The following is a 119,992-nucleotide window of genomic DNA, read 5'->3' as shown; positions in this document are numbered from 1 at the left end:
CTATTATCAAGTTATTATCACACAGTGAAATAAAAGAAAAAAAACTAATTGCTACACATAATGTGACCAACATCACATTTACAGCAGTTGATTTCTGAATAAAGGAAATTAGTATTTCTCCTACCACTGTGAAATCCTTTTAAGTGTATGTGGGTTTTTACCGTTAGGGGGAGCTAGTATACTAGAGACAGGTATTTATTTGGAGGTATCTCTTGTTCTTTTCTCGTGTCTTAAAGGAATACTACGTAATATTTAAAAATGACAGATTTTTTTGTTAAATTATTGTGATGCTTCACCGAGCTTCAATAGGGTGAAAATAGTCTCTTTGGCTCAGCACTGAAGAAATTGTACTATGTAACTTTTGGTGGATGTTAGGACCCCCTTCTCCACCTCATCAACTCTCACACACACACACACACACACACACACAGATACCAAATACTGACACACAGATACCAACCACTGATTTCAGTAGAGTACAGTACTGTTAAAAATACACTTGGGAGCCCCAGGAACAAAATCCCAAGTCTTAAATAGTGTTCCTTTAAAGTCAGTGTAATAGCATGCAGGTGTCTGAGGGCATTATTTCCTTTTAAAATAAGTTCTACATTTCATGATATGCATCACTTTAGTTTGTACACATTTTCAATATATTCATATAACATTCATTCATTCATTCATTCATTCATTATCTGTAAGCGCTTATCCAGTTCAGGGTCACGGTGGGTCCAGAGCCTACCTGGAATCATTGGGCGCAAGGCAGGAATACACCCTGGAGGGGGCGCCAGTCCTTCACAGGGCAACACACACACACCCACACATTCACTCACACACTCACACCTACGGACACTTTTTGAGTCGCCAATCCACCTACCAACATGTGCTTTTGGACTGTGGGAGGAAACCGGAGCACCCGGAGGAAACCCACGCGGACACGGGGAGAATACTATAAATATAACATATATTGTTTACATTTTTGGCAACTGAAACTTAACTATAATTTTAAAGCTGCGCAGATAAATAAAACATTCGTGCCACAATTTATATTTAAGGCACAATGGTAAAAAGTTTTCTTATGAAAGAAAACCAGGGCCATGCCCCAAACAACTTTTATGGGTGAAAAGGTTTGTAGATTTCTCTCAAATATTGATAAAATCATCTACTCAGGTCATAGGTAGGAAAACATCCCATGAAAATATTATCATAAAACACTAACTGTTAATTTAAAATTGTTCTTACTGACATGATAGCAAAACACTAGTTTAATGCAAAAAACCAGGTGGCGCAAGTGCACACAATGTCATATATGACATAAATAATGTAATTTAAAGCTCTAAGATTATATTTCACATTTCTACAATGTTTATTAGTTTTAAATTAAACGTGTTATAAACTACAAAATCAAGATTTAAAACTTGACATTCCTACTGCATTTATGGCAATCCCCAATCATCTTGTTCGGAGCATACATCCTCACCAGTATAAGAGAGAATGTGAAGAAAGAGAAATGTGGAAGAAATGTTAGGTATATAAAACCTCAGTCGGTGCTGATGTCTGGGAAACAAAAAAATTAGGAAAATTCAAGATGTTTTGATAAATGCAGAATTAGCGGTCATTTAAATACTACACAAAGAGATTTTCAGTTTTGTTTGAAGACAGTGAGGGACAAAGAAGAGTCTCGAGGTGTTTCTCTCATGTGACTTAGAGCATGATGGCTCAAGCCGAGCCATACTTGAGCCACCAAGCACACAATGGCACAGACTGGGCTGTGATCATTATCATTGTGTAGAGAGAGGCAAGCCCATTCCTAGTTTTTAGGCAAGCATTAGGTACGAAAATCTGATGTGGGCTGCTTCCGGAAGGTAATGCAGCAGTGGAGTAGACTGAAAGAACTTTGGATGATTGAAGACCAGCCATGCTGCTGCGTTTTGGATTAATTAAAAATATTTTGTATTTTTCATGTGAAATTTTTGGCCTAAAATTGGTGTAGTTAGCTGTTTTGCAAAGTACATTAGCACACTGTTATGATTACTACAGCTGGTAAGTGAAGCAGCAAGAGGTACACCTTTAAAAATTAGCTTATTACTTAATAGTTAAGGAATTAATAACTACAACATTCAGAGGCAGACGTTAGAATTCTGTACACGTGAAGACAAAATACAAAACACTCAGCTGAAGGAAAAAATGTGGCCAATCCTTACATCATTAGAGCCCTGAATACTGTTAAACACTACAAGCACTGGACCTCTTTGAGCTGCTGATACAAACACAAAGAGCCACCTACTCCAAGTGCTGTGCTGTGTTACCTATATTTAAGGATATCATTTTTGAAAAATCTTGCTTTTCTCTTTTCAAAACACTTAATATCATTTTCCAAAAATGTTTGTCTGTAATCGTAATTATTTTTGAATAATTATTTCAGAATGGAAGTATAACCAAGGATGCACGTATTTCTGTAATGAGACAGAGATGGTACTTATACAGGGTTATACCAGGTTATGCACAGGTTTGCTTTCCACAGCCTGCCTGCTGCCCTCCAAAATTATCTCATGACCTCAGGCTGAACAACTAGGTAGGAAAAAGCTTATTAACAAGCTACATTTATGTGTTATTACCAACCTATTTCATTCTGTTTTCAGTCTTCATATGATAATACTGTAAAGGCCTTGGAAGATGGTCATTGAGACATAGCCACCTTGAGCCCTTCGAAGGGCATAAATGCAAAAACGAAGCAAGGAAGAGGCAGTATTTGGAGTATAGTGAGAACCAGTGATATCACACTCCAGCAGACACCCTTCAGGGCAATGTTGAGCCCCTCAATAACACATCACACTACACAACAATTCCAAACACACACACAACAACATTAACAAACACCAATATATCCTATAAACAGTAAACAGAGGGAGATGTGGTTCACACTATGTATTCCCCTGAGAATCTCAGCCCTGCCCAGTCTCTGGCAACAGTCATAATATTCACATGCTACTAAATTTAGTCTTCACATGATAATTGAGTAACAAAATCACAGAAGCTAGCAACACAGATGAAACTCTATATCTTCCCCAAAAGCAGATCAAATCGACTGTGTAAAGTATTTTAAAATACAAATAGATGGCTATCCTTTTTTGAAAATATGATGGATGAAGTGCCAGAATGGTAAACATGCTGTATTTGAGGATTCATCTTTGAGATTACCATCCTTTACAACACAGAGATATAAATGTATGTGTATATAATGTGGACTACAGCATTTAAAATAGTCGTCACTTATCAACCAGATAGTCTGTGAGGTACATTAAAATAAATAAAATGTTTTCAACTAGACTTGATGCTACTATTGTTCAGCATCAGCACTATCTACATAGGAATCTTTATAATACACGAAGAATTTCCATCCACATAACTTCCATTCCAACCAAGCCAGAGTTTTAAATTATGTGGTACATATTTAATTGTGAAAAATGAGACGCCTTTCAGTTGTGAAAAAAAACCCTGGTTCTAATTATGAAGTCACATTCACAGTATGATTTACCATCCTGATCATTTCCCAATCAAATAAATTCCCAGAATGTTTCAAGAGGTATGTTCTAGAATGCAAACAGATTATATTAGGTGAATGGCCTGTGGAGCAGAGTTGTGGAAGGACATTAGCTATAGTATGTTATATAGTATATTCAAACACAAGCATGATTACATTCACAAAACCAAACAGCCTTTCCACCCAACATCAAATAATGTCTTTTAGTCTCTCTCCTTCTCTTTTATTTATGTGGCTGCAGACCCACCTCAGTATGTACAGCTCAAGGAAGGCTGCAACCGTGGCATGACTATAACAGATTGAAAAAGTGATACTAATTTGATTAGTTGATTAATAAGTGGATGAAAAAGGCAAGAACCAGGTTAAAGTAAAAATGTAATAAAATAAAAAAATATATCAAAAACTCACACAATATAAATTACAAAAGATAGTTTAATCTTTATACAATATCAGTTTACACTGATTTATATGTTACATAATAGAGAAAGGAACTGAGGAAGACATTAAACATTATTTATTTAAGGGGAAGAATATGGATTAAATTAAAACAACTTCATATGTTTGTTTTTTGGGAGACTGTGTGCTGTCATTGTTACATTGTAAAAGTAGGTACATGTGCCAGAATGCATATACAGATTTGGACTGTGGACCACATTAACTAACACCACACCCACAAGGTGCGATATCAGACTTTGTCCGATCTGGGGTTGTATCGGTCATGCCCAAAAAAGCCAATGAAACTCAAGCAGTCATTTACCATTTAACAAAGTCAGTAGAATGTGGAATATATTGTATAGAATTAATGATAACTGAAGTGGATCTTCTAAGGTTCAGCTGGATCCAGCTTTGTGTTAAGAGTTTAATAACATTTCTTCCAAAGGATCTGGAAATATTAACCACCTCTGTACTGCTCCACACAATCAGTACTGAGATATTATGATTTATTGCAAACAATTAAGATGGATCCCCTCCAATGGGGTACCAATGGTTATTCTGACTGAATAGTGCAAGAACAAATAACAGGGAAAAAAAAAATACTGTTGCAGTGACATTGTAAACTATACAATAAATTCACACACAGGGAATCTTATAAAAGAGGATTTAGAAAAGGCAAAATATCCACATATTTGTAAATACATTGAAATAGACAATATACATAAATATACACCGATCAACAACAAGATTAAAACCATTGATAGGTAAAGTGAATAAAATTATACCGGTACAATGGCACCTACCAAGTTGTAAGATAATATTAAGCAGCACGAGAACAGTCAGTTTTGGGTGCATTGGAAAAAGGGCCACTCATACTTATCTGAGCAACTCTGACAAGGGACAAAATTTGGCTAAAGGTCATGGGTACCCAAATCTCAGTGATGCTCATGGTGAGCAAAGGCTTACCAGTCTCCCACAGAAGTGCTGCTGTGATGTAAAAGTTATTAGTTCACCATTAGATGCTGTAGACTTGACAGATTTCCATTCTGACCATGTCTCTTTCCATCATAAGCGCATCTCGAGGCGTGTGCAATAAAGAAGGCAAGCTGTGGCAGCGTCATGCTTTGGGAAGTTCTATGCTGAGAAACCTAAAATCCTGCCATTAATGTGGATGTTGCTTTGTTACAGAACACATCCTTAAACATTGCTGCAGATCAAGTAACCTTCTTCGGGGCAATATTAGTTACTAACATTTTTATGCATCATGCCGCACTGCAGGAAATGTTCAGAGGATGGTTTGAGGAACATGACAAGTGTTCAAGGTGCTGACTTGGCCTAAAAGTTCCCCAGATAACAACCATATGGAATATCTGTGGAAGCAGCCGGAAAGACAAGTCTGATCAGTGGAGGGCCCCATTTCACAACTTATAGGATCTTCAACTAAAATCATGTCTGGTATTAGAGGACACTTTAGAGTTCTTGAGGATGCCTTTATGGGTCAGAGCTGTTTCGGTAGCAAAAGGGGAACCTACGTGATATTAAGCAGGTGGTTTTAATGTTATAGCTGATCAGTGTTTCTAAAAAAGTAAACATATTAACACCATGTTGAGTCAGAAGAGGTTAACATGCTTGAAGTGGTTTTTTTTAATAGAGCTGAAAGTAACAGATACTTCCTTGGATAAAGTATAAAAATAGAATACCATTAGTAAACATAATAATGTGAATTAATATTCAAGGCCCAGCTCAGGGCAAAGCTGGCTGCTGCTTCAACAAGCATTTGGACAAAAGTCTTCCTCAACTTTCTACACACTTCAGTCTATGCCAGAGCATGCATGTGCAATTTCAATCAGAACATGGAATGTACATAAGATTAAAGGAATTGTGTACCCAAGAACACTAATCTTGCTAACAGTTTAAAAAAATGTAAATAAAAAAAAAAAAAAGAAATGCTGGCACATCCCAACCTAGAATTGACTATTCACTGGCATTTTTTTCAGGAATAAAAAGAAACACATTCATAGCCCTAAAGGACACTTTCAAAGATCTGACCCATCCCACAGTGTTTTCATTTTTACTGTTACTCTGGTCTGTTTTTAAGGTGGCAGAAACTAAGAGGAAGACTGCATTCTGTGACATATTGCACTTCTGTTCCTGCAATATTAGCCTCAGCCTGTTCTGAAACAGTGTAGAAAATGTAGCCTACATTTTCCTTCCTAATATTTAAAAAAAAAAAAAAAGCTATGCAGTTATCTGCAAAAACATGTAAACATGTTGAAGTTTGCTATAAGGACCATAAAGAATGGTAATTAAGATTCAGGACTCAGGATATTCAAGAGAGATCCTTCAGTCACTATGTCCTTGACATATATTTATGTTAGTATTGTTGAGTCTAATCTAGCTGTAAACTGGATAATACTCATAAAAGTATGTTCTTCCTTCATAATCCTTCATGACATTTCTATAAAACTTATCAAAAGTATAGTCGGCTTTTACATACAAAGTGCCTTTACAAGCTTTGGTAGGAACCTAGCAAGATAATTCGGGTTTGTTTTGATTGCAAGGTGGGGTCACTAATGAGCAGCCAGCTGAGCTCCATCTTCATTTATCCTAATTCTTTTGGAATTATCACTATGTCTTTCTGAGGAAGTGTGTCCAGAGCTCTCAGCAGCAGCTCAAACTCCAGAGAGGTACTGTAGGCTGTCCCACATATACACACACTCAGCTCCAAAAAAACAAAACAAACAAAAAAAAACAAAACACTCTCTCTCATACAAATCCTCTCTCACACACACATATCCTTGCACACGGAGACCTTAAGAATTGCAGGGTTAAAGAAGAGTGCAGCGGAAGAAACTGGGCTTCTTGGAGCGATTCTCAGTGATCTTAACTGGACCTCCTCCTGACGGGTTATTCTCATTCTACAAAGAAAACGAAAAAACACGAGAACATGAGTCATTCACTTTCAGAGCAAAGTTGTTTTTTTAAGCTTCACAAGATCAAGTTACACAGGTTTACACTGTGTTCATTGCAAAAAAAAATTCCAAAATCACAAAGACTTTCTTACATTTTAATGCAAATTCAAAGAGATTTTGCTCAATCATTTTGCACCATTTTGACAAATTACTGCTTGGGAAATAAATTGTCTCTATGAATTGAACCTAGATCTGTACCATGTCAAACAGACCATGTTTGGTTCAGTATTATCCACAGTTTCATGCATCAGGGGGGCAATGATGAAATGGTTTTCATATGACAGCAAGAACATATCTTTATACTGACCCAGAGATTTATCAGAGATTTATCAGTAACTGCATACCTACTGTAAAGATAGAGAAGTTAACCAGCACTTTACGCTGACAGTACATCTTTATGGTATGTATCCTATTGAACCCACAACAGTGTGTAGGTGCAATTTGTAGGTTTACTGGCTGAAATCCGGACTGTGACTAAACTGTTGTTAAATGTCAGCTTCACTCTGCTTTGTTCATGGTACAGGGCAGGACAGTTTTTACTGTGGCAGACATTACAGAGAGAAAAATGGTCATCTGATCTCAAATTAAAAATGAATTTTGGTTTGCATTCTTAGCCAGTATTCCTTGTAACTACAGTGAGATGATATCAGGGCTCTGTTTGCAGAGAACATAACAAAATTCAGTCACTTATCAACTTGATAAAATACAAATGATGTATTATGTGTTGCAGCCCTTGTAATCTGACAACAGCTTTACAACACTTCTACGTAACCTTATAACTATTCCTCTACTATTCAAATATTTGAGGATATGAACTCACCATTTTTCTATTAAGTCTGGTCATAATGTCTCTGCTGAGGGTAAAGAAGGCCTATAACATTGTGAGAGAATGCACAGTTAGAATGAAGACATTGCCAAAGAGTATGTATTTCAATAGGTATTAATTTTGTGTTCATCATTACTGCTTCAAATTTTCAATCACTGAGTCATGTTTTCTCTTACCTCTTCAACATTTGTGCTGGATTTTGCACTAGTTTCTAAGAACTTGATACAATAATCAATGGCTAGCTGTACAAACAAACAGAAAGGACTGTATAAATACAACAGATTGGAAGCTTTGCATTAATAGCTAGTATATTTATACTGGTTTTACTGACCTTCTCTCCTCTCTCTTTCGACACTTGCCTTTTGTCGTTCATGTCACATTTATTTCCCAAAATCATCCGTTCCACGTCAGATGATGCATGCTGTTAAAGAGTACAACAGAGGGAAGAGTTAATTTGACAGTCTCGCAAAAAAGCCATGTTTGCCCACATTTATAAATCTTAATTACTGATAAAAGTTTCTGTTCTCACCTCTTCAATGTTTCTGATCCAGTTCTTTATGTTGTCAAATGACTTTTCATTAGTGATATCATATACTAACATGATGCCCTGACAGAAAAAGTACAGAATGCCTATTACAAACATTTGCAAAAACATACAGATACATGACTATACATAGAAATGAAATTATATTAAAAGGGTGGTGTAAAAATGATTCATCTTTATTTATATTTAATTGTTGTCACAAAGTAATTTAGAGTTAGGGGACGTGAAACTGCATCGCAGAAATGCTCACTTTTCTTTATTATAAAGGTAACCAGGAATCACAATGTTTACATTCATTGTAAAGCATCCTTGGGTGTGTGAAAGGCGCTATAAGTGTAACTTAATTTTTATTTGTGAATCCAATAATGTGAATTTCCTTTGGAACAATTTACAACAATATTACACATATTTTCTGTTAATAAAAATTATTTTTTATAAAACTATTGTTATAAAATCTAACAAACTCCCTTCTAGATGGAACAGATGGAACTCGATCATATTCAGTTTCTATGAAGTAACTTTCAGAGGCGATAGATAGATAGATAGATAATTAATCATAAATTTTGGTTAGGTTTTTCTAGAATTACATATTTCACATTTAACCACCATTAATTTAAACTGGCAGATATGCATAAAACATACAGTACATTATAAACCCTACAATTATTTGTAATGTGACAGGTTAAAGAAAACGTCAGTCTCACCATTGCTCCTCTGTAGTAAGCTGTGGTGATTGTTCTAAATCGTTCCTGTCCTGCTGTATCCCTGCACAACATACACAGATATATTGACATATGAGCTCATTCATGAAAAAGTAAAATGTATAAAAAGAAAGGAATTTACACCAGGTAAAGTAATTCATGTATACTCTAAACAAACAATCTACACAATTTCTACATAAATAAAAAAAGTCCCAGGCACTGAGGAAATATTAAAAAGTCTTAATTAACACTCAGCAAATCTTAAGAGGAAAAACTCACCAGATCTGAAGCTTTATTTTCTTGCCATCCAGCTCAATAGTTCTAATTTTGAAGTCAATTCCTGTAACAAGAATGTGAAGATAAGCCGGGTTCTTTAACAGATGATAAAACCAGACACATTTCATAACTTCCATCATGACATCAGTGTCTACAAGGACAGCAGAGGAAGGCCAATAGTGTTTGTTTTAAAGACATATTTACAAATATTGGCAGTGTGTTAGTTGATAGTTTGGATTGTAATGCATTTGGTGTTGGTATTTCATAGTGGTAGGCACTTCAGTAAATAGGTTTGAATAAGGAATGTATTATGTTATATTATATAATGAATGAATAATTCTGTATTCCTAATTAATTGAACCAGAGTCCCATAAATTTTTGTCATTTGTTTATTAACCTGCACAAGGTAAGGGTATCAAGGTACAATTCTTTTGTATCTTTCTAGTCAATAACACTCTAGTCAGCCCATGTGTAATCTCTCTGCGTAATCTTGGTGTCTTCTTTACTTCATCCTTATGTCCTATCAAACAATTTGAGGTCCTCCAGACTTTCATCTGGATTGGAAACAGGTAGCTGGTCTTGTAGTGTGGCTGCCTTTTCCCTTTAGAACTCCCTTCCTCCACATACTCCCACCACTCTTTCTATCTTCACAGCATGGCTAAAAAAAAAGATAATATTGAATATATTTATTCTTTCTATTTAGCCAAATCTGCAATTACCCACATCTTTCTCTCATCTGCCATGTAGTGGAAGCCTCCATTTAAAAAAATAGCACATAAGTATGTAAACCGTTACTTTCACGGCATAAACGTCTATGTGAACATATGGCCAATCAACAAGTATATCTCTACCATAAGTATTGCCCGTTCTTCCTTAATAAAATGATTCAGCTATTCACTACTTTTGTGTTCACCATTATGAGCCTAGTCTTGATGACGCACCCTAGGAGAAGTTGGGAAAAAAAACTCTGCTTACAAACAATACGGATGCTTGTTTTATAACTTGTATTTTTTATTTATTGCAGAATGTTTCAAAATGGCCTAAAGTGAATATTCTGTCAATTTTTCACTCTATTTTTGCCCCATCCCAACTGTTTTTGAGTGTGTTACAGACAAAACATTCTATATTTGTTTTATATTTAGAGAATACATTAAAGCTGAACTGACAACAAAACACGATTGTATTAGAAAATATTACTTAATAAAACAAACTGTAAACCTGGCAGAATTAAACGTCTCTCAACTCTATATAGGTATGTGGTTCACATTTACAAAGTGGCTGACCCTCCTTTCCTTGTCAGTATCAATGTAAAGTTAATTACCATTAATCATGGACCTTGCATTATTGTTTTGTGCCCACTAGGTTCTGACTGATCAGTTGAAATTGACAGTAACCTGCTACATAAATAAAATAAAATAAAGGAAGTCTAAATATGTTGCATTCAATGGAAATGGAAACTGTTATGACAGTTATAAGAGAACTTGGCAGTTTATGAGCAGTTCTTCGTCCACTGAAAGTTTGACAGGATATGGAACAGGAAGTGAGACAGCAGCATTGTCCATAGCAATAGGGGAAGTCAGTGGCATGGCAACAACAAAAGGTCAAGGAACTCTTGAACACTTGCTCCATTTTCGGACAGGAAACATCGTACCCAACCACCCCATAACAAAACTAGCTGACAGTATCAAAAGCAACAAACAAGACTGGTTTTTCAAAATGTAAGCAACTTTGTACAACTGATTAAGTAACAAAATATAATGTAACACTTTAGAACATAGTCGATTTGAAACTGACCTAAATTATTTTGGATATAGCTAGTTTCTATAAAAACTGCTTATTAATTGGTGTTTCTGGTCCTTGTCAAAACATTGCCTTTTGGAATTCCAAATAAAAAGTTTGGGCATATCCAAATATGTTACATTAATATTATCAATGCAGACTCTTCTGGGAAAATGTCACATTTCTAATGGAAAACTTGAGTCATATACTGCTCCCATAAATGTCACAAACTTTTTTTAATTGTTATTACTGCTCACAAATAAAATCGCATATTCACCACACAAATAATTTTAATAATAGTCTTTTAATTATATAATTATTAATTAATAATTATTAGTATCACATGATTGACACATAATTTACCATTTTTGACAAGTAATGAAAACATTTTACTTAAAAATAAAATATTTGAAGAAAAAAAAAAAACAACAACACTACTCTCAATTTCGGTCTTCATAACTTCCTACGATGTGGGTGTGATGTGTGAAACATGACACCCAACATAACTTTGGCTCCCCTTCAAAATACCACTCTGATCCCTTACACAGTGCCCTATGGAGGAATATAATTCGGGCTCCTGCACCTAAAACTGAATATAACGTATTTCAGAAATAGTAATTTGGTACTCAGCCGCATAAACACAAGTCCAAACCGAACCAGCCGTGTACTATTTTGATTAAAAAGAATTTTAAAAACTTATAAAGTGCACTATAAGGGAGCAGGAAGCCATTTGAGATGCAGCCTTTTATCTGGAACTACTTAACAGAGAAACACCCTCCATATTTTTCACTATAACGCACTATAATGTGAACTGTAAACTAAGCAAAACTATCTTTGGCAGTTTGTCACTCATTATTCTAGAAATATCAGCTCATGCACTAATTTATCCTTACAGAGTTACGTAGCCTATCGGTGTTTTTACTCACGAACCGCTAGCAATACTGCTAACCAAACTAGCCAACTAGGCACGATACTAGTCTCTGGTCATTAATGGAAGTAAAGCGCTATTTGTTTAAGTACCTGTGGAAATATATAAAGCCGAAGGCACATGCATTAATGTAGCATTAAATTGTTAGCTAAACTAACAAACTACGAACCTCTTGGTACGGAAGGCCTTTTCCTGTCACTCAACTCTTCTAAGCTATCTTCCACTTTCACACACTAATTATTCCGATAGATAGTTTGTTTACAAACTGACAGAAGACTGACACTCCTTTCCTAGTTAGTATCAACGCAAGGTTTATTAACAGCAATCAAATAAGATACATTTTAATGTAGATATTAAGAATCTGACCTATAGTAGAAATAAATGTGGTGTTGAAGGCGTCTTCACTGAATCGAAACAGAAGACATGTCTTGCCCACTCCGCTGTCTCCAATAAGCAGTAGTTTGAAGAGATAATCGTAGGTTTTTGCCATATCTACCCGGATATTTTTATCTTCCAACGTTACTTTGCTCGGCTTGATAGCAAAGTAACGGTATTTGTCGTTCAACTGTTCATAAAAATGTGGGTGAACTAGACTCTCTCGCTCTGAGGAGGAAGAGGCTGGGTGTGTGTCCACTGACGTCACAACTCACTGTCAAAACTGAACTATAGTCTTCATCAGACTCCTTTCAAATACTGTCCAAAAACAAAATGTAACAAACACACTATTAGATTCCTCATAGAATTTACCTCTGTATTATGGTGATCTTTGATCTTTTTGTGAAAATTGCGGTAAAAAATCTGTTTTTTTTAATAAAATTCTTTATATTTATAATGACTGTTTTAAACATACCTATATTCAATATTTGTATAGAAATTGAAATAAATGTTAGTTGAATTCGTCAGAATATCTTGCATTTTTGAGAAGGTGAGAATAGATATTTTTGATAAACATTTAAATTATTGTAAGATGGGCGGTAGTGGAGGTATAATGCTTGCTTGTTCAAAGATATTTTATTATGATTATAATATTACAGAAGAAAGAAAAAGGAAGCACCAAATTCCCATAGATAATTCTCATATGTGTGTGGGTTAGGCTGCAAAATACTGGGGCATGAAAATGTCGCCACCTAGTGGTTAGTTTTTCATTTACTGCAGAGAGAGAGAGAGAGAAAGAAAGAGTGAGAGAGAAAGAAAGAAAGAGAGAGAGAGAGCGAGCGAGTGCGCGAGCGAGAAAGAGAAAGAGAGAGAGAAAGAGAGCGAGCGAGCGCGCGCTGCGCTGCGCTGCGCAGGTTTGTTTTGCTTTTTTTTATCGCTGTATTAACATGGCACACATTTTCGCATAGTTGTGACCTTTTCCTTTGTTCCAAGGGGAAATGCACCTGAAATACTGACATGCTCCGGTATAGAAGGAAGATTCTGGGTGGAAATGGGGAGTAAACAAACAACCTTCAGAGATGAGCAGCTTGACGAATATCAGGTATTTAAGCATTAGCACCAATTATGTAGTAGTTTTTGTCGTATTTAGTGTTTATTCAGAACACTAAGGTAAAATTGGGATTTGCTGAAATCAGTGCTCGACTGTCTTTAACAGGACTGTACATTTTTCACCAGTAAAGAAATCCTGCGGTGAGTAACATGTACTCTTTTAGGTTGTTTACAGAGTCTAGGTTTAATCTGAGAAGTGTTATCATTTAGTTTGATAAAAGGAAGTGGTCCTGGGTTACCATTAAAGAATTTGTAAATTTGCATGTTTCATTCTGTTAAACATTTCTTACACATAGTAAGATACCGTGGTAGATTTATGTCTACAATCTGATTAACAGCTGGCTCCCTTAACTGATTTAAAGGAGCAATAAGTAATTGTTCACGCCAAAAAAGTAGCATGGGAAGTTTATGGATAAGATCATTTTTATTTTTTGCATTTTCTTTTAAATTCATATGACAAGAAGAATCTAATTATTTTATCCCTGAAAGTCCCTGAATGGACAAATTTATGATCAATAGAGTGAGTCCCCCCACTGGGGTTGGCCAAGTGTGAAATAGGTTTAATACTCTCATGTAGGTTTAATCTCATGTATCCTCACACACATCAAGCCCCCAACAGCTCAAAACTATAACCTGACTTTTAGATATAGATATAACACACTTCCAAAATTATAGTCTAGGTTAAGTGGATTGTTGTAAAATGTAAAGTAACTTACTAGCATTTTAGTTACCAGTAAAGTAGAGGACTAGTGTACTAGTTCCAAGGAAAAAAGGGTTCATTTAAGTATGTTATCATTGTGGAATTGTAAATAGTGTTTTTGTTTTTTTTTCTATTTTAATACTTCAGAAACTGGGACAGATACATTTTACAGAAGCATAATGTAAACTTAAAAAAATATATTATCAACCAGAATTGTTAGTGAAACACAGTAAAATATTGTAATTTATGAAAAATGAAAAAAACGTGCTGTAATTTACTGTACAATTGCAGCAATTATTTACAGTGTAAATTTTCAGAGAAGTTTGCTTTCAATTGTGTCCCGTGTTTAGCCAGAAGTAAAGCATCCTACCAAATTTAACACAGGTTAATATAGCTAACAGAATTTAATTTGCATCTAGGTGTTAAGGGTTCAGGTATGTAAATTAGTGGAATACATTATTAAGTTAAGTATATTTCTAAACAGTGCCAACAGGGACACATGATGACGTGCTGTCTTTTCCCAGGTTACATGGCCGATTTCGTGACCTGGCCCCTAACGTGGTTCCTATGGATTACACAAATAACCCTGATATCACTCTGCCTTCCACTCTTATTACCACAATGCCCGAACTTAAGGTAATATTTGAACAGACCATATATATATATATATATATATATATATATATATATATATATATGTAGTTTAGTCATAATATGTTTGTGCACTGTTTTTAGAACAATATTTCTAACACTTGGCTCTGTAGGAAAACCCTTTTCGCCAGCGAATAGTTGAGACTTTCTCAGAGGACGGCAAGGGCAACCTCAGTTTTAATGACTTTGTGGACATGTTTTCAGTCCTGAGTGAAATGGCACCAATAGAACTAAAGATCATATATGCATTTAAAATTTACGGTAAGTTTATCTGACTCTATCTGCTTCTGCTCTGTTTGTTAATCACATTTCAGTATCATTTCATATGTTTATTAAAATGCGACTCAGTGACCCTTCCTGACAGTTAGCCTAGACTGCTAGATAGATATGTAGACTTATACATAAAACTAAGATAGCAATAGTGTAAAAAAAGCACATCATTTATGGATCCAAGTAGGTTTTTTTTTTTTTAATCAAAGACAAAAGTATAGTCAGGAGTGACTATATGTGGCCTATATAAAGAGGCAAATGAATTATGTGAGCAAAATAACTGCCATTTAGTAAATAATCACAGTGAAGATGTATGAAAGGCCCTGCATTTAGTAAATTAAATAATATATTAGGGTTTTAATTTTTATAATTGTTAGATTAGATATCTGCACAGTCAGTAGGAGGATATTAAGGAGTGATCCTAAATTATTTAATTACTCCATTTTCTATCACTCCACCATTTTCTCTACAAGCCTAGAAAATACCACCAACCAAGTTTTTATGCTAATGATATTCTGTGACATCTTTGTCTCAAAAGCTAATAAAATCAACAGAGTCACTGTGGTACAAAGGCAGGCTATTCTGCCAAGTAAATCTCTCCTTCATGTGTATTATTGTATACAAGCATGAGTCTCATTCTTTATTGTCAGATTTTAACAGAGATGGGTTCCTCTGTGAAATGGATGTTGAGAAAACTGTACACAGTTTGACTGGAGAAGAGCTGAGGCCAGAAGAAAGGAAGCTCATTTCGCACAGAGTGATGGAGGAAGCAGATGTAGATGGTGATGGGAAGCTCGCCTTCACAGATTTTGAGAACATGATCTCCAAGGCACCAGATTTTATTAGGTATGAAGAACTGCACTTATCCAACACCTTCAGTAACATGCAGATGTGGATTTGGGGGAACCAAATTACACACCTCTCTCCAAACCTGCTCCATCATTGTTTTATTGTAAAATCAACAGAATAAGGCTAGTTTAATGAGGCCACTCTTGCAGAATTGCTGCATTTTTAGTGTGGTGCGGTTTGGTAAATAACCCTGCTGCTGCTCAGACATAAAATCTCTGAGAAGCCTTTTACAGCTGACCGATAAATCAAGGGACTGTAAGTAGATCCCAAATTATAGCCCAAACAATTTGGAAATGGCTTGGTGCTAAAGGCTGAGAGTTATGAAAGCATTATTGGACTGGACAGGTGTATTACACCATTATCGGCTGGATGGGCTGGAGCCGGCACAAGCTGGTTTCCATTCCACATAATGTGCAGTTGGGGTTGGGGGCTAAAGTGCTGCTAATGTATTCTCCTCTGAACTGTGTTACTGTTGCATGGTCATGCAGCACCTTCCATATCCGCATATGAGTGGTTGAAGAATGACCCTAAAATGGATATGAAAAAGGATGGATGGATGACTCAGAGTTTTTCTTTGAGTACTGCTCCTGTCCTGTGCCACTGCTCTGTGCAACTATATATGGATGCAGACTCAAATGACTGGTAAGACATGTACACTGATCAGCCAATACATTACAATGCCTAGTATGATTTTGGTGGAGGGAGTGTCATGCCCTGGGCAGTGTTCTGCTGAGAAACCCTCATTCAGGCGGACATAAATTTAACCCAACTGTCGACCAGTAAATAATTTTTGTTAATAGCAGTTGCTAAGTGGCAGGGCATGTATTACTCAGGAATGGTGTGAGAAACATTGTAAGTGTGGCCCTAACTACAAATTCCCCAGAAATTATTTAAGAGAGTTTGTTCCAAGTCATTTTGGGTCTTTTCTCTTGGTCCATCTATTGTGAAATTTTCTTATAGTGTAAAGAGCTGATGATGTATTCAAATAATAAAGAAAATATGTTTTTCTTTGGACAGCAATGTTATTAGGCAAGTGGTCATTGTACATGTTCTACATATTAGAGTATTTATATCAATGCTGACACTAACAGAAGTCTCTTTATTTATGCTTTGGTGCAGGTGAAATTATATTTTGACTCATTTAATGGACATAATGTCTGATTGCCCAGGAAGTCCAACCCACAGCCTACTTTCTGACACTCAAATGGAAACTGCTCAAGAATACCCTCCAGAAAGGAAGTCTGAACATGAGCTTTCATGTGTATTCTATGTGGCAAAAAGACTACTCGTAAAGATACATGTTCATCCACTATTTCTTTTGAAATCAAGAGTATTAAAGGTATTAATTGGAAGTTTGTCTGCCCCCTTGCTGCAGTTTCTGTTGTTCTAGGATGTATATAAATTAGAAGTTCAATTGCTGTAGGGATTTGATTGCATTCAGCCACACGAACATTTGTGAGCTAATGTTCTGTGGCCTTGCTCATAAGCCAAGGAATGTGGATTAAACTTTTAGAGGGAAACCAGAAGATATCTTTACCTACATGAAGACTCTGTAATAAATGTCCCTGTTTCTGGTTTTTACTCCCAACAAATCACTGCAGCAATGATGAGGAAACTGTAGCAGAGAACTCAGGATTGCTTTTTTTAGTGCTTGCTGATTTTCTGACAAAATGACTTGGTAGAACCATTAGAAGTTGAAACATTTGAAATTATGGGTTTGGCCCATTTTGTTCCCATGAGTGTAGAGTGCATTTCTAATTGCTAGAATTGAGGAAAATTAAAAAATCACAAATAACGCACCAATTACCATTAGTTTGTTTTTTATAATATGCCCTATGCACTTTCATAAGTACTGTGCTTATCCTGAACACATACATAATCATTTGTTTTGCTTTTTGTTTCCCAACTGCCTCTTAATGCATTTTACAGCTATTAGGCACCAGGCAGAGAGTTTATACCTGGCTTTTAATAATGACAAGCAGTGGTGTAGTGAGGGATAATATATTTAAAGCAGATCTTATAATGTAAAAAATATAGTAATGAGACAAGAAACCACAAAGATCTGTGGGGATTTATAAAAAGCACTGTAATCTCTTTGTGTATATCATTTTTAAAATCTGATTGTAGTTTACTGAATAGAATAAGGAAGAAGTGGGCTTTTTACAGTGTTTATTTGACCCTTTTAAAACAGCACACCTATAAATGTGATATTGGCTTCTTGAAAATATTAGTTTAGTACATACACTCAAACTAATCAGGTTCAGAGAGAATACATAAATAAGTGTTTAGAATACACATTACATGTTTGCAATTTTGATACTTTGTCAGAATAAGGAAATAAACATTGTAGTAAAATTACTAGGTGCTTATCCCCTCTATTCGTACTGCATATTTGTCACAGCAAATTGTGTCTGATTTTCAAACCAAATTTAATATGACAATTGGAGTAAATACAAACATATGGTTTATAAAAATAATTTGTATTTGAACATTTATCAATGAAAAACCTTTTTCAACACCAAGAAGCCCCTTGTGTAAAAGAAACTGACCCTTAATCAACGGATAACCCAGATTTGGTTGATCTTTTGAATTCTGTAAAAAAATCCCACAACCAGGTTCAATTATAGCCAGCCTTGTTAAATCTGTACATACGTAACAGAAGTTTTCCTGCAATGTAAATACACTTAAAGGTCTCAACAAGCAGTAGGCTAGGCTGTGATGAAAAAACCTTTTGGAGATAGGAAAGAAATTATTGAAATAAATAATCTAAAAAGTAAAATTTTAATGTAAAAAATACTGCACAGACACAGCTTCAGGTGTTCTGTGGTTGTGGGTTAGAGCCCTGACTCAGGTGACTGTCTGAGGATTTTGGTGTGTTCTCCCTGTGCTTGTGTGGGTTTCCTCCAGGTCCTCTGGTTTCTTCCCACAGTCGGAAAACACACAATGGAAGGTGGACTGGCCGTGCAAACAGTACCCACAGGTGTGAATGTGACGCCTTGTGATTGACTGATTCCCCATCCAGTGAGTGTTCAGTGATTTGGGGTAGGCTCCGTATAACAGAATAAGTGATTATAGGAAATGGATGAACATAAAAAGGGTTATGATACCATTTCTGAAGATCTGAGACTCCATATAGACATAGTGAGAGCCATTATCTTCAAATGGAAAAAAAAGAAATAAAAATCCCTAACAAATATCTTAATAACAATTCATGTGTTTTTTTTTAATAATGTACATCATTTACAAAAGGATTAATTGCTAAATAACAATTAAATAATAAGAGACAAATATATTTGTGGCACTGTGGTGCAGCAGGTAGAGTCTCAGTCACACAGCTCCAGGGACCTGGGGGTTGGGGTTTCAAGTCCCACTCCGAGTGGCTGTCTGTGAGGAGTTTGGTGTGTTCTCCCCTTGTCTGCGTGGGTTTTCTCCCACAGTCCAAAAACACACATTGGTAGGTGGATTGGTGACTCAAAAGTGTCCCTGTGTGTGTGTGTCACCCTGTGAAGGACTGCTTACTGAACTGATGTAATTCAGTCAAGTTTGTTGGATTCCTTGCTCAATCATTGCTTGATCATTTCTCTGGAACTCAGGTCAGGACTTTGTGATGGCTACTCAAATACATCCACCATGTTTTATAAAGTAGGCCAATTTTTTCACAACTTTGGAAATGCAGATGCCGCAAAAACATTTAGTTGCAAAGCACTCTCCCACAGCTTTTTGTACTTCATGAGACCATTATGTCCTTTCTCTTCAATAAATTAAATGATCATTTGAAACCTGTGCTGTATATTTCACCCTTATATTGTTTTGCCTAAAACTTTTTAGTGACAGATATGCAAGCAGAGGAAGTATGAAGGGGCAAATACAGAAAATTATTAAACAGAAAACATTCTAAATCTGTATCCTCTTGAAATATTCTGAGCCAAACCATATACAGTATTTTAAAATGTATGTAGTAAAGTCTTGTTGTATTTGTAAAGGGTCTATTCTAGTATATTGACAATGCAGTATAACACAATTCTGCACAAATGCTAGGGGTTAAATTAGACCCTATCAGACTTGATAAATACATACTCAATAAAATACCAGACTGAATTACACTTACCACAGCAAAACAAACAGAAATAAGTATGACAATTACAAATCAGCATTTGTCTATATATACATCACTTTTCTTTGGATCCTTGATAGCTTACTCACTTCTTCTTGCCCTCTGGTTTGAATTTCCACCACTTATGGATCTGTAAAATAATCAAGAATTTAAAAACAAATCATTTTCAATAATAAATTATGTGTCTGACAACACTGTAGATGTCAAACCTCTGATTTCTTACCTTCTTTCCTTGGGAACCTTGTGTGTTCAGTTCCTCTACACTTGCATATGTGTTACTTTGTGAGGCTGGAATATCTTCATAAGTGTTGTTCTCTTGGGTAGATAGGTTAGTTTGAGGGATTGTCAGGAGAACTTCATATGTGTTGTTCTCTTCAGTAGCCAGATTAGTTTGAGGATTGTTGAGTACATCTTTATTGGGTTTGATCCCTGGGCTATCCAGGTTAACATGCTGAACAGTGGGCAAGTCTTCATAGGTGTTGCTGTTTTCAGACTCTGGGATGTCTTGGTAGGGATTTTCTGATGCCAGGGAGACATTATTGTGTTTGCCAGAAATTCCAAACATTGTAGCCCTGTTGCTATTATGCCCAGCAGTCACGTCAAAACGAGTCTGGTACAGTGGGTTAGGCTGTAGTTCAGTTAGGTTAGTGTCTGCAAGTTCACATTTGTCAGACTCCTTGAAAAGATTTGAGGAAGAAGAGACAGAGGTTGATTTGGGTGGAAGTGAGGGTAGACATGGAGGTATGGGATTGGTTGAGTGAACGCTGTGATGGTAGTCCTCATCCAGGTCAGGCAGTGACTTGCTCCTGCTATTGTACCTTTCATCAGATAAAGAGAAGTTGTCATAATTTCCTGAGTAACACTCCAGTTGTGAGTCCAGAGAAATAAATCCTTCACCTTCCCAGACACGCGTTCTCCTTCGGTGGTGAAGTCCTTCCTCAGTTGCTTGCTTGCTAAGAGACTTGTCTGTCTGGGCAATTTGCTCTGAGGAACTTGACAGCTGTCTACCGCTTAAGGAGTTACAAAGAGTTAGGTTACTCTTTAGGTCAGGTGGTGTTGCCTGTATAGGGAATGGAAGCAACATATTATAACATATACAGATAATTTAAAGTTTTTAAATCTGGTTTCCCCCCAGTTTTTGGTTTTTGCCTGTTCAAGCCTATGAACTAACAGTTCTCCAATTGCATGATGATATCAGACTGGGAGAGTAAAGGCATTACTTTCTCCCTATGTAAAGTCAGCCACTGCTTCTTTTCAAACTGCTAGTACAAGGTCTGTGAATAACTCAGAATGATTAGAGGAAAACACCAACTGCTCAGTTCTTGCATCCCACAATGACACAGGACTCTGAGTCTTGATTATGGTCTTGACATATATATATAATATATTAAATGTTTTCACTGAGGTTCAGTAATATTCCTAAACATTTCACTGATTTTAGCTCCTAAATCTAGGTGCATATCACATCTTAATACCAGCTTTGTAGAAAATGACTTTTCAAGGAATTAAACTTGCACAAACAAATTTCCAGTGTCAGAATAAAATCATGTTTTGCTTGAGATGTCACGCTATCATAATAGCAATCGTTTAGTGTAAGGTGTTCAGGGTTGTATTTTTCTCATCCCAGTTTTCAAATTAAATCAACTGTGTTTAAGGTTGGCACATGCAAATAGTGACCTTGTAAGTTCCCCAGTGTTTGACCAATCTGTGCAACCCATTGTCTTTAGATGTTAGAGGGTATCAAACTTCAGTCTTTTCAGACTGTTCTTGCATATAGTTATCATAATCAAAGTACATGAACTAGCTCAGCAAAATAAACATAGCACAAAAAGAAAGGAAATTTGTGTTTTTTAGATTATTTCTTTGTTGCAACAATGCTTCTTGGCAATACATCTCATACAGTGGGAAAGCCTGTTCATTTCCCTTTTATATGGTGCCACATTTGTAAGGAACATGCATTTGTGGGATGAGCAGTAGAGCTGAGTATGTGGGTTGCGCCCATGAAAAATTTGCCAAATATATCTCTGCCAAAGCCAAACAGATTATTCTGCCATTGCTTTGTTTGGTGTTTGGTGGACTGGACGATTGAAGTTTGAAGAAACAAGGCACATTGGCAATTTAACAATTTATTCATTTAACAAACAAGAGCCTCAGTGGCGTGTGGAAGAACCATACACAGCCACAACAGCCTGGCAACTCCTCCTCACACTGATCAACAGCCTGGTCACACACTGCTGTGGGATGGCATCCCATTCTTCAACCAGCATTTGTCACAAGTCAGCCAACGTGGTTGTGTTGGTCACTCTGGCACGAACCGCACGCCCAAGCTGATCCCACAAATGTTCAATGGGGTTGAGGTCAGGACGCTGGAAGGCCATTCCATCCTCTCCACTCCCAGATTCTGGAGGTAGTTTCTGATAAACCCAGCTCTGTGGGTGTGAGCGTTATCATCTTGGAGGATAGAGTTCAGTCCCAGACTGTGGAGATATGGAATTGCCACTGGTTGCAGAATTTCATCTCAATATCTCTCTACATTGAGATTGCCTCTAATGATGACAAGCCTCGTTTTTCCAGTGAGGGAGATGCCTCACCACACCATCACACAAAATAAGCTTAGGCAAAGAGGACTTAGCAAACTTTTCAAAAGTGCAACCCACATGCTCCGCTCTCCTGCTCATCCCACAAATGTGTGTTCCTTACAAATGTGACACCATTTAAAAGGGAAATTAACAGGCTTTCTATCAGTATAAGGTTTATTGCCAAGAAGCATTGTTATAACAAAGAAATAATCTACCAATCACAAATCTCCTTACATTTTGTGCTATGTTTACGTCATGGGAGTTATATGTGATGAATGCAGGTCGGATAAAATATTTTTGAGAATTATTTATGATGTTAATCTCACTCTGCAAAATCTTGGGTTAAATGCGGAGAACAAATTCCTCTATGTGCAAACCCAGTGGTCAATATAGTGATTCCAATTCTAATTCTACATGTGAAAACACAGGCACTTCCTTAGTCACTAGGGAGCCAATGTGGATCTGTATATAAGATTAAAGATTAAATGATAAGTCTGTAATGTGATCTTAGAATAGAGTGGTGGTTCTGGGATGCTAGGCCTCACTTTTCAAACTTCTGGACGTTTTGTGGTTTTAGTTCAAAGAAACACAAACAAAGGGATGTGTCTGTCTGATGACCTCTGTGAAAATCATGCGAGGTAGCAGGTGCATAGTGATGTGTGAAAGTAATAGTAACTGCAGAATTACTAAAAATTCTTTGGAATGCTCCAGAGAATTTTCATTTGCCATAATTTATATTAATTTGAATGTCAAGGACAGAGATGGCATATTGTTGCCGTAGTGCTTGGATGATTTATTACCTGATCTATAATTTTCCTGTTGATGGAGGTGGAAGAGAGTCTGCGGTTGGTACTTTTAGGTGGTAGAACAGGAGGGTCCTTTGGTGAGGTGTCATTACGTTTATCCCATAGACTTCTAAGGGCTTGGACACTCACCCCTGTTTTTACACTGGGCTTACAGTGAACTACATCATACAGGTCTTCTGCAAGGGACTGGAAAAATGCACAAAGAAACATGGTCATTGATGGCTATTTAGATTTAGTGGTTATGCTCATAAAATTCTTCCAGAGAAACTGCATTAGGCAAAACGCTGACATTATATTTCTGCCCAAAGATTTATAAAAGTAATTACATACAGGGTTTCCAACCATTTTACACCCCACACAGCAAAGTTCAGTCTTAAATGAACACTGTTAGTGTTAAATGAACACTGTTAGTGTTAACTTAACACTGAGAGTGTTAAATTATTACACCAACAGTGTTAATTTAACACTAACAGTGTTCATTTAAGACCGGTGAATTTGCTGTGTAGCGTTTGAATTTAAAGTTTATGTGCATGTAGTGCAAATATGCACAAACACATATTTACATAAGAGCAACAGAACTCTCTTAGTGGTCTTTGAATAGTAGTCTAACATGTAAAATTTAAATAATGCCATATAAAATAACATAAAAAAAAATCAGCCATGCACAAACATGTGGACTTTGTTTCTTAGCCTCCTCCAAAAGATACAAAATGCTGTTTCTGAGGTGCTGAGCCCAGAGTAGCTTTGACAGAGGATCTCTTCTTACTATTACATGTCAGTGAAGCATCACAATGATTTTTGAAGCTGTAATTTTAAGGTAAATATACTACCTAGTGTTCCTTTAAGAATGATTCTTACAACTCATTAGTGTTTATATCAAGATTCTTCTTAAGGTTTTTCTTAATTATTAATTTATTTAAGGAAATGTTTGGTAAATCCAGCCACTGGTTCCTATATCTTTGAATGAAGAAGCCCCAAAGCCATGGCAAGGTTTAGAATTACATTACATTTATAGTTTACAGAATTTGGCTCAAATATTACTTAAAACATTTTTATTGTTCTAATTAATGCAGATACATACATCCCTACAGTGACTGAGATCTTTCTTGGATTGCACCTTTACCAGCAAACTGATCATCTCTTTTTATTCTATTATTCTGTTCATCTTTTTAGGATTTTCCCAAATATAGACACCTTGTTATGAGCTAATGTAATCATTTTTAACAGGAAACCAGATTCCGTCTTTGTGAACACTTGTAATATAAATTATCCAATATAAAACCAAGCCTCTACCTCCTCTTCTGTGATGAGGCACTCTCCAAATGGCTGGATAGGTGTTATCTTAAAGTACTCGATCAAATCTGGCAACTTTTTGTGTGTAACGGAGTCACCAGACACCACCAGCTGACCAGTCCCTGTCTGTTTAATGACGAAGTGACGACAACGATCTTGTCCTCTGAAAAAAACCCCACAAACATTTACATTAAGAATTTTGACATAATCCAATAACTGCAGTAAATCTTATTTGGGTTTTTACTCCATTACATAGATCCACATTACTGAGCTAAAATCTAATAATGTCTTTAGTTACATCTAAGAAGTATGCTATCTATGCAACTATTTGAATAATAAGATAACTACTGAAATCCACTAATGACTGTGTTAATGATGTGCATGTAAATCCATTCGCTGTGGAAGAATTCTGAGCAAACATATAGTTTTAATTGCAGAGTGGATCATAAGCACCAGAGAGTGCCAGGGTTAAAGGAATACCTGTAGACCAGTGTGGTATATATATATCAAGGAAAATATGTCACATGGTTTATAGAGTCATCGAGCTGCGGCACCCTTACTTGTATGAGAGAATGTATCCTGTGGCCTTCTCACTGAGTCTGATGAGGAAAGAGCCAAGAGATTTATCTCTGAGATGATCTTCAGCTTCTCTGAGAAACAGAAGCACAGCGTATAAAGTGGAGCATTTTAACATTGCTCAACCAACTAGAAATATTAAACTATCACAGATTTCACTATATTCTTGGTCTAATAAACATACTTGTGGTATATAAATATGTATATCAAGGAGCATAGAGAACAACTAAAATATTACACATTTAAAAAATATTATACATTTAAAACACAATTTAAAATGTTTGTATAAAATGAATATATTTTAAAACAAAGGCTGTACTTTGAACGGGAGTTGGTTGAGCTTCAAAATGAAGCTGTTAGTAAACATGATTAAAAATAAAATTTCAATTCAAGCAATTAGACAAAAAGTTCTCTTTGTTTTTTCTTGTAACTTCATGTGTGGTACATAGCTATAGAAGTGTTCAGATGACATTGCGATGAGAAAATGAAATATTGACAGGAAGCTGGTTCTACCCAGTCTTGTTACACTGAATTGAAAATTTGTTGTCAATTTTAACTACTGCTTTGTTTTGTATTTTAGCCTATCATAGGACCTTATACTCAGAGGCAGAGAGAGTTGCCTAAATCTATAATCGGGTAAATATATTGATGGTCTGTTAAATAAAAATATGCATTAAAAAGACAGCTTGAGTAGAATTCCAAAATTAACTGCGCAAACCACTATGTAAGATGTGCAGTGGATATGAATAGATCCAACATCTATATGTTTTTCCTATTTAGGTATTTTTTGTCATTTTTGTCTAAAACAATCAAAAAACTAATTCAAATAAAAAACCAAACACAGAAACACCACTAAATTCATTTCCTCTTTGGAATACCTCAGAATAAATAAAGTACTACACTCTAGTAAGTACAAATCTGTAAATATTTTACTTATCTCTATATACTGGAATAAATGTTTCTAGTAATATCCACCAGTGCATACGTTTTTATTATTAATAATTTATTCTTACTGTCGGGAGATGAAACCATGAAACCAAACCGGAAAGTTTCCGTTTTGAAGAAGGTGTGAAGCCTGAGTTTCGACAAAACACTTAAGCACCAGTTCTTTCAGTCCACCTTCAGATCTTGTCCTTATACTGGCTGACTGGTTCATCATCAGATCCATTGTTGCTTGTATGTCCTCCATCCCCAATCTTTTTGTCTCTATGCAGCCTTAACTACAGACACACACACACCTGGACGCATCTAGAACTGTCCCTAAGATATCAAACTGCTACAGGAAGAAGGATTCATTTGCCTATTTTCCCCTGCACGTCACTGTGGGAGTGTGTGTTTGTGAATAGTGCCATTGTTAAACGCCATCTCTCTGCCAGCTTAATTGGAACGCTGCTGTGCTCTTTGTGATTTTACTGCATTATCTGTTCCGTCTGTCTTGAGTAAATAAATATATTTAAAATGATGGTGAATGAGGAAATGTGTAACCACCAATGAGGGAAAATGACAACAAGTAACGACTGACCCTACAACAGCTGAGGAAAAAATAGTAGTTTTCCCTAAATGTCAGTGCTGTTAACTAATGACTGGGCCCTCATGCCCAATGTTCATTCAGCATTTCTAAAATAAAAAATACTCATACTCATGAGTTTGCCCCACCTCAGCTGCAGTAACATCCTCTGGTCTGCAGGAAAGACTTTACATTACATGTTGCAATATTGCTGCAGAGATTAAATGTAAGCCAAATTCTGATGTTGGCTAATTATTAATTATAAATAGAGGATTGTCCTACCTCATCAGAGAATAATAATGTTGTTATTCATTCATTCATTCATTCATTGTCTGTAACCGCTTATCCAATTCAGGGTCACAGTGGGTCCGGAGCCTACCCGGGATCACTGGGCACAAGGCGGGAACACACCCTGGAGGGGGCGCCAGTCCTTATGAAGAGCTTACACACTCACGTGGACTGCATCTGGACAACAGCGTCAGTAATGGGCGCAACATAAAGTAGCTGATCTCACTCATTACAATAAAAGTCCTAAAAAATTTGGGCCTATGCAATGATGCAGTGGTTAAAAAAGAACAATGGAGGTAAATCCTAAACCTCAGTGTGCTCCAAGAATACCAAGAACTCACAATGTCTCTCTGGATTGTAATTGTTTCCTTTGTGATGCAGTGTGGCTACATTTCTTGACAAGTCAAGAGAGAAGTGAGGACTGAACATAATTTATAAAACATGGTGTCATGGTATGTGCACAGAATAGCTAAATCTATAATCCAGTAAAAGTATTGGAATTCATTAAAAGAAATGTAAATTAATGTAAAACTAAACCTTTTGAAAAAACAATAAAAAATCAAAACAATTCTAATGTATTCTGTATATTTTAAGAAATGTATAAATCTGTAAGAAATGTGAAAATCTGGATGTATAGCATTTATCATGGCTAGGACAGCTGTCTTCATCGTGTCCACTGTCCACTGGAGTGCCCCAAGGCTCAGTACTGGGACCCGTCCTTTTTTCTATCTATACCACCTCTTTGGGCCCAGTTATTCATTTTCATGGTTTCTCCTACCACTGCTTTGCCGATGATACTCAGCTCTACCTGTCATTCCCGCCGAATGATTCTTCGATCTCAGCACGGATATCTCATTGCCTCTCAGATATATCCTCATGGATGAAGGCACACCATCTTCAACTTAATCTTTCTAAGACTGAACTACTGGTGGTTCCCGCTAAACAGTCGGTCCAACATAACTTCACCTTACCATTCGACTCACTCTCACTTTTTCCGGCGAAGGTTGCTAGAAACCTGGGAGTTATGTTCGACGACCAGCTATCATTTACACATCAAGTGGCCTCTGTTGCACGTTCCTGTCACTTTGCACTTTACAACATCAGACAAATTAGACTGTTTCTAACGCAACATGCCACTCAACTCCTAGTGCAGGCTGTGGTCATCTCACGTCTTGACTACTGCAATGCAGTGCTAACGGGCCTTCCAGCCTGTGCTATAAAACCATTACAGATGATCCAGAATGCAGCAGCACATCTGATCTTCAACAATCCAAAAAGGGCACATGTCACCCCACTGCTCACTGAGCTCCACTGGCTTCCAGTTGCTGCTCGCATCAAATATAAAGCCTGCACGATCGCTTACAAGGTGATGACAGAGCAGGCGCCCTACTACCTGCATTTGCTCCTAAAGGCTTATGTCCCGCCTCGGCCACTGCGCTCTTCCACTGAACGTCGCCTTGCTTTACCCAACATCCACACTAAGCAATCCAGACTGTTCTCTTCCATAGTTCCCAGATGGTGGAACAAGCTGCCTACCTCCACCAGAGCAGCGGAGTCCCTCGCCGCTTTTAAGAAACTCCTAAAAACTGAGCTCTTTAGAGAACACCTGCATTAGCCAGTATAACCATCTGATGCGTATAGACATAATCTTTTAATGTTGCATTGTTTAATGTTTTAATTTTTATATTTTTGTACTATCATTGTAAGTCGCTTTGAATAAAAACATCTGCTAAATGAAATAAAGTAAAGTAAAGTATCAGCATATGTACAGAACCACTATATATTATCCAGATAGGAATTTAAGTCTGCATTACTCATTCATTCATTTTTTCATTCATTCATTGTCTATGACAGCTTATCCATTTCATGGTCGTGGAGGATCCAAAGCCTACCAGAAATCACTGGACCCAAGGCAACAATACCCCCTGGATGAGGCACCAGTCCATCACAGGGCAACACACACACACACACACACACAGCTATGACACTTTTGTGTAGCCAATTCACCTCAGCATGTGTTTTTGGACTGTTGGGGAAAACTGAGAACGCAGAGGAAACCCACGCAGACACAGGGAGATCACACCCTGAAAAAGGTCCTGATAGGGCCGACCCATGTGGCAGGGAGTCATGTTACCACATTTTCCCATGGTGCTATTTGATTTGAGTATATTGTAATTTGTTGCATGCACTGTTCTGAAGTTATTGAAGAACAAATCCAAATATATAAATATGAAATGAATAAAGAGTGTCTGCTATAAATTTTAATGGTGGGAATGTGTGCAATAATAATAATAGTAATATTCATAAAAATAATATGTTACACTTACATAGTGCCTTTCACAAACCCAAGGTCACTTTACAATATTTAAGAGAGAGAGGGGATAAATAGAATGTTTGGCCAAGCACAGGTGAAAGCATCCACTATCTGGCAACCTGTGAGTGAAACCTCAAATTTCCTTATCGAAGTTTGTCCCTGGGTGAGGCTGTGAAATTCATAACCTGGCAAATATAGTACACATTTCAAAGGGAAGCATGGGCTGCTACAAAGAACTTATTTGGCTGGTAGACTGGTAGTCAATGAAGCTGTAGTTCATTCACCACCCCTGCTGATTTTTGTGTGCCACTGCTGTGGTGTCATCCACTTGGATCAGGACATTGCAATTCTGAAGGAGGGGCCTGAATTGTTCCAGAGCTAGAAACCACAAACCGCTCAAAGAATTTGATGTGCCTAACCAGAGGCCATTTAATGTGTAGCCCTAAAAGACTCCCCACTTGGGGAACAAGGCATCCATCATCAACACATTCCTCATAGACACCACTAGAGGAGTGCCTGTGTCAAGAACCAATGGGTTTCTATGAAACTTCAAACACAGTAAGCACCTTGATGTTACACTGAAAGGTGGCAGTAGTGGCGAAGAGGGCACAAACACAGGGCTGAGATACATTGTTAAAAATCTTTCATCCTTTGCACACAGAGTATTTTGTTCTCCGCATTAAACCCAATCCGTGCAGCGAAACACATATTTACACACACACTAGTGAACACTAGGGGGCACATTCCCAGAGTGATGGGCAGCCCTTGCTCAAGGGCAATTCATTCATGACCTGCCGACTCTGGGGATTGAACCGCCAACCTTCCAGTGACAGCCCTAACCACCAGGCCACAGCTGCCCCAACAACATTGTGTATACTATCATTCCCTAAAGGCAGAAGCAAGATCTTGAAAGGGATTGAGTGTCCAGTACAGACAAGAAGCCTACTATCTAAAATCCCATATCTGGCTCTCTGAAAGTGTGGCCTGTACCTAGTAATTTATCTTTGCTTTGGGAATTAACCAGCACTTTGGATGGTTTAATTTATTGTCCGAAGTAAAAATGTGGGACACCAGCATATCTAACTCATTCTGTCTCTCTTAAGCCACTTTTAGTCATGTACAGTTACCCAGAACTGTTCTAGATATTACCCAGAGAAATGCGAATCATCTGTGACACAAATTTCCCAGCCCCCAAGTCCAGGACCGAGTTTAGCCTATGTGTGAATAGAGCAGGTACATTTCCAGAGAATTCACAGGGGATTCATGCCATGCTTCCTGCACAAGTTACACAGGTGCTGCCCCATGCCTAAACAATTTACAACATTTCCTCCAGAGAGAATCTTACACTGAAAATATCTGGCTATATGCTACATGTACGCAAGTGTAACTCCTGAAAATGAGAGTGAGAATGGGGCAGGTAATTGTCAGTACAAAGAAAATTCTGAAACCTGCTTCCTATAAATTGGCCAGAGCTCCTTCTAAACAATTGTTGACAACTTGTAGGTTGAGGCAAATCTGAACACGAGGCACTCCTAAGCAAAGTCCCTGAAGATAAGCTGGACAAATGCCTATATGATAATAAATACTGTTGAACTGACTAAATAATGTCACTTTTACCCTGCAAAGTGGAAAACTACTCCACGCTCTACTTGCCTATTTTGCCTTTTCATTAGGCATATTTGTTTCCTGGAACCAGGTACTTTTTAAATACCTGCTCTTTGAGGTTCCAAGCAAGCTGAGTAGTGCGTAAACCATGATATGTATACCTTGCAGAGATCTGATTGGCCAGGGAGACTTGTTAATTATAACTAAATGCACACATCCAGCCCAAATGAGACATTTCTAAAATCATGAGGAGAACACAGTGAACTTCAAATTTGACCTCACAATTTCAAGAATTGAATTGACATGTTGACATGTTGAGCTGGTAGCAGTTTTTTGTATATAAATACAAAGGTCTTTTTATTAGCATTTGTATAATACTGAATATACAAAAGAGAGAAAAAAAGACACATCCAAACATAATGAGAAAAAAAAACAAGCAAAGTCTTCCCTCCCCCACACTGCACTTAATTTACATCCCTGTTTCTCATACTAACATATAATGTTATGTAAATACATAGCCATATATGAATAACCTGAAAAAAGACAAAAATATCACAAGAAAATACAAAATATTTACATAATTTCTAAAAGCAGCATTATTTCACAACGTAATCAACAGAGTCCTTATAATTTATGTATGTGAAAACAGGCTAGGAGGAGGAAATTTGTTTCCATTCGAATAATATATGGCTTCTGGTCACTAATGTGGCAAAGGCCATCATATCTGAAATAGATTTCCACAAATTAAGCTTAAGGAGAGTCATTCCAAATAGGGCTGTAATAGGGGATGGCTGGACCAGTCGCCTGAACACTCCTGAGAGAATATCAAAGATTGATTGCCAGCTGATAGCAGTTTGATATTTTTTATACCATTCTCTTGCTTCATAGGCATCATATGCAGTTGGTTGTTTACATAAACTTACATTTCCTAATAATAATTCATGAACTACCTAACTAGTTCTAAATATATGGATAAGGTTATATATGGAAAGTAATATATATCGTAATATTACATTGTTTTATTTATGCCCTGTGAAGGACTGGCGCCCCCTCCAGGGTGTATTCCCTGCCTTGCACCCAATGATTCCAGGTAGGCTCTGGACCCACCGCGACCCTGAATTGGATAAGCGGTTACAGATAATGAATGAATGAATGTTTTATTTAAATAAATCACACTTTTCATAATTTTATGTTTTGAGAAAATTCCTTGACACCTTTCGCACACTCTGTATTAATGTCTCATTACTATTTTAAGTTTGGCTTTATTGTGTTTTTCACTTTGATCTCATGTGTTGAACAGCTAAAGTTAATACTGATAAAAACAACCTGGAGTAGACAGTCAATTAGAGAGAAAATAGCTGACCTTAGTAACAGATATTGAACCACTGAACACAAGGGCTGTAGGGATATTGTGTGTGTGTGTATATGTGTGTGTTCGTGTCCAAAAAAAAAAAACACATAAACAAGAAATCTTATCTGTCCACAACCTAAGTGCTATAGATTTAATGGTTTTACCTCAGTTAGACAAGTGACCTTATTTTTTAAGTGATGTATAATGGCATATGCAGGAGAGGAAGCATACATTTTTTGTAAAGTTTTAATGTAGGTCATCACTCGTAAGACAACATGACACCTACAGATTATATTATGAAAGCTAATATAATCTTTAATAATTGTAATACTGATACTGACTATATGGTTATTTTAAATGCTTATCATTAAAATAGATTTTTGGTGGGTGGTATGGCTCAATTAGATTTTCTACAAGCACAGTAATCCCATCTCACCCTCAAACCTTCCCAAAAAAACCTCAAATATTCCCACTATTTTTAATAGTTTTCCTATAAAATGGTCACAATTATTATTATGTTTATTTATTTATTTATTTATTTTGTTACAGTATTTTTCTGTTTCCACAGTTCTCCTCCGATTTTATTAAAATTGTTGGTTCAGGGTTAGGAAGTCATGAACAAAAACATGAACATGCACTTCAGGGGCTCCGTACGTAAGTTCAGCAATGAGCTCAACAGGTGACGTCCTGATTTAGACAGAGCTCAGTTACTCAGTCTCTCAGAAACACAGAAGGCACTCAGTTTTTACGAGGTAAGTAACTGGGAGCGTTGATTTATATAAAATATCCTGCATGTTATTAATGTTGGTTCATTTCCAATTTGTCAGTTAGCGTTTTACAGCACTTATGGCCTTGTAGTATACATGGACTTGTATTTCTTAAATATATTTAAACTGTAATACTTTTACTTATGTTCAAGTAAAGGGAATAGAGGAATCAGTGTTTTCATCAATTTCGTTTTAGCAGCTAATTTTTAATCACTAATAATGTTTTATGTTTAATTTTATTCTGGCTTGCTGTTGTGCTGCTTTTTGCACATTTTTCTCTGTCTCTGGAGTATGAGCTTTTTATTTTAGACAAGAATCTTCCAAAAACTGAGAAGAATAGAGTGGTTAGCACTTTAGTTCCAGTGCTGAAGCTGGATGTAATAATTTCCTGTGCTTTTTCTGTGCTTTTACGTTGCAGCTTGTAAATTTTACTCAAGTTCTTGTTATGTTGACTATTCTTACTGCAATAATTATTTTACATAAGTACCAACATTTTGTACTTTTTATTACTGTACAATTCAATGATAAATCAATATTTCCAAAAGATTTAGGCACCTCATATAATTTGTTATTGGAAATGATTTGGGGTGCACCAATTGTAAATTCTAAATAAATTACACTAATGCAGCTGCACATCAGCCTAAAGTCATGAAACATTAAATAAGCAGTTGTGCACAAACCTGTTTTCACTGTCACTGTGTATAATACCTGCAGCTGTGTTCTGTCATATTTGTGCACATGGAGCTATATATAGTTATATAGTTATATTTATACATTAATTTAACATTCTGGCCTGTGGTGAAAAGTGAGCATGTATATATTTATGTGTAACACAATATTTTCAGCAGTCGCCAGGGTTGTCTGGTTATTTTTACTTCTATTAAGTCCAAAATAAGTCATGAGTCATCTGTATTTAAAATGTGAGGCAATGGCTGTGAGGCAACTTTTTTCACTGAGTTGATTTACTTGATTTGTGGTGCTTTTGGGAGTTTAAAAAAAAAGAATAAAAAAACTGGAAGTAACCCAAAAGTGAAATGAATGCTACAATACTGATCATCTCCCCTTTTCTCCTTCTCTTTGAAAAGAAGGGGAATGGCTGTGTTTAAACAGGAGAAGGTGGAAGACTTCTATGAGGTTGGAGAGGAACTTGGGAGGTAAAAAATAAACTGTTCTTCTTTACTTTTACAGCTCATGTTTAGTACTTTTATGAAATGAGCAGATCAGCAGCATATCTTGTCCTTTGAAAGGTCTCTCAAGCTGATTATCATAATATAATCAGCCCACTGAATGTTGTATTGATGATGATATGGCTTAAATTTAATTGAATTAATATATAAAAATGTCATTTAAAATAGCATTTTTTACAGCCTGTAAGTTTTATCCTCCATAGCACTTCAATTTCTGTTGTGGATGTGTTTGATCTATTAGAAGCAAATAAATGCTTGTGTTCTTTGGTTTTAGAACCACAACTAGCTAGCCATCTGTTAGGGTTCATGCCACAAAATTTGGATGTGGTGGTCATTTTGGCCAAAACACATGGGTCTGGAACATCATTTCTATGAAGATTTCCAAAGAACTAATTCGAATGCATCAAACTTCTCATTGCTCATTTGATTCAGAATGATAGGAGCTCAAACAACATTAGCTTTGCAGGTCTTGTAAGATGAGATGGATTACTTGGTTCATATAAAAACATTTGGATTTAGTGTTCATGAAATTTCTGAAAAGCAAGTTTGGGGAATACTGCTGTTAGAATTTTGCAAATTGTCACAGACTGAACAAAACATTATTTCCATGTTTTGATTTTTTCAACATCAAGGTGTAAAAATATCAATATCAAGAACTTAAGTGGCCTTTATTTTCATTCCTCAATATTACTTGCATTCACTGGTACAAAATCAGGTTTTTCACGTCCAACACAAAACAGTGGCACATTACACAGGAACTAGATAAAGCACAGGCACACAACCATGTAGAACAAGTGAAGATAATAGAGTAAATATACCAGAGTGTAAATAACATCATGATGAACACACCACCAACATTTTGATTCTTTATCTCAAGTGACTTGCACTTCATAGAATTAAAAAAATTAATTGGCTACAAGCCACAAACTTGCACAATTTGACCAAAAGTAATCGCACTCAGATGTGGATCAAAGCAACTGTACAGAGACCGTCGAAAGGAGATGGTCTCAGTCAGACCCAACTATAAGATGTACGCAGCAGAGCAGGTGAACAGAGAACAGGCTAATCCGAGATATAGAACAGAAATATTTATATACAGTATATAATTTTTCTTGCTTTTGCTGTTTTCATAATTCTGAAACATTTACAGATAAAAAGGTTTGATCAGAACCATTACATCAATTTAAGTGTCCAGACAGTGAGCTATCTTTAGGACAGGAATGTTTTTAACCCGACATTTAAAGTAGGTCTTCAAACTGACCCCAACATTTGGCTTAGTCTTAAAGTATATTGCTGCTGTCTGAAAAAGCCAGTATGTCCAATGTTGTAATAATTGTAATAACAGCAAAAAATAAAAATTGGAGAAATAAATGTAGGAGGTTCTTGATATACAGATACATATTCTATTTAATAATGAAATTTTGTAATTATATCAATGTAATTACATATTTGACTTCTTAAAATGGAAAGATTATAAAAGAAAATCACATTTTTTTATTTGGGGAGCTGGAAACTCTGCCAACTCACAAACTAGGAACTAAAACAACCCTCACAAAAAAGCAAAGCAAAAATGACTAAAACCAGCATTCTCTACTGGGTGTCTCACTGTTGGAGTAAGCAGAGGCTCGTTCTTAACAGGCTCTGAAACTGGTCATTCTAAACAGGGCTTTTTAGACAGGGTAAAATAAAGTGATGTGTTGTTTGATCCTTGTGGTATTTTACATAAAGCATTGTCACAGACATTTTATTAAGACCCCAGGGAGCTGTGTTAACCTGTGGAAAGGGGAATAATATGTCCTCTTTAAGATCTCAGGCCATTACATCTTTAATATTCGGTATATCAATGCTGTCAGAACAAAACCATTGGTCTACAAAATTGCAAATTTACAAAAGAAAAGTTAAAAAGCATTCTCAATCATTTGTAAAGCTTCATCATTGAATGTGCTGTGTTGTTTGATCCTTGTGATATTTTGACCAAACCATGTCACAGATATTTTATTAAGACTCCAGAACACTGTGTAAACTTTTGAAAAATTAAAATAAATTACTCAGGGCTTTAATTAAGGCCCTCTTTCACCCGTTTTACATTTTTTATCTGTTGGGGTGCATTCCACTATCTAATTGACCAAAAATAATCCGTACTGTGGTACAGGAGTGTTTATTCGCTATAAAAACTACCCAATCAAACTACTATGCATAAATACATAATAAATATAACATGTCAGCTTATGAAAAATGGAAAAATAGAAATGGAAAACCAGTGAAAATATAGTTATTATAAAGTAAACAATGACCAAAAAATAGGTATAAAATGAGGCTAAAATATTGATAAGAATAATAATTAGATCATCATAGAAATATTACAATATTATTAAGAAAGACATTTAAAATGACCTAAAAAAACTGAAATTATCTACAAAAGTTGTAAGGGTAGTGTGTCATAAGGCAGCTGTCACATCTGTCCAAGCTTGTTCAAATCCGTGCCAGCAGAGGTCGCAGTCTCCAGTATATTAGGAGTATATTAGTTTTATTCATGTATTTCAGAGCCCTGATGGTGCTGTATCTTTGGATGCCTGGATGATCTGCGTATCTGTGTTTGAGTGCTCTGGATTCACATGCCCTTTGCCTATTTTTTGCATTTGCTTGCCTGAGAAAACTTAAATTCAGTGATTCAGTCTGGATCCTAATATGTTGTTGATTCCTACCCTAGTTCATGGAGACTTTTGTGGCAGTGGTGAATGTTATCTACATAAATAACATAATTCTAAACCTGTAATGCAAGATGTTAAAGGGCCTATAATTAATTTTAATCACCAAAGAGTGATGCATTTTATTTTTTTAATGTTTTGTTCTATAAAACTCACAAACTGAAGAAACAAATGGCTATGTACTCCCAGACTGAACGAGTTTTTGCTGCATAGAGTGGGTCCTCTCAGATACAGATATCAGTATAATATGTGTTTTATACATGACTGATTACTTCTTTAAAGGAGATATATGAAATAAAAAATCCTATATTTAATGTCTTACCACAGTATTTTGGGAATCTGGAGTCTACCAGTCTACAAAGTAGGAAATAAAATTATCCAGTCCATTTTTTTCGTATGTGTGCTGAAAAATATGGGATAAAACGAGTGGTTATGATTTTGTGCTGTGTCTTTGGTAGCGTGGAGGCACTTAATAATTGTTCAGCCTCCACATCTGACTCGCTACGATCACTGCACTGGACCTGCATTTATGTGAGAGCACAAAGACAAGGTTAAATAGAGCAAAACATACACAGCAAGTGTAAAAAATAAGTGTACTGTCCGAAAATCAAGAGCTAAGATTAAATCTATAGCTTTTCACACATTCCCCACTGAACTGAACTGTGGCTGAATCAGTTGTTCTAAACAGGGCTATATAAACAGAGCAAATCTGATGGTATGTTGTTTGATCCTTGCAGTTTTTTGACCAAAGCATATCACATATGTTTCATTTAGACCCCAGGTTACTGTGGAAATTGGGTATAATATGTCCCCTGTCCTGTTTTAACTTTGTGTTGTTCTTGTGTTGCTGGTGTCAGTGGTCAATTTGCAATTGTGAAGCAGTGCAGAGAGAAAAGCTCGGGCAAAGAGTTTGCTGCCAAGTTCATAAAGAAACGACAGAGCAATGCCAGCCGGCGTGGAGTTCTGCGAGAGGAGATTGAGAGAGAGGTCAACATCCTGCAGCAGATACGGCACCACAACATTGTCACGCTACATGATGTTTACGAGAACAAAACTGATGTTGTGCTGATCCTGGAGCTGTGAGAATGTGCATACACACTCACACACACATACACTCAATATGTCACACAGTAAACTCAGTTATTTCCTATCCATTTTAATATACAGTACTGTGCAAAAGTTTTAGACATCAGAGCTTATGAGATTTAAAAAGCTATTTATCTGAGCAGTAAGTGTTTATTTGCTAAAAATTCAAACAAACAACAAATAACACCCAACATTAGAATAAAACCAAATAAAATTATTCCAGTAAGTGTGATATTGTCACGGTTGCAGTGAAGATGAGTAGGCAGACATAAATGCAAGGAAACAAGGTTTATTAACAAAACAAAAGCAAGCAACAAACAGAAAAACAAACACGAGCAGGGACGCTAGAAACTAACTAGAATATACTGACCAGTGACAGAACAACCGTGAGCTGATGGTGACATATGTAAACACAGACACATACATTCACACACACAAGAACAGACAAGGGAGCGCTGAAAACCAAGAGGTATATTAACACAAGAAACACTTGAGAAGGATAACAAGAGAGCAGGATTACAAAGGAGGCACAGGTGGGAATACTAATGACATGACGGGGATTAAGGCGGGGCTAGGGCGGAGAAAAGGGAGGAGACAGGAACCAAAACAAACACAGTGCTCCTTAGCACATGGCAACAAGGGAACAACAAAGCAGGAACACACCAGACAGTGCAAAGGTGTGACAGATATTCTGTGTGTGAATGTGTTGTGTTTATGGGTTTAACTTTTTCCAAATCTCTCCTTGTGGCAGTCCATATTATTTGAGGTTATCATCCAATACCTAGTTTTAGCGGTTAATAAATAATGATTTTAAATAATGTGTGCTGTTGATTTAACAAATTAATGCAATCAAGGAGAATCTGAACAAAACATTGTTCTTCAAACTCACTTACCTACTACTTTATAGAAAAAAATGATCTTATATTTCTGATTTGTTTTATATTATTATTATTTTGTATTTAATGTGATTACAGTATTTACTGAACTTTATTCAAGCAGCTCACTTACTGAGAAGGCATTAGTTTAAATATATAATTATCTTAGGTGCTTAAGATTTCTGCACAGTACTGTATGTATACAGTACATCCCAACATTCTTAAAGTTATACCTTGAATTCAGTCCAGTTCATTTGTATTGCTAACACAATAGAAAATCATTGCCAGCATGAGCCCAAGTTACCATGCCCAATGCTAAACATGAGCAAAACGGGTATGTGCACACTCAAGTATTGGATGTGAATGTGAACATTTAGAGTAGAATTTGTGATTAAGATTTACACTTACAAATCCTCCCAGCAAAGTTCCACAGCTTTCTAGAAGAGTAGAGACTGTTACAGTACTATAAATTGAGAAACTCACTATCAATGCACTTAATTTCAGCAGACACATTAGAAGAGAGTAAAATACCATATTTTGAACATAGACTGGGTCAAGAATTACACATCTTCAACATTTATCAGTTCATCTGACTTTGGTTATATTTAATAAGAGAATAAACCATGTATGATAAATTCATTTGGGATTGTTGTTTTGTAGAGTGTCTGGAGGAGAACTGTTTGACTTCTTGGCACAGAAGGAGTCTCTGAGTGAAGAAGAAGCCACTCAGTTCATTAAGCAGATTCTGGAAGGTGTTCACTACCTGCACACCAGAAACATTGCTCACTTTGATTTGAAGGTAAATACAGTAAATACGTTAGCGATTACGTGACTTTGTTTAAGAGTATTTGAGTCATTCCTTGAGGAGCAATCAGTCAGTTTTAATCACCAAAAATGATCAAATAATTTTATGAAAATATTTATTACTTTCCTATAAAATGTAACTCTTATGAGAGGTCGGACCCATTTTTTTCTTTTGTACCTGACTCAACCAGTTTGTTCATAAGAATAGATCAATCACATAAGGTATATTCTGATTAGTGATGTTGAGCCAAATGTGGCAGCCTTGATAAATGATAAAATTAATCATTTAACAATACATGTTTTATATATTTAGTACAGGTAGTGTCACTGTCACACAGCTCCAGGGTTCTGAGGTTGTGGGTGTGAGCCCCGCGTTCGTTTGTGTTTCCTCCAGGTGATCTGGTTTCCTCCCACAGTCCAAAAACACATGTTGGTTGGTGGATTGGTGACTCAAATTATCCATAGGTGTGAGTGTATGAGTATGTGTCGCCCTGTGAAGGACTGATTCTGGGTATAGCACTTTGTGTATCTACTCTAACAGTACTGCTGTGTCTGATTCACTCATACCAACACAACATACACTAACACCACCACCAAGTCAGTGTCACTGTAGTGATTAGAACAACCCAGCACCTAAATCATACTGTGGGGTCCTGACCATTGAAGAGCAAGGTGAAATAGGGATAAGAGAAACAAAAACTACAAAGCGCTCCTGTATGGTCAGTGGAGCTGATAACATAGAGGTATAGACAAAGATTCATTCATTCATTGTCAGTAACCATTTATCCAGTTCAGGGTGGCGATGGGTCTGGAGCCTACCCAGAATGACTGGGCGCAAGGCAGGAACACACCCTGGAGGGGGTGCCAGTCCCTCACAGGGCAACACACACTCACATATTTACCCCTATGGACACTTTGTAGTTGCCAGTCCACCTACCAACGTGTGTTTTGGGACTGTGGGAGGAAACCAGAGCACCCGGAGCTCCCTGTAGCTGTGTGACTGTGACATTACCTGCTTCGCCACCATGCCGCCTGTATAGACAAAGGGTATAATAATAATAATAATAATAATAATAATAATAATAATAATAATAATAATAATATCTTGTACTTATATAGCACTTTTCAGGAACCCAGATAGGCTTACAAAAGTAGATATAGCAGGACAGGACATAGTGGAAGAACAGATTAGGATTGAGGCAGATTATATGCAAGTGTGAAAAGATATGTTGAAAAGATATATTTAAGATTAGATTCCAATATGGAGAGAGAATTAAATTGTTTAACTAGAGGAGGAAGAGAATTCCAGAGTCTAGGTGCAAATTTAGGAAAAGCTCGGGCACCAAAGCCTTGCAGGTTGAAAGGAGGAATGGTGAGTAGCCCCTCAGTGCAGGACCTGAGGGTGCAGGAGGGTTTATAGGGAAGAAGAAGAAGATCAGACAGATATGAAGGAGCGAGATTATTAAGAGCTTTATAGGTAAGTAGAATAATTTTGTATTGAATAAGATATTGGACTGGAAGCCAGTGAAGATGCTGGAGAACAGGTGTAATATGGTGATGCATGTGAGTGTGGTAGATCTGGGTGTCATGTGCATAACAGTGAAAGTCAAGTTTGAAGTGGTGCAGTATATGTTCAAGTGGAAGAATGTATATGATGGATGAGGCCCAAGGACTGATCCCTGCGGAACTCCTTGAGTGACAGTGGCAGTAGAGGACGTATGCCCAGAAAGGGTGACAAATTGCTTTCTATTCTTTAGGTATGATATAAACCAATCCAGGACAGTGCCCTTGATGCCCAGATCATGCAGACTTGACAGAAGAGTAGAGTGACACATTATGTCAAAGGCTGCACTTTGGTCTAACAGTAAAAGTATGCTAAGAGCACCTGCATCTGTGGATAAAAGGAGATCATTTACAACTTTGACTAAAGCTGTTTTGGTGCTGTGGAATGGATGGAAACCAGACTGAAAAGGTTCAAAGTGATTATTGGTCACAAAGTACTTATGTAGCTGACTGGCAACAGTTCGTTCAAGAACTTTAGCTAGGGAGGGAAGGATAGAGATTGGATGGTAATTATTTAAATCTGATGGGTCCAGACCAGGTTTTTAAAGTATGGGGGTAACTGCAGCAATCTTGTAGGGTGAGGGAACCTGACCAAGAAGCAAGGACTGATTAATAAGAATTGTATGAGATGAGGAACCAAAGCAGGCGGACAGGCTTTTGTTTAGGATGTAGGAATTGGATCAAGAGTGCAGGTTGTGATCTTAGAGGAAGTAATGATGTCAGCAATGTAAGAAGAATTAACAGTATGAAAGGCAGGAAAAGAGGAAGAAAATGGGTTTCAAATAATAGAAGAGAGATCAGCAGTATTGGTAGTAGAGGATGCCAAAGAGCTGTTGATGTTAGCAGTTTTTGATTCAAAGAAATGTAGGAAAGCATTACAGAGTGCAGGAGAGGCAGCTATGGTGCTTTCAATGGCTTTAGGAGTTGGCAGGAATTTTTATTGGATTGATTTTGACTTGGCATTATGTAGGGTATCTCTGTAGGCAGACAGATGTTGTCTGTAGGTCTCAGCGTGAACTGTGAGTTTTGATTTTTTACAAAGTCGTTCCAGGCAGTGGCCAACCTGCTTCATGGTACGGAACTCAAGAGTATACCAGGGAGAGGAAATGGAAAAAGACTCAATTTTGTTCTTAGAGGGGCTACTGTATTTAGAGACTCATAGAGGAATGTATTAAGCATTGTAGCATGATTTTCAGTTTAAGAAGGAGCAGAAACAACTAGGAAGGCAGAAGAAACTGAAGAAACTGGACTGATTAAGAAGAAAAGGGCCCACTTTTGTTTGGAGTGGTGGGGTACAGCAAGAAGAGCAGTAAACATGATTAGCTTATGATCAGAAAATGGAAACAGTAGAGGATGTGGATTAAGAATGTATAGAGAGGAAGAGCAGACTAAGTCAAGGGTGTGACCTTTGACATGAGTGGGGAAGTTTACATGCTGTGCAATATGGAAACAGTCAAGAATTGTGACAAAGTCCTTAGCAGTTTTGCAGTCAAGAGTGTTTACATAAATATTGAAGTCACCGACTAGCAGCAAGCAGGGAGAAATTCAGCAGGAAATCATGAGAATTCGGAGAGGAATGATGTATTAAGTTTTGGTGGATGACAGAGTAACACAGCAGTTACAGAGCCAGGTAATTTCAGGGCAAGATATTCAAAGTAATGCTGAGATTGCTATTAAAGATTACTGCCAAACCACCTCCTCTTCCAGAAGAACAATGTTTGCAGATATACTTGAAGTTGGATGGGGTTGCCTGATTTAAAAAATAGAAATCACCAGCTTGCTGCCTGGTTTCAGTTAGAAAAAGCATTTCAATGCAATTGTCCAGTATATACTCTTGCAGGGTTTTGTTATCTCTTTGTTAGAAGCTCAGTATTATGTATATACACTATATATGGAATTATACACATTTATGGTGTTTTTACAAACAGAAAACACTTAGTGCTGAGATGAATTGTTTTTAAACATTTTGCTTATGAGCCTGACACCTATGCACAGGTTGTACAAAGATTAATTAATGAAGTTCACGTAATACAGGGCAAGAAACATTAAATTAATATGTATTTACATATTTGTATTCTTCCTTTACAGATTGAGAGTAGAAACCATGTCTAATTCTTAGGTTTATGCAAAATTCAAAACAATTCAGAATCTCCATTTTAACAGTGGGTATCTGCAGTTATTATTAAACATCTGGTTTAATTGATTTAATGATTATTATTATTATTAGTAGTAAGAAGGGAATAAAGTTCCTATATGTGTAATAGTGAATGTGTGGTAATATATATATTTTTTTTATTTGTAGCCTGAAAACATCATGCTTCTTGATAAGAATGTTCCTCTGCCTCGGATTAAACTCATAGATTTTGGACTGGCTCACATAATTACAGAAGGTGTTGAATTCAAAAACATCTTTGGAACTCCAGAATTTGTTGGTAAGAGTTTGACACAGAGTTTATAAAACAACCAGCATAAATATAGAAAAATGAACAAAATTAGTTTCTTGTTGGCTGAGCACACTTTAAATTCTGGAATTCACTTACAGGAGCAATCTGTAATTTTAACCTCCTAAAGGCCAAATAATCGAAGTCAGAATTAAATAATAAAAGCCCAATCATGTTTATGAGAGAGATTGGTCATTTTTACAGTCTATAAAGTGCCATTCACATAAAATGGAGCAACATATTGCTTTATAGTCCCTGGATTAACCAGTTTATACTCCATAGAGTAGGTCCCCATATGGAGGTTGTGAAGTATAGCTTTACTACAGGATTACTTATATATATCCAAGCCACGAGGTGTCAGTATTATGGCTGTTTAATATTATGAAGAAGCTTTAAAATGTTCTGTCTATTGTTTTTCAGCTCCTGAAATTGTCAATTATGAACCTTTGGGCCTAGAGGCAGATATGTGGTGAGGCTTTTTTTTCATTCCAAATTGTGTATGTTACTGATTTTTTACTTATACTGTAAAACACATACAATTGTATGAACTAACTGATGCTGCGTCTGTTGTAGGAGTGTAGGCGTGATCACATATATTCTGTAAGTTAAGAAATATTTCAGAGATTCTTTAACCATTTCATCATAGCTTATGTGTTATTGTGTTAACAGTGTGCGTCTGTGTGTTTGTGTATCTGTATGTGTTTTGTAGACTAAGTGGAGCATCTCCATTCCTAGGAGAGACTAAGCAAGATACCTTAGGAAACATTTCTGCAATGAACTATGAGTTTGATGATGAGTTTTTTGGCCACACCAGTGAACTAGCCAAAAGCTTCATCAGACAACTGCTACAGAAAGATCCAAAGTAAGAGCTGCTAATATCTGAATATCTGTTGGAGTATGTGTTTCAACAATGTGTAGAGTAGCCTAAATCCATACCACGCTACCAAAACCACGCTACCAAGCTGTAGTCACGTGATTCTGCCCCGTCTGCCACATGGAAGCAATTCTAACACAGCCGATCGAGGCCGACCAAGCGACTCGAGAAGCTAGTACCAAAGAAAATCACAGCGTCTGTGGTTTGGACGTGCTGTGTTTTGACTATAATTAATATGATACTGAACAAAAAGTAGTCAAATGAAAACGCTGATAAAAACCTTTGGTTTTAGTGACCAAAGCACAATCACACACCAAATATAAACATTGCTCAAAAAACAAGAGAGGAACAAGCTCTCAGCAACATTAGAAATAGATATCCCAGCTTTAATACTGGAGCATATTAACAGTACAAGCCCCATCACTGAACTAGGGTCAAAAATACAAAAACAAAATATTCGTTCATTAATCGTAATCGTGGTAAAATGTACAATTAATCGTGATATTGGTTTGCGCTCAGATCATCCAGCACTACTCTCTTCAATAATGTATTTGAATAAAAATAGGGTTTTTGGGTTATGTTTACTTTACAGAAAGAGGCTTACAATTGAAGATGCTTTAAACCATCCCTGGATCAAGGTAGGTTTTGGGTAACCATTATAATTGAAAATAAAACAAAATGCAGTCTTGTGCACATTACTTAAACCCTATAGTTAATTGAAAATAGTGCAAAGATAACACTTCAAATGTTGAAAATTTGAAAATAAATAAATAAATAAAGTATCTCAGTGAGGCTGACACTTTCAGAAGTAAAGAAGAGGCAAATAGCATAACAGTTCAAGAATCATGTTTCTCAAATTGAAATCATAAAGTATCTGAAGATTTCTCTTTCTACATTACATAATATTATTAAAAGATTCACAGAATCCAGAGAAAACTGTACAAACAAGGGACAAGGCAAACAAACAGAACTCAGGAACACAGTTGCCTTGTTTGGGCCCAAACTCATTTAAGTTGTACTGAGGTGATATAGAAAAGACCACCTGGCCTGTTATAAGCACACAGTTCAAAATCCAGCATCTGTGATGGTACAAGTGCGCAGGGCACGGATGCCTTGTACACAAACGAGATTTGGAGCAACATGCTGCCATACAGACCTTATCTTTTTCATGGAAGGCCCTGCATATTCTGTCAAGACAATGCAAATTTACATTCTGGATGGATTACAACAACACTGCCCTGGAGTTACAGAGAGCTGCTAAACTAGTTCAGACCCATTTGCCGCATTATGAGTTGAAAAATAATATATCAGAAACCTGAGCATTTGAGAAGCTGAAATCCTATAGCAAGCATGAATGGGAAAACATTTAACTTTCAAAACTACAGCGGTTGGTCTCCTCAGCTTCCAAACAATTACACAATTTTGTTAAAATTAGAGGTGATGCAACACAGTGGTAAACATGTCCCTGTCCCAACTTTTATGGAATATGTTGCTGACATCAAATTGAAAATGGGCATGTATTTAAAAAATAATAATAATAATATTCAATGTTTTAAATGTTGTCTTTGTACTATTTTCAGGTACATATGAGTTGCACATCATTGCATTTGTTTCTTATATATAAAAATTAATCAGTCTAAATACAAATCAGAAAGCAATGCTTGTTCAATTTTTTATCTGCATTGTTTTCAGTGTGTGATGCACCATGTCCTCTCATCTCCTCACTCTTTGTCTTGGCTTTTTTGTAGTCCAATGAACATAAGGATGAGCCCAGCAGAGTCCCAGGGAGGAAGAGAGAGAGACGACAGCTGAAGACCAAGTGGCTAAAAGAGTACACTATCAAGTCTCACTCGAGCATGCCCCCCAACAACACCTACGTCAATTTTGAGCGCTTTGCCCAGGTAGTGGAGGACATTGGGACCATGGAGACCACCTTCAGCCGCCTGGCCTCAGCCCATGATTCCCTGCAGGAGGACATTGACACTCTGGTGTCGGTTTACAATGAGAAGGAGCTGTGGTACAAAGAGGAGAGCGAGAGCATCCGACACGAGCTCTCACAGCTCCGCTATGACTTCCGTAAAGTGGAAGCACAGAGGCGAAACCTGCAGGAGGACATGAGGAGCATGGAGGCAGGAGTTAGTCGTATTAGTGAGCGATCTAGAGAGAGGCATGCACACTTTGAGGCTCTGAAGAAGGAGCTGGAAACAGAGCTTCAGTGGGTGCAGGAGGTAGTGGGATCCTTCCAAATTGCTGAAAGCAATGGAGGGTTCCCCAATTGCAATTTCAGCAGCGTTTTTAATGCTGATGTGAATGAGGCCCTGAAAGAGCTGCTGAACAGAACATGTGGTGGAGAACTTGGACTCAACCTAGACCAGCAGAGATGATACATACACAAAAATTCTTGTAGCTACTGTTAATGTCCTATCAATATATAATACTGTGGTAATTTGCAGTAATTTTACTGTAATTCTATAGCACTGTGTTGAATATCACACACTGTTAATATCAGAAAATATTCAGAAAGCTGTTGGCTGCTTAGCTATCAGTAGAGTCCTATCAATATGCTATAATATACTGTAATTTACAGTAATTAATTGGCATTAAAGTCACAGCAAGTGTCATCAGTGCACTTATATCAAAGACTGAGACCCAGTACACTCCAGTAGCACTTACCAACTTCAGCTTTATACTCTATCCACAGAAACAACTTGCTTATTAACTTACTTCACCTCAGAGATGTATATTATCAGACACTCTAATCTGCTTCATGCTCAGAATAAGCTGATTTGTTTTTATATTAATGTTATTACATTTACATTTTATCATTTTTTACGTATGTATTACATTTACATATTTTAAGGAAGCCTTGCATGTTTTGTGTTTTGGAATTATAAACAATGTACTTAGTTTATCCCATTTTACTACTGTAGAGATTGCACTGTATTATTTATACAGGTACATATACATTAATCATTTAAATTATACACTAAACTGTTATGAATGAATATCATCACCTAGAATTAATAGCAACGTGTCATCAGTGCACTTATCAAAGACTGAGACCCAGTACACTCCAGCAGCACTTACCAACTTCAGCTTTATACTCTATCCACAGCAACAACTTACAGCCGTAAAATTGTATTAAAATTTACTGTGAAATTATAGCAGTTATTTAATGCACTATATATATATTTTTTCTAACCATTATTATAATGCTGTTTTGTGATGTCCAAAGACATTTTCACATATTACTTCTAGAGAATCTTGTCTGGTAATTGTTTCACACATACAGAGGGGATTTTTCTATATGAACATTAACAGCTCCATTCATACATGTGCTCACTCTGACATTACTTGGACTTTTTACTAGGTCGCTAGTGTGATAAAGTCTAGGACAAATATTCCAGATGTTTGTATTCACATATCTCTTCCAGGTAAACTCAGGAAAATTTGTGCATGTGTGAAAAGGTTTAAAGATGGCACTAATTGAACAACAACCTTATATCCCCATTTTTATTTTTTGACACAATTAAAAGATGAAGGTTATACTTTATACTTTGTGAAATTTTCATGAATTTTGAATGTGTATTCTAAATTTGACAACATACCAATCAGCGTGTCTGCATCTTGTTTACGCCCTTCCTTGGTGTTTTGCAATTTGAAATTTAGCAGTCATCTAAATTAATATTTGATTTCTTATCATTTTATTTTTGTGTTAAATTGCTTAGAAAATACAAATAAAATCAACAAATAGAAAATGTACTGGACATACACAAATTGAAGTCTTCGTGAATGTTGAGTGAAAATCTTTGGGTCTTAAAAGAGCAAATCATTTCCTTTAATGATTCTTCTTCAGCCATTCTATTGACACCTGGTTGCCTGGATATTGATGCTAGGGATTCATATATTGTCCATTGCAGCATGTACCAATATAATGTAGAGACAAAATAAGGCCAATATGTTTTGAGAAACATGACAACCAAAAAGGTCTAAGTCACAAATGAATCTCATGCTAATAAACAAATAAGCCCCAAGAAGAAATGTTGCGCTAAGAAATCTTTACCAAATGTTTGTACGGTCAAATCCTGCAAAAGTTCAGATCTTGCTGTGAGGGGCTTTGGTATAATAGCACAATTCTACTAAAACTGCATAAATGAATATGTTGGCTACACACGTAAATTTACTTTTTTTTTTTTTTTTTTTTTGCTGCATTCAGACAAAAATTCAGTATCATGTATTTGTGATAAATACATTAAACCAGGGGTGTCAAACTCAGTGGGTAGCAGGCCACATTATATTTAGTTCAATGTCAAGTACGGGCCGGACCACAAGAACTTTAAACAATATATCAGCAACTGCTCTTAAATGTTTCAATTTATCCACAGGGTGCATGCTGAATTCACAATTTCAACATACAAAATAGATACAAAAAATTCAATTCATGCGCAATTCATAATAACAACTATGGTTTAATAATAAATAAACGGAATATCTCTGACAGAACATCGGTTATTAAAGTAAGATTAAAACTATATTTCAGTGCAGTTTATCTAGGAGGGACTTTGACTCCATTGGCTACAGCACTTTATGATGGACAGCTAAGTCTGGCTGCTGATTGGCTAAAAAATTGATGACCAATGAGAAACACGTTCTCGTGTTGTGTAGTATTCAGTTTCACCTCGGAAATACGGAATAAAACGCCTTTCGTATCGGTTCCAAACAGAACACGGTATTTATATTCCATTTTGGTCTAATTTGGGAAGGCTCGGGCGAAGGAAATGATTTTTCTTTAGAAGACTTAGAATATGTTGGCGGGCCGGATCAGAGCGTTAATTGAGGCAGATTCTGCTTCATAATAAAAATTTGGTGTTAGAAAAAAGCCAGGGCCTAGGCACGCCACTGTTTTCAACAGTTTGCGGAGGCAAAGCATACAACAAACCGATGTACACACTTTAATCTTAATAAAGTTCTGCAGTTTTTGTGTAATTACGTACATAATAATTATTGAGAGCTATCATCAGATTGAAGTGGTTAAGCATTTTGATATTTCTGAGGATAATTGGCAGCAGACTGATGTTCATGTGTTTGGATAAACTGTTCACTAAAAGGAGTAATCAGTCATTTTCTCCAATGAAACGTCACACTGAGGAACGTAAAGATACTGACACCTAATGACTTGGATTATTTAAGATATGCTTTGTACTAGAGATATCTAAAATAGTTTTGTCCCCATGTGCGGGACCTGCTCTATGGAGCATAAATAGGCTCATTTTGGGACTACAAAGCAATCTGACTTGTCATTTTGGTATCCATCAAGGCATCCCCTTGCTTCGCGGAAAGGCCATCCTGTTGCTTTGGCTGGTTCCACCCCACACCACAGTGTATAAGGTGTCCCCTAACTTAATGGCAAGGCTTCCCTGTTCCTCCTCTTTCACAATCAGAGTTTCAGAGTTCATCTTTGGTGGTGCAAGCAGATACAATTTAAAAAATACATTTTAAGTATCTATAACAGTGATATTACACAATGCATACTGTATGGTGTTGGGTACACTCTATAAAGACAACAGCACTCGCCCAAAAAAACTATTACTAACAAAAATAATAAATCGTTTATGATTAATTACTATGTACAATGCACTATAAGTCCTGTTACCATCGCAGAACACAGTTCTGACAAGTGCATGTGCTTAGTACAGAGTCTCGTATTTCTATGCACCTAGATGAGATATTTCCTGATAATTGGGACTTAATGATTGATTCATTTTTTTCAGTAATATGTATAATATGTATTTGCATTCTGTCATTTACCCTTTCCTCTGCCTAGGTGTTTATATGAAATGTAAATGTTTTGAACCATATCCATATTGCATCATCCTGAGAGCACTGAAGGGTCATGCCCATAAAAGGAAGTGTACCCAGGGATAGTTTTGGACACAGTGTACATAAAATGGTCTCATATTTGAAGACCGGTTTATGTAAACTTGGCCTATGTAGCTGGAGTAATTCATTCACTTGGTGGCTTACTACTGACTCTAATGGAGTTTGTATACTGTTCTTTCTCTTTTTATGTTTTTTTTTTCCTTCTGGATATGTAGATATTAGTCAAATCTTTCATAACCCTATTTGGTAAAAGTTTTCCCAAGGCTGTCTGAAATATTAACACCTGTCTAACTACTCTGACTTAATGAGTTATAACTCAGTAGCTTCAGGGCACCAGAAAAGGCCCTGTTTTTTATTTAAAAAACAGATGACATTAGATTATGATTTCAACATTTCAACAATTTGGATTGCATATAATCTTGGCTTAAATATATAATTACAAGTGCTCCAGACTGCTGCAGTTACCTTATCATCAGGAGATATGGATATATGTCCAAGCTCAAGAGTCCAAGATAGTACAAATGGCATCGACTTATGGGTGGGTAATGTGGCCTTCCATCTTCCCTCACAAGCAAAATGCTAGCAAGCATTAGTGTCTCTTAGCTGGTGTAGCCCATCTGGAGAGTTAGCATTCTGTTTTAAGTGAGTTGAGTTACCCAGTGTTACCAGTTGGCAAAAGTAAAAAAAAAAAATTGGATTTAATGGATTTAAATATATGTAAAACGTTCTCTGTCAAAATTAAAATGAAATGCAATGTAGACCTCTTTCGAATTGGTCGGGAATGTCTGGTACATATACACTGATTTTTTTTCTTTTTAAAATGCATTAAAAACTTACTGAAATTAAATTATTTTGGGATCCCAGGTGAAATAGCACTACACAAAAATGAGACATATATATATCATATATATATATATATATATATATATATATATATATATATATATATATATATATATATATATATATATATATATATATATATATATATATATAATGATAATATCACACTGTATCAGAAATTAGAAGCTTCTTAGAACTAAATTAGCTCTCCTTAATCTGCAATGATTTGTCTAATGACAAGAACTCTAGCATTTATATATATATATATATATATATATAATATATATAATATTGTTCTTGTCATTAAACAAATCATTGCAAATTAAGGAGAGCTAATATCTCAGCAAATCTGAGCACCATGTGAGACTTTACTGAGATCTCCACTAAATTTCAAGACGAGAATTCTGCTGGGATCTTTTTCACAGGAGAAATAACTGCAGGAGACATCAAGCTAAACCATCTTTCTATCTAACCTCATTGTTGTTTAGAAGATCTACATTAAGATCTCTATCTTGATATTTCGTATGCCTTTGGAAGGCAAAGCCATTTACAAAGCAATCTGAGGTTATATGTGCATGACATTCTTGTCCTGCAGGGGGTAGGAGAGCACCACATTACAAAGCCGGGATTTCTTAGTAAATATTTGAAACTGTAGGGGAACTCTGGGTTCCTGATGTTGGGTAACAGGACAGTGACCCGCTGGTGCATGAGTGTGGACCTTTGTAAACGTGACATAGACCATGAAGTGAGTGTGTATGTAACTCTAATGTATATCAATGCACAATTGTACAATATTTACATAACTCTTAAATATACTGTATATAATAGATTCTAATTTTATTTTTCCTTAGAATCATTATGTTTCATTATACCCAGAGTCAGATTTGTAACAAGGTCTCTGAATGTTAGAATGAACTTCATTTCAGACCACTTTCAATAAAATATGTTTGGAGTGGGCTATCAACACTGTTGATTACCAGCTTTAATGAAGAAATATATTTTTATACATTAACATTATTATTATTATTATTATTATTATTATTATTTTATCCACATTTGGTGAAAATGTATTGTATCAAATATTGCAATTAAAACTCTTAATTTAAGGTAACAGCAGTGTGTTTTTCTGTTGGAAATCCTTTGTAAAATTCTACACATTAAATTTCAATAATATTTACTTGAGAAAATACAAATCTTTCAAATAAACACTGAATATTATAATCTTGTTAGCATTATATGGCACAACTTACACTTTCTGTCTCTCTCTCTCTCTCTCTCTCTCTCTCTCTCTCTGAGTGTGTGAGAGATATTTAGTGACACCCCTATCTGTGCCTGCAAATTGGAGATAATTAAACTCCTACTCTGTGTCTCTCAAAATAGTCAATACAATCCAAACAGTGTTTGCAGGAAATGCACAGATGATCTTCTACAAATATTTGAAGAATAATTATATAATACCAAAAATGCAAACATTTTACAATAATAAAATCCCTTTTGGTATTTTATAGAACTATTTTAAGCAGACCTTGAAAATATACATTAAAGTATGGTTTCATATATAACAGTGTTTAAAGAAACCTATGTCCATCCTTCCATTAAAGTGTATATGAATATAAAATTAAGCGTGTATGGGTATGTGTGTGTATTGCAGTATTAAAGGCTAAAAGGGAACTCTTTTTAGACATTTATTTTCTAATATATTTGAGTAAAACTTGATGTTTATTGACTTAAAACATACACAATGCCTATCAATATTCTCATCATCATCATCATCTTTTTTGCCGCTTATCCATTTCAGTCGCGGTAACACATCAATATATTAACAAATCTGAATATGTTAACTTTCTCTCTCTTGTTCATCCCTGGTATATATAATAAAACGATAATACTAATAGTAATGTTAAGCAGACAAAAAAATGTACACACCCGCCAACGTGGTAGAGAGAGAGAGAGATAGAGTTTGCGCTTATGTGTGTGTGTAGTGAGAGAGAGAGAGGATCCACTTTCATTGTAGCATTGTAGAGGAGAGGAGTCAAGGGAGGAGGGAGGTCTCTCTCCCTCTCTCAGTTTTAACTGTTTTTACACCGGGTTCTTCGTCATAATTTTTTTAAGAATTAGTAGCTGGAGTGGAGACAATGAATTCCAATTATACATCATTTACGCACAGAGGAGGCCTTTGTCAGTTTGTGGTAAGCTCCAGTTTCACCTTTTTACGATTGAGCTTGAGCAACAGCGTGCTGTTTAAGGCCTTAACCAGTTATATGTGCTCGTTCTGCACATTGAATATAATTTTAGGCGTGCAGGATGCAAATATAGTGATAAACGGAGTGTTTCATTGGATTTCGGGTTATTTTAGTGGGCGGCTGCTGTCAATGTTTAGGAGACTCGGGAGTAGCACCAGCTGAGCTGACCAGGGGTGTGACTCAAATGGCTCCCTGCTCCCTATGTAGTGCTCTTTGTAGGACATGACATAAGGGATTCTGCCGCAAAAATGTGTGTTACAGGTCGAATAGTGGTGTATTAATTTTCATACATAAATTTGTGGCTCATTATCTAACATGAAGTGCACCCTTGTGGCGTAAAGAATGTAGATTTATTACTTCTGCTATGCACTTTGTAGGGAGGAGGGACTGATTTGAGATATAGACAAACTACTGTGGCTAGAGAGACAGCTAACGTTTGCCGTTAAGCCTGACAACCAGCTGCTAGTTTGGTTAGCTTCTAGCGACCTGTCATAGAATGGGGTTGTCTTAGCTTTGCGACTCAGCAAGGTTCGTTATTGAACAAAAACATTTTACTGGAGTATGTTAACTGCTCAGAAGCTGGTTGAGTAAATAATGCAAGCAGTTGAGTTCTCTGGATTAGTTAGCCTGAGCTAGCATAGCTGCCCCTGTACTGACTATATTTTTTGGTTGATAGCAGTTAAGCAATGTCACTTGTATATATTTTTGTCCTACAGGCATTTAGCACATTTAGCTAACGTTCTCCTTTTTGCATCAATTTCTTTACCCCCAGCAGAAAGTGTTGTTTTTCAACGTCAATGTACAGCTGTAGAGCTACATTTGCTAGCTACGTCAGAAATGAGTGGGCACTAGATGGTTACACAGCTGAAAGATTGGAGAAACCGCAACTTTTCACAATTATTCTCTGTTGTTGTTTTTGTGAGACACACGAAACTGTTCGCACATTTATCTCATCCTCTTAGCAGAAATTTCGGGATGAGTCGGTTACTGTGCGTGCTCGAAAGCATGGGAACTTGTGACATTTTCCGTGAATTTCCAGAGCTAGCAACTTCTACAGTTCATTTAATTTCACATTAATCCTATTTATCATGTTTCCTTTTGTATATATACACAGCAGAATAATAAAGTATTTGGAGACCCGTGCTATATAAATGTATAAGGTATATAACGTAATGTATGTAGGCAAATATCTAGTAGTATTAAAAAAGTTGGACCCAAAAAAAAGCCAGATTTTGTCACTAATATTGTGTACATATTTATACAGCAGTGTTCTAAACTTGGCTTTTTCCTGCATGTTTCAGTGGCCTTAAATATTTGCTGAGTTTCACAATTTAGGGGCATACAGATGTGCAAGGGCATACTTATTTAACTTTTTAACACATCTCAGCAATCATAATGCTTGTTGTTTTCATATACACATTGCTGTGCCAGTGCCTGATGCCAAGTGTCTGTAGGTTATCCAGTTCATATGTAGCTTAAAGCAAGTATAGAGGTAATAAATATGTTTGTTTTATAACCCACCACAAGAGCATGCAGATTATGACCATAGGACCAAGCCAGACGTGCTTTATCCCCACAAACTAAACTCACACACAGTGTTCTGCAAATTATAAAACATATAATTTTATCTAAAACGAATCTAAGTTTAATGTGAAATTAGGCTAGGTCTCCTTCTGAGGGTTGACCTACTTATGGAAAATATGCTGATTTGATAGGCAAGTTGATAATTGTTGCCACAAGGAACTGGCAATATTTCAACAAGTACACTTCATCACTGTGTGTGGTAGTTATTGCTAGTCTGGTTTTATGTTGTTATCTAAGCTGGGCTGTTTGGAAGTGGCATCTGTTATGTTAATTTTTGCTGAGTCAAACTTCTCATGAAGAGTTTCATTTCTGCATTTTCTGTCTTGAGATGTTTGCCCTTAGGCTGTCCTTGATTTATGAATAACCTGTATGGTGAAACTATGTTAAGGTCCACACTCATGGGAACTATCTGAGTGAACTGATATGGAGTCAGCGATTAAACATGGACCAAAATGTCTTTACATTTCACCCTTTGGAAAAACAAAACCCCATACTTCAGACTTGCTGATTTTCTGATTTCATTTGTTTCAAGCCTTTTAAAAAAGAATGCTTGTCTTTTGTCATAAGTATAGGAACAGCAGAAATGCACTTTATAGGGATAGGGATTTGACACATATGAAAACATTTTATTGGAGCGTTTACTCATCACAGATGAGTACTGGTATAAAAATGTGTTTACAACAATATAATTAAATATCTCAAGTTTTTAAAAAACAAAAATAAAACCCCAAGTTAAGTTTGTGTGAGGTGATTAATTACATATTAATAAGTATGTTTTTAAAACTAATATAACATATGTGCACATTTGCCAGGTCTGACCACGTGTGTGAAGCGGCACCATGGCTGCAATGATCCCACCGGTTAAACTAAAATGGCTGGAGCATCTGAACAGTTCTTGGATTGCGGAGGACAGTGAATCCATCTCTACACGTGAAGGCGTGGCCCTTATGTACTCCAAGCTGCTGACCAATAAAGAAGTGGTGCTCCTCCCACAGCAGGTGCTGTGCTTGAAAGGCCCACAGCTGCCAGACTTTGAGCGAGAATGTCTGTCCAGTGATGAGCAAGAGCATTACCTGGATGCGCTGCTGGCGAGTCAGCTGGCCCTGGCTAAAACTGTCTGTTCCGACTCACCTTTTGCTGCAGCTCTTCGCAAACGCCTTCTGGTCCTGCAGAGGATCTTTTATGCACTTTCCAACAAGTACCATGACAAGGGCAAGGTCAAGCAGCAGCAGCACTCACCTGAAAGCACGCTGAGCTCAGCTGAGCTGCAGGCAGTCAGCGAGCGCCCACGTTCCAGCACAGACGCGCTTATTGAGATGGGCGTCCGAACGGGCCTTAGCCTTCTGTTTGCTTTGCTCCGACAGAGCTGGACGCTGCCACCCTCTGGACCTGGCCTTAACCTTTGCAATGATGTCATCACCACAGCTATCGAGGTGGTGGGTTCTTTGCCCCCACTCTCGCTGGCCAACGAAAGTAAGATTCCACCGATGGGCTTGGATTGCTTGGCTCAGGTGACCACCTTCCTGAAGGGAGTGACCATGAGGCACTCAGGGGCAGACGTAGTGGGCAGGAGGCTGGCATGTGAGCTTCTCCTAGGGTTGGCAGCTCAGAGGGGCTCCCTACGCTACCTGCTGGAGTGGGTGGAGATGGCGCTGGCTGCCTCTGCTGGCGTCAGCAGCCTAGAGCTGAGCCAGGAGGGCCTGATGGGATATGACTGCTTTATGAACATTCTCATGCAGATGAGACGCTCTTTGGTATGTAGTCTCTGCCACCAGTAATGTTCATACACTCACCTCTCATCACTGTTCACAGTATAGGATGTAATATGCAAAATACATGATTCATTTTTTAAGTAAACCCCTGGTGTGTGAACTCTGCTTCCATTCGTAACTCCTGATAATTCACTCACTTCCCAGCACTTTATAAAAAAACTAAACTCAAATACATTTTTAAGTTTGTAATTACAACGTTGTAGCATTCTTATTACAGTCTTATTAAGCAGGAGTTACAATTTAAGCCCTATGCAGATGGGATTCAATTTCCACAGAGTACTGGGGTAATTCTCTTTTTTACTGGGGGGTGGTCCTCTATAGTTTTATTTCTTTTAGAATCAACCATGTCTGTGTTCTTCCCTGATGTGCTCTGAGAAAATTACAGGCTAAATTACCTTTTTCACTGAACTCAGCAGTCATCTGATCATTCTAATCCTGTCTGGATGGATATCTCGACATTTTAATAGACAGATCACATCTCACGTTGGAGTCTGGGCACTGCCGCACACTGTATTTAGCCTCTGATTCTACCTTGTCATAGATACTCCCAGAAAATATTTTCAGAACAGCAAAACAATAAGACAATGGAAGAGTTACTAAACTATTTACTTGTTGTATGTTTTGAAAGTTCTCTGGACTTCACCTGGGAGAGTGAAAAGGAAGGAAAATAATCAGTAAGAAAAGGAACATCATGCAGGCTGATAAAAGGAGCAATTATAATGACAGCTGCTGGTGTATAATACTTTTATATTCATATAACATAGTATAGATCAGGAACTTGAACCTCACTCATGATCATGTGACAATGTGTATAACATTGGAAATAGAAACGTGAATGTCTGTTTCAGGGGGTAGTTTCTAGATTTTCATTACTGTTTGGATGTGAGAGTTTTGTCACAGAGGAGGCATGTAATTATTTTTATTGCAGGCTTCCCTCTGAAAAATGAATCCAATCCAATGGGTCTTTAGTCTTATATTTGCTAGCACCATGTATAAGAATATTCTGCTCTTGGCTTCAAATCATTTTATTTTCAAAAATATAAATCAAGTATATTATTCGGTCAAATTGAAAAAAAAAAAAAACAAGCACATAACTAAACTTTGCTTCTGATTGTCTAACCTTTTTTCAGCATGTATTTTCCACACATCAGATTCATAATGCACTGTGAAATTACTCAATGTCTAGATTGTTGGAGTCAAGACAGAAGATGTTTAGCAATTTGTATGCCAGTTATATTTTGTGTGCCAGTTATACAGTCACATAATTATTAGGAATTATTCAAACGGTTTGCAACAGAAGTCATTTCTGTTCTTGATTATAGGCAAAAAAAAATGTAATTCATTCTGATAAAGAAATGCTAAATGATGGTTTTCCAGGGTTCATCAGCGGACCGTAGCCAATGGAGGGAGCCGACTCGCACACCAGATGGTCTGTGCTCTTTATATGAGGCTGCACTCTGTCTGTTTGAAGAGGTTGGAATTAAATGCATTTTATCCATGAACACTGATTTTCCATAAGTATTGAATGGTCTGTTTGTTTTTTCTATTTTCATATCATTTCTTGCTATGATTTTACAGGTTTGTCGCATGGCTTCAGATTATTCAAGGACATGTGCAAGTCCAGACAGCATCCAGACAGGCGAGGCAGCCATGGTGTCTGAGACATGTGAAGTCTATGTCTGGGGCAGTAATAGCAGCCACCAACTTGTGGAGGGAACTCAGGAGAAGATCCTCCAGCCCAAACTGGCACCCAGCTTCAGTGACGCACAAACAGTAAGCATGTGTTTACAAACGTGTGTTAATAACACATTTCGCCAGTTTTCAGTGTTTTCATTGTCCAACTTAATTTTACTTTGGCATTATAGACAAATATAGAATTTGATGACTGCAACATGTAGGTCTGTGGTTTGATAACTTAAGACATAAATCTTTAGCAAACATTATTAATTAAGAATATTCAGACAATTAACAATGTTTAAATATCCTAAATAAATTTAACATAAGAGACCTAAAAGCACTGATTTTGAACAATGTATATAATGGACCAAAAAGAGGGAGACTGAAAAGGAATGTATAAAATATAAATAACGTTCATTTTTAAGTAAAAATGTATATACAAGTAAAGGCCAATAATGAGGTCAAGAAAACTTATGAGTGAAATGTCCATATATTATATGGTAAGATGATAAAGTGACAGTCCTAGCAAGACACTTGAGAAAATTTGAGACGGTGGGAAAGTAAGAATGAAATATTTTTGAGTATTGCAAAAGTTACAAAATAAATATGTAAAATGTTCTTAAACATGACTCTGTACCAACTCTTTTTGAATGTTGATCAGTGAACACATTGGAAAACCTTGTCTTTGTGTCAGTTAAAAAATGAACAAAACAAAAATGAGAATGAACAAACAACGACATATTGTTTAAACTGCATTTTACTAAAAAATATCCAGTCAAGGTTTGTACATAATAGTTTTGCTTTATTTCAGCACCCATATTGACATAGAATTATCAAAATATTTAGCGAGTAGTTTTACACACACATCTCTCTCTCTCTCTCTCTCTCTCTATATATATATATATATATATATACATACGGTGGCGCAGCAGGTAGTGTCGCAGTCACACAGCTCCAGGGGCCTGTAGGTTGTGGGTTCAATTCTCGCTCCGGGTGACTGTCTGTGAGGAGTTGGTGTGTTCTCCCCGTGTCTGCGTGGGTTTCCTCTGGGTGCTCCGGTTTCCTCCCACAGTCCACAAACACACGTTGATAGGTGGATTGGCAACTCAAAAGTGTCCGTAGGTGTGAATGTGTGTGTGTCTGTGATGCCCTGTGAAGGACTGGCACCCCCTCTAGAGTGTATTCCCGCCTTGCGCCCAATGATTCCAGGTAGGCTCTGGACCCACCGCGACCCTGAGCGGTTACAGATAATGAATGAATGAATGAATATATATATATATATATATATATATATATATATATATATATATATATATATAGCCCTGTGACAAGTCAGAAATCTGCTGAAGGAAAGTAAATGCAGCAGAGCCTTTTATGAATTATCTTTTTATTAAAAAGTGCAGAGAAGTTGTATAAAGTTTTGGAAAGTTACATGTTTTAGAGTACTATGTTTTCTTGTTGACTAAGGTGTTGTGTTTTGTGTACTTTTAATCTCAGATTGAGGCTGGGCAGTACTGCACTTTCGTCATCTCTTCAGACGGCTCAGTTCGGGCCTGTGGGAAAGGGAGTTATGGCCGCCTGGGACTGGGCGATTCCAACAACCAGTCCAGCCTTAAGAAGTTGACCTTTGAACCTCACCGTGCAATTAAGAAGGTTTCATCATCCAAGGGCTCAGATGGTCACACACTGGCATTCACGAGTGAAGGGGAGGTGTTCAGCTGGGGTGACGGAGATTATGGCAAACTGGGCCATGGCAACAGCTCTACACAGAAGTACCCCAAACTCATACAAGGACCCCTGCAAGGAAAGGTAGAGTCCTTGTGCTCTAAAACAGTATTACAGTTGTCCAGTATTCTGAAATATGCTAATAAATGATTTTGAAAGTAAACTGTACAGTCACAAATGTCTAATGAACTGTGAGTAACTGTTGTCATAATGGTAGTGTATCTAGCCCACTAACAACCCCACACACCACAGTTCTGTTTTGATTCTGGCAAAGTAGCTAATGCTCCACTGATAGGAGCTGAGTGATAAAGAGTGATATATCACAATCACCACTGTCACCTCCACTGCACTGTCCTAGTTAATGTTGCTTAGCATCTTGCAAGATTTGTAGTTAGGTTGCTGGTTTTAAAGGAGAAATAAGTCAGTATTACCACAAAAAAATACAAAATAATATTTAAGAAAGTGACATAAAATAAAAAGATTCTACATCTGGGTTTTCTTGGTTATAACAACAGGCATGTAGCTTAATTCATAGAAATAAAATTGCAATTTAAATCTAAATTTTAAAATTCATACCAATGCTTAATCAAAAATAAACTATACATATTTTTAGTACTCTATTGTAGTACTCTATTGTACTGTACTATACTGTACAAAACTACACAAACTGCATAAACAGCCAACTCTCATATTAATTCTAAATGGAATGTAATATTTATACCTACATATCCTCAAATTAAAGCTAACATTTGTTCATTTTAAATCTGGTGTATTCAAGGCTAGTAACTGTGTGTCTGTATGTATATAGAGGATAATATCTGTGTGTGTTTTTGCTTGTTTCTGTGTAGGTGGTGGTGTGTGTGTCAGCAGGTTACAGACACAGTGCAGCTGTTAGTGAGGATGGGGAGCTGTACACATGGGGGGAAGGTGACTTTGGAAGACTAGGTAAACTTTTATATATCTATTTTTAAAATGACTTAAGCTGGAGATAAAATAAGCATGAAATTTGTTTTCCAAAATGTTGTTTTAGTTTTAAGGAAGATTTATTATTGTTTATTTTAGCTGTTTTAGCAGTTTTTGTAGTTTAAAAGGTCTGCTACTTTTGTATGGTATCTCTCTAATATATGTTGGTATTTAGGCCATGGTGACAGCAACAGCAGAAACATTCCCACACTTGTGAAGGATATCAGTAATGTGGGTGAGGTGTCCTGTGGAAGTTCGCACACAATTGCATTATCGAAAGACGGCCGAACAGTCTGGTCCTTCGGCGGCGGAGACAATGGTAAATCTGGACAGAAACCCATCTATTTATGACTTTGCCCAGTAGTCCCGTGTATTCAGTCAGTTTTCTCAGTTTAATAGTTTGGATTTAAGGTAATGTTAGGATCATATCAATATTGCTTTAAACAAGGGCACACTTTGTCACTGATACAGAGCACTTAATGGAGCACCATGGAGCATTTCTAAAATTTATATATGTATATATGTGATATCAGGTATATATCACGTAAGCTGGTATGTATAAGAGTGAGTGAGTGTGTGAATTTCATGCCAGTTCCATGAACTGCTTCATATCTAAAAGTGCTTGACATTAAACATATGGATTCCTCCAATATTTTAGATGGACTTATGATAATAAATGTAATGTACTCTGAGAGAACTGATTCTACTGTGCTAAACTGTCTGCATTTTATTCATATATAAACTATATATACTCTATATTTGTAATCTAGATGGATTTAGTCAGAATTTCTACATTTTGTAAATGTTTATACATAGACATTGGTATAAACCAAAAATCCCATATTTTTGCATCTTTAACAGCAGATTTTTTAAAGTTTGTCTAATACTCATTAGATATTCACTATTCAGATAGTCCATCAATTTGGTGTTGAAGGTCACTGTAGAACTGAATTCCATACATTGTTCTCTTGTGTTACTTTCTTTTTGTCTCAGGTAAACTTGGTCATGGTGACACTAATCGTGTCTACAAACCCAAAGTGGTGGAGGCTCTACAGGGCATGTTCATCCGTAAAGTGTGTGCTGGCAGCCAGTCTTCTCTAGCACTAACTTCCACTGGACAGGTATTTGAACAAATACTTTCATTACTAAACTTTTGGTAACACAATGTATGACACTGTGGTCATTATTATATTTTTTGTCTTTCTAGGTGTATGCATGGGGTTGCGGTGCCTGTCTGGGTTGTGGGTCTTCTGAGGCCACTGCTCTGAGGCCAAAGTTAATTGAGGAGCTTGCGACCACTCGGGTTGTGGATATCTCAATAGGGGACAGTCATTGCCTAGCTCTGTCACATGGTAAAACCCTGCACCCAAGCCATTCTCTAAACGGCACACCCAGAAAGCTTTTTCTGTTTTAACCGTAACATTTTATCATTACATCTTCTATCTCAAGCTATCTTACAAAGCATTATTGATTTATTTCCCATTACTCGAACTATTGTTGGATTATAGGCACTTAAATGCTGGGGATGTGGAGTACAGCCTGTTCTAGGGTTTGCTGCAGCAGTAATCGCAGTGCTGTAAAAGTGAGCTAAGAGACTTGAGATATGTGCTGACTCAGGTTGCCGTACAGAAGACGAAAAGAGGGGCTGCCACAAATTACACCAGAGCAAACATGACTCTGTTGATTTTCAACTGTCACAGTCAGCTTCAATGATGAATTTATGAAAAAATATATCGATTTGTGTTAATATGATCATTACACACACATTCCAAATATCTAGTGACTGGAGTATATTTACCATTTTGTTATATAACTTTTACTTTTAACAAACATTTAATTCATAGTTACCATTTTCCCATTATACAACGCTTCACAGTACTCCAGATGTTTCCAATGTGAGACAGACTTGTATGGCAAGAAGGCCAGTCTTACGCCACTTCTCTGATTTTTCAAATGTGTTGTTGTAACATGCTGGATCTGGTTTGGCTTTGTTATGTTGTCATGATAAAGAGTGAATTCCTGAATGCTGCCCAAGGAGACATATTTTATCCCACTAGCGCACACTTGGCATTGGGCATGATGGTTTTGGGCTCAGATTCAGTTGGATAATAGTGTCCTTTTGTGTTAACAGAAATGTAGGTTTTATTAACAAGATGATTGTGCTTTTTCTATGGATTCTATACTAGGTATGTTGTGGAGTTGAACACATCTTTCAACAATGTGTTCACATTAAAGTAGCTTAAAGTACTAATTAAAATTGGTGAGCACAAACATTGCCTAAAATTCTAAATGTTGTTTTTCAACTGCTGAAGTCTTTCTTTTACTGTTGAAGTCATCTTTGTTTATTAAAATTTAGACCTTTCCTCTTATTACATCAATTACAAGCATGAATGTGTCACCTTTCTGAAATGTTTTTAAGCATTTAACAGTGGCTCCCAACCAAAGACAAAAGTGATTATCCAGACTATTATATGACAGGTGCATAAGCCAACATCTGTCATGGTATGTGATTGCTTCACTGTCAATGACATGCACAAATTGCATACGTGTGAAGGTGCCATTCATGTTTGTCTGTAACTGGGCAGTCTGCATTCTAGATCTATCTCTTATGGTGCCTCATGAGGGGAAGTATCAAACAAAAGCAAAAAAAAAAAAAAGCAAAAATGTGCAGAAATTCCCATTTCAAAATTGTAATAATTGGTATCCTCAGTTCCCATATAAACAAAAAGTGTAATTTAAAAAATTGATGTAACACAGTAGTGTACATGCATCTGTCACAACTTTTTGGAGTGTGTGGGAGGCATCAAATTCCGAAATTGTTTATATATTCAAATTGCAGTTGGTCAGCGAAAACATTGAAAATAATTTCGTTGCACTTATTTCCAGTTAAATAACGGTCATAAAATTGCACATATGTTACTGTTTTAAACAGATCTTTAACTTTTAATATTAAATTTACCTTTTCAGAAACAGGGCTTGTAGAGGAAAAGTTTTGGTAAATTGCTATGATTACATCTAACTCTTGTGTTTTGCATTTTTCAGACAATGAAGTCTATGCATGGGGTAATAACTCCATGGGCCAGTGTGGTCAAGGTAACTCTACTGGTCCTATTACCAAACCCAAAAAGGTCATTGGCTTAGATGGAGTAGCTATTCAGCAGATCTCCGCTGGCACATCTCATAGTCTGGCATGGACTGCACTCCCAAGAGATAGGTTAGTTACGACTTTGAAACACTCTGAAAAAGACAGTAAAAAAAAAAAAGCTGAAGTTGGCTTTATATTCACTACCTTTTATTGTGCATAAGCACTAAAACATTACATAATTTATAGAGGGCCTGAACATTCATAGGAGAATCTTAGGCCCGGAACTGTAATTGCTGTACTGTTCCACCACTACTTTGAGGGATATTTGAGTGAGGCCTTATTCTGCACTGTTACTGAGGGACTGTCCTAACTATTTTTTTGTTGTGTGGTTATGTGCAGGCAAGTGGTGGCATGGCACAGACCTTACTGTGTAGATCTGGAGGAAAGTACTTTTTCACACCTTCGGTCATTTCTTGAGCGATATTGTGATGGCATCAATAATGAGATTCCTCCTCTGCCTTTTCCTTCATCCAAGTATGTAATTTTATCCTTAATTATTTTGTTGTGGAAATGTACCTAGTTATTTTTTTTCTTACATTTGTCACATTCATTTTCTGTCCCATAAGAGAGCATCATAACTTCCTGAAGCTGTGCCTGAGGCTGCTGTCCAATCACTTGGCTTTGGCTCTGGCAGGAGGTGTGGCCACTAGTATCCTGGGAAGACAGGCCCGACCTCTCCGAAACTTGCTCTTTAGACTAATGGATGCTTCAGTGCCTGATGAAATTCAGGAGGTGTGTGTCTGTTATTTTGATGTCCTGCTTTTCTGAAATAAAATTACTTTATTTGTTTTACACAAGGTATTTACTTTGGTAAGGGCACATGTATGACACGTTTGTAATGTTTCCACACTTCAAGAAAAGGATGTTAATTTTAAAAAATAAGTATAGAAATAAATGTAGACAAATGAGCAGATGCAGGAAATCCAAGTAAAAGGAGCCAAATGAGATGAATGAATGTATAACATGGCAGAGTATGAGCATCGTTAAAAATGTTATAAATATATTTAGAATAGTAAGGTATATCACATAAGCTAGTATGTTTATTAATTTTTATTGATTTAATTTTCTTGTGTTGAAGGCGGTCATTGAAACTCTGTCTGTTGGTGCTACAATGTTGCTGCCTCCTCTGAGGGAGAGAATGGAACTTCTACATTCACTTCTTCCTCAAGGACCTGACCGTTGGGAGAGCTTGTCAAAAGGACAGGTACATGCATGCATATTTTGGGAACATCACCTCTGTCAACACCTAATGTTAATTCTGGCTATAGGCACAAAGTGCACTTTTACTCTTATATTTAAATCTTATTTTTTATTCTAATTATATTCAAATATGTGACTTAGTTCCTCCCTTTCTATTAATATGATGTATGCTAATGAGAAAGTGCACTTAATTATAGGAGCCTTTCAAATAAGGTGATCTGAAAATAGCCTTCAGATTTAAACTATACTAAAATAACTAAAAGCAATTTGTGTGCTACTTCAGGTGAGTTTTGTTATTAATTTTTTAATTGAATTATTTCCTACTCAATATTGATATGATAAACCATTTCTAATGCTGGTGTAAATTCAGCAGTGGGCATCAATAGAGACACGCAGTGTGACCATCCCTCAGAATGTCAGGCACACAGTGTTAAATTACCCTTATATTTCATTATCTTGTCAGTACATAACTGTTGGTACTGTGTGTTTTAAAAAGTTAATTTATATATAATTTGTAATTATTTTTGGTACATTTCAGAGGATGCAGCTGGACATAATTCTAACCAGTCTTCAAGATCACACCCATGTAGCTTCTCTACTAGGCTACAGCTCTCCACCTGATGCCCCGGAGCCACTCATGCTGCCCTCAGACTCCACACACACCCCTGGCACACATTCAGATACACACCCTGATACACATCTTGCAGAGATCCTCATGAAGACTCTGCTCAGGAACCTCGGCTTTTACACGGTTAGTGTGCAGCACTTCTAGCTCAACTAACGAATTTCCATTTTTGTGTACTGTACTGAAAATTGGTGTTCATCTCTGTTTTGTGTTCATCTCTGATTACATTTACAAAAATCTAGTGCAACAAATGATCCTTCTGAGAAAACTGAACAGTTTTTGTCTGATCGTGCTTTTCCACCAACATGGAATGGGCTCCTTTCCGGTTCGTGAACCTAATTTTGAACAGTTAGGCGCATTTCCAGCAACAAAAAATGAAGGCACGACTGGACCCAGACATGGTGAAAGGTCATGTGTGGCGTTACACTTAACAAGCAGATACCAGCGATTTTGCCAACTGCCCTCAGCTTGTAGAGATAGTATATTACTTTTCCTGATATTTTAGGTTATTGCCATGGTATCGTTTCAGTATCGGTATTAAGATATTTAGGCAATTATCATATCGAAAGTCATAATTTTGGTATCGTAGGTTCTTCAGCACAAACCATGACAATGTCTGTGGGCGTGTCTAGTTGTATAGGAGCAAGGAGCAATGTCGACACCCATAAAGAGAGTACAGTGTAGTCTTCTAAGTCTTCTTATCAGTAAAAGTTGATCCATGTTTGCTTTTTGGAGAGAACAAATGGCTGTAACAACAGCACAAATGTTCACAGGTATTCTATACCTCTGCCATCTTCTCACTTCTGCTTACTGCCGCTGTAAAACACCCTCTGTTGACGACGTGTTCTGTGTTGTATCCTCGGCTCCACTAAAACAGGTGTAAAAGCATGCTAGTTCGCTGAACAACACCAAGGTTCTTATAAGCGAGAATGGAACCAGTTCAAAAAGCAGAGGTCTTTTGGTGGAAAAGGGCTATAAGAGGTGATAGTTTAGGCTTTGATCTGCAGTATAGTTTTTGGTGTGGCATTCTTGCTGGTAAGGATATAATGAAACTGTATAGGATTGTGAATATGCCAACAATTACACATAAACCACAAAGGCAATTAAAGGAGTATGATTTGTAATTTATTAGGAGGTAAACCAGGCAAACTGTACTAGATCACGCTGAGTCTTTCTATCTGTCTCTGTGTGTGAACAGGACCAGGCATTTGGAGAGTTGGAGAAGAACAGTGATAAACAGCTGCAGGGCACATCTTCTTCAGACAGCAGCCAGCCAGCCCACCTTCATGAGCTACTTTGCTCTTTACAGAAACAATTACTAGCCTTCTGCCACATAAACTCTGTTACAGAGGTACTAGAAAACATGCCTTGGTTCAAAAAAGTTAAATGTTTTCTGACGGAATATGGAATGATTGTTAAAACTTGATTGCTTTGGCTTTTTTAATGGTATATGGTCTTCCTTAGGACTCCAGTAGTGTGGCTCTCCTACATAAACACCTGCAGTTGTTGTTGCCTCATGCCACAGACATTTTCACTCGATCAGCTATGCTTCTGAGAGAAAGCTCTGGAAATGGCAGTGTGTGTGAGAAACTACGGGGTAAGCATTTGATGCATACAAAAGCATAGTATAGTAATTTCTTGTTCCTGTGACAAGTACAATTGTGTTTAAATTGACTGTTTTTGCTGACATTTGTGTGTGTGTGTGTGTGTGTGTGTGTGTGTGTGTGTGTGTGTGTGTGTGTTTGGGGTTTGTAGATGTAATATATGTGTCTGCAGCCGGTAGTATGCTCTGCCAGATTGTGACATCTTTACTGCTGTTACCTGTGTGGGTGGCTCGGCCATTGCTGAGTTACCTCTTAGACCTTCTGCCTCCATTAGACCGTCTCAACAGACTACTGCCTGCTGCAACCCCATTAGAGGACCAAGAGCTTCAGTGGCCACTTCATGGTCAGGAGTATATCTTAAATTCAGTCTCTGAACATGATTTACTATGAGGTGGAATTCTTGATATTTTACTGTTACTCTTCATGAGCAGTGGGAAGGAAATTCAAATTAGATGGAGCTATGTTTGTTACAAAATTGTATTAAAATGTATTTTGATAAGTTAATTTAAACCTTAAAGGTTCGTGTGATAATGTTAGTTTGAAGTCTGTGCCTTTCTCCCATTTTGAATCTGAAAATTGGCCAGTTGTGCACTCTGTAATGATAATTGTATTTTACTCAATAATAATTTTAATATTTGTAATAGCTACATATACTTTCACTGAACATTTACAGTAATGTGTTGTAATGTTAGGTTTTAACTCTTAGGATAACTATTATGCTCTGTGTTGCTACAGGTACTCCAGAGCTTGTGGATCCGGTTTGTGTGTGTGTGTCAGGCCCAGCACAGTGCTGGGTGTGGCTGGTGGATCTGGAGCGCACTGTGGCTTTGCTTGTTGGACGCTGCCTCGGTGGCATGCTGCAAGGCACTGCACCTTCACTAGAGGAACAGCACACAGCATACTGGCTCAAAACCCCACTTCTTAGCAACGGCCTGGAGACAGACATGCCACAGCTAGGTATACGCACCAAACGTTTACTATGCAAATTATGCTCTGCACACTAGGGATGAGCATGACTATTTAATAAATGGACTAGCAAAGAAAGATTTGAAAATCGATTTCTGCAAAGGCCATATGCAGAAAGGGTTAGGACAGGGGGCCATATAAAACGTACGTTTTTGACTAAAGCTCTAGTCTGTTATGCAATAAATAACAGAAACCTGTTAGTTAGCCTGTTAGCAGCACTGCGGGTCACACTGACAATATTACTTAATAGATATAATATTAGTTGTAGATTAATGAATGTTATTTGCCTCAAACCGGAATGCCTATAGGATATGATATTTTGTAAGTTGTTCTATTCAGTCAGCATTTTTTTAAGGTTATTAAATAGACAGAAATGCCCATGTCTAACAGAAACTTTTTGCAGTTTTTAAAATGTTACATGTCGTAATTTAGAAATTGTAAATTGGCCAATTATTATTCTTACTATAAATCTTTCAGCATGTTTATTTTTATATCTGTAGAGAAACATGTGTATATACCTATATATTTATGTGTGTGTTTATGTGCATATATATATATATATGTATATATATATATATATAATGTATGTATATGTATTATAGATGCATGTATTAGCTCGTTGCTGGAGGTGGCTTTGTGTGGGAATGAAGAGCAGAAGCCTTTTGACTGTCAGCTCCGTGCTGACATGAGTGTATTGGTAGACCTGGCCCTTGGCTCCTCCAAGGAGCCCACACACAGCCTCTGGACGAACATGCAGGACTATGCCATCAGCAAAGGTATTTGCACACATACACTGAGGGGTTACACTAATGGCAACATTATATTATGCATTGCTCATCAGTGTGCTTTGGACACCCATGACCTGTCACCTGTCACTTTTTTTTTTTTTTTTTTTTTTTTTTTTTTTTTTTTTTTTTGACCAATTTTGGTAGTTTTTGGCACTTTTGGTGCTGATACCTCCAGGTATAGCCTGCTATTTTAATTTAAAATAAGTTCTCACTTTATTGATTAGCCCTTGTCACATTTGATGAGATCCTTACGTTTCCCCAGTTCTCCTGCTTCTAACACATTAACTTCAAGGATTGACTGTTCGCTTGCATGTAGTACTGGCAAAATACATGCGTTAATGAATGCAGGAATTTAACACATTAACTTTTAAATGCCAATGAATCATTTACCAAATTTGGCCATAACTTCCTCGCAAAAATCTCTCTTTACAGAGCCTACTGAAGTTTTAGTGGTTTATCTAGTAATGTAAACACAGTAACAGTCGCTACTGTAGAGTACAGAAAGTAGATTACATTTTATTTATGCTGAAATAAACATCACCCTTATACTTCTCTCTGTCTCTCACTCTGACACACACACACACACACACACACACACACACACACAAATGCACACATGCTCACACATAGAGACAGCGCATCAAATTTTGAGCCACTAGCTGTGCTGTAGCATTAATTTTCTCCATTACAGCTTCTGAGTCTGATGCTTAAGCTCTCGAAGAAATGGTACTCTGCAAATTAAGAGATTCTAATTCGATATTATAATAAAGTAAAAAATAGAAGAACAGTTTAATCTAGACAATTTTTCAGGCATATGGCACTACACATTTATTTCCCAACCAGAAATACAAGGAACTATTTGTATTTTCACTCTATTGTTGTGATTACTTTTAAAATGTATAGACACTAATAATATAAACTTATTTCCATTGTGTTGATTTTTTTATTTTACATTTATAAATCAAATCCATTGTTATAAGCTTCAGTCTTAGGAAGGGACTGTGCAATAAGTTAATTTTTTAAAATCGATCAACATCCAAACTTGCTTTCTGATATCCCTACCCCTGACAGGTGCCATTGTAATGAGATTGGAATTTGTCAATGTTTTTCTGTTTTTATTTTTTTTTTTTTTCTGTTTTTTTTTTTTTTTTTTTTTTTTTTTTTTTAACCTGTGGTTTTAATTTGTGATTGTTGTGTGTGGTGTGATCGATGTGTCTATATACATTATTTTGAATATAGATTGGGACAGCGCTTCTTTGAATAATGAAGCTCTGCTGGACACAGTATCCCGCTTCGTTCTGGCAGCTTTGCTGAAACACACAGGGCTGCTTGGCCAAGCCTGTGGAGAGGGCAGGTAAGAAAATTTCTCACATTCTTTTTTTTAATCCAAATTTCTACCAAATTGTGTCAGTGGCAGTTCCAAATGTTTCTTGATCTCCCCCAGTAACATGATACAATCAAGCTGAGAGAGGTTTTCTTTCAGACAAACAAATCCTTTGGACAGCTCAGCATGCTTGCAGAAGAATGCTAACTGCCCATTTTTGTTACATTACTTATCAGGCACTCTTATTGCCTACCTTCACAGAGAGAAGATGTGCTGTCCTATGCACCTTCATTCAAAGAGTGGAGCCAAATCCAATTTGGATTTGGAAACATTTGTTAATGTTTACACTGTCTGTTGTTTTCTGCATAAGCACTGATTTAAAATATTTATTTGATTTGAAATGTTACCCTCTAACCAAGCACTCTCTTTATGGTGGTATGGTAGATATCAGCCGTGTAAGCTGTTGGCTGAAGTGTACCGCAGTGTATATAAGGTACGGAATCGCTTGCTGGCCTGCAAAAACCTGGAGCTTACACAAACCCGGTCTTCATCCAGAGAGCGGAGGGTATGAAACAAGCATATACACAGAAACATTCCTTGCATTTCTTCCCAAAAAAACACACACATTTAAAACTTTGTGCATGTTTGTGATTGTCTGCTGCAGATCTCTGATAATGTAGAGTCTGTAGAAATGGACCCACAGGAGCACTCATTTACCCGCACCATTGATGAAGAGGCAGAACTGGAGGAGCGCGCTGACCGAGAGCGAGACAGAGAGGAGGGCCACCAAGAGCAGGAAGAGGAGGAGGAGGAGAGGGAGCATGAAGTCATGACTGCAGGAAGTGAGTTCAGGCACATGCAAATTTACAAGGGCATGTGTTGTTGGTGCATATGTGGTATTGAATTCTGCTTTGGCTGAACTCCAAATGGCATTTTATTGTTTAAAACACATTTACAAAACCAGTTTCTGGGAAAGTGGATATTTTTATAAAAACATATAAAAACCAACCTTTATCTGAATTAATAACTTGATTGTATTTTATAAATACACAAAGATATTTTTAATTTGATGCGGGAATCACACTCAGTAAGTTGGAACAGAAGAAAGTTTACCATTATGCTACATCATGCTTGCTTGTATTTACTATTTTACTGGGCCTCAGGATACAAGTTGTTGGAGTTTGTAAAGAGGATTCGTTTATCCATTTTTGCTTTAGTATAAGTCTTAAGCTGCTCATTAGTCCATTGTTGCTATTGTCTTCTTTTTCTTCTTCTTATAATGTGCCATGAGAGACCTGGAGATCTGGACTGCAGGCAGGCCAGTCAAGCAAACACCTACTGTATCTACAAGGCCACACTGTTTTGGCAAGGATTGAAAGAGGCCTGGCCTTGTCTTGCACAAATAACTATGGATTTCTGTTAAAAGATTTCATTTTTTGGCAGCATAAGACTACCTATGATCCCAAAATATGAGTCTACGTCTGTGGTACCTTCACAAAAATTCAAGCTTCTACTTGCACTGGTCCCTCTTGTCTTTGGCAGAGAGAATTGTTTTTGGGTTTTTTTTTGCTGTTCTCTCATGAAGTTTGGACCAAACTGTAATTGTAAAGGCTCAGCTTTTGGAGGCCACTCCTTGTATTCCTTTTTAATTCACATTCTTATAATGGAATGATTAAAACTAATGTAACTTAAATATTCTATAAACCCTTCACTCTTATTTGTTTATGGTTTACAACGTGTTGTAGGCATCAGATGAAAAATTTCTTTATATTTACAAAATGCAGTGAAGTTGGTCAGTTATAAAACATTGGAATTTTTCTTTGTGATTTTGTCAATAGCAGTTTATTTATAAAGCACATTTAAAAAGAACAAGTGTTGATGGTCCATCAAAATTTAAGAAAAGCAAAGCATGAGACATAGACAACAGATAAAACATGGAAACACGACAAAGACACAAAAAAAATATTAGTAAATCTTATACAGAATCTAAAGCCAAAGAATAAAAATAAAATATAAAGCAAGATTTAAAAACAAACTATGTTGGGGCCAGCCTAACATGCAGCGGCATGTCGTTCCATACATTGGGGGCCATAACTGCTAAAGCCAGATCTTCCCAGTGCTTCATCCGGAAGAAGCTGATCAGCAGATCTGAGTGACCTTGATGGAATATAAGATTGCAAAATTCATAGATGTAGGTAGAACTTTTGCCAGTTAAATAGTGATTAAAGTTAAAAATATTAAACAGATTTCACATTTTGTTTTTAGTTCATTTCACAAAAATCCCAGATTTCTCAAAAACCAAGTGTTTGTAGATCAGGGTAAATACAGTCTTTGCATTGTACAATATGACCAAAACCAGCTGTGGTGATTATAACAGTGTCAGGTTTGTTTGCTGCTTTTCTAACCCAGCTGCTCTCTGTGCTGTCTCGGTGGATACAGAAATCTTTCAATGTTTCCTCTCAGCGCGGGAAGTGGTGAGGGGCCGAGAGCGAGACCGTGCAGGCAGTGTCAGTATCCAAGAGGAGCCTATCCAACCTGGTCAGGAGCGCAAAAATAGCTCTGCTTTACAGGAAGGGCAAGACCTCTACACCACAGCCTGTAATAGCATCATCCACCGCTGTGCCATGCTCCTTTTGGCTGTAAGTCCACCACCCTTGCAGCAGACAAATCAACAGTTTCCCTCAGGTAGTGCCACACAGGAGGGAATTGGATTTATGACAAGGTGAGAATTACACTACTGTTGTCAAAAATATCAGTGTCAGTATATAATGATGCTAAATAAATTGAACAGTTATGATAATCATTGAATTGCTTTATTGAATTTGTCACTCACATCTAGGCTACTTTGCACATACTCCATCCACACAGGAGCTGTATCCTGGCCATGTTTCTCTAAAGTCATTGTTGTTTTATAAATCTTTTTGTTTAATGAATCCATATATTGCATTTTTCATTTTACTTTTACCAAAACTACTAGCAAATTTTGATGTTTTTGAATTTGGAAATTTTAATATCATGCATATAGTTCTATACACTAGGTTCTTTCTGCAGTTTCAGCATTGGGCTGATTGAAAGCATAATCTTGATGCCTATCTATATGGTTCCAGGCCTCTAGTTCACAGTGCCTCTAGGTACTGCTGCTCTCATCCCAGTACATGCAAACATACTTGACCTACTTTCCAGGTGCTGCATGCACTTGTTGCCACATGTTTTATGGGCTGACCTAAGTCTAATTTAGAAATAAGTTTAATATGTCAACAATTATTGTTGTTACATAACTAATTCAGTAGCCAGATACTGTTGTGTGGTATTAATTCATATTTGGATTGGGTTTGTTTTATAAAATGACATTGATAGACCTAATTTGTGTTTGCGTATATGTAGGAGCGAAAGCTTGTCTGCTGAGAGCCGCTCCATCCAAAGCAGTCCAAGTTACAGACTTACAAAATCCAGGAGTGAATCTGACTTGTCACAACCAGAGTCTGATGAAGAGGGATATTCATTGGTGAGACCATGCACCATGTTATTACTTGGTATTTGTGCTTCCTTATCGTATACATGCAAGTGTGAGTGAGTCAGGCTTATGTAACTTGTGTGTGACCTATTTCAGAGTGGCAGAAGGAATGTTGATCTGGATTTGGCATTCACCCATAAAAAGAAAGGTTAGTTCTCGACACTACAGTTACTGTTTCAGTTTAGCCCAAGTTATTACATAATTTTCAGAGCTAAGGTGTACTAATATTAGCATTTTGTTTTTGTCTTGCTGATGTGTTTTCTGATTCTCCAAAACTAGTTGAGGGTATGTGTACATATATGTAAGTGTAACCTGTTTCTTTTTCTGTCTGGCTCTGTATATCAGTGTATGTTCTCCTTTTTGGTCAAATGAGTCCAAGAAATAGAAGGAACAAGCAAGTACCTAATGGCATGTTTCCTTCTTCCTTTAAACTCCGAATTCCTGTACATCCAAATTACATGAGCATCAATCAAATGTTTCAAACTCCAGGCAAAAGCTATTTCGTTTTCCTTTAACACACCTGTTTTAACCTACCAATGACAAAATGTGTTGATAATTGACTGATCATCAGGTGTGCTCAAGCAGGGAAACTGAACTGTGCTTTTGCTGTGCGTTGCTGTGGTCCTGCAATACTGGAGTTTGACACCCCTGACATTATAAAAATCCATCACATGTAACCATTTGACACTATCACAACTACTAGTTTTTATTGATATATTCTTTTATATCGGAATACATGATTATGTAGCTGCTGGCATTCCGTGTTTGCCTGCAGCTTGTTTAAAAAACAGATATCCATGGCTTTTATTTAGAATTTTATTTTACACACTCTCTCAACTGGCTACTGTAATTCTTTTGTCCCCTTTAGGTCTCCTCCACAATACTACTGACTCGTCTACTGATTGGTTTGGGGCTCGTTTAGGCCGTGAATACTTTTACAACTCCCCTCAGTCATATGAGGAGTCTGATCTGGACTTGAGCCACATGCTGGGCATCCATGCCCTCATCGACAACATTGTCAGTTTTGTCAGTGGTGATGTGGGGAACGTGCCTACGTTCAAGGAACCAGAGGAGGGCATGTCCACTTGCCCACAAGCCACTATAATAGCCATGGAGCAACAGCAGAGCAGGGCAGAGGTATAGAATTATAATAGTTTGGTCTTTTCAGGCAGTCCAGTGCTTAACTAAAGCTTCGCAGGTGCTTCATATGGCAATATATTATCACTGTCCAAAAATAAATTCAAGAATGTGTTCACATTGAGACTGTTTGTTACAGTTAACCTGAAACCTGGTGTGGTTCTGTTGTTAATGTACATTACAACAACTGTGAATGCTGCCATTCAAGCTTTGGTGCTTGAAACTTTCTGAAGAGGTCGCTCTCAGCTGTCTTCCAAATAAAGCTGGACTATATGGCCAAAATGTACCGTACTGTGCAGAAGTCTTAGGCACTTAGGATAATTATATATATTTTAACTAATGCCTTCTCAGTAAGCGTGGTGCTTGTATAAAGTTATATATAATCACAGAAAATACAAAAAAAAAATAATATGAAACAAATATAACTTGTAGGTGAGAATGACTTAGAAGAACAATGTTTTGTTCAGATTCTCCTTGATTGCATGAATTTGTTCAATCCACAGCACATATTATTTAAAATCATTATTTACTAACTGGTAAAACTAGGTATTGGATGATAACCTCAAATAATATGGATTTGGGAATGGTTAAACCAACACATTCACACAGAATATCACACTTACTGGAATAATGTTATTTGCTTTTATTCTAACATTAGGCATTATTTGTTATTTGTTTGTTAGTTTTTTAGCAAATAAACATAAACTCTGGTGCCTATAACTTTTGCACAGTACTGTATATCCCAATATATTTCTTAATTTTGGTCAATACAATAGAATTCCGATATTGATGTGAACAATAAAAAACCACAGAAAAACTGCCAAGAACTAAAAGCAACATGACACCACTGTCAAACATAAACCTATAGGCTTTGTCAGTATTAATGATTTTAAACTAACTTTAAAATTGAGTGCAGTTAACTGAAGGCATCGCCCTCTAATGAACGTCAGTCAGATGCTGTAAATAATATACACTGAAATATTGAAAATGTCATATCATATCATTATTGAAACATTTTATATTGAGATATAGGTTGATATTGAATTTTTGTACAGCCCTACTCGCAAACCAACTCCAGTGTGGTTCAGTTAAAGTGCGAAGACAGAGCAGACCAAATAAAATCTTTCAGGCAAAACACAACTTGAACCATGTGCTTTGGTTCATGAAATAAACCTATTTTGGACGTGTAAATCTGTTTGATCATGAATCTCTGAATTAAACAGGAAAACGTGAGCTGAATCAAGAAAACCAGAACTAAAATTAGGTGTCATCTAATTTGCACTGGATTAAGGGAACTGGTCTTCAACTGTAAGCATTTGTTTACACTACATGTGTTTGTTTCTAGCTGCGACTGGAAGCACTTCATCAGATTGTGGTGTTAATTTCTGGGATGGAGGAGAAGGGCAGTCAGGCTGGTACCGGGGGTGTGACTGGGCATTCTGGCCCGGCCTTTCACTCGGCTTCCCTTTTAACATCGGTTCGACTGCAATTCTTGGCAGGATGCTTCGGCCTAGGTGCTGTCAGTAATGGAGGACTTAAGGGTGAAAGTGTCCAGCTCCATCACTACCAGGTAGGGTAGAATAAGATAAAGGTAGTATAAAGTAGCTTATTTTATGTTTGCAATTTAGCTTCCATAAAATTAGTATTTTATATCTGGCCTACAGGTTTTTGTCATATTACTGTCTTGATTCACTGAGACATCCAAAGAACATCTGTGATCTAAATATTTGTGATCAGGATGCTTACAGCATACAATAACATATTTAGGAATTGATCCGAGATTTATTTCCAATTTGTAAATATTTGTGATTACACTGTTGCTAAGGCTAATGTCATATTAAATAATTATTCAATACTAAAAAATATTATTCAGTATTATAAAAGCTGAGCAACTCTCCCGCCAGTAAACTTTTGCAAGTAATAACCATGAAATTACCTAGCGATTACTAGCTGGGCAGCTATTACTCTAACAAATAGTTTTTAATGTACATTCCTGTTCCTGTATCTTCCTTTAGGATGGTGTTCGAGCTGCTAAAAGAAATTTACAAATGGACATTCAAACAGCAGTGCACAAAATCTACCAGCAGCTTTCTGTTACATTAGAAAGAGCGCTGCAAGCTAACAAGCATCATATAGGTAATACATAAAAAAACATTCTTTAATACAAACATGGTTATATACTATTTTCCTCTTTAATAAAGAGACATTTGTGTTTTTTTGTGTATACAGAGGCTCAGCAACGGCTGCTGTTAGTCACAGTCTTTGCTCTAAGTGTGCGTTACCAGCCGGTGGATGTGTCATTGGCAATTACCAGCGGACTCTTAGATGTGCTTTCTCAGTTGTGTGGCAAAGAGACTCTTCTGGGACAGACCCTGCAACTTTTGCACAAGCCCACAGGTTCCCAGCTCAGCACTGCACTCAAAGTAGCCAGCACTCGACTGCTGCAGATACTAGCCATTAGTACTGGGTAAGATGCCACAAGGAGCCACATGCAAGACAAATATGTTTCTAAAGATAACAGTGATTTTAACACTGCAGAGGCCACACAATCCAGAATTGTGTCTGAAGTTAGTTTGGTACATTGTTCAATGATAAATATGATTCTTATTTAGATTGGAATGTATGCTTAGAGTGCAGAAGTTGCCTGTTTTTTCCCATACTGTGCATGATTGTTTCCTCATACATAAATAGCTTTGTTATTTAAATTATTTAGTAATTAAAGAGGAAGTTAACAGAAACCCCAAAGATATGGCTACATATCTTTTCAGTCTCACCACTGACTCTGTGGGGAGAAAATCAGTGGATTTTCTTTATTCTGTTCAATGTTCCGTGTTTACTGTGTTTCTAACACATTGATCCATTACCTTGTTCTTATAGACAATTAAAATCCAATGTATATAATATTTGAAGTAAACAGTAATTATTCTCTCTGCTGTTTCCCATCAGGACTTATGCAGACAGGTTGAGTCCAAAGGTGGTTCAGGCTCTGTTAGATCTCCTGTGCAGTCAGCTGAAGACTCTTTTGTCCCAGGCTGCAGGAAGTGTGCTCAGTACCAGCCCAGAACAAGAGGAAAAGAGTGATGATTGTGCAGACGCTCAGAAAAAAGACTTCAGGGGTAATTTGATCCCTGCTCCTAATTCATTTATATTACTCAGCTGAACATTCAGTGGTCTGAAATGTTGAAGTGACCTATAACCTTATTCCAATGGGATTATTCCTACATGAGGAGGTGGGGTAATGTAATTATTACTGGAGTATTTGAGGGATTTTAGTCCTGTGTGACATGTCAGTCATTGTCAATAGTGAGCACTACTACATTATAAAGATCCCAACACATTTAACCTGCTATAGAACAAACATAGGTTATATTAATCCTGTGCTGTAAAATGAGCTTTAAGATGTGCCATTAAAAACAACCAGAGTTATATTAATCCACTTTTATAAATTGTGGCGTAGGAATAAATACAGGTTGTATTAATCCCATAAAATTAAATCAGCTTTTAGCACAATTCAGACATTATTAGTGTAAAATGAAGAAGTCGGCTAATATAATTTTACCCCAGGATGTCTGTAATATTTATGGGCGATTCACCTGGGATAAGAAATCTCCGAATATATATTAAAGTGTGTACTCGATTTATACAACGCCACATACAGGTGCTTCTGTTGCTCATACCTACAGAACAGTGCCAAACTTGGGGGGAATATCTGTTCAAGGCTGAAATGCTGTGCCTAATTTATGTTAGGCAGACAATATACAAGAGCCTACCTAAAGTTGGCAGAAGCATTGTACCTCTGAGGGGTCCTGTGTATCATCATCTTTTTTAAGTGTTGAATGTCACCTGCAAAGACTCAACCAAACCAATGTATTAGTACCATGTTCAACGAAACAAAATTCTTTGCTGAGGGCAGCAACACTTGGGAAAAGCCCAAACAATTGCCACAGGGTATGACAGAATATCTGTCTGTTTGCATGGCATTACTTTAAAACAGGGTTATTTTTTTGTTTTACAGAAGGTAAAAGACACGGAAATCTTTACTGACACAGGAGCTCAATGTGTATAATAATGACTGACATAGTGCATCCGGATGGGATTAAAACCACTGATAAACTGGTAATTATTTCAATACCCCACTTCCCTATAAACTAATCCTGTCCAAATGGGGCTTTAATAATTATTCTAGGCAGTTTTTTTGTGTCTTTTCTCGAGTGTGGATGCACTCAAGGAGTTTTGATGATGTTCTGCTTTTAATTCTTTGGGAATGGACTGTAAATATCACAGATGTCCTGTGTTAAAATTTAATCTCACCTCATCTTGTGAATAGGGCTTAGGAGTGTTTTTAGTTCTCTATGGATGACTAGTTGTATGTGGGTTTGTATTGTTGTAGCAATACTGCGTAAGCAGCACACCGCAGAATTACATCTAGGCGATTTTCTGGTGTTCCTGAGGAGAGTGGTGTCTTCCAAAGCTATCCAGTCCAAGATGGCGTCCCCAAAATGGACTGAAGTCTTGCTGAACATTGCAGCTCAGAAATGCTGCTCAGGTATCAAAGCACAAACCTAGCTTCATGTGTCTGTATGAGTACCAGAGCTTTGTTTGTATCAGAACAAGCCAGATGTAGATCCAGTACCTTTTTTGCTATTACTCACTTCTTTTCAAAAGAAGCCATAAAATTGTTTTCTCTTTTTCACGTTATGAAACGTATTATACTGACACATAGTGGCCAAGATGTCAGATATTGTACTACACCTACAAACCCCATTTCCAGAAAAGTTAGGTAAAGTTGTAAAATGCAGTATAAACATGAATCTGTGATTTGTTAATTCTCTTGAACCTTTATTTGGTGGACCCATGTTTCCAAAGTTTTTACTGAACAGTTTTATTGTGTTTTGGAAATATAAACCCATTTAGATTCTAATGTCTGCAACATGCTTCAAAAAGCATGTTGGTTTTAAAGCTTTACACTATAAGCAGGTGAATATAAAAGGTTTAAAAGGAGCATGCATGAATGGCTCAGCCTTTGCAAGCAACAATAGGTGGTTGCTCATCACTTTAGGCCAACTCTTATGAGCGAATGTTAAAATAATTAAAAAAGAACATTTTTCAATATAAGATTGCTAAGAATTTAATCTTTCTACCATACAGAAAATTGTGATAACAATTCAGGATCTTCATTGAAACTTCAGAAAGCACTGTGGGATGTTAATAATAATAATATAGTAAAAGAGAGTGAAAATCAATTGATGGACCGAAAGATATGAAGAAATGTGTTCTGTGGTCAGTTTAGTCTATGTATCAGCTTGTTTTGGGAAAGTCTGGTTCAGTTATGGGTGACCTGCGTAGATGCGAATGTACCATTGATGCAGAAGCTCATATTAGTATTTTGGAGAGATATATGCTGTTGTCCAGAAGGCATCTTTGCTCAGGAAATCTGTCTGTTTCAGCAAGACAATGCTAGACCTTGTTTTGCACATGTTACAAAATCATGGCTTCATATCTGTCTCCATTTGGAAATGCATAGTAAATCATGTAGAGAAGAATAAGATGATGACTGCTTGAGTATTTCATAAAGTAAGAATGGGCAAAATGTCCACATATGAATTAGCAACAATTAGTATCTTCAATTCTCAGGTGATTGCAAAGTACAGTTAAAAGAAAAGGTGATGTGACCCAGTGGTAAACATGCCTCTGTCCCAGGTTTTTTTGAGTGTGTTGCAGGTAACCGTTTATACATTTCTTTATATAAAACAAATAGATTTTTGTCATTGAAAATATTGAAAGTCTTTTCTTTGTCCTTTTGTCTGTGAAATAAGGGTTCAAGTGAATTAACAAATATCTCATATTCATTCATTCATTATCTGTAACCGCTTATCCAGTTCAGGGTCGCGGTGCGTCTAGAGCCTACCTGGAATCATTGGGCGCAAGGCGGGAATACACCCTGGAGGGGGCACCAGTCCTTCACAGGGCAACACAGACACATTCACTCACTCATTCACACCTATGGACACTTTTAAGTCACCAATCCACCTACCAACGTGTGTTTTTGGACTGTGGGAGGAAACCGGAGCGGACACGGGGAGAACACACCAACTCCTCACAGACAGTCACCCGGAGCGGGAATCAAACCCACAACCTCCAGGCCCGTGGAGCTGTGTGACTGCGACACTACCTGCTGCGCCACAGTGCCACCCTAAATATCTCATATTTGATATTTAAATCAATATGAAGATGAGTACAGTGGAACCTCTACCTACGAACTTGATCCGTTCCGTGACCCGGTTCGTAAGTGGAAAAGTTCGTTTCTCGAGTCAATTTTCCCCATTTAAAATAATGGAAAAGCAATTGATGCATTCCAGCCCCCACCCCGAAAGTCACCCTTTTTGCACTGATATATGTTTACAAAACTCTTAAATTAGTAAAAAAAATACATGTTGCATTACTAAAAATAAAAAAAGAAATACAGTGGTAACAGTAATAAAAAAGAAATAAAGTTACACATCGCTACCTTGAAGACGTTACAACTGGCTGGAAAAGTAACACAGGCACTTGCTGTATGGCGGGAGGTGGGGGGTGGGTGGAATAAAGGAGAGTAGGTGGGTGAATGTGGGGAGACGAAGTGTAGATATGGCTTAACTTGGATGTATGCTATTTACACTAATACTAAATTGCTAAAACTACAATTTGCTAATCTTAAAAGCTCACTCAAGTCTGGGCACGCTGGGAGACTCGCCTATTGGGGTCAGTGGCCATTTCCGGCCGCTGGTTCGGCGGAGGATCGGGTTAGTTTCTAGAGTCATGGTTTGTTGGTGGAGGCAAAAAATATTCAAATGCCCGGTTCGTATCTTGGAAAGTTCATTAGTGTAGGCGTTCGTTAGTAGAGGTTCCACTGTATATTAGTTATATTGACTAGATTAAAAATTATTTCACTTGTTAGAAATTTAAGTAAACAAATTCTACAAATAAATATATAAATAATGATTGCATAATGTATTTCAGGTGTTCCATTGGTGGGTAACTTAAGGACAAGGCTACTGGCCTTGCATGTCTTGGAGGCTGTGCTTCCTGCCTGTGAGAGTAGTGTCGAAGATCATCAAATGACTCAGGTTATATCTTACACTCACACACATTTACACACACAAACACAAAAATAACATATATTAAATTCTTTTCTTTTTTTGTGTAAGGTGGTCGAAAGGTTGTTCTCCCTGCTGTCCGACTGCATGTGGGAAGCCCCTGTAGCTCAAGCTAAGCACACCATCCACTTGAAGGAGAGAGAACAGGAACTCAAACTCCATGTGAGGAACATAACGATATTGTCCAGTGGTTTCTTCAACAGCTGTCAGTTGCTTTAGTAACAGATGTTGCTAATGACCTCTGTATATGCGCATTCCTCAGGGTGAGGCAGAAGAGGAGGAGGAGAACCTGCCTATCCAAGAAGTGACCTTCGATCCAGAGAAAGCTCAGTGCTGTGTGGTGGAGAGTGGGCAGGGTCTGACACATGGAAGTGGGGGCAAGGGGTATGGCCTAGCAGCAACAGGGATCTCCTCTGGTTGCTACCAGTGGAAGGTACTACACACAGAAACAAATCCCTCTTACTTCACAGTGATAATTTGCTATAGATGGCATATATTTGATAGCCAGTACTGGTATTGAGTGCTTTTCAACAATTGGAAGACAAAATGAACAAATTTGATCTGATTCTCTAACAAATCTAGGCAAAAGAATTATTTGTAGCACAGCAAAACATATCAGCAGTTGAAATGTTTAGGGTAACAATATGACAATACATTGTACCTTTACTCTCACATGATTATCATTATTATTATTAAATTACACTTCTTGTATGTTAAAATAAGCTATTGCAGGTAAGGAAACATTATGAAAAAGAAAATTAAATTTGCAGTGAGTTGTGGCATGTTTTTTGGCATAGCTCAGTAATTTATTTTTATTAAATAAATAAAAAAAACAGTTTAATATTTCATGTAAAGCATTTGTTGTCCTCTCTCAGTTCTACATTGTGAAGGAGAATCGTGGGAATGAGGGCACATGTGTGGGTGTATCGCGCTGGCCAGTGCATGATTTCAACCACCGCACCACAGCCGACATGTGGCTATACCGCGCTTACAGTGGCAACCTATATCACAATGGAGAACAGACGCTCACTCTGTCCAGCTACACACAGGGAGACTACATCACCTGTGTCTTAGACATGGAGGCCCGCACAGTGTCCTTCGGGAAGAATGGAGAGGTAAACATGACCTAAAAGTGTCTCTTTGTACACTAGTTCTCGTATATTTTTGTAATTCAGTGGTATAAGCAGAAGCATTAAGTGCTCTGGCTATGATCCTGCCTGTCCTAACATTACCGAAATACAAATCAATATCAAGGCTTTATGCAGATGCATCAATGACAGTGCAGGCCTCACATACACCCAAACAACTGTAGATCTATCTCAATATTCACTGTGCATGATACATGATTGGGTGGACAGCAGGTAGTGTCTCAGTCACACAGCTCCAGGGACCTAGAGATTGTGGGTTCAAATCCCACTTGTAGGCTTGGTAGGTGGATTGGCGACTCAAAAGTGTCCATAGATGTGAATGTGTGAGTGTGTGTTGCCCTGTGAAGGACTGGCGATCCCTCCAAGGTATGTTCCTGCCTTGCGCCCAGTGATTCTGGGTAGGCTCCGGACCCACCACGACCCTGAACTGGAGAAGTAGTTGCAGACAATGAATGAATGAATGATACATGAAGTGAACATTGAGTATAGAGCCATTGAGACATTTTATTTATTTTCTTTAACATTAAAAATTCAATATCTTCTTTACTGAAGTGCCTACAGTTGTAAATACATTAAAAGTGTATTAGACTAAACTATTATTAATCTGAACATTGTGTTTAATTTTTAAATATTTACAATTCTCAAGTAGAATTTCAATAAATACTGAAGTGCAAGTTTCCTTTTTATTTGCAATTTTGCTTTTATTTGTACCAACTTCAGTCAGACGTATTTCTTCATCTTTCTTTGGGATATGTATTCATGTATTAATGGTCTGTGTTGCAGGAACCCAAACTGGCATTTGAAGATGTAGATGCTGCAGAGCTTTTTCCCTGCGTCATGTTCTACAGCAGCAATCCTGGAGAAAAGGTAAGAATTCTATGTACTTTAAATGCAGTAGTTCACCTGAAAATCTAATTTCCATTGTATGGTGTCTGAAGATCTTTCCGATTTGTCTTCATTTCTGCACTGGAACTTTGAGGGTACATCGTACTCTCTGTGCCATTTCTGATTACATTTATCATAAAATATGTAGATAATGGTTGGAAATTATGAAAATTAGTGGTTTTAAAATCTGCCGAATCATCTGCAAGTACAATTAGATCATTTTACATAAAATAATTTATTCTTTCTCTATCCCTCATTCCTTGTTTGTCTCTCACTCAGGTTAAAATCTGTGACATGCAAATGAGGGGTACACCTCGTGATCTTTTGCCTGGTGACCCCATCTGCAGCCCTGTGGCCACTGTTCTGGCCGAAGCCACGTCACAGCTGGTCCGGATACTTCACCGCTCAGATCGCTGGACACAGACCATAAATCGGTGTATGCTGCAGCGGCTTCAGCAAATCAGGAGCTGCCTACGGGATGGTGGACCCCCACCAGGGGTCTCCAGGCTCCGCAAGAGCCGATCAGCACAAAGCCGTGAAGAGCAGGATGAGAGAGAGGACGACCGGGATGAGGAGCGAGGGAGGAGCAGTCGGCACGCCTTGGTGGAACTTTCAGAGGCTCACTTGCGAACGCTGTGCAGCCAGGTGTGGCCTGTGCTGGCAGTGATTGGAGGGACAGACGGTGGACTGAGGGTTGGAGGTCGCTGCGTGCACAAACAGACCGGGAGACATGCTACACTCCTGGGGGTGGTGAAGGAGGGCAGCACATCGGCCAAAGTACAGTGGGACGAGGCAGAGATTACCATCAGGTAAATAATAAAAAAAGTACACTTTTGTAGAATAGATACCATTTTCCAGTCCTGAGTCTGGAGTACAAATTCCCACTTATTTTAATATGACCAACTTATCAGGTTAAAATGTTTATTAATTTTAATGCTAATAAATTGGAGTAGTTAAGTGCATTAAGAAAAGGGATAAATTAATTCTACAGTTTCCCTTTTTGCAATGATAGAGATAATGTTCTTTGTAATGTAACTGTACAATATGAACTGTACAATATGTACATGTAAATTCTGATATTTATATAATTCTCTTATTTAATACTTGATTTCAGTGAAAGCAATGTACTTCTTAATAAACACTCACATTAATATTTCTCATAGTCAGCAATGTCCACAAATTACTGAAGCACAAGTGTGTAAGGCAAAATTGCAATTATTTGATAGACTGGGAAACATGATCATAAATAATTTTTCAGGAACACATTTTTTGCTTATCTCTGTATACTTGTGATCTTTCTGTCAAGCTGTTTACCATTATGCCCTTTTATTATAAGTTCTCCAACTTTGATTGTCCAGTAGTTTCTCCTCCTCTTTCATCCCATTTCTCTCTATCTTCCTCAAAGATTTTTCTAGTCCAGTCCAGCTCTGCCCCCTTTTCCGAGTTTTTTGGGTTAGCTCCATGTCTTTTGCATGCCCTCTTCCCTTTTCCCTTACATGCTCTTTCTCTACCTCTTTTTCCTCTTTCTCTCTCCCCCATCTTTCTCACCTCTCCTCACTGAAGCTTCCCCGCTTTCTGGTCGCCTAGTGACACACCACTGTACAACCTGGAGCCATGTGAGCCGCTGGCCTTTGACGTAGCACGCTTCAGAGGCCTGACAGCTGCCCTGATGCTGGACCTCACAGCTCTGGCCTCGCTGCAAGATGATGGTACCAAACCCTTCTCTTCTTCTTCCTTGTCTTCCTCCTCCCGTCGCCACGAGCGCCGGCACCGCCACGAGTCCCACGAGCCAGAGAGAGATGGTGAAGGGTGTCTGGAGGGCAGAGAGGGAACAGGTGACCTACGAATCTCCCACAGTCTAGACGAGGTGCGTGCCCATGCTGGGTCTAGCACCCGAACAGAGCCACAGGAACTTGCCACCCCACGGGGCAGTGCTCAGGAGGCAGCAGCCCTGTTGGAGGTCCATGCTGTCCAGCTCTCCTACCTTTACCTGGGCGCCATGAAAACTCTGAGCGTGCTCCTCAGCTGCAGCAAATATGCAGAACTTCTCCTTATTCCCAAAGTGATGCCCGACAGCGGACACAATGCAGACTGCGGCAGCCCAGGCATAAGTGTCTCCCAGGAAGAGGCCGAGATGCGGTCAGCACTGCAGTTTCTCATGCGGCATATGGTCAAACGGGCTGTGATGCGGTCACCCATCAAGCGGGCACTGGGACTAGCCGACCTGGAGCGGGCACAGGCCATGATCTACAAACTAGTTGTCAATAGTCTGCTGGAGGAGCAGGAGGGGGGAAGAGCTAAACTATGTGAGTCTCTCTTGGAACTTTTTGGGCAATTTCTTGCATTTTCTTTGAGTGAACACTCAACCAAATACAGACAAATTGCTCAGTCAACCAAATACAGACCTCAAATATGATTTGTCACAACCAAGACATGTTTGCACTTTTAGTTTTTTAGTTTACTTGCATGGTTTGCAATTTACCTGCACCTAATGTTTAAAAAGTAGTGGATGTTTACAGCTACCAGTAGGGCTGGATGATATGGCCAAAATTTATATCATAATATATTTCTTAATTTCAGTCAAAATGATTCAATTCCGATATCCATATGAAAAATATAAAAGCCACAGACGAACTGCCAAAAACATACAAGAAACATGACATCACCATAAAACATAAAGTTCTAGGTGTTATCAATATAAATATATATTGATGAGGGCAGCACCGTGTAATGAATATCAGTAAGTGACAGAAGCTGTAAATATTGCAAATTGTAAATTTCCAGGAAATTACCGGTAACTTTCCATGGGAACTTTGTAAATAATCTAAAATGTAAACTTTCCATGGACATTTTGGGAAATTTGGGAATTTATTGGAATTAATAGGAAATATTGGATAATTTAAAGGAATTATATCATAAACTGTCCTCAATGTACTTTTTTTTTACACCAACAGAAGACATGAAGGCATAACAATACAAATAATAACTGATATAAGTGATGTCATAGTTGATGCACGTGGCATTTTTCAGTTGTAAAAACACTAAAGCAAATGGTCTTTAGAATGTTAAATAAATTATTCATAAATATTAATTCTTGGTTGGGCAGCACGGTAACGTAACAGGTAGGGTCGCAGCTACACAGCTCCAGGGCCCTGGAGATAGTGGGTTCAAGTCCTGCTCTGGGTGACTGTCTGTGAGGAGTTTGGTGTGTTCTCCCCTGTGCTTGTGTGGGTCTCCTCCAGGTTTGTGTTCCTGCCTTGCGCCCAATGATTCCAGGTAGACTCCCGACCCAGCGCGACCCTGAACTGGATAAGCTTTTACAGACAATGAATGAATGAATAATTCTTGGTTACAGAAAAGCAAAAAATATAAGTAATTAGCCTATGCTAGCCCTGGTAAGCTAACCTCTTGCTAATCTGCTAGCCTAGTCTCTTAAATTAAATTGCCAATTGAGCTTTTCTGATTTACCAGATAGCAAGCAACTTTGAGATTACATTTTAATTTAATAGTTGCTTAAATGTTTCAGTGCCATTACTGTCAACAATATGAACCTAATCAAAACTTAGCTGACATTAGGTAGTCCTTGGGTCCAGATTTGTGTTTTCAGTAGAGGAGAGTGTCAAATTTCTAGAAATCATCTGGACATATGCTGTACATGTGATGGAGGAATGAGCAGTGCAGGGGGTGTGGTCTCAATAGCTCTTCAGTGTGTAATTTGCCATGTGCCTGGGAAAGAAGCAGCTTTGCTATTCAACTGTTTTGGTGTCATATCTAATTATTTTAGCCAAGAATATGCTTTAGTATATTTTTTACCAACTATATGTAAGATTCTCACCTTTAACTTCCAATATTCCTATTTTATTCCCATTAATTCTCATGGTAAATTTCCCACCTTCAAAAATTCCCAGAATTTTCCAACCCTATACTTGTAGCTCCATTGCAAAACCAAAATGTGCCTCATGTCTTGTGATTGACTGTATTTGGGACAAAAATAAAAATATCTTTTTGGCCACACCAGTACTTTAATCAGAATATAATGATAAATCTGTTGTAGTAGATCCAGAGTGTGAGGAGGTAGAGGGAGAGCAGCAGTTTCAGACTCCAGTCACCACTTCCCCTTCAGCTTCCAGCAGCACCTCCTTTATGAGCTCTTCCCTAGAAGACACCACCACAGCAACCACCCCTGTCACCACAGCAACCACCCCGGTTACAGATGCTGAAACAGCACCAGCCTCTGAGTCACCGGGTGTTATGCCCCTCAGCTTGCTCAGGTACACACAAACAAACATTTGTGCATACACAACATGAATCCTGTTTATACTTGGCATTAAAATCTGCCCTGTATCTGGATGTTGTCCATATACACATTTAAAAGAAATTATAGTGGCACTTATAGAAGTGTTCTGATCCAGTTCCTCATCTCAGATTTTTTGAGCAAGATTTGTGACTGGATGTGTGTGTGTAAGTTTGGATAATGTACATTGTGTTTGTTAACATTTATTGCTGCTGACGTTGCTGCTCAAAAAGGATCAGGTTTAGTTTAAAAACTGCAGAGGACAACAAGATCTGATCAGTATCAGGATGATCAGGTTACAGACTTATAAGAGAACATTCATTCATTCATTGTCTGTAACTGCTTATTCAGTATGAGTGAACATATTAAAAATATGTGCCTGATTTTGTTTGAATGAACAGACAAATGTTCTCCAGCTACCCCACGACAACTCTGTTGCCAGCTCGCAGAGCTCAGACTCCACCGGTCTCATCTTTACCCACATCTCCATCAGATGAACATGGACGCAGACAGAGCCTCACCTCCCCTGAGTCCCAACCTGCCAGAACCACCAATAGAACAGGTGCACACTCACAAACACATCAAGACATACTGCCTAATACACATCTTGTGTGTTATATTGAGTGTTAAAATATGTGTGATATATGAATAATCACGTTGGTTTCATACATTTTTGAATATTGTTTGTATCAAATCTTGAAGCCTTGATATGTCAAATAGTTAAACTATCACTATTAAAATTTGTAGGTCACTATTCAAATATTTTATATAACCCTAGCCATAGTAAAAAAAATAACTACATAAGTATAATTTTTTAATTTATTTATTTATTTTGACCAGCACTCTCGGACCCCAGTAGTCGCCTCTCTACGTCTCCGCCTCCTCCTGCCATCGCAGTGCCTCTGCTAGAGATGGGATTTTCGCTCAGACAAATTATGAAAGCTCTAGAAGCCACAGGTATTCACACACACAAATAAGCAGCAAACACTGTGGACCTCTTTCTTACTGTTTGCTATGTTTGGATTATGAGAACGAGAATGAGAGATAAATGAGACAGCTAAAGCATAAACATTTTAGGTAAAGTTAACTGTACTGCCAGATCCACTACCATCAACAAAATAAAGAAATAAAATATAGGTCCATTGGCCTCACACAAAAATAGTTTAGGTTTTCTCAGGTACAATATGGTACTACGATCTAAGTCCCTAGCCACACAGATATGTTTATTTTTAGTTTTGGCCTTCCGTCCACATGAAAACGGCATTTTTGGTCACTGCAAACTAAGGTTTTTCGAAAACGTTCTCCAAGATTCTTGAAAATGTCATTGTCACTGTTCTCGTGTTCAAATACCTCCTCACTCCCTATATAATGAAGTACATGAGTCATTAAATTATAACTAGATCTCAGATTCCCACATATGAGTTAATATAAATGATGCTGCATTATGAATATATAATGCACTACTATGCTTTATGCTACTATTATTTTGTACTGTAACCATGACAATAAACCTCAGAATTTAACAAATCCATCTGCTTTAAAGCTCAGTGCTTATTTGTGTGCTTCTAGGTGCCCGGGGTGAGGCAGATGCTCAGAACATCACTGTACTGGCCATGTGGATGATTGAACATCCAGGCACCGAAGACTCAGAAGAGCCCCATGCTACAGCTCCTGATTCCTGCTCAGGAGCATCAGGAGGCAAGAGTTCCGAAAGAAGTTACCTCCGCTCTCCTGGAGACATCCCCAATGCTGATGCCGCTGAAATGGAGGAGGGCTTCAGTGAGAGGTAGGAGTCTGAAAATTCATTCAGTTCAAATAAAGCTGAATAAAATAATAATCTTATTAACATCCTATTTGTTGAATTCATTTTCCCATGTGGGGTTTAATATTGCAAACTTTTTTTGTTTAGAATGTTAATTATAAATGAACACCCAGGGCTTTATTTATCATGTTACCTACTTTTACCTAAAATAACTAAACAATTTAAGCAAATGTCTAATTGCTATTTTCCAGACCATTATTGCAACTAAAGTTTAAATTTAAAATATTTTTCTTCACTTTAACACTAAAAATCTGTCTGTCCTCAGCCCTGAAGGACTTGAGCAAGACTCTGCCACTGCGTCGACTGGTCATGCTCCCAGGGGACGCTCAGCCGGCAATAGGAAACATCGCTTTGATCTTGCGGCACGCACTTTACTTGCTCGTGCAGGTACTCTTAGTACTCACATAATGCTCACAATTTACAGACAAGCACCTTTTTGTAACAGTTTAAAGTAGAAGGCAAAAAACATCCATAAATTTGACTGTAAGTTAATGTACTGGCATTTTCTTTTTATTATTTTTGCATCAAGTGTCTTGGCTCACCTATTACATTGTAAAGAACAGCTTATATGTAAAAATTAAAATCTAAAAAAAAAAAAGAGATATATTGTCATTTAGGTGATAATGCTAATTCCTTTAGGTCATGCTGAGGACTGTCTGACCTTAATCATAGATTTTTAAAATTAGGTTGCTTTTAGACCTTGTTAGGACCTTTAGGTTTGGTCAGAAACAAAAAGCCTGTGCAAATGGTGCCTCAGACCCAAGACCATAATTTGTTCCGAAAAAAAAAGGTGGTCTGAGTTCAAATCACACTAAACCAAGCTTCGGGTATGCGTTATTTTGTTTTTTTGTTGTTTTTTTAATATTCGGACTTTAGTGACCAGGCAATTTACTCCCTGCCTTCATTGCAAAAATAACAAAACAAAACAAAAAAAATATGTTGATTGTCTTGATTTTTATATTGGTTGTTACAATAGTAAACATAAATAAAAGCTAACATTTAAACAGGGGGTTCCCACTGTGCTACTTCTGCTTTATCCTAAACTTTACAGTAGCACATGACACAGGGTATAAAAAGAATAGTACATCATTATCAGAACGGTACTGATAGGAGGAAGGATAAAATTGAGAGTTAGTTATGATGTTTAATACATATTTCTGCATAAACAAAATGTAATCTACCTTCTGAACTCAACAGTAGCGACGGTGTGTTTACATCACTAAAAAACATGATAATTAATCACATAAAGACGATTAATTCCCTTTTTTTTTTTTAAACATTAAATTCCTGCTGTGTTAACAAGTTAAGTTTGACAGAACTGGTATATACTAACATCTCTTTAACCATTAAAAATTAGCTCAGATCTTATTTCAAAGATCAGATTTGTGAAACTGATATGAATAAAGCCTGGCATAATATAACTCTGCTTGCATTCTCTTTTTGTGTGTGTGTAGCTGGTCTTTACCGCTCAGTGCAGGCCCACCGCTCTCAGGTGCGGAGAGAAGGCCCTGGGCTACAGCAGGACCCTGGCTCATTGGGTGGTCTGTATGACTTCAACCTGGATGAGGAGCTGGAGCTGGAGCTGGACCAGGAAGCCATGGAGGCCATGTTCTCTCAGGAACTGGCCTCTGACTCAGACATCCTGGGAATGTGGATCCCGGAGGTACTGGACTGGCCGACATGGGTGTGTGTGACTGCTGCTTTACTACTCCCTAACCACATTAACATAACAAAACACAAACAAACACATTCATCAGAAGCAGGGCAGCTTAGGGAGGTGGAAGGAGTGGGGTTGGTTTAATTTATATTTTGCAATTTCTGCAGTGCTGAACCCAAAATAGCAACAACAGAGGCCCTATTACACTGAGAGTCTGCCTATTCCAACTCAGTGGAGCATCACAATGATTTTGAATGTGTAATTTTAAGGTAAAAATACTACCTAGTTTTGATTTAAATAACATGTCTTAAAATAAACAAAATGAACAGCCTAAAGTATTCAGATTATATTTAGCAAAACTTTTAAAACTAACTAGTTGCATATTATTCAAACACAGATATCATAAGAAATATTAGATATATTTATTAGATTTAAATGATTTCACTTGCTCATGGAACTCGCTTGTAATTTACTCATTCATATAGTCGTTCATGGTTAGCCTAAAATCATTTACTAGGTGGCACTCTTTAGAAACTGCTAAAGTGGGTGCTATTCACTCTTTCTTTTTTTTTTTTTTTTTTTTTGCTGTGTGTTATGAACCTGCCAATTATTTTTCACTTTCTATGGATTCTGTTCATCATGTGGAGCAATAACATGCTAACACTTTACATAAGGTTTTAGCTTCCCACTGTTTTTGGTTTCCATTGTAATGTTTATTTGATCTCAACAGGGATGTGGCTAGTCTGTATTTATGTGTGTGTTTATGTTTGCTTGTGTGTACACAGCATGTGTGTGAATCTGAGGACCGTGAGGAAGTGGTGGTGTGTGAGCTTTGTGAGGCGAATGTGTCCAGCTTCAATCAGCACATGAAGAAAAGCCATCCAGGCTGTGGACGCAGTGCTAATCGTCAGGGCTACCGAAGCAATGGCTCCTACGTAGATGGCTGGTTTGGGGGCGAGTGTGGGAGTGGGAACCCTTACTACCTGCTCTGTGGAAGCTGCAGAGAGAAGTACCTTAGTATGAAAAGCAAGACCAAAGGAGCTTTGCCAGACAGGTCAGTGCATCTGTGATTACCACCTTTGCAGTTGCTTTGATTTAAAATATGTCCAGTTTGTGGTGTTTTTATGCACCAATACCACTTTTTCCCTACTAATACCGATATTTCATGTTCAAGTACCTGCCGATACCGAGTACTGATACCAACTCTATCTATCTTAACTACTAGTCAGATGCCTGTAAATCCAGATATTTATATTGTATTTATATTATATTGTTAAAGCAGTGTTCTGTATCGTGTTTTGCCCCAACTTTAAATTTAGCTGCATCTAGTGGCGTGCATTCGTGTCAGTATCTGCTTCATTGTGTGTGTCCCGAAAAGTGCCCTGTGTACTACATGTAGGGAATAGTGAGTAGTGGGCCATTTCCAACACACTCATGGTATTGGTGCTCTCTGTAGTCGATACCGATACTGTGTTTAAGTACCGGTATCGGTATTGGTGCAACACTAGTTTTTATTTCTGCCAACTGGGATCATCTTAACAGTGACATATTATGAAAAAAAAAAAAGATTTTAATGCATTAGCATATTACTAGTGCTCCATCTTACAAAAACTTAAAACAAAAATTTGTGTTTGGTAGATTATTTCTTTGATGTACTAATGCTTATTATGTTGGAAAGCCTGTTAATTTCCCTTTTAAATGGTTCCACATTTGTAAGGAACAAAATTACTTTAAATTGTAATTTTTGGTATAAACGGGCTCATTCTCATTTTTTCCAGGTATAAGGGTCACGCACCAGACCTGCTGGGAAAACAAGACAGTGTCTATGAAGGTACTGATTCTTTTTGCATGGGTATTTTGTGAGAACTCATGGATATGTGTGTATATGTATGTGTGTGTATATATATATATATATATATATATATATAATATACACATGGAGCTACACACACATGCTCATGATTTTTGCCCTTTATTGCAGAAGACTGGGACATGCTGGATGTGGATGAGGCTGAGCGGTTGACAGGGGAAGAAGAATTTGAGCTGCTCTCGACACCACTTGGACTCAGCGAACGCAGGCTTGTTCCTGAGGCTGTTCACTTCCCTGACACAGACCCTCTTGGTGCATCCGTTGCCATGGTTACTGCCACTAACAGCATGGAAGAGACTCTACTGCAGATAGGTAATTCTAGGTCTCGAAGTCAACTTTATTCTCTTTCCTTCACACCACAGATGTGTCGAATGACCCTGCATTCACACTGGCAGCGATTTTACGTTTTTTGTCGCCCAAGTCGCTCTGTACTCATCACCTTTGTGTTTCTGAAGTCAAGTTGATCTTTGGTTGCCTTGCCTTTTGTTTATTGAAACTTTCAATAAAACTCACAGACTCCACAACCTCCACATTGCCTAGGTTCAGTCAGTTACTGGAAATCACCAGCTCTCTTTGAAAATTAATGATGTCCAGCCACTTTATCACATCACATCATGCAGTGTTAGGAACCAAATGTAGTTTGTCCCAGACACAATAAATACAGACAATTGAGTGTTCAAACATGGATACAATCTCTTCTATACAAATGAACTGTACTAACAGTGAGCATAGGACTATAGGGACTAGACTGACTGTAGTGAAATTTGACCCGTTGTCGGTCTACAACAACAAAAATATTGTGCGTTATTTCAGCACATTGTCCATAGCATAGCATAACATAAAAGTGGTGATTGTTCAAAATTAAAGGGACTCGGTATAGTGCTTGGTGAAAGTAATGAAGGTCTGGTCTGTGCCTGAAATATCATGGACTCTGCTGCATTAGTACTGAAGACTTAAGGAGTTATCCCCAGAAAGTTTGAAATGTAAATAATATGGCATGTTTCCTTTTAAAAACAAAGTGAATCAGTAAGGGAACATCCATCATAATGGTAATGAAACTGCAGTGATTTTAGTTTGCTGTGGTGTCATGAAAAAATGGATGTAATATTTCCTATATTAATTTCATATGAACTGAAATCGTGATTGTAGCTTTAACACTTTCAAATAATCCTCATGAACTGAAAATATTGCATTCCATTTACACTGTGTCAGCAAAATGTATACTTCTTTGTCATACACGTAAGATAAGGCGGGTTATCCTTTAAAGTTTCTTTTTTTAAATTTTGAGTCGTTCTTTGTGAATGATTTGCTTTAATTACAGGATGCCAGAGTTCAGTGGATAAAGGCTCATCTGGCCGCATGTCTCTGGGGGAGCAAGCAGCAGGCCTGCAGAGTTCTGCTGATCGCCTGGTGGCTCTGAGGAGAGTCACAGCAGCCGCCCAGGTCCTACTCGCAAGAACCATGGTCATGAGAGCACTTTCCTTGCTGTCAGTCAGGTGAGAGTGTGTGTATATTTTGTCACTGTGTGAACAAAACCTTGAATCTCCTATATAATGACCAATAAAAATGGTCCAGAGTACCATTGAGCTGTAATAACAGTAATACATATACCACAGAATTAAAAACGTGGGCAGCATCTCAAACTGAAGGCAGTTTTTCAGTATGATGACTTTTATGTGGTGTGTCAAATTTCTGTTTTGTATCTTAACAAATGCCACAAAGACCACAAATTTCATTCATGTGCATTTATGAGAACCACAGGGAGGGTGTGCCCTGAAAACATGTAGGCGGGGGGACACTACCCCAGTAACCCACTGCAGCTTTAAGTTTAGTTAAAAGATAGAAAGAAAGCTGATAACCAAAAAATAATTTAGAAAACACTTCACTCAACTTGAGGCTTTATCATTTTATCCTTGTGTTTTGAGCCTCAGTTCACTGGAAAATCACTTGCTGTGGTGTGCTAAACCACAAGTGCCTGTAAGCTGGCCAGCTATGCTTCTAAACAGTGTAGAGCCAGTATTATTTAGCTTATTTTCGAACTATTCTCTTACTCTAGCCCAAGTTGCTAAAATTTGCTCTCTCAGAAACAGGTTGTTCATCATCAACATGTGTGTCATTGTGATCTGTCGGGCTGTGCTGAGCTGAACGGCACAGCGATGAAAACCCTTCACTCAACACACATTCACAGATATGAGGTTGATGCAGCCCGACAGTGCACCCCCAACCCATGGTAATACCAAATGCCATGTTAATATTTTGAGACATGTATGATGGTATGAAAACCGTGGGTACCAGTCCAGAGTATCTTGGGAGACAAAAATATTGTTCCATTAAAGGGAATGTTCATGATTATAGGGAACTGCAGTTTTCACTGCTTTTTTCTTACATCCAGAAGCTCTTTGGCCAATTTAGGTGGAACGGTATGTTTGAGGAGAAAAATAACTTTTGTTAATGCATAGCTGTAGTATAATTTGTCTGTAAGTTTTTACAGAAACATCTTCTGAATTTTATAAGAATTGTTTTTTGATTACAATCGTGAAGGTCACCTTTAATTCTCATTCAAAGTTAGAATGTTTATCTCTCCTGTAAAGTTACCCTTTTTGGAGTTTATGTGTGTATGTGTGTGTGTGTCTAATTTGCAAACATTTGCCTTGTTGAGATGTAAATATTTCAGAACATTAAAATAATACTGGAAATACAGATCTCAAAGCTTTCTGCGGAACGGCTTATATAATCATCTTTTGTGAAATCCTGTTTTTTTTTTTATGTTTTGGACTTCATTTTATAAACTTGTAAATTGTCTGTGTGTAACTTAAAACGTTGCACAATAAAGTTATACTGATTCTGATAAGTTTGTGTGTGTTTGAGTGTTAATGTATGTTTATTAATTTCTCCCTCAGTGGCTCCAGTTGCAGTCTAGCTGCTGGACTAGAGTCACTGGGCCTCACAGACATTAGGACCTTGGTTCGTTTGATGTGTCTGGCTGCAGCTGGTCGAGCTGGCCTCTCTACTGGCCTTGCCTCAGGCCCTGGAACATCTGAGCGGCCCAGAGGAGCTAACAAACCCACTAAACCCATATCCTGCCTTGCTTACCTCAGCACTGCTGTTGGCTGCCTTGCCTCCAATAGCCCAAGTGCTGCTAAACTGCTGGTCCAGCTGTGCACCCAGGTGAATATACTTTTATTTATGCTTATTTGGTCCATGCATTTTCCAGATATATGCAGGAAAATCATCATAATTGCTAATAAGTCTTAATAAGGACAATTTCTAGCTAATAATCTGTAGAATTCTCTTTTTTATTGGCTACTTATCAGAACATCTGTATAATTATCACTTGATGTAAAGTATGTATTTGAGGTCAAATTGTGGTTTATTCTATGTAAGGTTGTTGTTTGTGCAGAGCTGCTTAATTTCATGTTCTGAATTAGATGGCAAGTTCAGTAGTAGTGATATTTTTAACATTTATCATCAAAACTTTGTACAAAGTGATTTTAAACAGCTTTTTACATACAGTACAGCATTAAATCTGAAACAGAAAAAAAGCATTGATAACTGTGGCCACCAATTATTGTTATATTTTTGAGGAATTAGACATATTGCCACCTAATATTGAGAGGGGCAACATCTTTTCAGACCCGAAGGTCAATTTCAACATGAATTCTAGATGCCTATTTTCCCGAAATAACAAATAAAAGAAAAAGATCATCTGTGTGTGTCTAGATTACATTATATTTGCTGATAATCATTCATTGGAATGCTTAAGAACACCTTACAGCATTTTTCTCAAACCAAGTATTAGTATTAATAATGTTCTGATATTTATTAATATTTGTGCTGTTGTTTCTGTAACCTTGGGACAATCACAGGGTCTCTTTTATATAAGTGTGCATACAACAAATATGTTATTGAAAAGCTTATATTTCACTTGATAACCAGATGCAGGGCCTCAAAATAGATAAGAACAAAATTGTATTGCAGAAAATAGAAGTTACATTGAGGAATGATAATAATGACCTCCTGACTAGAGGTGAATTGTGGGTAACTTTTGGTTCAGATGAGTATCAGTCACGGGTTGTTAATGAGTCAAAACTTGAAAGAATTGTTTCCTACATTTATTTAACTGAATCCTCTTATTCCCTTCTCATGTCTCTCACTGTAGAACCTGATCCTAGCTGCCACAGGGATGAACTTAACCACAGTGGACGATCCCATCCAGAGAAAATTCCTGCCCAGCTTCCTGAGGGGTGTGGCTGAGGAGAACAAGCTGGTGACATCACCAAACTTTGTGGTGACCCAGGCCCTGGTTGCTCTTCTGGCCGATAAGGGAGCGAGGCTAAGACCCAACTATGATAAGGCTGAACTGGAGAAGAGAGGTGGGTGGTCACACAACAAGCTCTTACGCAAATATGTAGTCATTTAACATTAGCACATTAACATGTCAGAATTTTATCAGAATGTGCATCTATTTAACAGTTCATTCATTTGTTTCATTGATTGTCATGCTTTACACAAAGTATTGCCTATATGTATTTCCCTGTCCTGTCCTGTCCTATGTCTGTTTCCCTACAGAGATATGGCTCTGTTTGTTTTTGTTCTTGTCTCTGCCCTAGTCCTGCCTTTGTCTCATTAGTGTTTCCAGGTGTTCCTTGTTTATCCCGTCATTTAATTCCCCTTTGTTTGCAGTGCTCTCTTGTCCATTCTTGTGTGTGCAGATGTGTGATTCTGTTCCTTTATTTTACCCATGTCTACTAGTTAGTGTTTTTGTACCTTCTCGTATTTGTGTTATTATAGTATTGTTTTGTCCTTTAAATAAATTTCCTTACGTGTAGTCATTTAACATTAGCACATTAACATGTCAGAATTTTATCAGAATGTGCATCTATTTAACAGTTCATTCATTTGTTTTTCACTTGATTTATTCACATTATTAAAAATTATGTCTTGGTAAAGGATCATCTTAATTTTTTGCTGAATTTTACAAAATGTTCTAATTTTTATGAAATCAGGGTTTGCAAAATTATTCATAATTTCAGCTTTTGTTTGTAACTTGTGCTTGTTTTCCATAAAATTGTAAAGTGAAATGAGCTCGCTATAAAATATATAGACATAAGGCATGCTTTACACAGTCACATTTTATATTAATAATTTTACTTACCAATAGCTTAATGTTTTTTTTTTTTTCAATATTCTTAAAATGATACAAGAAGTTTTAGATATAGATTTAATATTTTGCCTCAGAATTTATTGCATCAGTTATTTAGCTCTCTACATGTACCTGCAGCAGAGGAGCTGTTATACACTAAGTTTTGCATGCAGCTTTGTTTTGTTGGCGTTTCAAAGCTTTTACATGATCATAATTCATTTTTCCTTTTTAATCATTGATCATCCCTCTCGCTGTGTGTGTTTTTGTTTCTGTGCCTCTCACACTTGGCCTGGCCTTGGTCCCTGCAGGGTTAATGTCCTCTATCTATGCCCATCCTTTCTGTGCTCCTCCTGCTGTAGGCCCGTTGGAGCTGGCCAATGCACTGGCAGCGTGCTGCCTGTCATCTCGCCTCTCCTCGCAGCATCGCCAATGGGCCGCACAGCAGCTGGTTCGCACACTGGCTGCCCATGATCGGGACAACCAGAATCGGCCGCAGACCTTTGCTGACATGGCCGGAGATTTGCGCAAGTGCTCCACCATCAAACTAGAGGCTCATCAGGGCAGGGTAAGAACTGTGTGTATACAATGCATCTGTATATAGAAAAAAATTTAATGAGATGGGTAGTTAATATTACTGACAAATTCAAATAAAAAGTATTGTATGAAATGAAAAATCATGATAAAAGTGGTTTGAAACACAGTAAACAAAAAATAATAATTTTAAAAAGCTGACAATAAAAACAGACCAAGCTTTTGGCATCTGTGTTTATTTATAGAGCTGTCCATTCCACCTTTAAAAACGTACCATTTACATTCTGGCACCAATGTGTTCATATTACTTATACTTTACATTATACTTGTTTGTAATTTGTAAACTGTTGTCCCTGGAAAGCATTTGCGTGCTGTGAACGTTTAAACAGAATAGTTTTCAACACAATAAAAAAAATTGCCTTTATAATAACTAATTAAGGCAGTTTAATCAATGCTTGCTTTCACTTTTGAGAGAGCCATTTTGTACATTTCTGTTACATAAATTCTATATGAATTCAGTTTATATGGATGTAATAGTGGAATTCTTTGAATAATAGAAGGACAGCTAGGGTTAGGGTTAGCTATGTTGGTTGGTGAGTGCTAGTAAAGGGATTTTTATGGATTATATATATATATGTGTGTGTGTGTACACAAACAATATATATTAAAATTTCATATATTCATAATTTCACATAGTTTGCATAGTTCTGTATACAGTGAATAGTACCATGGTGTGAGTTTTATTAGTCTTTATTAATTATAAATTTTGTGTTGATTGTAAAGCATCCTTGGGTTTTTAGAAATGTGCTATATAAGTGTAACGTTAACTAAAAAAATGATTGATTGATTGTCATGCTTTACACAAAGTATTGCCTATATGTATTTCCCTGTCCTGTCCTATGTCTGTTTCCCTACAGAGAGATGGCTCTGTTTGTTTTTGTTCTTGTCTCTGCCCTAGTCCTGCCTTTGTCTCATTAGTGTTTCCAGGTGTTCCTTGTTTATCCTGTCATTTAATTCCCCTTTGTTTGCAGTGCTCTCATGTCCATTCTTGTGTGTGCAGATGTGTGTTTCTGTTCCTTTATTTTACCCATGTCTACTAGTTAGTGTTTTTGTACCTTCTCGTATTTGTGTTATTATAGTATTGTTTTGTCCTTTAAATAAATTTCCTTACGTGTATGTAGGCCTCCTCGTCTTCACTGCCCAGCTGTGCCTCCATAACCATAAAATTTACTGATTTACATCTTTTTATCTTTCTTTTGTTCTTTCTAATGACAAAAATGGCATATTAATACATTTTGTTAATTTGGTAAATTGTAAATATCCACATGTGGACTGAAGACTCATCTCTGTGTGGTGATAAATATTACATTCTTTTTTTGTCCTTGGTAATGTTCTGACTGCATTTGTATTACATAGGTGATCTCTTGTGGATGGTGCACTAAAAAATGTTTGCTGGCCACCAGCGGAAATGATGGAACGGTTCGTGTATGGAACGTGACCAAAAACCAATACACACTTCAACAGACATGTGTCTTTAACAAAATGTGAGCTGTGTCTTCAGAACTTTCCAACTGGAAATAATTTATTTATGCTGCTCTTTACTGCTGTAGTAAGTGGAGCATGTATATGAGTATAAACTGTTTGTGTGTTCATGTTTACTCAGAGATGGCTCCTCTGAGGAGTGTGTAAGTGGACCGGGGTCTCCGGGTGAGCCAAGCCTGGCACCAGTTTCATGGAGTGTGAGCGGGAAGTTCTTGGCTGCTGCCATGGAGAAATCAGTCAATATCTGGCAGGTCAACGGTGAGTCAGCATTTACCAATTCTCAAATAATATAACAGAGATTAATGATACATTTATTTATGCTGACCCAGAAGTAAATGTATATTTGATTGAAAATATTTTAGTATGTTTATGAGTAGGAAAAAACACAAGTAGAAAAATATTTTAAATTATCAAGTCAGCATCATGAACTCATACCTAATATTATGTATATAAATAAATAGTTAAAAACAACAAATTATGACTACATAACCAATACAGTTTTGCCTTGTGATGAAGTAGCAGGAGCAAAGTTATTTAATTAATGTTAATTAGTGACTATTCTGTGTACTTGTGTCTGTTTCAGGTGGTAAGGGCTTGCTGGACATTCAGCCTCACTGGGTGTCATCACTGGCATGGCCAGAAAATGAGCCTGGGTGTCTGTGGGCTGGAGAGCCTCGAGAGCTTTTGTTGGTTGGTCGCATGGATGGAACTCTGGGACTTCTCGAAATGCTAGATGGCTTTAACTTGCAAAGAACTGAACTGCAACATTGCTACAGAAAAGATGGTACAAAGAGGAAAACAGTAATTGCTTCCTTTTTCCTTTATTTCTTATGTTTGCATTCTAATATATCACTATATATGTTTTTGGTAGTTGCTGTGATGCACATTGCATGGTACAGTGAGGACCGCCCCTTTGCTGTAGGCTATGCTGATGGAAAGCTTCTCATTGGCTCTAAAGAACCCTTGGAGAATGGATCTGTGGTGGTCATTGATGCTCACAAGGTTAGCATCATGTTTTTGCACATGGCCCACATTTCATTCACAGAATATCAAAAATCCCACGCTTGAAAACATGAACATGGATAAAATAGTGTTTACTTTGTCCTTCTGCTCTGTTTTCTGTAGGAATGTATCAGTTCATTACGTTGGGGTCCAGGTGGGCAAATTCTGTTAAGCTTTGCCAAAGAAGAGACAGTGCATCTCTGGACAGGGTCTGGAGCAGGTTTGGGACGGAGTTGGGCTTGTCTTCAGAGCATCACTCACCCCTCAGTTGTGAATGCTGTTGCATGGTGTAATCTGCCTGGACAAGGACCCAAAGCACTGAATATGTTCGCCACGTATGTGTCATTACACAAGAATAATCATATTCTCTTGTATTTTTCTTGATTATGTTCTCTATTCTCTATTCACATACATTTTATTTGCCAATACGTTTGTGTGTAATACAGGTGTTGTCAGAGTGGACATGTGTCTGTGTGGACAGTACCTCAAGATCCTTTAGTCTTTTGCCAGTCAAATTCAGCCAGCTCAGAGGCATGGTGGGAAACTGAGTCCAAGTCTAAACCCAAGGTATGTTCACCTGCAATACCTAAATGAAAGTGACTGTAAATAACAGGATTGCTCTTTTGCAATCAGATTTAAACTGAAACCTGGGGTTTGCTTGTGTGTGTTGTTATGTCCAGTTGGCTCCACGACGATTTGAAGCAGCAGTGTGTATATTCCAGTTGCGTGGTCACATGACTCCAGTGCGGACATTAGCATTCAGTCCTGATGGTCTGGCCTTAGTATCTGGTGGCGTTGGAGGGCTCATGAACATCTGGTCTCTGCGGGTCAGTTACATACTAGGGTTGTAAATATCGAAATCCTTTTTTAGATTAGATTTTATTACTAATCGTTGAAGCCCATCGTGGCATTTCAAATGCCAAAACAGTTGGATTAAACTATTTTGTTACAGTTTAGTAGTACATCTAAAAGCATTTTGAATGCACAGATTGCATCAGTAATAAATGATTGACAATTAACTAAAAATCACTTTTTGATTTTTAATATTCTATTTTGGCCAAAATAAAGCAAATATGTTATTAAATTGATGAATGCAATTAGCTGCCTTCAGGTTGGTTCATGGTCTTATTTATTCATGCACATGTAGGTGTATTAAACTGTCTCTGTGTGTAGGATGGCTCAGTGCTGCAAACTGTGGTTGCTGGCTCCGGAGCCATACAAAACATGGTGTGGATCCCAGATGTTGGGGTGGCTGTCTGTTCAAACCGCTCAAAGGTAACTTATCCAAATTGCTTATTGTGGCTTTTGTTTTTGGTGACGTTTATCTTGTGTCAAATTTTTATTTTAAGAGCACAAACTCGTTTTTGTTTATTGTTTATTTGCTTTTCTTGTAGGATGTTCTGGTCATCAACTGCTCCACAGAGTTCATGACAGCCAATCATGTCCTGGCAACCTGTCGCACTGCTCTAAAGAAGCAGGGGGTTGTGGGATTGAACATGGCTCCATGTATGCGGGCTTTCCTGGAGAGGCTTCCCATCATGCTTCAGGAACAGTATGCCTATGAGAAGGTACACACTTTTTTTTTTTTTAATTTGGCAAGACAATTCAAGGCCAAATTTACTGACCCACGTTTAGTTCCATGGCATTTGTTTCTTGTGTCTAAGACACCAATTACAATTGTCAAATTGTATATATATATATATATATATATATATATATAGTCAAAAAAGAAGCAATTGCTAATTTATTATAATATTTATATAATAATTATTATATAGCAAATATTATTAATTAAAGTATTTATTATTTCCTCTATAAATCTGAAACTTATGTAAAATAATTATTTTTTTCTTTGGAAAATGGAGAAAACCATCTTTAATTTTTCAAACGTTTCATGATCACAAGCATATACAACTAAGTGATAACATTCTCTTATAACTACTTTGGACCTTTTTGTTTTGTTTTGTGTTTTGTATGCAACTTTGAAGAAAGAGGCGTTTTATTTATTATTAAAATGTTCCTTGATTAGCAGTTCATTTAAGGATCTTAATACAAATTGTATTCAGACCACGTGTGTGTGTGTGTGTGTGTGTGTCATTTAGCCACATGTAGTGTGTGGAGAGCAGCTGATCCACAGCCCATACATGCAGTGTCTGGCCTCTTTGGCAGTGGGTCTACAGCTGGATACACTGCTCTGCTGGCCCCCAGTCCCTCCACACCTGGCTCACTGCTCTGTTGAGGCTGGCACCTCAACATCATCTTCCTCCTCCTCCTCCTCCTCCTGGCACTCATGGGGCAGCAGTGAGTGGTCATGGCTCCACTGCTTCTCCACCACTGTCAAAACTGCTGAGGCACTCGCCCGTGGACAAACCTTCCCAGAATCCTTCAGTGTTCCTGATCTGGAACCTGTGGCCAAAGACAAGATGGCACTGCTTATGGTAAGATACATACACGCTGGTTTAAAATGAAAGTAGGTTCAAAGATGAACCGATGTTTGCTGTGATTGCAGTTTGGAAGACTGAATTTTTCATATTGTAGGCTGTCTTTTTATTAGATTGCACCGTTAACCATATTTACTTAATGCATTTTATATCTTAATAAAACACAGATTGTGAATGGCCTGTAGGTAATATAGAGCAAACAGGAACAACTGAACTCACATGCTGTGACATCACAACAGAAATGCTAAAAAGAAAACAATATGGCCTGGCTCTCAATTTATAGAAATCACCATTAATATCACACTTGCAATATTGGTGAGAAAAATCTCAGTTGGACATGTACCCCAAATCATTTTCAGCCCTAACACAAAGTATGTTTTAGTAAAAGTAGGTAACAGATTGAATAAGCTGTGTTTTTAGTTTTTAAATCTTTTTGATTTATTTATATTTTCTTTTTTATGTTTCCAGGACAACAGTAAATGGGTTCCTGGCATGGATGAGCAGATAATGTCTTGGGCCACTTCCAGACCAGAGGTAACATCATGACTGTAGTTTTTGCACTAATTACACATAACTAAAGAAAACACACAAGGGTAAGATGGTTGATTGTGTGTTAAACAGGACTGGCACCTGGGTGGAAAGTGCGATGTTTATCTTTGGGGGGCAGGCCGTCATGGTCAACTCGCTGAGGCTGGACGCAACATTCTTGTGCCAACACTGGCTACTTCCTTCTCTCAGGCTCAGCAGGTACATGTTTATTGAAAAAGAAAATGGCTAAAGTAATCAATACATTCACCACTATATATATCTTTGTGTTGTCTGTTCTGTTGTCAATGATATGAGCTAAAAACGTCAAACAAATGGTCATTTGACTTGAAAGAATATAGCTTTTGTGAAGTATTCGAAATATTTATTAAAAGATAAAAAATCTTTGGACAAATATATGGCATTAAAAATGCTGCTGAGTAAAAGCAGAGCTGTTACGGGTTTTAATTTTGGGGCTAGATTGTATACTATTCTGAGAATACTCCATTTGGTACTGTTTTTCTGTCTCTCAGCTGATGGTGTGCTGTGCACGGGTAGTGGCAAAAAATAGGACCAACTTTTTTTTTGCACTTGTGCATGTAACTGTTAAAAGGCAGAGCTTGTTTATGTATGTGCTCTCACACACACTCTGGTTCAAACAAAAAGATACAATCACTAAACACAGTTAGAATAATAACCAATAAAATACAACTTGATCCTCCAAATGATGCCTATGCACATCATGTCATGTGTAACATGTTTTTTCATAATTTCTGTTTTCTTTGTGGGCAGGTTGTATGTGGGCAGAACTGTACATTTGTAATTCAAGCGAATGGGACAGTATCTGCTTGTGGAGAGGGAAGCTATGGTCGTCTCGGACAGGGCAACTCTGACGATCTGCATGTTCTCACTGTCATCTCAGCACTGCAAGGTAACACACACACAAACAAACAATATTACACACTCCTTATGATATACATAATACTGTGTAAAAATAAAACCTTAAGCCTAAGCATGAATAAGGGGGGTACTTACTCACAGCAGCATAGAAGAGACAGAATATTGTAAGACAAATTTGAGGATGCACAACACATATATTTACATCACTATAATAAAACCATTAAAGAAGGACTGAAATTTTGAGATATCAAACATATTTAGAGAGATGCTTGACTTGTGCATTATTATAGTTCAAGTGATTTTTTAACAACAATACTTGTATATCGGTAATCTACTGACTTTTATTGTTCAAAAAGCAGTTTCTTCTCTCCCACAGGGTCTTTCTGTTTGTTTTTGAGCATCTTTGAGGTTAGGGAAGTTCATGCTTTTAGGGGTGCTATCCTCTATGACTTTTAACTAGCCTCCCTTGCTTTGTAATTTGTCAATGAAGTCCATCAGTAACAAGTTTTTTACTGGGCAAAGGAATAAATGAGTATGTAGCATCAAATGAGGACCCAATTAGATAGGCGAGCTGCAGCAGTCCATGTTCTGACTGAATTCCACATAGTTCCACAAACATTCACTTTTTTGTTATGCAGCTTATGTTTTGGGCTCATGTTTTACATGAAAAGAAAAAGAAGTACCCAAAACCCAGATTTGTGTTATCCATTTAATAAAAAACAATTCATTTCACTGTGACCTGTGTGCAGGTTTTGTAGTGACTCAGCTTGTCACATCTTGTGGTTCTGATGGACACTCTATGGCTCTGACTGAGAGTGGTGAGGTGTTTAGCTGGGGAGATGGAGACTATGGTAAACTTGGCCATGGAAACAGTGACCGTCAGCGGAGACCACGCCAAATAGAGGCTCTGCAAGGAGAGGAGGTGGTGCAGGTCAGAGACACAAAAAATCCAGATCACTTTGAGTAAATGTCTTCTTTGCACAGCCAAACCAACAAAAGAACACTTGCCCTAAATACAAGGACTTGAAATTTTGCAAGACCTTCAAACTTACATAAATCAGTCTTGGTTTGGTTTTAATATGTTATCCATGAGTTTTAAATGGACACCAGCCCAACTGAATTCTCCCTGGTGTGTCTGATTATTTTTGGTAGTAAAGATGTGAAACTCTGTTTTTGTGTACAGATGTCCTGTGGATTTAAGCACTCTGCTGTAGTGACAGCTGATGGTAAACTCTTCTCCTTTGGGAACGGAGACTATGGCAGGCTTGGCTTGGGCAACACTTCAAACAAAAAACTGCCAGAGAGAGTCACTGCCTTGGAAGGTCATCAAGTTGGCCAGGTAAAAAAAAATGCACACATATTAAATATCTTATTTTGATAAGAATGTAGATATCATAATTTGTAACAGTAATTTTGGACCATTTTAATGTTCCTTACACTAGTTTATAGATTTGGACATCTATAATTGATATAGAAAAGTAAAAAATAATGCTATTTCATGCTTTCTGACCATCAGAGGGTGACTAAAGGTACAAAATTTATACCAACAAAGTCATGTTTCAGAGGTATCTACAATATCAGATTGTTTCCTTCACACAGCTCACTAGGCAGCAAAGTACTCTTGCTCTTCCGAGCTGGGATTGCATCCTGGATACTCATGTGTAAGATTACACAGTGAGTCTCCTGTTATTTTGTTATTCGCCCCATGTCTTGAGACTTCATGGTTGGCTTTTCTCATGCTCCCCCCTCTCTGCATGAGACAGCTCTCCTTGACAGCCTATTCGAGTGACACCACGGATAGCTCTCAGTGTTCACTCCATTTTTCAGTTGGCTGTTATTTCGCATACCAGAGCTTTTTCACACAGGGGGTTCTCCGTGCTACACTTAATTTTTCTACCTTCGCCACTTATTTTGGCTATGGGTAGCCTGTCTTGTAACATGTGCCTAGCACCTTGGCTAGATCATTGCCACGTTGTGTGCCCATCCTTGTCTTGGTTTATTATTTAGGTTTAAGATTGATCCAGCTTTAACTGATCCATTCATGCTCTGTGTGGTCATGCTTTTAGCTCAACCTGTGGCCAATCCAAATGTAGGGCATCAGATCTATAAACACTACACAGATTTTTTTGCTACCAAAAAAAAACAAAACACACATTGTAAACTGTGGTTCCTTCACACTCACAAGGAAGAGGCAATGGGTCAGACTTTTCATTGGTCACTGATTTTGGATGGACAGGTGTGGTAAAACCTCCTTTGGGGCCTAGCCACGCCCAACCTCCCAGCTTTCAAGCGTTTTGAAAGTGATAGGATTGTACCCTCTTACCGGTCGAGACATGCTCTCTGAATGTAAACCATAGACATACTTAAACCACCGGCTTTCCACTAAAAAGCAGATAACGTCTTCATATTTGTTAAGGGCCGATATTATACAAAGTGGAGCAGCCACTGCGGTCAAACCATCTACACTTCACGAAAACGCAGTCATACCATCTACACCAGGCTTCTCTGTGCGCGTCTAGAGCTGTAAGCTTTAAGTACACACTATCTGATCACAATATCAAACCTTACTGCTTGAAAAATAAGTGATATTACCCTTAAATGAGAGCAAACCCCAGAACCTGAATGAAATATTAAAAGAATCCAATTTGTCACCATGTACTCTATTTATGTGTATGGTGTAACTGCTGACACTGTTGCTTTGTGAGTTTTTGTTATTGGCCCTACAAAGTATGAAAATATTATTCACTGTTTGGTGGGCAGACTGGGGTTAACGTGCAGAGAGGTACAACAGGTTGGTATCCCCCACTGTGATGGTACAGTCCTATCACCTTCATTACAAGAGGCAGTAAAGGGGGAAATTCTTTACTAAATATACCAAATGAAAAAAGTGGAAAAAATAAAGTTTTAAACCCAGTTTGCAATATTTGTATTTAGCCTCAAACGAACAGAAAATTGAACTGATAAACGTTACACGGACCACATACGACTTTGTTTGTATAAAGCCTCCATCACACACTACATGCTAGGGAAGCATCCAAGGCTGAGCCCCCCTCTGGAGGTCATCTAGCATCAAACCAAAGTTACATTTTAACATTACACAGTTACAACTAGCTTTTTTTTGTACAGTGACAATATGCACATGTCCAGTGTCTTTAAGTATTTAGTTTTCCTTGATATGCTTAGAAAAGCATAATGTAATTGATCCTGCTAGGCCAGTATACGTGTGTGTGTGTATGTGTGGTCCTAGTGAGTTTAATTTTAAGATAGTAAAACTCAAAATATTTCTGGTAATGGAAGCATTGGTGTTTTTAGGTGGCTTGTGGGCTAAATCACACTTTGGCTGTATCAGCTGATGGAATGACAGTGTGGGCATTTGGAGATGGTGACTATGGGAAACTGGGCCTTGGTAACTCAACTGCTAAATCCTCCCCACAGGTATTCTACATTCACAGAATGCACATCTTTCACAGTTCGTTTGGTTCTCGATTTCTGGGGCCTGGTTTAGTCTTTAGAAGGTCCCACATTTACAAATTTATGTCAAAGCAATATACAGAAAACATGTAAATGTCAGCAGGAATGATGCACAGTGCAAATTAATTGTAAGCGCTGTGTACTCTTTGATTTATAATGGCCCCCTGTAGGTAAAGAAAAAAAATCATGCTTCACAAACAGCAGGAGCCAAACCAAATGTTTCACAATCCTAGATATGTCTGTGTTTTGTTTTCTTCCTAGAAAGTGGACATTCTGTGTAGCATCGGGATTAAGAAGGTGGCTTGTGGGACACAGTTCTCCGTAGCATTGACCAAAGATGGAAATGTTTACACTTTTGGGCAAGGTACATAGTGAAATGAAATACTATGGCCACTCCTGGTCAAATGTATTATTTTGGTGATTTTTTAAAATTCCTCTCTGGATTAAACCCCATACCCCTAGAAACTCATCAAAGTTACATATTTAGAAGGGTTTTTGTTATTATTGTTATTGTTTTCAAAAATTATTGCATTAATAATATATGAAAAATTATAACAATGTGGACTGTTCAGACACCTTTTTTCCCATTAATTAAATTCAGCAAATAAATTTAACTTTGCACTAAGGTTTGCAAAAAAATATCATATTTGCATGTGTACTTGTGCATGTGAAAATGGGTATCAAATCTTATGCATGTAATTGTACGGTTGTACTTTTTGTTTGTGTTTTTTTTATCGTTTTTTGGGGTTTATTTTAAGAAATAATTTGATTGTTCACAAGTGAATGCACTCATGTTACTGGGCTTTTTTGAATAATTTAATTGATTAATATCTTTCCATTAAAATATCCTAGATCGTCTGATTGGTCTGCCAGAGGGGCGAGCACGTAATCACAACCGTCCTCAGCAGGTCCCAGCTTTGACAGGTGTGTTTATTGAAGATGTGGCAGTAGGAGCGGAGCATAGCCTTGCTCTTTCATCCACAGGAGATGTTTACGCTTGGGGGAGCAACTCAGAGGGACAGGTAAAGAAATTAGCTCACAACTACTGATAAAGCAGTCATTTTCTTCACATTACGAAGCTATCATACTGACAGTTCATGACCTGGATGTAGCAGAGGATGTGTATTAAACTATTAAACCTATTTTAAACAATGTCAGCCCTATGGGGGTGATCCACATTATTGAGCATAAACTGGTTTATTTAAGAACTACAGAAGTAGTTATATGAATTTCCATTTATACAAAAAAATCTAAGTAATTAAGCAAACAACAAAACGTTTTTTGCAACTACTTGGTGGTGAAAAAATAGCAGATTTCATGAATATTGTTGTTAATAATGTCTTTGCCCACATGTATTATGTAGCTGGGCCTAGGTCACACAAACCATGTAAGAGAGCCAACTCTTATCACTGCTCTGCAAGGCAAGAACATCCAGCAGATTTCTGCAGGACGCTGCCACAGCGCAGCATGGACTGCACCATCTGTCCCTCCAAGAGCACCAGGTGTACACACGCGCACACACACACACACAGCAATAATAGGCATATGAGCAATGTAGAAGTGTTTAAGAAGCAAGTAGAAACAATTTTAGGAATTTATTTGCAAAAATAAAAAAAAAGAAACATTTGGACATTTTGGATCCAAATTACCAAGATGTTTTGGAGTCTTACCAAATATTTTAGGGCTCATAACTAGCCATATTGTACTTAAAAACATTACTGTAATGTTTGGACTTTGTGTCATTCTAACATGCATTCCTTAAATTGAGTTTCACTGGAATGCTAACATGCTCACATCATGAAATTTCCAGCAAATTTGATCTTATATCCTCTGCCTAAATGACCAGCTGTCAATATTTTTTTTTATTTAATGCAAATCAAATTTTTATACAAAACTGAAAACTTACCTGTAATGATTTTATTTATTATTATTATTATTATTTTATTATTATTTTTTTTATTATTATTATTATTATTGCCAAAACTGCCACAAAGAACTGTTCTGCAATTGCATTATGTACAGGTTAAAGGATGTACATTTATTCACATCATTACATTATATTTTAACTAGGCCAATGAACATAGCGCTGCCCAGTCTGTTCATACTCTAAACTTTGATACTTACCCTCTAGGGTCATCAGTGCCACTACAATTGGGCTTGCCCGTATGTGTGCCTCCTCAGTACAGCTCTCTGAGAGACGTGAGCATGGAGGCCCTGAGAGCCAGGCTCCGCCTGCTCTATCACTTCTCTGACCTCATGTATTCCTCCTGGAGGCTTCTCAACCTCAGCCCCAACAACCAGGTAAACCTTAACACTCATACACATGACCACTGAGATCATACACCGCTACCAAGAACAAACTCAGTGTGGCTGCTAACTGCTAAGTCACTTTAAAGATAAAAAATATATATATTTTTCAAACTCCATTTAATGTGTAATTTTCACACAGCATAAACAGCAACTGATAACAATCCTACCCTCCAAACTCATATATATTAGTCGACCTCTGTAACAGGGTTAAACTTTACTAACTCTGTAACTAACATCAGATAAAAATGATCTGCCAAATGATTGCTATCTTTTATCTTTTTCAGAGTTGCACATCTCATTATAATCCAGGAACTTGGGGAATAGTTCAGGGACAACTGCGCCCCTTGCTTGCACCCCGTGTTTATATGCTCCCAATGGTGCGATCTATTGGGAAAACAATGGTGCAAGGCAAAAACTATGGCCCTCAGATAACTGTGAAGAGAATTTCTACTCGGTCAGTAACTTGCATCTTACACTTCACTGTAAAACATAAAATAATGTTTGACAATTGACATAATCTGTCGTTTTAGTTTTAAACTAAACATTTGCTTTGGTGGCCTTCTTTAAACCATTTTTATGAGTTGAATAAACCCAATTAAACTGCTTTTTCGCACATGAATTAACTTCTTAATGTTTACTTCATTAATGTTCTAGTTGCAAAATGTTGTTCTGGAAACAGTAGATGTTATTCTCCTCCTTATCTTCTATCTTCCTTTTTGGTGCTCTTTTAAGAGGTAGGAAGTGTAAGCCCATCTTCGTGCAGATTGCTCGTCAGGTGGTGAAGCTGAACGCTTCTGACCTCAGACTCCCATCCCGAGCCTGGAAGGTGAAGCTGGTGGGAGAAGGAGCCGACGATGCAGGGGGCGTCTTTGATGACACAATCACTGAAATGTGCCAGGTTCAGTCACCTTTTACATGTGTTACATCACACTATTACTGTCCCCATGCTTGTGGTTTGTGGTTTTGTTTAAGTGTGCACTAATGTTGCAAGGAGGTGCCTGCACACTTGATATTAATGTTCTTACTGAAAGGTTTGAAACATTATGAGAGTTACCTCATTGGATTACCCCTACCAAGTGTATAGTTAGAAATAGTTAGCATTGTCACCTCACCATCCACTTCTGAGTTGTGGGAATGGGCACAGAATAGCGTCTCCCACCACCACAACTCAAACAGCTTTTTCATTAATGTTGTTTTTTTTATATATTATTATTTATTTTGAAAATTTTTATTCTTGTTTTCAGTAGCTCATTTTATTCGGATTAGACACTGTCCTGTTTCATAGTATTTGTTTTCATTATATTATATTTCTTGTGTTTAATTAATCTGTTATCATTGTATAATGCTTGCCAACATATAAGGGTCACACTCTGTGTACTCTGAGTTTAAACTTGATAGCAGGATAACAGCAGGATTCCTAATCCCTATTTAATGTAACTCAAATTGTGTATATTATATATAAATGAAAAAATCCATCTAATGTATTATAGCTAATGATTTTGATTTTGTTTGTCTCTATGTGCAGGAGCTTGAAACAGGAGTGGTTGACCTACTTATCCCCTCCCCTAATGCCACAACGGAAGTGGGCTACAACAGAGACAGGTCAGTAATTCATTTCTATTTTAAAGCACTTAATTTCATGTATTTGCAGGTAGTTGCCATAAAAATAATCCATCATTGTATTTGTGAAGCTTTCTGTCAATGTTCATTGCGTATGCCTTTGTGTGTTTAAACACTTTCAGATTTCTGCTGAATCCCTCAGCGTGTCTGGAGGAGCATTTGCTCCAGTTCAAGTTTCTGGGCATCTTGATGGGTGTGGCCATCCGCACTAAGAAGCCACTGGACCTTCATTTAGCTCCACTAGTGTGGAAGCAGCTGTGCTGTATTCCACTCACATTGGAAGACCTGGAGGAAGTGGATCTGCTTTATGTGCAGACACTCAACAGCATCCTTCACCTGGAGGACAGCAGCATTACTGAACAGAACTTCCATGAGGTAACACACAGATTTGAGATTTGAGATGATATTATTTTAATATTGTATACTTGCTTGTAACAAATTTTTTAAAATCATAAACTCTAGAATAACACTAATGAAAATGAATTTAATTTCATAAGATTTGAGGAAGCTGAAAGTTGACCATGCTCAATGATTTAAAGAAGAAGAATCATCATTTTAATGGATCCCCTAAGAGGAAATTGCTTCTCTACAAATGAGCTTATTCACACACACTTGGGGCAGTGAACACACACACAGCAATATCGGGCCAGACAACCACCTCTGTGCCCAGGGAGCAGTTTGGGGGTTAGATGCCTTGGTCAAGAGGACGTCAGCCGTGGAATTTTTTTCCTACCGGTCTTGGAAAGCCATGGCTGCCCCCAAAAGTTTAACTTCTATAAACTATTCATTGCCAGATTCATTTAGTGTTTTTATAGAGATTGAAAACAAGCCTAGATTTGTGCCCAGCTGATTATGTTTGGCATTGAAATGACATAATCCCTGCAATATGCATCTCATTCATTACACTCAAATTGATTAAAAACAACAGCAAATTATGCCATTGTGGAAGTGCCTTACCTCCTGCTTATTTTGTACATAAACCTGAGTAATTACAACTAACCTGGCCCCGACTGAACAGATGTGCTGTGTGAATCACTTTATTTGAACTAACTTTTTTTTCTTTTGTAGATGATACCTCTGGACTCCTTTGTGGGTCAGAGTGCCGATGGGAAAATGGTGCCTATTATACCAGGGGGAAACAGCATCCCTTTGACATTCTCTAACAGGAAGGAGTATGTAGAACGTGCCATTGAATACAGACTACATGAACTTGACCGCCAGGTGTGTATGTCTGTGTTTCTATGTTGGCTCAGATACTGTAGAGTTGGGATAATCACTTGGCCATAAATCAACAGCTCTCATTGTGATATGATACACAATGATTATGATGATTTCTCCAAAATATTCATCCCCAGCCTGAGTTTTCTCTTCATATACAGACATGTTGATGGAGTGATATGAGACATCATACAAATAAATTAATACTTAAAAATAATTCAAATTGGAATTAATTAATTAAATGTTGGATCAGATTTTTTAATTTTGAAATAGAAGCTGAATGTGTGTGTGTGCTTCCCTACAAGGGACTGGCACCTGCTCCAGGGTGTGTTCCTGCCTTGCGGCCAGTGTTTCTGTGTAGGCTCTGGACCCACCTCGATCCTGAACTGGATAAGCAGTTAAAATGAATGAATGAAATAGAATCTTAAATATCACAGTTGAATATATTTGATACATTTACCTGTTATTTAAATGTGCATATTAAACATTTATTAATTATGATGTTTTAAAAAGAATTATTTAATGATGTGTTTATTTTACGGTTGCCATTACTATGAACAATTATATAATTACATTTGTCAGCATGACCAATCAAGAGTCAGTGGACGGGCATGTGCATGTAGATTAGTTCTACAGCATTCCTTGCAGCTTTGTCTCACCTTAAATGATGCAGAATTTTTTTCCAGGCGCCTGTAACTGCTTCAGTGATTAAGGTGGAAAAAGAAATCATGATATTCCTTTTATATCATCACTGTCTAAAAAACTCTTTTATCTACATCATATGAACATATCAGTTGCTGTTTATGCTGTGTGAAAATTACACATTAAATGAAGTTTGAAGAATATTTTGTTCATCTTTAATTCTCTGAATATATTCCTGCAGCTACGTACCCTCGAGAAGAACAGTCACAGGTTTACCTCCCTGCTGTTCCTGCAGCTCCTCTCGTGGAGTATTTTTTCCCCTCTTTTCGTTTCCTGAAGGAAGGTTTTGCTTCATCTTCTGATGATACACAAACTCTCCATAACTTGAGATGAGAGGGCCTTCATTAATTTGCGGGGCCCTGTGCAACGTGCATAGTGAGCGTGTAGTGTGGTCCGGCTCTGCCCTTAACACTTTAGTAAAATCATGTATTTGATTCCTGGAAGACTCCATGTCTGCACAAACTGAATACCAAATATATGATATTACTGAGGTGTTATTTCTATTCTTGTGTGATCAAAGTTTTATGACCTATTGTGCTATAGAATCAACCCGTATACATCGCAGTTAGGTCCTGCCTACTGACTCTGATGGGTCAAGTTTTCAGAGTCAATTGTGGCTCGACAATATCCTGATCTATAAAAGGGGGTAGCTGCAGAAGAATTAGGGAACCACAGGTCAAGACAGTGGTGAGACTTCACCTGTTCCTTGCAAGCTTTTTGAAATTTTAATAACTAAACTTTAACCATAGTGTCTTTACTTGAGTTAGTTTAGTCATTCCTCACACCTACCCTGAATCTAAATTAGATGATCAGTAATTAATGTGCCAGCAGTGCTAAAAACAGTTTGCAGATGGAATTGGCTCACAAAATACTGATCTCTGTTACACTGCATTTGTGTGTGGTAGGTGGCAGCTGTGCGTGAAGGCATGTCGTGGATCGTGCCAGTTCCTCTCCTCTCTCTGCTGACGGCAAGGCAGCTGGAGCAGATGGTTTGTGGCCTTCCTGAGATCAGCGTAGAGGTGCTGAAGAAGGTAGTGCGCTACCGTGAGGTTGAGGAGCAGCAGCAGCTAGTGCAGTGGTTCTGGCAGACGCTGGAGGAGTTCTCCAACGAGGAGCGAGTTCTCTTCATGCGCTTCGTCTCTGGACGTTCGCGCCTTCCAGCCAACACAGCTGACATCTCACAGCGCTTCCAGATCATGAAGGTGGACCGGGTAAGACTCTGATTTGTTTTTGTGTGTCTACAGAGTTCTAATAATAAAGTCTCGTTATTAATTTTGTTATACACTTCTTTATGCCTGCAGCCATACGACAGTCTTCCCACCTCTCAGACCTGTTTCTTCCAGCTCCGCCTCCCGCCCTACTCGAGCCAAACAGTGATGGCAGAGCGGCTACGTTACGCTATTAATAACTGCCGTTCTATCGACATGGACAACTACATGTTGTCTCGCAATGTAGACAACGCAGAGGGCTCAGACACAGACTACTGACCCCTCCATGCACAAAGATAGACACAAACTTTTGTGGACCCTGTTGAAGACTCGGTGCAGGCTCTTGTCACTTTTAAACATTCAGTGTTCTCATAGACATTTAAACACAATTGATTCAGTTTCTTTTAATTTTTATTTCTTAGCAGTTTAAGCAATCAGGTGGAGCTAGGGTGGGCCAGAGTATCAATTAGGATATATTCAATTTTCTATACTACTTTCTCAGCTATAATCTTCAACTCATTTTATCTCATCTCTGTCCATTTCTCAGCTCCACCTCCTTTTTTTCAGGGTTTTCTGCATGAACTTGTTTTATTTAATTTGGGAAAAAAATGTATAAAATGATCTATCAAAAAAGGAAACAATATTGTACATTGTGTAAAATGCTTCATTAGAAAATTGTTTTACCAAGTGTCCATATTTATTTTGTTTTAATTTTTGAATTGCCTACACCGTTTCATAACAGAGACAAATAAATGCTTCAATATTACTGTCCTTTCTCTTTGTCTTCTGTGGTTAAACCCATGTCAAATATAATAAACATTTCACTCCAATAAATGTTGACAGGAAAGTATTAAGCAGCTGTTAACGTTACACTTATATAGTGCCTTCTAGAAACCCAAGGATGCTTTAAAATCAACACAACATTCAAACCACAGTTATGGCAACTTAAAAAGATGCCCAAGTTGGAGATGTACCATGGCTAGGATTGAATGATTTTTGTTGAAAAATATATATTAGAAAAACCTTTTTGTCTGATACCAATTTTTTTTTACATCTAATACGCTAAACTTTTCCGGAGTAATGTATCAGGACACTCAAAACTAAGACCAGTGTTAATACTGTACACCAGTGGTCTCCAACCTTTTTACATGCAAGATCACCTTTTGAAATCTGAAAAAATGAAAGATCTATCAAAGTAAATACTAGGCTTAGGCTGCTTAGAATAACAAATCTGTATGTTTCCCCATAGCCTCCAATAACATAAAATGAAACTACTTACTTTAATGTACAGCTGAGTGTTGGCTGTGGTGGCACCTGTGTCTGGGTGCACATGGTCTGTAATTGCTTTGTAAACTGATGTTCTGACAAGTTTTACTACCTGTTGATACCTATGCTACGGCAGCTCTGCACAATTTGAAATGTTTTCATGGTAAATCCGTTTTCCTCTGGTGCATTATGTAATTTTAGCTTACTGTTGCTTGCTTCAACATTTAAACTGCAAAAGCTGAAACTAATGTGTAAAGTGTACAACAATTTATCATCTTAATTACCTTAGACAGGGAAGAGACAGAGCAGCACCGGTCTGGGACATAAATTCACAGACACAAACACAGTAAGATCACAGCTTTATATGTTCCTGCTTAACTAGCAAGAGAACCACTGTGGTCAGATAGCGAATGATGCTATAACTTAAGCATGATTCATCACGATTGACTGGTTGGCGACCACTGCTGTACACTAATAAAATCTGTAGCTCCTGCAAATTAAAAATTATTTTCTAAATTATGTAGACTCAATATTTTTACTCTCAGTACCAGAAAACAGTCAAAGCATACACCCAAGTTATTTTCCCCATTTTATTGCTATCATATCTCATACTTTAAAATGGCACCAAAAAAGTCTGAAATGTTAAACATAACTTTCAACAGAATGCTTTACCCATATATACATACACACATTTGTTTGCCCTTTCAGCAAGATACCATCAATGAATGTTTTGCTTTATTTTATTTCAGTTAATCACAATGCTCAGACTGAGTTGGGTTGTTCTGATTTATGTAAGATTTTGTCACTGTAAGAAGTCCATTAACACAACAGAAATCAACATAAGGACAAGTGAAGACAGGAACTCCTCATCAAAACTGGACATTTTTGCAAGAATTTTCTCTCTATAAAGAGAGAGTGTGTCCTCAGACAAAATGCATTACTTCCTACATTAACTCCTGAACACTTGTCAGCTCTCAACTTCTGTCACTGTTTGTTGCTTAATTACGTGAATAGGGTCAGATCAACATCTGACTGAATGATACCTATATTGGAACAGTTGAAAATCCTGGTCCTGGTGGGCCTCTGCCCTGTATGTTGTGTTTTCACCTCACTCCATCACACACACTTCAGGTTTGGAATGGGTTGTTTAATAAAAACAGGATCATTTGCTGTAAAGATTTCAACTTTAGAAATGTTTTATGAGAACTGGTAAATTTGGGTTCCTTGAAGCTGATATTTTAGTTTCCAGATGTTGACAGCTGCATGACACAAGACCTCTGTGATGGGCCTCTGTCTGGCATGTTAAAAACCCCGAGACCCCATCCAAACAAACACTGAAGTGTGCAGCTGCATCCATAAATTTCAGAAGAAACAGATAAAAAGCTTGCACTGAAAGGGGCAAAACACGGGCAGTGCACACCAACCAGGTATCAGTACTTTGTGACCTTAAAGCTGGTGGGTTCTGAGCGAAATATTAAGGCCATGTGTGATTTGGGACGCAGCCCGAAGAAGAAATAGGTTGAAGACCAGTTGATGTTTGTTATTTTTCTGGCGGCGGTGCTTTCTTCTTAACAACTCGCAGTATGGCCTTCTGCACGACCGGGTACAGTTTATGG

The 119,992-nt window shown here is 37.5% G+C and overlaps 6 protein-coding genes across 16 annotated transcripts in view; 3 read left to right on the top strand and 3 right to left on the bottom strand.

Annotated features, from left to right (window-relative positions):
* Positions 1–4,004: 4,004 nt before the first annotated feature.
* On the bottom strand, positions 4,005–12,596 carry rab8b (RAB8B, member RAS oncogene family). Its single transcript, XM_066647635.1, has 8 exons — positions 12,369–12,596; positions 9,299–9,359; positions 9,023–9,083; positions 8,304–8,381; positions 8,106–8,195; positions 7,951–8,016; positions 7,769–7,819; positions 4,005–6,894 (listed from the first exon to the last, which is right to left on the bottom strand). Exons 1-8 carry the CDS (start codon positions 12,490–12,492, stop codon positions 6,805–6,807), a joined length of 621 nt encoding a protein of 206 aa, XP_066503732.1. The 5' UTR covers positions 12,493–12,596; the 3' UTR covers positions 4,005–6,804.
* A 574-nt stretch (positions 12,597–13,170) lies between these two features.
* LOC136672222 (calcium and integrin-binding family member 2-like) lies at positions 13,171–17,761 on the top strand. 2 transcript variants are annotated; one of them, XM_066648203.1, is made up of 8 exons: positions 13,171–13,291; positions 13,371–13,479; positions 13,594–13,628; positions 14,712–14,823; positions 14,952–15,099; positions 15,759–15,954; positions 16,446–16,599; positions 17,077–17,761. In XM_066648203.1, exons 2-7 carry the CDS (start codon positions 13,429–13,431, stop codon positions 16,465–16,467), a joined length of 564 nt encoding a protein of 187 aa, XP_066504300.1. In that variant the 5' UTR covers positions 13,171–13,291; positions 13,371–13,428; the 3' UTR covers positions 16,468–16,599; positions 17,077–17,761. The 2 variants fall into 2 exon arrangements, with proteins under 2 accessions (XP_066504300.1, XP_066504301.1); XM_066648204.1 differs by lacking the exon at positions 13,171–13,291 and having other exon boundaries at positions 13,306–13,479.
* Positions 17,762–18,179: 418 nt separating this feature from the next.
* Positions 18,180–20,665, bottom strand: sh2d7 (SH2 domain containing 7). The gene is made up of 2 exons (XM_066648350.1): positions 20,295–20,665; positions 18,180–20,201 (listed from the first exon to the last, which is right to left on the bottom strand). Exons 1-2 carry the CDS (start codon positions 20,634–20,636, stop codon positions 20,157–20,159), a joined length of 387 nt encoding a protein of 128 aa, XP_066504447.1. The 5' UTR covers positions 20,637–20,665; the 3' UTR covers positions 18,180–20,156.
* Positions 20,666–34,240: 13,575 nt separating this feature from the next.
* Positions 34,241–47,079, top strand: dapk2a (death-associated protein kinase 2a). The gene is made up of 9 exons (XM_066648092.1): positions 34,241–34,311; positions 37,910–38,131; positions 39,674–39,812; positions 43,683–43,812; positions 44,242–44,290; positions 44,395–44,421; positions 44,531–44,683; positions 45,288–45,333; positions 46,444–47,079. The coding sequence occupies exons 1-9, from the start codon at positions 34,250–34,252 to the stop codon at positions 47,077–47,079; spliced, it is 1,464 nt and encodes a 487-aa protein (XP_066504189.1). The 5' UTR covers positions 34,241–34,249.
* A 2,310-nt stretch (positions 47,080–49,389) lies between these two features.
* On the top strand, positions 49,390–118,079 carry herc1 (HECT and RLD domain containing E3 ubiquitin protein ligase family member 1). Of its 10 annotated transcripts, none has more exons than XM_066647791.1 (78): positions 49,390–49,424; positions 56,058–56,999; positions 58,395–58,490; positions 58,596–58,790; positions 60,192–60,503; positions 61,268–61,364; positions 61,558–61,701; positions 62,376–62,503; positions 62,590–62,734; positions 64,425–64,596; positions 64,867–65,001; positions 65,094–65,259; positions 65,606–65,731; positions 66,266–66,478; positions 67,551–67,703; positions 67,817–67,949; positions 68,108–68,299; positions 68,692–68,913; positions 69,525–69,698; positions 70,950–71,064; positions 71,479–71,599; positions 71,699–71,876; positions 73,444–73,756; positions 74,419–74,539; positions 74,645–74,696; positions 75,417–75,685; positions 77,031–77,255; positions 77,701–77,821; positions 77,915–78,152; positions 78,632–78,801; positions 80,076–80,231; positions 82,685–82,791; positions 82,873–82,983; positions 83,084–83,254; positions 83,697–83,936; positions 84,753–84,836; positions 85,134–85,663; positions 86,418–87,160; positions 88,909–89,125; positions 89,550–89,710; positions 89,989–90,105; positions 90,718–90,934; positions 91,236–91,357; positions 92,425–92,654; positions 93,413–93,681; positions 94,406–94,458; positions 94,609–94,809; positions 95,819–95,993; positions 97,398–97,665; positions 98,657–98,870; positions 99,949–100,205; positions 101,588–101,715; positions 101,835–101,971; positions 102,297–102,497; positions 102,585–102,715; positions 102,839–103,050; positions 103,162–103,282; positions 103,396–103,542; positions 103,889–103,990; positions 104,110–104,283; positions 104,818–105,153; positions 105,625–105,690; positions 105,778–105,903; positions 106,474–106,612; positions 107,331–107,512; positions 107,765–107,920; positions 109,894–110,016; positions 110,314–110,416; positions 110,905–111,074; positions 111,416–111,554; positions 112,184–112,353; positions 112,647–112,816; positions 113,095–113,260; positions 113,888–113,964; positions 114,105–114,357; positions 115,051–115,203; positions 116,808–117,113; positions 117,204–118,079. In XM_066647791.1, the coding sequence occupies exons 2-78, from the start codon at positions 56,085–56,087 to the stop codon at positions 117,387–117,389; spliced, it is 14,658 nt and encodes a 4,885-aa protein (XP_066503888.1). In that variant the 5' UTR covers positions 49,390–49,424; positions 56,058–56,084; the 3' UTR covers positions 117,390–118,079. The 10 variants fall into 10 exon arrangements, with proteins under 10 accessions (XP_066503888.1, XP_066503894.1, XP_066503895.1 ...); XM_066647797.1 differs by lacking the exon at positions 49,390–49,424 and adding an exon at positions 53,449–53,607 and having other exon boundaries at positions 73,498–73,756; XM_066647798.1 differs by lacking the exon at positions 49,390–49,424 and adding an exon at positions 53,449–53,607 and having other exon boundaries at positions 73,474–73,756; positions 100,000–100,205.
* Positions 118,080–118,881: 802 nt separating this feature from the next.
* The window catches only part of exosc6 (exosome component 6), a 2,007-nt gene continuing 896 nt past the window's right edge, over positions 118,882–119,992 (bottom strand). Inside the window, exon 1 of the mRNA XM_066647799.1 lies at positions 118,882–119,992. This exon is cut by the window's right edge and continues 896 nt beyond it. Coding sequence (XP_066503896.1) covers positions 119,917–119,992 — 76 coding nt within the window. The 3' untranslated portion in view covers positions 118,882–119,916.

The sequence above is a fragment of the Hoplias malabaricus genome, chromosome 16, assembly GCF_029633855.1.
Source record: "Hoplias malabaricus isolate fHopMal1 chromosome 16, fHopMal1.hap1, whole genome shotgun sequence".
Taxonomy (NCBI): Eukaryota; Metazoa; Chordata; class Actinopteri; order Characiformes; family Erythrinidae; genus Hoplias; species Hoplias malabaricus.
This window is presented reverse-complemented; position numbering and strand designations above follow the sequence as displayed.

Coding starts and splice junctions, on each gene's coding strand:
- sh2d7 (XM_066648350.1), bottom strand. CDS start 20,636: ATGTTTGGAATTTCTGGCAAACACAATAATGTCTCCCTGGCATCAGAA. Junction 20,202..20,294: donor AAGGTTCCCAAGGAAAGAAG/GTAAGAAATCAG, acceptor ATTATTTTACAG/ATCCATAAGTGGTGGAAATT.
- dapk2a (XM_066648092.1), top strand. CDS start 34,250: ATGGCTGTGTTTAAACAGGAGAAGGTGGAAGACTTCTATGAGGTTGGA. Junction 39,813..43,682: donor TTGCTCACTTTGATTTGAAG/GTAAATACAGTA, acceptor TTTTATTTGTAG/CCTGAAAACATCATGCTTCT. Junction 44,291..44,394: donor GGCCTAGAGGCAGATATGTG/GTGAGGCTTTTT, acceptor CGTCTGTTGTAG/GAGTGTAGGCGTGATCACAT.
- LOC136672222 (XM_066648203.1), top strand. CDS start 13,429: ATGGGGAGTAAACAAACAACCTTCAGAGATGAGCAGCTTGACGAATAT. Junction 13,480..13,593: donor AGCAGCTTGACGAATATCAG/GTATTTAAGCAT, acceptor TGTCTTTAACAG/GACTGTACATTTTTCACCAG. Junction 15,955..16,445: donor AAGGCACCAGATTTTATTAG/GTATGAAGAACT, acceptor ATGGTCATGCAG/CACCTTCCATATCCGCATAT.
- rab8b (XM_066647635.1), bottom strand. CDS start 12,492: ATGGCAAAAACCTACGATTATCTCTTCAAACTACTGCTTATTGGAGAC. Junction 9,084..9,298: donor AAAATAAAGCTTCAGATCTG/GTGAGTTTTTCC, acceptor TATGTTGTGCAG/GGATACAGCAGGACAGGAAC. Junction 7,820..7,950: donor CCAGCACAAATGTTGAAGAG/GTAAGAGAAAAC, acceptor ACAATGTTATAG/GCCTTCTTTACCCTCAGCAG.
- herc1 (XM_066647791.1), top strand. CDS start 56,085: ATGGCTGCAATGATCCCACCGGTTAAACTAAAATGGCTGGAGCATCTG. Junction 60,504..61,267: donor AAGGACCCCTGCAAGGAAAG/GTAGAGTCCTTG, acceptor GTTTCTGTGTAG/GTGGTGGTGTGTGTGTCAGC. Junction 107,513..107,764: donor AAGGAGAGGAGGTGGTGCAG/GTCAGAGACACA, acceptor TTTTGTGTACAG/ATGTCCTGTGGATTTAAGCA.